At 37.5% G+C, this 144179-nt stretch overlaps 5 protein-coding genes across 6 annotated transcripts; 3 read left to right on the forward strand and 2 right to left on the reverse strand.

Annotated features, from left to right (window-relative positions):
* The first annotated feature begins 24158 nt into the window (after positions 1-24158).
* Positions 24159-24692, forward strand: LOC138878679 (uncharacterized). Its single transcript, XM_070158366.1, has one exon. The coding sequence runs from the start codon at positions 24159-24161 to the stop codon at positions 24690-24692; it is 534 nt and encodes a 177-aa protein (XP_070014467.1).
* Positions 24693-45076: 20384 nt separating this feature from the next.
* LOC104231954 (coniferyl alcohol acyltransferase-like) lies at positions 45077-49106 on the forward strand. The gene is made up of 2 exons (XM_009785037.2): positions 45077-45548; positions 47779-49106. The coding sequence occupies exons 1-2, from the start codon at positions 45111-45113 to the stop codon at positions 48748-48750; spliced, it is 1410 nt and encodes a 469-aa protein (XP_009783339.1). The 5' UTR covers positions 45077-45110; the 3' UTR covers positions 48751-49106.
* A 41594-nt stretch (positions 49107-90700) lies between these two features.
* Positions 90701-92092, reverse strand: LOC138878680 (zinc finger BED domain-containing protein RICESLEEPER 2-like). The gene has a single exon (XM_070158367.1). It carries the CDS (start codon positions 92090-92092, stop codon positions 90701-90703), a length of 1392 nt encoding a protein of 463 aa, XP_070014468.1.
* A 42033-nt stretch (positions 92093-134125) lies between these two features.
* LOC104210444 (berberine bridge enzyme-like 22) lies at positions 134126-135757 on the forward strand. Its single transcript, XM_009759343.2, has one exon. It carries the CDS (start codon positions 134126-134128, stop codon positions 135755-135757), a length of 1632 nt encoding a protein of 543 aa, XP_009757645.1.
* A 606-nt stretch (positions 135758-136363) lies between these two features.
* LOC104210446 (putative cyclin-D6-1) lies at positions 136364-139588 on the reverse strand. 2 transcript variants are annotated; one of them, XM_009759345.2, is made up of 6 exons: positions 139307-139588; positions 139136-139222; positions 138910-139002; positions 138619-138823; positions 138394-138524; positions 136364-136991 (listed from the first exon to the last, which is right to left on the reverse strand). In XM_009759345.2, exons 1-6 carry the CDS (start codon positions 139472-139474, stop codon positions 136797-136799), a joined length of 879 nt encoding a protein of 292 aa, XP_009757647.1. In that variant the 5' UTR covers positions 139475-139588; the 3' UTR covers positions 136364-136796. The 2 variants fall into 2 exon arrangements, with proteins under 2 accessions (XP_009757647.1, XP_009757646.1); XM_009759344.2 differs by having other exon boundaries at positions 138910-139005.
* Between the last annotated feature and the right edge of the window lie 4591 nt (positions 139589-144179).

The raw sequence follows: 144179 nt of genomic DNA on the forward strand, positions 1-144179 counted from the left end.
GGGATCAGGTACCGGTCGCAAGAAACGAATATTGCCAGCATGGACTAGAAAAGCCCTTATCCACTCATTTTATCATAACATGGGACCCAAACTAGTTTGGGTTGGTAAATCTAACCCATAATTTGCATGTACATGGAATAGTGAGAGGAAGGGGACTGCAATGAACCACGGACAATGGATGTTTAAAGCACGTGACTAGAAGCACCATAAATTTCTTCTCACTGAAAGCCCTGCAGGAAAGGAATTTATCCCTTGAAAATGGAAAGGGTACATTCTCAGTGTTGGAAAAGTTGGAAAATCTCTTTGTCACTCAATTGAGAACGTGTACTATGTGGATGGCCTGAAATACAGTCTCCTGAGTGTCTCTAAAATCTGCGATAAAGGGAACAAAGTAGAGTTCTTATCAATAGTGTTCACAGTTACCAATCCAGTAACTGGAAAAGTGGTCTTAGTGGCCAAAAGAAACAAGAACATCTACGTTGCTGACTTTGAATCTTTACAAGCTGGTGATATGAGATGCTTGAAGTCAGTTGATACTGATGTGGAACTTTGGCATGGAAGAGTGGGGCATGCAAGCTTCTCACTTCTGAATAAATTGATTCAGAAGGATCTGGTTCGTGGTCTGTGAAATTCAAGATTCACCTAGACACTAGTTCTTAGAACAAAGGATGAGACCCCGTTGTCGAGAACATGTCATTTTTATTCAAAAAGGTTCTCAGATGAGTTGTCTTTGGTTTTCTTCCATTTGGCAGCTCATAATGGGTTTTTATTCAGAAGGGACCTGATCATACACATGTTCACCAAGTAGAAAGAAGTATTTATTGCTTTTGCCCAAAAAAAAAAATTTGCAATTCCATTGCCGATGAGCATTGTCCACGCCATGTCTTCCTGAGTTCTGTTTTTTCTTTCAGCAACACCATTTTGTTGTAGAGTCCTTGGTGCTGAGAAGTTGTGTGTGATTCCATTTTTGTTACAAGCTCATCAAATTTGGCGTTGTCACATTCTGTCCCGTGGTCAGATCTGATGCATGCTACCGTCAATTTTATCTTCACTTGGATCTTCTTGACAAAGGCCCTAAACACCTCTTTGCTCTCTTGGCTGAAAGAAGGAAAAACTAAACTGAATATGAAGTCCCGATAAGGGAGAATACTGTAGCTTATGAGACGAGGATAATGTACATAAATTCAGGAATAAGAACTTCTCTTTATGCCTCGTTATCAAAGTCATGTAGTTACAGGATCATGCCAAAATGAAGGAAAGGTTTAGCCTTAACATACCTTATCACAATCTTTCCAATAACCAAGTTGAACTTCTCTTTGCACCTTAATCTACAACAACGATAAATATATTTTCATTAAGTTACGAAAGGTACAACTATCGCACAACGAACGACAAGCTTATTTTGTATAAAATGGGCAGCACCTCCCCTATAATCCTTACTTCCTACAAATTCAAGATAACACCAACAACACAAGAATATAACAATAACAATATATATACATTATGTTCCAACCTTATATACACCATAAATTACTACAAAACAGCCCAACATACCTGTAACGACCCGAACCGTCGTTTCCTATATTTTCGTCACGTATTCCCTGTTAAATGTTTATTCATGTTTCAATATGTGTACTTGGTGAATTTGAGTCAATTCAGATCGAGTTTGGTATGAAATGGGACAATTAGTCTCTTTAAGGAAGAATTAGTTTGGAAAAGTCAACTGGACATTGACTTGTGAGTTAGAGGGCTCGGAATTGAAATTTGATGATTCGGTTAGTTTCGGGGGATGATTTAAGGCCTAGGAGCGCAATCGGAATTAATTTTGGAGGTCCGGTGAAGAAATTAGATCATTTTGGCGAAGTTAGTATTTTGGCGATTTCCGGTTGATCGGTAAAATTTTGATCCGACGGTCAGAATGGAATTCCGAGAATTTCTATAGCTTTGTTATGTCATTTTGTACTTGTGTGCAAAATTTTAAGTCAATCGGACGTGATTTAATAGGTTTCGGCATCGGAAATAGAAGTTGGAAATTCTAAAGTTCATAAAACTTGGATTGGAGGTTGATTCATGATTTTAGCGTTGTTTGATGTGATTTGAGGCCTCAAGCAAGTCCGTAATGTATTTTGGGACTGGTTAGTATTATTGGTCGGGGTCTTGGGGGCCTCGGGTGTGTTTCGGATGCCCAACGGGTCATTTTTGGAAGATTTTTGTCGTTTTGAGTATAAATGTAATGATCTAAAGGTTCATTTTTAGTTCTACAGATCCAAATTTGATTTTGAGACTTCATAAATTTAATTCATGAATTATAGGACTGATCTGGAAATTTTGGTTTAATTTCATCAAGTCGCGATTGGGTTTTTGACGTGAAATGTGAGTTAATTGGTTAACGAGTGAAATGGGTATTGAACTGGGAAAACGAGCTCCGAATTGCGTTTCGATTGAAGGGTTGTGTTTGTATTATTATTTTAGACTCATAGGAATAAGAATTATCTAATTCTGTGTTTGTATGATGGAGTTAGAGCCATTTTAGTGAAAAATGGTTGTGCTACAAATTTCTTAAAAGTTGCTGTATTTTCTGCAGCAGTGAACAATACCCGCGCGTGAACAGTAACCACGCGGGTGAATAGTGAATAGTGATCCGTGAACAGTACCCGTGAACAGCACCGTGTACAGTAACCCCATGAACAGTAATCTCGTGAACAGTACCGGACAGAATGTTAAGTTCGGGAGATTTTCCATTTTTAACGATTTGGAGCTCGGATAAGGCGATTTTTTGGGAGATTTTCGGAGAGAACAACAGGGTAAGTATTCTTAACTCAATTTTGGTTAGATTACTCGAATTTATTACAAGTTTTGGCATTTAATCCGTGAATTTAGCGGGAAAAGTTAGAAACCCTATCGGATAGAATTGAGAATTTGAGGGTCGAAATGTTATGAGAATTTGATAATTTTGGTATGGTTAGACTCATGGAGAGATAAGGAACCCGTTGATGTAAAAAATTTTGAATTTCGAGACGTGTGCCCGGGGCTCGGGTTTTTGCTAATTTCGAGAATTTTGGTATTTTTCGATTGTTTTGATTGGGCTTTGTTCCCTTATCATATTATGACATATTCGTTCTGATTTTGGATAGATTCGACGCACGTGGAGGCCAATTCGAGGGGCAAAGGCGTCGCGAGCTAAAGAAGTAGCCAGTTTGAGGTGAGTAATGATTTTAAATGATGCACTGAGGGTTTGAAACCCCGGATTGCACAACATACTGCTATGTTGAGATGAGACACGCGTTGTATGACGAGCGCGGGGTCATTTACTATTGGGGATTGTGACTTGGTCCATCCCAGTTGATATTTTTACCGCGTAATTGATAAAGATTTATTGTTTTTCACTATGATTGGGCTTATTGCCATATTTGGGCTTCGTGCCAATTATCTGAAATCTTTTGTGAATTTACATCACTATTTTCCTCACGAATTGAAATATTATTTGAACTCAGTCCAATTGAATTATATTATTTTGTGAACTCAGCTACATTTATACTCAACTCGAGATTTAATGATATTTATAATGTTGTTGAGCTGAGCACTATTGTTTTACTGATGCCCAAGAGGCTTATGATTATTTTCTGGACTGATTGAGGCCGAGGGCCATACGTGAGGATATGTTGAGTGATGTGAGGAGGCTTTCAGGCCTCGAGTGTTATATGAGGAGGCTTTCAGGCCTCGTGTGTGATGTGTGAAGGCTTTCAGGCCTATTGATATTGCGCTTGGGCTGTAGGAGCCCCTCCGGAGTCTGTACACACCCCCAGTGAGCGCAGGGTACCCAGGTGAGTTGGGAGTGGGCCCGAGAGGCCGTTGCTTGTGTGTGGTGAGTTGGGAGTGAGCCCGAGGGGCTGATGTTGTGTGCTGGTGAGTTGGGAGTGAGCCCGAGGGGCTGATACTATACTGAGATTTACATATTGAGCCCGAGGGGCAAGCTTTTGATTTATCCTTACTGTGGAAATTATTTGTCTTTACTGTTTTAAAAGAAGAATTATCTGATACTCACTATTTTACTGTATAACTGATTTTACTGCTTGGGATAGCGCTATATTGTGCCGTTATGAGATTTCATGTTTTCAGTCGTTATTTATTTTTATTACTCACTGGGTCGGAGTACTCACATTACTCCCTGCACCATGTGTGCAGATACAGGCAGAGCTGAGTTCGCTCCTGAGCGCTGATTCTTTCCAGACCAGGCGGTGACTAGGAGTAACGAGGTAGCTGTTGACGTCCGCAGCCCCGTTTTCTCCCTTATCTTTGTTATTTATGATAATTCCAGACTTTGTAAAATATTAGTAAACTCTGTAGTAGCTCATGACTTGTGACACCCCGATTTCGGGCTGAGTTGGGAGGGTTTTCCTTGTTCTATCACGTTTATTTCGCATTTAAGATTATATTGCCCATGATTTAGACTTATTCCTGCTAAGTAATTATAAAGAGATGTACTGTTTTGTTGATTGGCTGGCCTTGTCCTTACGAGAGGCGCCACCACGACTGGGTTGGGATTTTGGGTCGTGACAAGTTGGTATCAGAGTCTAGGTTACTTAGGTCTCATGAGTCATGAGCAGGTTTAGTAGAGTCTCGCGGATCGGTACAGAGACGTCTATATTTATCCTCGAGAGGCTGCAGAACCTTTAGGAAAAATTTCATATTCTTGAAACTCTTATCGTGCATCCTTGATTCAACTTGAAAAGTAACTCTTGAAATTCCTTCCACGTGTTCGTATGCGCGTATGAGCGCTCAGTATCAGAAGTGCATCAACGGCTTGTGATTCCTCGATCGAGGGGTGAGATGTGATCTCTATGAGTTGATGTTGGGCCGGTCTGGAGGACTTGAGGTCGGATCTTTGCCTATGGCTTGAGCACCGAGGTGTTGATTGTGTGAGCAAGTGTTTTGAACTTATATGTTCGGTATTTCCCCTATTGGTTTGAATGACGGCTGGATAGCTACGTGATGAGTATGTCAGTACTGCGAGATGTATCTATATGACTCGGAAGTGGCGAGGAAGGTCTGTTGGATGATAGATGAACCATTAAGTGTTTTGATTTCCATTGTAATTGGATGTGTAGCCCCGAGTTATGGGCGCGTGAATAATCTTTTCATGTCTCCTATCTGGAGTGAAGTAAATTTCATGTTACGGTATGAGTTTAGACTCAGGAAGATTAAGTGACTGCGTAATGTGTATGACAGTGGAAGGTATACAAAATGTTAATTGGAGGCAAAATAGGTGGGTTATCTCCTGTGGAGTGTTCTAAGGTGGTGTGATCCTTATGTTGTCTATTAGAAGATCTCATTTACAAGTGAAGAATATGCATTGAAATCTAAATTGTGCTGCCTAGAGAGTGGGCTTAACTGTTGTGTGAGTGAATACAAGAATTGCAGAAGAGTTAAAAATTCCAGATGATTTGTGTTTCCACAAGCTTATGAAGGAGTGAGTTCAATCTCACTATGGTATTACAGCAACAATAGAGTATGTACCTTATGATTTATTGAGTGCGTTTTGTTATATGGCTTTGATCCAAGTTGGGGAGCTTGCTATTAATTTAGTTGATTGCACAGTTAAGAGCTATATTGTTCCAGTCTGCCACAGAGATGCCTCGGTATTATTCGATCCCGGTTCCACCTTTTCTTATGTGTCATCATACTTTGCTAGTTATTTGGGTACGCCCCGTGAGTTTCTTGCTTTACCTGTTCATGTATCTACCCCAGTGGGCGATACTATTATGGTAGACCGTGTGTACCGGTCATGTGTGGTGACTATTGGGGGTCTTGAGACCCGAGTGGATCTATTGCTATTGAGCATGGTAAATTTTGATGTCATTTTGGGCATGGATTGGCTATCTCCGTGTCGTGCTATTCTAGATTGTCATGCTAAGACAGTCACTTTGGCTATGCCGGGGGTACCGCGGATCGAGTGGCGTGGTGTGACTGATTATATCCCTAGTAGAGTGATCTCATTCTTGAAGGCCCAGCGTATGGTTAGGAAGGGTTGCCTTTCATATCTAGCATTTGTAAGGGATGTTGGAGATGAGACTCCTAGTATTGATTCTGTCCCAGTTGTGAGGGATTTTCCTGATGTTTTTCCTGCAGACATGTCGGGCATGCCACCGGACAGGGATATTGATTTTGGCATTGATTTAGTGCTGGGCACTAAGCCCATTTCTATTATGCCATATCGTATGGCACCAGTAGAGCTGAAAGAATTGAAGGAGCAACTTCAGGAACTCCTAGATAAGGGGTTCATTCGGCCTAGCATGTCCCCGTGGGGTGCACCTGTTTTGTTTGTGAAGAAGAAAGATGACACAATGAGAATGTGCATTGATTATAGACAGTTGAATAAGGTAATAGTGAAGAACAAGTATCATTTGCCTCGCATTGATGACTTATTTGATCAGCTTCATGGAGCGAGGGTATTTTCTAAGATTGATCTCCGTTCGGGTTATCACCAATTGAAAATCAGGGAGTCGGATATTCCCAAGACTGCCTTCAGGACTAGATATGGTCACTATGAATTTTTGGTTATGTCTTTCGGGCTGACCAATGCCCCAGCAGCGTTCATGCATTTGATGAACAGTGTATTTCAGCCTTATTTGGATGCATTTGTTATTGTATTCATTGATGATATCCTGGTGTACTCGCGTAGCCAGGAGGAGCATGCCCAGCATTTGCGTGTTGTGTTGCAGAGATTGAGAGAAGAGAAGCTTTATGCAAAATTCTCCAAATGTGAATTTTGGCTAAGTTCTGTGGCATTTTTGGGATACATACTGTCCAGCGAGGGTATACAGGTTGATCCAAGAAAGATAGAAGCAGTGCAGAGTTGGTCTAGACCGTCCTCAGTCATAGAAATTCAGAGTTTCTTGGGCTAGCAGGCTATTATCGCCGATTTGTTCAGGGGTTTTCTTCTATTGCATCGCCTTTGACCAAGTTGACTCAGAAAGGTGCCCCATTTGTATGGTCCAGCGAGTGTGAGGAGAGCTTTCAGAAGCTCAAGGCACTTCTGACCACAGCTCCAGTGTTGGTGTTACCATCAGCTACAGGTTCATACACGGTATATTGTGATACTTCCAGAGTTGGGATTGGTTGTGTACTAATGCAGGAGGGTAGAGTTATTGCTTATGCTTATCGTCAGTGAACAGTGCCGTGTACAGTAACCCCGTGAACAGTACCGGACAGAATGTTAAGTTCGGGAGATTTTCCATTTTTAACGATTTGGAGCTCGGATAAGGCGATTTTTCAGGAGATTTTTGGAGAGAACAATGGGGTAAGTATTCTTAACTCAATTTTGGTTAGATTACTCGAATGTATTACAAGTTTTGGCATTTAATTCGTGAATTTAGCGGGAAATGTTAAAAACCCTCTCGGATAGAATTGAGAATTTGAGGGTCGAAATTTTATGGAAATTTGATAATTTTGGTATGGTTAGACTCATGGAGAGATGGAACCCGTTGATGTAAAAAAATTTGAATTTCGAGACGTGCGCCTGGGGCTCGGGTTTTTGCTAATTTCGAGAATTTTGGTATTTTTCGATTGTTTTGATTGGGCTTTGTTCCCTTATCATATTATGACATATTCGTTCTGATTTTGGATAGATTTGACGCACGTGGAGGCCAATTCGAGGGGCAAAGGCGTCGCGAGCTAAAGAAGTAGCCGGTTTGAGGTGAGTAATGATTTTAAATGATGCACTGAGGGTTTGAAACCCCGGATTGCACAACATACTGCTATGTTGAGATGAGACACGCGTTGTATGACGAGCGCGGGGTCATTTACTATTGGGGATTGTGACTTGGTCCATCCCAGTTGATATTTTTACCACGTAATTGATAAAGATTTATTGTTTTTCACTATGATTGGGCTTATTGCCATATTTGGGCTTCGTGCCAATTATCTGAAATCTTTTGTGAATTTACATCACTATTTTCCTCACGAATTGAAATATTATTTGAACTCAGTCCAATTGAATTATATTATTTTGTGAACTCAGCTACATTTATACTCAACTCGAGATTTAATGATATTTATAATGTTGTTGAGCTGAGCACTATTGTTTTACTGATGCCCAAGAGGCTTATGATTATTTTCTGGACTGATTGAGGCCGAGGGCCATACGTGAGGATATGTTGAGTGATGTGAGGAGGCTTTCAGGCCTCGAGTGTTATATGAGGAGGCTTTCAGGCCTCGTGTGTGATGTGTGAAGGCTTTCAGGCCTATTGATATTGCGCTTGGGCTGTAGGAGCCCCTCCGGAGTCTGTACACACCCCCAGTGAGCGCAGGGTACCCAGGTGAGTTGGGAGTGGGCCCGAGAGGCCGTTGCTTGTGTGTGGTGAGTTGGGAGTGAGCCCGAGGGGCTGATGTTGTGTGCTGGTGAGTTGGGAGTGAGCCCGAGGGGCTGATACTATACTGAGATTTACATATTGAGCCCGAGGGGCAAGCTTTTGATTTATCCTTACTGTGGAAATTATTTGTCTTTACTGTTTTAAAAGAAGAATTATCTGATACTCACTATTTTACTGTATAACTGATTTTACTGCTTGGGATAGCGCTATATTGTGCCGTTATGAGATTTCATGTTTTCAGTCGTTATTTATTTTTATTACTCACTGGGTCGGAGTACTCACATTACTCCCTGCACCATGTGTGCAGATACAGGCAGAGCTGAGTTCGCTCCTGAGCGCTGATTCTTTCCAGACCAGGCGGTGACTAGGAGTAACGAGGTAGCTGTTGACGTCCGCAGCCCCGTTTTCTCCCTTATCTTTGTTATTTATGATAATTCCAGACTTTGTAAAATATTAGTAAACTCTGTAGTAGCTCATGACTTGTGACACCCCGATTTCGGGCTGAGTTGGGAGGGTTTTCCTTGTTCTATCACGTTTATTTCGTATTTAAGATTATATTGTCCATGATTTAAACTTATTCCTACTAAGTAATTATAAAGAGATGTACTGTTTTGTTGATTGGTTGGCCTTGTCCTCACGAGAGGCGCCATCATGACCGGGTTGGGATTTTGGGTTGTGACAATAACTCAATCTCTTCATACACAAAACGACCACCGTAGTAGTGTCAAACTACCCGAAAATGTTACCACGAACAACCAGCCCACCACACTGCATTTTCGCGATGTTTCTCCACACCCTTCCTCTTCCAAAACTACATAAAATATTAGTAAAATATGCAATCTAAAAAAACACAAAATAGTCCACAAAATAGTCTACTACAAGTAAAAATCTCGAATACACGGCTTTCGATCACCGTCCAGTGAGTTCTTACAATTATAGAACGACTTTCCACACATATTCATATTTTTCTTTCCATATTTCCATTTGCAGTTGTTGGAGTTTTACAATAGCACTGAAGTACATTGTTGATTCTATGGTTGCATCCTTTGATGTATGTCGATGGTATGGGGTATAGCACACGAAAATCTGGGAATCGAGTTGAATTCATGTTTTATAGCCTAAAACGTCAAAAACAAAAAATGGTCATGGTGAGGCGATGACTATTGTTTTTAGGTCATTTTTTATGGTCCGAAAAATTTTTAGGCAGTTCGGATCTGGTCTCCTGGATGCATGCAGATGGCATGTCCTATAGCATATGAAAATCTGGTAATCGGACGGAATTCCCATTTTATGCTTCAATACGCCAAAAAATGTGGAACGGTCATATCGAAGCGATGTCTGTTGTTCCTTAGATTATTTTTTATGGACCATCAAAATTTTAAGCGATTCGAGTCCGGTCGCCCAGATGCATGCAGATGGCATGGGCTATAGCCCACGAAAATCTGAGAATCGGGCAAAATTCTAATTTTATCGCCCTAAAATGCCAAAAAGATGAGGAACGATCCTGTTCCTTAGGTCATTTTCTATGGGCCAGCAAAATTTTAGGCGATTCGGGTCTGGTCGTCCGAATGCATGCAAATGGCTTAGGCCATAACACACGAAAATCTGGGAATCGTGCGGCATTCTAGTTTTATAACCCTAAAAAGCCGAAAAGCAAGGAACAACCATGGAGAAGCGGTGACTATTTTTTCTTAGGTCATTTTTTATTGACCGATAAAACTTTAGGCGATTCGAGTCTGGTCACCTAGATACATACAGATGGTGTGGGGTATAGATCACAAAAATCTGAGAATCGTACGACATTCATGTTTCATGGCCCTAAAACGCCAAAATATGAGGAACAGTCATGGTGAAGCGATGACTAATATTTCTTAGGTTGTATTTGATGGTCCGGAAAAATTTTAGGTTATTCAGGTCCGATCGCCCGGATGCATGCAAATAGCGTGAGATATAACACACGAAAATCTGGGAATCATGAGACATTCCGTTTTTATGTCCCTAAAATTCCTAAAATGAGGAATGGTCATGGCAAAGCGATGAATATTATACATTAGGTCATTTTTTATGGTCCGGAAAAATTTAAGGATGTTTGATTCCGATCACGTGGATGCATGCATATGACGTAGGCTATAGCGCACAAAATATTAGGAATCATGTGGCATAACTATTATGGCCCTAAAACGCCAAAAATGAGGAAAGGTCATGGCGAGATGATGACTATTGTTCCTTAAGTCATTTTTTATGTGCCGGTAAAATTTTAGGCGATTCAAGTCTGGTCGCCCGGATGATGCAGATGGGGTGTGCTATAGTATTCGAAACTCTAGGAATCATGCGGCATTTCTATTTTATGGCCCTAAAATACCACAAAATAAAGAACACTCATGGCGAAGCAATGAATATTTTTTCTTATGTCGTTTTTTATAGGCCGACAAAATTTTAGGAGATTCGGGTTCGGTCGCCCGGATGCATGCAGATAGCGCGGGCTATAGCACATTAAAATCAAAATCGTGTGGCATTCCTATTTTATGGCCCTAAAATGCCAAAATACGAGGAACAATGATGAGGAAGCTATGACTATTGTTCCTTAGGTTGTTTTCTATAGGCCGGTAAAGTTTTAGGCTATTCGAGTTCGATAACCCGGATACATGCAGATGGTGTAGACTATAGCACACAGAAATTTGAGAATCGTGCGGTAGTATTGTTTTCTGACCCTAAAACGCCAAAAAACGAGAAATGATTAGGGCGAAGTAATAATTATTGTTCCTTAAGTCGTTTTTTGATGGGCCGACAAAAGTTTAGGCAATTCAGGTCCGGTCACCCATATGCATGCACATAGCGTGGGTTACACACAAAAATATGGGAATCATGCGACATTTCTGTTTTATGGCCCTAAAATGCTAAAAACGAGGAACATCTAATTATTGTTTGTTACGTCATTTTTGATGGCCGACAAAATTTTAGGTGATTCGTGTTGGTTGTCCGGATGCATACAGATGGTGTGGGTTATAGCACATGAAAATCTGGGAATCAAGCTGAATTCTAGTTTTACAGCCTAAAACGCCAAAAAACGAGGAACGATCATGGTGAGGCAATGACTGTTGTTCTGTAGATCGTTTTTTTGTGTACAACAAAAATTTAAGCGGTTCGGGTTCAATCGCCTAGACGCATAAATATGGTGTGGGCTATATCACACGAAAATCTGAGAATCGGGAGAAATTCCAGTTTATGGCCCTAAGCTGCAAAACAAAATGAGGAACGGTCGTGGCGAGGTGATGACTATTGTTCCTTAGGTTAATTTTGAAGGTCCGACATAATTTTAGGCGATTTAGGTCCCATCTCATAGATGCATGCACATAGTGTGGGCTATAGCACATAAACATTTAGGAATCGTGTGTAATTCCAAATTTATGGCCCTAAAACGCTAAAAAATGAGAAACTGTCACGACCCCAGTTCGCTCTCCGAGAATTGTCGTGACGGCACCTAATCTCTACGACTAGTAAGCCTAACAAATGCGGAACATAAACGAAACTTGCGGAAGAAATAATCAAAAACCAAAATAACTGAATGGAAACAATAGTTATAATGCCTCTCGACATATACCACACAACATTCTCAAAACCAAGTACACTATTTCGAAACCCGAAAACTCAGGGAAACACAAGCCTTTGGAATATCTAACAGTCTAACTCCAGAATGTCTAACAAGAAAGAAAATACATAAGGTAAATGTTTAACAGCTAGAATAGAAAGGGACTTCTCGATCAGCGGACGCGGCAGATGTACCTCGAAGTCTCTAGAGCAGTTGTCACACCTCCTTTTTACCTACACTCGCAAGGGCATAAGGGAGTTTTTCCAATTAAAGGACAATCGAAACGGGATTTATTATTAAAGATTTAGAGTCGCCACTTGGGAAATTTATAGTGTCCCGAGTCACCGGTTAAATCCCGAATCGAGGAAAAGATTGACTCTGTATTACAGTCCGCGAACCAGAAATCTGAGTAAGGAATTCTGTTAACCCGGGAGAAGGTGTTAGGCATTCCCGAGTTCCGTGGTTCTAGCACGGTCGCTCAACTATTATATTTGGCTTAAATTATCTGATTTTAACAATTATGAACCTATGTGCATATCTTAACCTTAACTGCTTTTATTCATTTTTAAAGAAAATTGCAACGTCATTAAAACAAGTCTTGAACCACGTCACATAAATGCACCCGTGGTTTTTGGACATACTTTAACATCGTTGGGATTTGAATTTGGGTCACATAAATGTGCACCAGAGTTTAGGGAGGTAATGTTATTAAAATACGCGCCTAAAGAGACTAACGCGTTATTATTTTGGGGAAGGCCATGAAATTCGCTAAACGGCACATCCCGAAATCTAAGTATTTTAATATATACAATTATCGAGGGCCCCACAATTTATGTGTTTTGTTTAGCGAGGCTCATCCCGTTTTATTATTTTAAAGTGCAAACCTAGAGCAATCTATAGTTTCCTACTTAATTTGTCTCTAAAATAAAAGAAAGACCCTACTTAATTTGTTACTGGACTGATGCAAACTAAGTAATATTTTTGCACCAACATCCGACCATTGGGCTCCGATGTGAGCCCAGCAGAGGGAATTTAAAACCAGATATACACCATAAAATCGGCCAAAACAAACCTTGGCCCGGGCCTAAATGAGAAAGGGGCCAAAACTGGCCTGGGCCGTGCATCAATTATCCTGAGGCCCAAACGTTTAGGGACTAGCCTGTTAAGCCCTGTCTTTTACACTAAATGGAATTTCAATTTAATTAAGAACACAAATCTGATGAATCTACTACTAAAATTAACTAGCCAGTAAAATAAATTCAATGCAACATTAAACATGAGTTGGAAAGCAACTAATTTCAAATTTCATGACCCACGAAACTTCCTATGATCACAATTTCAAACATGGTGCATACTAGTTCAAATTTCAAATTCCCTACTATGACTCATTTTTATTAAAATGTTGACTCATGAACTTTGATTAAACACTAACGTGACCACATATGAGAATTGAAACTCGAGAATTAAGGATACTGGACGAAAATGGATTGCCTAAATTAACCTTACGACTTACATATCCCATATCTACTTTTAACTTTCTGATTTCGAACCCACACACAACCACTCAAACTCAGAATTATAGATTAACTCACATCATCACTACTAAATATAAATCTCCCATGATCAGAAGAAGTATCACACTACTTTAACAGTCTACAGCCTAATTAATCACAGCTTGAAAATACCATTTATAGAGATCTAGGAAAACCGGAAATTAACTAAACTAATAGAAACTATTCTATTAGTCCAGCATGGAATTATTACAAGGAATACTCAACTAAACTCATATGCATTTCTAAATATCTAACACACACTTAACGGTTCAAATGCACAAACTCATAATTAACAGTCAATCAGTACGGTTATTACAGTATAATGAAAGCAGTAAATCAACAATAGGCATCCACTTCAACAACAATAAGCCTCTACTTCATTCATTTTCAACTGGATATTTACTTACATCGAGTTTCAGGAGATGTACCTGGTATGTAGAACAGAAAAATGGGATAAGCAATCAGCAACAGCAAACAACAAAATACAGCAGCAGAAAGCCCAACACAGTAGCTTCAACACCTCAATCCAGAAATCCCAGCAACACAGAGAAAACCAGTAAAAATGGAGAAGAAAAATAGTTCGGAAATCTCTCTTTATTTTCTGTTTCTAGCTTTGAACTCTCTATGGTGTTCTTCCGCTCTCAATATTTCAGAAAATTTGGTTCTATCTTTTTTACTCTCTCCAAAATGAATTCTGCCCCTGTATATCCAGTGTATCCAGAGTGTATACCGCTCTCTCCGCCCCCTTCTTTTTTCTTCGAATCTGATTTTCAGCTCCCTTAAATGAGCATTCAATTAGTGCATTTTCCACTACCAATTCAACTTTTCATTTCTTTAATCATCCAATTCAATAAATGGAAACTGGTTTTGAACTTTTAGGTGCGAATCTTAGATTTAAAATTCGACGAGTTCCGATCACATTCGAAGGAAACCATTGATGGATTTGGTATGAGGGAGTCATGGGGGTTGTGTGGTGTTAACTTGGAAGGGATTGGAGTCGGCGCCGCACCGGAAGGCGAGGGTAAATGGTGGCGACTACTAGGGTTCATAGCCTAAAATCAAGATTCGAACCGCTTTAAGGGTGTTCGAAGGAAACTAACTATGGATTATGAAATATGAGGTCAAGGAGGTTCTGGGGTGTGAGTTTGGTGGCGAACGGAGACGGCGCCGCCGGCGATAACCAGTGGAAATTAGGGCGGTGGACCTCTAGGGTTTGGAGAATTTGAGAGAGACGAGGGTGACTGAGGGGGGGTGGGGTCTGTTTGGACAAATATATACTGGGGCGAAATTGGATTCAGGTCGTTCGATCAAACGAGATCAATGGATTGGATCATCTGACTAATTGGAACGACGTCGTTTGAGTGACTTAAAGACCGGATCGGTGTCAGACGAAATGGGTCGGGGCCAGGTAATGGGTAAAACTTTGGGTCGTTCGATCAAAATAAAAATCGACGGCCCTGATCAAAGCGTGTCCAAACGACGTCATTTGGCTCTAGTAAGAACGGATCAAGTTGGGACGGGTCTGGGCTGTTTTTTTTGGCTGGGTTTGGCTGAGTTTTGGTTTTGGGCCTGGCTAAATTGGCCCAACCAGATTTTCCTCTTCTTATTCTCTTTTCCTTTTCAATTTTCTTTTCCTTTTTATTTTCAACAATTAAAACTAAAATCCTAATTAATTATAAAATACCAAATTAACTTAAAAATACTAATTAATTCTAACTAATAATTATCTCAAATAATTAAATGCTAAATTAAAAGAAAATCACACAATTTGACTAAAATTACAAAAATATGTTATGATTTTTTTTCTTTTTGAATTTTCATTCTTGTAAAGAACCTAATTAATAATTAATTCCAAAAAAATGTAAAAATCAAATCTTAAATGCCAATGCTATATTTTTTGTATTTTTAATGCATTAATAAAATTAAACATACCCACAAATATATGCAAACAATCAGGAAAATCGCACAGTAATTCCTAGAATAACACACAATTAAAGAAAAAACCTAATTTTGGGACTTCTTTTGGAGTAATTCGTGTGAGGCAAAAATCACGTGCTCACAGCAGTTGCCTCCCTCAAGGATGGTAGGCCTGAGTAGCGGTACCTGGATCTGCACATGAAAAATATGTGCAGAAGGGGCATGAGTACACCACAGCGGTACTTAGTAAGTGTCAAGCCTAACCTTGGTTGGGTAGTGACGAGGAAGGTCAGAGCCCTACTGAGGTTAAATAAAATATAAAGATCAACAGTATAGAACAAAACAATATAAATAAGTACGATAGTAAAGTAACACAGGATGTATAGGACATCAACAACTATACAGAAACAAGGTAAACACGGAAATGAAATATAGCTCAGCACCAATAATAACAATCGGGGATCTCCCAGGATACCGTCATGTAGTCTCATATGTACATATCCAATGGATCTCCCGGGATCTCGTCCCGTAGTCCAACTCATAGTGCGCGGGGATCTATCGGAATCTCATTCCGTAGTCCCAAATGTAAATACCCAGTACTGAGGGAATCTACCGGGTGCATTCTCGTAGTTTCATATAACTGTACAGGGAGATCTACCGGAATCCCACATCCGTAGTCCCAAAATAAATACACAGAATCAACAGGAAAATATACAGAAATGGAAAGGTTTCATATTAAGGCAACAAGTGATCCTAGCCTAGCATGCTGCACAGAATTCAGGTAAGGCAGGTTGAGAAAATAAAGCAATTAAGTCACTTAGACATGCTTTCCTAAGCTAACAACAGGCTTAATAGTGCAAGTAATAGAAACATGAAAGGAAACATACTAGTAATTACTTAAAGAAAATCGAATTTCCAACAATCAACACAAGTATGCACTCGTCACCTCACATACAAGGCATTTCAATTACCAAATATACCAATCCTAAGGGTAAGGTCCCCCACATAAGGTTAGACAAGCCATTTTACCTCGAACCAGCTCAAAAATCAATCTGAAACCACGCTCTTGCCACGAGTACTCGACTCCAAATAGGCCAAATCTATTCAATTCAATTGCATAATGTAAATAACACTTCAAGTAAATGAATCTACAAAGAAATTCTAAGCTAATACGTGAAATTAGGTAAAATGACCAAAACGCCCCTCAGGGCCACGTCTCGAAATGGGGTAAAATTTATATTTCTAGAAACCTCGCACTCTCACAAGTTCAGTCATATCAAAAGTACCAAAATCGGACCTCAACTTATCCCTCAAATCATCACTCAAAGGTCTCCAATTAGACAAACCCTAACCCCCGAATTACCACTAATTTTTCTTAATTTTTCATGCTTAAATTGATAAAAAATCACTCCAATAATGAGTTTAGGGACCAAAGACCTTACCCCAATGAACTCCTCTGAAAATCCCTCTTGAAAGTGCTCCCCAAGGTTCTTCCCGTTTTGAAAAGATGAAAAATGGCTAAATTTCGCAAAGGCAATAATTTATATGTTCTGCCCAGTGATTTCCGCATTTGCGGCCCTGCGACTGCTTCTGCGGTCCCACTTCTGCGAGAACTTCGTCGCATCTGCGACTTCCACTTAAACGCCAATTTCGCATCTGCGGTTACCCTTCCGCATGGCGGTGAATTACCTGCATCTGCGGAACCTGCTGGGCTTCCCCAAATCTGCATCTCCGCTTGCTCCACCGCTTCTGCGGCTCCGCACCCGCGGGACCCAAACTACAGGTGCGGTTATGACAGAAGACCAACTGATGCTACAACTTCCAACTCAAAAAATCCTTCCGTCAACCATCTGAATTCATCCCGAGGCCTCCGGGACCTCAACCAAATGCACCAACAAGTTACAAACCACTATCCAAACTTGTACCAATCCTTAAAACACTTAAAACAACATTGAAACCTCGAATTAACCATGGATTTTAAGCTTAAGAACTCCAAAATTCTCAAAATACACTTTCGATCAAAAAGTCTATCAAACCTCGTCTGAATAACCTGAAATTTTGCACACACGTCACATTCAACACTACGGAGCTACTTCAACTTCCGGAATTCCATTCCGTCCCTCGGATCAAAATCTCACTATCGGACCGGAAACTTCAAAAATTCAACTTTCGGCATTTCAAGCCTAAATTAGCTACGGACTTCCAAAATACAATTTGAACACCCTCTAAGCCCGAAATCACCTAACAGAGCTAATGGAACCATCGGATTTTCATTCCGAGGCCGTCTTCATACTGTTCCGACTACGGTCAACTTTCCAACATTTAAGCTCTCATTTAGGAACTAAGTGTCCCAAAACTCCCCGAAACTTAAAACCGAAAGTCCCGGCAAATCAAAATAGCAGAAATAACTCGGGGAAAGCAGTTAATAGAGGATCATGGCGTTAATTCTTAAGACGACCGGCCGGGTCGTCACAGAAACAATCATGGCGTGGCGATGACTATTGTTCCTTAGGTCGTTTTTTATGGTCCGGCAAAAGTTTAGATGGTCCGGGTGCCATCGCCCGAATGCATGCAGATGACTTTGGCTATAGCACACAAAAATCTAAAAATCCGACAAATTTTCTATTTTATGGCCTAAAACGCAAAAAAACGAGGAACGTTCATCATTATGATACCATATTTAATTTCGAACTTGAGCTCAAATTTACTCAAGAAGGTTCTCTTACTGAGCTAACAACGAAAAATGAAATTATCATTTACTATGTTTCATTTGCAACTAGAACGGAGGATTGTCATTACTTGTTTGTACGTCCTAATAACTAATACTCCCCTGTCGCAATACTTTTCGCTTTTTAAGATTTAAATTTCTTAATTATATTTGGATATAAAAAGTTTTAATTTTTTGAAATAAAATTTTTATTTTCGAAACTACATAAAAAGTACTATAAGTCACAATAATAAATAATTTATAATATTTAAAAGGTATATGAAAAATTAGCGGACAAAGAATAAATTATTTTGACTCTAGAGATCCGACACGTTTAATAAATTGGGACAGAGGGAGTAGTTCTAACAGTACCATTTATTGATAAAGACCTACACGAGAACATTTCTTTTGGTTCGAGTTCTAACCGAAGGCAGTAAGTTATCCATCTTTAAAGGAGAGAACTCAGCTATATATGTAACTATAAGCAACCTATTATTACCCCAAAAAAAATTAAAATGGGAAATTTAGAGCCTATTTAGAACGCCACTTTGTAATTGAATTTTGGGTGTAATTATATAGTTTTAGATTATTTTTCCCACCACGTAATTGAGTATGAAATTGGGTCGAATTGAGGGAAAGTTATTGATGCGTTGTCATTTTTTGTTTTAATATTTTTTTTTTCAAAAACATCTAATAAGTTTCAAGTGTTTCCGGCTTGAAACTTAGATGCAATAGCATATTTATAATTATGTGAAAAGATGCACGGATGTCTTTCCCTCACTAGCAGCTTCCTCAATCACAGCTCATCGCACCAGACTTGCCTAATACAATCTACATCTCATGTATGAGCCCGCAAGGGTTGACTGAGTTGGTTGGGTGAGCAGTTTCCCACATGGAAGATTTGAGATTGATTCCTCTCACCAGCAGCCTTCTCAGTCAGAGCTCGTCGCACCAGGTTTACCTAGTGCGATTTACATTTCCTGTGTAGTTTGCGAGCTATTGCATAGTGAGCAGGTTAACCAGTATACACACAAAGAATAACGAAATATATATATATATATATATATGCTTTGTTAGTTGGTGAGACTTCAGAATCAATAGTTTCCCTCTTTTAAATGAAATTATGAAGACTATATTCATTCAGCTGGTAGGTTGCCATCAAACTACCTATTTTCCTGCTGCATTTTGCTCCAACATTGACTGTTCATAAATTTTATTATCTCAACCCTTTCCACAATTATTACGTTGACAAGGACAAAATGGTTAAAAACCACATAGATACAGAAGCCTTTAGTTGTACAAACAAAGGAATCACCAATAGAAGAAACCATAATACAAAACTAAATACATATATCTCAACTTTTAAGTAGTAGTTCCAATCAATCACACTCTAAAGGTAATTTAACTTTCTAACAACTTCGAGTTCATTTCCTTAAATGTTCGGCTCAACCAGCCCAAAGATACTATTAAAATGGTATGATATTATCCGTTTTGGGTCAAATTCGCACGTATTTTTCTAAAAGAACTTGCACCATTAAAAATTCATACACTTTATATGTAAACTCTCAATATTTTCAACTGTCAATGTGAAACTTTATTTGTACACTCAGCAATAACTTCATAACTATTGTGTATATTTAATTTGTCAGCATTGCACAGTCCATCCTGAATTTTCCCTATGCCAGCTTCTAATGTATTATTTTGTTGAATTAAAGTTAAGTGTGAATCCTCGAGGCATGAGCAGAGTGTTATATTTGATGTGATGACCCGATAGGTTATCTAGAGTTTTAAATCCTAATTTTGTATTTCAAAACCTCAAATACCTCATTTTAGCCTTCCACGATTTGCGTGCAGTCCGGATCTTTTTCCGGAAAACTTTTATGTTAAAAATTGATAAAGTATAAAAAAAATCCTTTAAAATCCATTTGAGTTGACTTCGGTCAACGTATTGAGCAAACAGACCCAGATCCGTATTTTGACAGTCTGGTGGGTCTGTATCGTAATTTGGGACCTGGGCATATGCCCGGAATCGAAATCGTAGGTCCCTAGCTCGACTTATCGTATTGTGTTGAAAATTTGAAGTTTAAAAGCTTATTGAATTTCAAGGTTTGAACAATGTTTGAATTTATTGATACTGGGTCCGTATTTTGATTTTGAAACTCGGTATAGGTCCATTACTATATTTATGACTTGTCTGCAAAATTTGGTGAGAAACGGAGTTGGTCTGATGTGATTCGGACGTCCGGTTGTTAAAATAGAAATTTTAAGGTTTCATTAAAAATTTCATTTGATTTGGTATCTGATTCCTAGTTATAGGTGTTATTTGGCGATTTGATCGCGCAAGCAAGTTTGTATGATATTTTTGGACTCGTGTAGATATTTGGTTTGGAATCCCGAGGGCTTGGGTGAGTTTCGGATAGGCCACGGAGTGAGTTTGGACTTACAAACAATGCTGGTTTCTTCAGTTCTGGTGCGGGTCTCTGACCTCGAAATTGCAAGGTCAGTGTTCGTAATTGCGAAGGTCCCGAATTCCTGTGATGATCGCAATTGCGAAGAAAATCTTCGCATTTGCGAAGTGGAGCTAGGTCAACAAAGTTCGCAATTGCGATCAAGATGGTCGCAATAGCGAGAAGTCCAAGTTCGCATTTGCGAACGAACCATCGCAATTGTGATAGCAGCAGAAGTGTGAAGACTTTGCATTTGCAAAGGATTTTTCGCATTTGCGGGGTTCGCAATTGTAATATATGCGCCTGGACTTAAGATGGAAAAACAGAATTTTAGTTCATTCTCTCAAATTTTCAAACCTAGAAACCTTAGAGGCGATTTTTTCAATAACTCTTCTTCCCCAATTCTTTGGTAAGTGATTCTAACCTACTTTCTTTCAGTTACCTATTATATATCATAAAATTTCAACCTAAAATTTAGGATTTTCATGGTAAAAATTGGGGGTTTGGGTAGAATTAGGGATTTTTGTAAAATTAAAATTTAAACCTCAAATTGAGGTCGGATTTCAAAATAACTTGCATAACCAGGCTGAATTGAGGTCGGGTTTTGGTCTGAATTTGGATTTGGACCAAGCGGAATCGGGAAATGACTTTTGTTGATTTTTTCAATAATTACCTAAATTGAATCTTTTTCATTCGTGGGTAGTTCCTAAGGCTTATGTTGAATCATTTGGTTGATAATTTGCTAGATTTTGTTGGTTCGGAGGCTTATTCGAAAGGCAAAGTTGTGATTGAGCTTTGAGTTAATTTTTGAAGCGAGATAAGTGTCGTGGTTAACCTTGACTTGAGGAATTAGGACTTGTTGTTTATTTGTTACATGTTTAAATATTTGGTACGACATATAACTGAGGTGACGAGTACTTATGCATTGTTATTGGATTAAAGCATGCGGGTGGTACTTGTTTCTTGTAATTTACTCCCTTCTTTGATTATGATATACATGCTTAGACTATTTTATTACTAAATTGATCGTTCTTTCCGCAATTACAGCTATTTATGATAATTGAATATTGTTTCTTGAAGTTGATGTTGGTATTATGGAACCGTTGTTGATGTAAGGTTTATTCTTGCTTATTCTATCTTCCAAATTATTATATGTTCATTGTTACATGGCAAGGGTGAGTGTTAAAGCATGAAGAGTGATGTTGTGCCTATTGTTGTTGTAATTATTGAATTATAAATAGTGAGGAAGAGACTTAAAGCACGAAGGGTAATGTCGTGTCGTATCTATTGTTTCATGATAAAATTGAGAGTAAAAGCACGATGAGTGATGTCGTTCCGTATTTTTACATTTATGGAGAGATAGAGGGTAAAAGCACGAAAGGTGATGTCGTGTCATTATTACTGTTTCATGGTGAGGCTGAGAGTAAAAGCACGAAGGGTGATGCCGTGGAGTTTCTATTCATTATGTTATCTATCTCTTTGGTTGAAGGTTTATTTACTACTTCATGTTGTTATTTCCTGTTGTAGTATTGTATCGTGTACCCCTTTTGCATGTCCCCTCCAAATAGTACATGTTAATTCTTTATTTGATGTTATGTTGTACGTATATTTCGTCTGTACAAGTTTAATTACGTAGGTGTCCTGTCATAGCCTCATCACTACCTCGTCGAGGTTAGGCTTTACACTTACGGAGTACATTGGGTCGGTTGTATTCATACTGCACTCTGCACTTCTTGTGCAGATTTTTGTACTGGTCCCAGCTGTCTGTGAGGCGTATCAGCTCAGATTAGCTCATTTAGAGACTCGGGGTAGATCTGCTGACGTCTGCAGACCTTGAAGTCCCCTTCCATTTTTCCTATTTACTGTTCTTTTCATTCGAGACAGTTGTACTTATTTCAAACCCTATTTGTAGAAACTCCAAAAGCTCGTGTCCTTGTGACTCCAAATTCGGGTTGTACTTAGATATTGTTGATTATTATGTTATTTCATACTTCCTTTTAGCTTCATTTCTGTTTAATTGTTTAAACATTTAAAAGTGGTTAAAATTGGTAAAGAATTGCTCTAACGTTGGCTTACCTAACAAGTGAAATGTTAGGCACCATCATGATCCCAAAGGTGGAAATTTTGGGTCGTGACAAGTTAGAATCAATGCACCAGGTTTCCTAGGTCTCACAAGTCATGAGCAGGCTTAGTAGAGTCTGGAGGATCGATATAGAGATGTGTGTACTTATCCTTCGGAAGCTATGGAGTTTAGGAAAAATTTTAGTTCTATTCTTCTCTATCGTGCGATTTTATTCTATCATTGCTGATTGAACTCTTCTATTCTTGTCCTCTCGTAGATGGCGAGAACACACACTGTATCTTCAGGTGGACAGTAGTTGGAGACCCTAGTAGTAGCTTCTACTAGGGGCAGAGGATGAGGCCGAGGTCACGCCAGAGGACGAGGCTGAGGTCACGCCAGAGGACGAGGCTAAGGTCACACCAGAGGCCGAGGCAGAGGCAGATCTCATTCTAAAGCTCGAGCAGCAGCACCAGCAATGGAGCCTCAAGCGGATTTTGATGAGGAGGTTCCAACTCAGACTGTACCTGTTGGACCAGCTCAGGTCCCGGAGGGGTTCATCGCCACCCTAGTGCTTCAGGATGCTCTAGTCCGTTTGGCGGGACTTATGGAGAGTGTGGCCCAAGTCGGTACATTTCCTGTGGTACCAGCCATTTTGCAGGCTAGGGGAGGAGCACCGACTCCCGCTACTCACACTCCGGAGCAGATAGCTCCTAGTATCAGACACCAGCAGCCCCACCAGTTAGGTAGTTCAGCTGGTTATTGCGGCACAGACCGGTGATTGACCCGCTATGTCTTCTGAGGGCTTAATGAGACTGGACAAGTTTACAAAGCTCTCTAGTTCACTTCACTTATGCACCTTCCGAGGACCCACACGATTATCTTGACCGCTGCCATGAGGTGCTGCGGAACATTGGTATGAGACTCGTTTTATGGATCTAGCCCGTCATGCTCTTCTTCTGCTTCCTACTGAGAGAGAGAGAGAGAGAAAGAGGGTGAGGAGTTTTATTAATGGACTAACTCACCCTATCAAGCTACAGATGGCCAAGGAGACTGGGGGTGAGATTTCTTTTTAGACGGCTGCTAATGTCACTAGGCGGATCGAGATGGTTCTTATACAAGAGAGAGGGCAGGGGTCTGATAGGAGGCCTCGTCATTCCAGTGGTTTTAGTGGTGCTTCATCTGGAGGCAGGGGTACCTTTGGTAAAGGCCATCCTCCTAGGCCATTTCATTCAGCGCTCTAGGGATCCCATGGTGCTTCAGGTGGTCGCGGCCCTTACATGTCTCATTCCGACTAGCTAGCCTAAGTTGCACCACCAGCTCCTATTAGTGCATCTCTGATCCATAGTTTTTAGGGTGGTTACTCAGATCGACAAGTTCAATTTCAGGGTCAGCAATCATAGCAACCGAGGTCTTGTTAGACTTGTGGTGATCCGAGGCACATTGCTAGATTTTACCCTAGAGCATTGGGCAGCTCACAACAGCAGGGTTCTCGTGCCATGGTCCCGGCATCTATGGCTTCACCACTCGCTCATCCAGCTAGAGGTAGGGGTCAGACAGCTAGAGGTGGAGGTCACGCCACTAGAGGTAGAGGCCAGCCCGCTAGAGGTCGTCCTAGAAATGTAGTTCAGATTGGTAGGGGCCAGCCCCAATATTATGCTTTCCCAGCCAAGCCTGAGGCTGAGTCATCTGACATTGTTATCACAGGTATTGTTTTAGTTTGCCATAGAGATGCTTCAATTCTATTTGATCCGGGCTCTACTTATTTCTACGTGTCATCCTATTTTGTTTCATATCTGGTTGTGCCTCGTGATTCTTTGAGCCCTCCTGTGTATGTGTCCATGCCTGTGGGAGATTCTATTATTGTAGATCATGTTTATCGTTTGTGTGTGGTTACCATTGGGAGTCTCGAGACTAGTGTAGATCTCATACTTCTAGATATGGTTGATTTTGATGTCATTTTGGATATGGATTGGTTGTCACCTTATCATGCTATATTGGATTGTCACTCCATGACGGTGACCTTAGCCTTGTCAGGGTTTCCTTGATTAGAGTGAAGGGGGACTCCTAGTCATTCTACCAGCAGGTTTATCTCTTATATGAAGGCTCGGCATATTGTCGAGAAGGGGTGTCTAGTTTATTTGGCTTATGTCTGTGTTTCTAGTGTGGAGATTCCTTCCATGAATTAAGTACCAGTTGTTCGTGAGTTTCCAGAGATGTTTCCTGCAGATCTGCCTGGGATGCCACCCGACAAATATATTGACTTCTGTATCAATTTGGTTCCAGGCACTCAGCCCATTTCTATTCTATCATACCGTATGGCCCCGCCAGAGTTGAAGGAACAGTTGCAAGATTTACTTGATAAGGGCTTCACTAGACCTAGTATCTCGCCCTGGGGTGCGCTTGTATTGTTTATGAAGAAGAAAGATGGATCGATGAGGATGTGCATAGATTACCGGCAGTTGAACAAAGTCACCATTAAGAACAAGTACCCATTGTCGAGGATAGATGACTTATTTGATCAACTTCAGGGTGCCAAGGTGTTTTCGAAGATTGATTTGAGGTATGGCTACCATCAGTTGAGGATTAGGGTATCTGATGTCCCTAAGATAGATTTTCGGACTAGATATGGGCATTATGAGTTTCTTGTGATGTCATTTTGGTTGACAAATGCCCCATCAACATTTATGGTTTTGATGAACCGGGTGTTCAAGCCCAATTTGGATCCTTTGTGATTGTGTTTATTAATAATATCTTCATCTACTCCCGCAGATGAGAGGAACACGAGCAGCATCTTCGGATCGTACTTCAGACTCTAAGAGATAGCCAGTTGTATGCCATGTTTTAAAAGTGTGAGTTTTGGTTGGACTCAGTCGCTTTCTTGCGGCACGTAGTACCGGTTAAGGGCATACAGATAAATCCTAATAAGATTGAGGTAGTTCAGAACTAGCCTAGACCCACTTCAGCTACGGAGATCCATAGTTTCTTGGGTTTGGTGGGTTATTAATGTTAGTTTGTGGAGGGGTTTTCATCTATAGCATCCCCATTGACCAGGTTGACCCAGAAGGGTGCCCCGTTCAGATGTTAAGACAAGTGTGAGGTGAGCTTTCAGAAGCTCAATACTGCTTTGACTACAGCGCCAGTGTTAGTGTTGCCTACAGGTTCAGGATCTTACATGGTGTACTGTGATGCATCTCGTATTGGGCTCAGTGCAGTATTGATGCAGGATAACAGGGTGATTGCATATGCGTAACGGCAGTTGAAGGATATGCTCCGACTTAGAATTGGCAGCCATTGTTCATATGCTGAAGATTTGGAGACACTATATTTAAGACGTGTCGTGCGAGGTATTCACAGATCATCGGAGTCTATGGTTTTTGTTCAAACAAAAAGATATCAATTTGAAGCAGAGCGGGTGGTTGGAACTATTGAAAGACCATGATATTACCATCTTGTATCATCCCGGGAAGGCCAATGTGGTTGCCAATGCCTTGAATAGAAAGGCAGTGAGTATCAGCCTTGCATACATTCTAGTCGGTGAAAGACCGCTTGCATCAGATGTTCAGGCTTTAGCCAATCAGTTCGTGAGGTTGGATATTTCAGAGCCTAGTCGTGTTTTGGCTTGTACAATCACTCGGTCTTCCTTGTTTAGTGCATTAGGGAGCGGCAGTATGATGACCCTCATTCTCTTGTTCTTAGAGACACAGTGTGGCACGGTGGTGCCAAGCCGGTTAATGTTGGAGATGACGGATTTTTGAGGATGCAGGGTCGTATTTGTCTGCCTAATGTAGATGAAATTCGTGAGTTGATTCTTGAAGAGACCCACAGTTCTCGGCACTCTGTTCATCCGGGTGCCGCCAAGATGTATCAGGACTTGTGGCAATATTATTGGTGGAGGAGGATGAAGAAGGATATAATGACATATATAGCTCGGTGTCTAAATTGTCACCAAGTAAAGTATGAGTATCTGAGACCTGGTGGTTTAGCTTCAGAAGTTAGAGATTCTTGAGTGGAAGTGGGAGCGTATCACTATGGATTTTGTTGTTGGAATCCCATGGACTCAGAGAAAGTTCCATGCGGTATCGATTATTGTGGACAGGTTGACCAAGTCAGCGCACTTAATTCCTATGGCAGTTATTTATTCTTCAGAGTGGTTGGCTGGGGTCTACATCTGCAAGATCGTCCGTCACGGTGTGCCAGTGTCTATCATTTTTTATCGAGGTATGAAGTTCACCTCGCACTTCTGGAGGGTAGTACAACATGAGTTAGGCATGCGGTTTGAGTTGAGCACATCATTTCATCCTCAGATAGATGGACAGTTCGAGCGCACTATTCAGATATTGAAGGATATGCTCTGTGGTTGTGTTTTATATTTCGGGGTTTCTTGTGATCAGTTCTTGCTACTTGTGGAGTTTTTTTACAACAACAGCTAGCAGTCGAGCATTCAGATGGCTCCCTATGAGGCATTATATAGGAGGCAGTATCGATCACCATTCGGATGGTTCGAGCAGGGAGAGGCTCAGTTGTTGGGTATAGATTTGGTATAGGATGTCTTGGATAGGGTCAAGATTATTCAGGATCGACTTCGCACAGCTCAGTCTAGGAAGAAGAGTTATACCGACCGTCGAGTTCGTGATGTTGAATTCATGGCCGGAGAGAGGGTATTGCTCTAGGTTCACCCATGAAGGGTGTGATGAGGTTCGGAAAGAAGGGCAAGTTGATCCCTAGGTATATCGGGCCCTTTGAGATTCTTGAGAGAGTGGGTGAGGTGGCTTACAGGCTCGCATTGACACCTAGTTTATCAGCAGTCCATCCAGTGTTCCATGTGTCCATGCTCTGGAAGTATTACGGAGATTTGTCCCATGTGTTAGATTTTAGCTCAGTCCAGTTGGACAAGGATTTGACTTATGAGGAGGAGTCGGTGGCTATTCTATCTTGGCAGGTTCGATAGTTGAGGTCAAACAGTTACCCTTCAGTTCGAGTGCAGTAGAGAAGTCAGTCGGTCGAGGCAGCTACTTGGGAGTCCGAATCGGACATGCGGAGTAGATATCCATACCTTTTCACCAGTCTAGGTATTGTTCTATGTCCGTTCGAGGATGAACGATTATTTTAGAGGCGGAGAATGTGATGACCTGATATGTCATCTAGAGTTTTAAACCCTAATTCTATGTTTCGAAACCTTAAATACCTCATTTTCAGAAAGATTTTATGTTAAGAATTGATAATGTAAGAAATTTTGCCTTTAAAAGCCATTTGAGTTGACTTCAGTCAATATTTTTAGAAAACAGACCCGAATCCATATTTTGATGTTCTCGGGGGGTCCGTATCGTGATTTAGGACCTGTGCGTATGCCCGGAATCAAAACTGGAGGTCCCTAGCTCGAGTTATCATATTTTGTTGAAAATTTGAAGTTTAAAGGCTTACTGAATTTCAATGTTTGACCAATGTTTGACTTTGTTGATACCGAGTCCATATTTTGGTTCTGAAACTCGGTATAGGTCCATTACTATATTTATTACTTGTCTTCCAAATTTGGTGAGAAATGGAGTTGGTTTGACGTAATTCGGACGTCCAGTTGTTAAAATAGAAATTCTAAAGTTTCATTGAAAATTTCATTTGATTTGGTATTTGAATCCTACTTCTAGGTGTTATTTTGGCTATTTGACAGCACAAGTAAGTTCGTATGATGTTTTTGTACTCGTATGCATGTTTGGATTGGAGCCCCAAGGGCTCGGGTGAGTTCGGATAGGCTACGGGGTGAGTTTGGACTTAGAAACTATGCTGGTGTTCTTCAGTTCTGGTGCAGGTCTCTGGTGCAGTTTTGGAGCAAGGTAAGTGTCGTTGTTAACCTTGACTTGAGGGATTAGGACTTGTTGTTTATTTTCTACATGTTTAAATATTTAGTACAATGTATAAGTGAGGTGACGAGTACTTATGCATTTCTGTTGGATTAAAGCATGTGGGTGAGACTTGCTTCTTATAATTTACTCCTTATTTGATTATGATATACATTCTTAGACTAATTCATTATTAAATTGATCGTTCTTTCCGCAATTACGGCTATTTGTGATAATTGAGTATTGCTTCTTGAAGTTGAGGTTGGTATTGTGGAACCGATGTTGATGTAAGATTTTTTCTTGCTTATTCTATCTCCCAAATTGTTATATGTTCATTGTTACATGGTAAGAGAGAGTGTTAAAGCATGCAGGATGATGTCGTGCCGATTATTGTTGTAATTATCGATTTATACAAAGTGAGGAAGAGAGCTAAATCACGAAAGGTGATGTCGTGTCGTATTTGAGATCTATGAACGAAGAGTGATGTCGCGTCGTATCTATTGTTTCATGATGAAATTGAGAGTAAATACACGAAGTGTGATGTCGTGCCGTATTTTATCATTTATGGAGAGATTGAGAGTAAAAGCATGAAGGGTGATGTCGTACCATTATTATTGTTTCATGATGAGGATAAGAGTAAAAGCACGAAGGGTGATGTCGTGCAGTTTCTATTCATTATGTTATCCATCTCTTTGGTTGAAAATTTATTTACTGCTTCATGTTGTCATTTCTTATTGTAGTACTGTATCTTGTACCCCTTTTGCGTGTCCCCTCCCAATAGTACATGTTAATTCTTTATTTGATGTTATGTTGTACATATATTTTTGTATGTACATGTTTAATTACGTGGGTGCCCTATCATAGCCTCGTCACTACCTCGTTGAAGTTAGACTCGATAATTACGGAGTACATTAGGTTGGTTGTACTCATACTATACTCTGCACTTCTTGTGCAAATTTTGGTACTGGTCTCAGCTGTCCGTGAGGCATATCAGCCCAGATTAGCTCATTTAGAGACTCGAGGTAGATCTATTGATGTCCGCAGACCTTGAAGTCCCTTCCATTTTCCCTATTTACTATTCTTTTCATTCGAGACAGTTGTACTTATTTTAAACCATGTTTGTAGAGACTCTAGAAGCTCGTGTACTTGTGACTCCATATCCGGGTTGTACTTAGATATTGTTGATTATTATGCTATTTCATACTTCATTTTAGCTTCATTTCTTTTTAATTGGTTAAACTGTTCAAAGTGGTTAAAATTGGTAAAGAATTTTTCTAACGTTGGCTTGCCTAGCAAGTGAAATGTTAGGCGCCATCACGATCCTGAAGGTAGACATTCCGGATCGTGACCGTTTTATGGTGCCTGATTTATCGTCGTCAAAGTTATCTTTCTTGGCTTCAGCATGCATCATGTTATTTCGGTCCCAGTAAAAGCTTTGTACCCCTTTGGACCTCTGCTATGTACCAACACAACCACGATCTTTAAGGGTTGGATAACAATTCGAATTCAAAAATTCAAGACACAAAGCTAACACTATCTAATCCAAAAAAAACAACATGAGGAAGAGTTTTTACACTCTCATTAAATTGACATACAACAAACATAATTTTGCATATTAAATCTAATTTACACTATCAGTATGTATAAGTTAAAGTACTCAATATAATATTGTAATTTTAGAATTACTATATACGCAAATGAACAAAGGTGGAAGTAAACAAGATCCTTAAAATTACTCATAATTAGTACTTAATAGGGAACTAAGAACAACTATAAACGATAAGAGACAAAAAAGGGCACTTCGGTATACTAAGCTCCCGCTATGCGCGGTGTACGGGGAAGGGCCGGACCACAAGGGTCTATCGTACGCAACTGTCTTATCCTGCATTTTTGCAAGAGGTTGTTTTCACGACTCAAGCTTGTGACCTCCTGGTTACATGGCAACAACTTTACCAGTTACGCCAAGGCTTTCCCTCGTGCAGCTATAAAATAACGTCATTTTACTACAACTTTGACGGGATCAACATATCAGTCCTACTAGAATACTTCAGAGTTCAGACTTAGTAAAACTTGATGATTTCCATAGTATTCTCCAAACTTATATTTTTTGGAAGTTTAATACTTTCTGGTTTCTCCAAACGTATACGTATTTTCGTTGTTACTTTCTTTTTAGCTTACTAAAGGAACTGATAACATCTGTTAACCGGTCAGCCCAATTTAAAGCTTATGAATTTATTGCCAAAAGTATGATCCGATGACAAAGGTACGTGCTAAGAGGTGGAGCCAGGATTTCAATTTTATAGATTCTGAAATTTAGATCGACAACAAGTTTATCGGTTCTAAATTTTAGTATTTGTATATTATATAAAATTCATAACATAAATACGTTGTTTGAGATTTCATAACATACAATTTATATTGTTAAATATATATATATATATATATATATATATATATATATATATATAGAGAGAGAGAGAGAGAGAGAGAGAGAGATTGTAAATAATAATAATTTATAAGTGGTTGACCATTTTTTACCACTAATACCGACCAAAATCGATCGGTCAAATCATAATAATTTTTAAAAACTTTTTGTTATTGAAAAATACAATTGATCCTAGGTGGAAAAAAATTCAAAATTCCCACCGTTGTCGGTCGGTATACTTGAAATTTTCTAAGTAAATTTTTTTTGGAAGATAATATGCAAGTGTGACAAGGTTTGGGTAGAAGATTGACCAATTTAAGACATAGCAATTTTTTTTATTGCGGGACCACTTTTTCTGACTGAAGGTAGTCGGTATCTTTGCATAAAACATTTAATTTGACTTTTGCGACCAATTTAAATAATTTCCAACCGAGTTGGGTCGATTTTTTCTCTTTCGGCTGATTTCGATCGGAATAATATGGACGGATTTTGCCAGATTTCTAGTAGTATAACCAGGCTTCTAGCTATGCCCCTGCACGTACTCACCTTGTCATTAGATGCAAAGAGTTTCACTTATGTACGCTGACAGGGTAGATAAATTCTTTTTAAATTATTAGAAAGCAATTACAAGCGAGTAATTATTAACAATAACTAGTAGTAGTACTTGCGCGATGCGCGAATAATCAAAAATAATCCTAGTAAATGTTCTATAATACTATACAATTTGTTTAATATGAATGTTCCACGAAAAATAATGATGCTATACAATTTGCTTGATATGAAACATGTGCTTAAGGGAATATTTTTGTAGCAACTGCTCATGATATATTGCAGTGCATTTTTCAAAAGTTATCCTCTGTATTGATTCAATGATGAAGGAACATGAATTATGTCAAACATTAGCTTATTCAGAATCAAAATGTATGCGGCAATGCATATGCAAAAACTGATTTCCTGTTAAGGCTCTCTCTTTATTATTGTGTGGCATTTGTGGCAATTGAAACTTTTTACTCTTTCTACCATTCCACAGGCTTTGTCTATTAGCCTAATACTGTCTAAAGCCAAAGTTGAGGCAGAAAAGGAATAGGTCAATTGCGAAGAGCTGATAAATTTAGTTATTCAAACCATAGATGAAGCCGTTGGAAGGGTTGATTATGCTGAGGTGAGAACTTAAACAATAATAATATATTTCATATGGATATAAACAATAGAATACTAACTGGGAACTCAATCTGTTCCCAATATCAAAAATAATGGAACCCCTGTAATTTTCAGTTTCAATATATGCTTGATGGTCTTAATTTTCAAATTGTTTGGTCCAACCACAAAGTTTTTCATAACGTACAATCCCATTTCATGTATTTTTGTTTTGAAAATACGCGTGACAGCTCTTCCGATAGTTGCATGAATTCGATCTCCCTAAAATAAAAAATGTGAAAAGAAATTTAAGTTAGTAAGGAGCATAAGTTGAAGAAAATACATCACAACTCGAAAAAAATAACAATATGTAAAAGAGTATGCACCTTTTCATCTTGAATAATTAATTCAATTGAATTAGAATTTTTGGTTTCTCGAGGTCTGGAATGTGCCATAATCTAACAACATGAACATTCAAATTCCAACTCATTTTGGACATTGATATTTCGTTGAGATAGTTATAGTTTGGATCCAAACTTTGCAGAAGTTTGTGTGGAAGCTAAACCCTAAGCAATGTAGAGAAGCCAACCCTAAAACAAAGTTGCTTAAATAAAGATTTCTAAGGAAAGACTATCATTGTAAACCAATTTTTATGTATATGATATCTTAATATTTAAAAAAGGCATGTGTAAATCAATTTGTAAGTGTGAGTTCTGAAGAAATGATACGAATCTTTCATTTTTTAGCTTTTGGCATTTTTTTAATTTTCAACGTTTTTTTTTGTGGTTAATTAAAATTTGTTAACCACCAAACCTTAATTTTTCTTGTCTTTTTCTTTTGTCCTCTTGTTTGTTTTTTAATACTATTTGCTTTAATATAATAAAAATGTAAGATACAAAATATTTATTTAATTATTTCATTCTTAAAAAAGAATACCTACCATAACTGAATTATACACAAAATATAATTAAAGACACCTATAATAATGTATATTGTTCGTAAATAAGGTGAGATACAAAGCTTGTTATTTAGAATTATTATTTCAACTTAAAGTTAATGTGTAAGATACAAAACGAAATTTTAATTGATTCTTTTTCAAAAAAGAATACCTGCCATAATTGAATTATACACAATATTTAATAAAGATACCAAACCTAATAAATAAAAAATGTTTATTTAATTATTTCTTTCTTAGAAAAGAATATCTACCATAACTGAATTATACATAAAATTTAATTAACGATACCTATAATAATATATATGATACCTATATTAATGTATATTGTTCGCAAATAAGGTAAGATATAAAGCGTGTACTGATATAAAATTATTATTTTAACTTATAATTAATGTGTACGATACAAAAAAGAAATTTTAATTGATTCATTCTCAAAAAAGATATCTACCATAACTGAATTATACACAAATTTAAGTAAAAATACCTATAGCTATAATATATTTATTTGCTTAATGAAAATTGCATCCCTCATTGTGTACGTCCAACATATTCTCAAAAAGAAAATATTTTTAATTTAAAAAAGAATAAATTATACACAAAATTTAATTAAAAATACTTATAGTAATGTATATGATACCTATATTAATGTATATTGTTCGCAAATAAGGTCAGATACAAAGCTTGTACTAAATATAGAATTATTATTTCAACTTAAAATTAATGTGTAAGATACAAAACGAAATTTTAACTGATTCTTTCTCAAAAAAGGATACCTACCATAACTGAATTATATACAAATTTAAGTAAAGATACCTATAGCTATAATATATTTGCTTGCTTAATGAAAATTACATTCCTTTTTGTGTACGTCTAACACATTCTCAAAAAAAGAACATTTTTAGTTTAAATATTCAAATAATTGGCTTGATTTATTAAAGAATGAAATTCAATTTACAGAAAATCTTAGACTACTACTTTAATTAAATATTTTTCCATTTATAATTCAATTTTCTTTTGTTGTCTTAAAATTGCCAAGTGACTTCATTTTAGCTTGTCACTTAACTTAACCACATTGCAAACAACTCTCCCTTTAATATAATATAGATAGATTTTTTTTGTTGTCATAAAATTGCCAAGTGGCTTCATTTTAGCTTGTCACTTGGCTTAACCACATTGCAAATTAGATTTTTTTTTTGTTTTAAAATTGTCAAATGGCTTCATTTTAGCTTGTCACTTGGCTTAACCACATTGCAAATTAGATTTTTTTTTTTTGTTTTAAAATTGTCAAATGGCTTCATTTTAGCTTGTCACTTGGCTTAACCACATTGTAAACTACTCTCCTTTTAATAAAATATAGATAGATTTTTTTTGTAGTCTTAAAATTACCAAGTGGATTCATTTTATCTTGTCACTTGGCTTAACCACATTGCAAACTACTCTCCTTTTAATATAATATAGATATATTTTTTTTGTTGTCTTAAAATTGCCAAGTGGCTTCATTTTAGCTTGTCACTTAGTTTAACCACATTGCAAACTACTCTTCTTTTAATATAATATAGATAGATTTTTTTTGTTGTCTTAAAATTGCCAAGTGGCTTCATTTTAGCTTGTCACTTGGCTTAAACACATTGCAAACTACTCTCCTTTTAATATAATATAGATAGATTTTTTTGTTGTCTTAAAATTGCCAAGTGGCTTCATTTTAGATTGTCACTTCGCTTAACCACATTGCAAACTACTCTCCTTTTAATATAATATAGATAGATTTTTTTGTTGTCTTAAAATTGCCAAGTGGCTTCATTTTAGCTTGTCACTTTGGCCTAACCACATTGCAAACAACTCTCCTTTTAATATAATATAGATAATTTTTTTGGTCTTAAAATTGCCAAGTTGCTTTTAGCTTGCCACTTGGCTTAATCACATTGCAAACTACTCTCCTTTTAATATAATATAGATAAAAAAATTTTGTTGTCTTAAAATTGCCAAGTGACTTCATTTTAGATTGTCACTTCGCTTAACCACATTGCAAACTACTCTCCTTTTAATATAATATAGATAGATTTTTTTTGTGGTCTTAAAATTGTCAAGTGGCTTCATTTTAGCTTGTCACTTTGGCCTAACCACAATGCAAACTACTCTCCTTTTTATATAATATAGATAGATTTTTTTTGTTGTCTTAAAATTGCCAAGTGGCTTCATTTTAGCTTGTCACTTGTCTGAACCACATTGCAAACTACTCTCCTTTTAATATAATATAGATAGATTTTTTTGTTGTCTTAAAATTGCCAAGTGGCTTCATTTTAGCTTGTCACTTGGCTTAACCACATTGCAAACTACTCTCCTTTTAATATAATATAGATAGATTTTTTTTGTTCTCTTAAAATTGTCAAGTGGCTTCATTTTAGATTGCCACTTCGCTTAACCACATTGCAAACTACTCTCCTTTTAATATAATATAGATAAATTTTTTTGTTGTCTTAAAATTGCCAAGTGACTTCATTTTAGATTGTCACTTCGCTTAACCACATTGCAAACTACTCTCCTTTTAATATAATATAGATAGATTTTTTTGTTGTCTTAAAATTGCCAAGTGGCTTCATTTTAGCTTGTCACTTTGGCCTAACCACATTGCAAACTACTCTCCTTTTAATATAATATAGATAGATTTTTCTTGTGGTCTTAAAATTGTCAAGTGGCTTCATTTTAGCTTGTCACTTTGGCCTAACCACAATGCAAACTACTCTCCTTTTTATATAATATAGATAGATTTTTTTTGTTGTCTTAAAATTGCCAAGTGGCTTCATTTTAGCTTGTCACTTGGCTTAACCACATTGCAGACTACTCTTCTTTTAATATAATATAGATAGATTTTTTTTTGTTGTCTTAAAATTGCCAAGTGGCTTCATTTTAGCTTGTCACTTGGCTTAACTACATTGCAAACTACTCTCCTTTTAATATAATATAGATAGATTTTTTTTGTTGTCTTAAAATTGCCAAGTGGCTTCATTTTAGCTTGTCACTTGTCTGAACCACATTGCAAACTACTCTCCTTTTAATATAATATAGATAGATTTTTCTTGTGGTCTTAAAATTGTCAAGTGGCTTCATTTTAGCTTGTCACTTTGGCCTAACCACAATGCAAACTACTCTCCTTTTTATATAATATAGATAGATTTTTTTTGTTGTCTTAAAATTGCCAAGTGGCTTCATTTTAGCTTGTCACTTGGCTTAACCACATTGCAGACTACTCTTCTTTTAATATAATATACATAGATTTTTTTTGTTGTCTTTAAATTGCCAAGTGGCTTCATTTTAGCTTGTCACTTGGCTTAACCACATTGCAAACTACTCTCCTTTTAATATAATATAGATAGATTTTTTTTGTTCTCTTAAAATTGTCAAGTGGCTTCATTTTAGATTGCCACTTCGCTTAACCACATTGCAAACTACTCTCCTTTTAATATAATATAGATAAATTTTTTTGTTGTCTTAAAATTGCCAAGTGACTTCATTTTAGATTGTCACTTCGCTTAACCACATTGCAAACTACTCTCCTTTTAATATAATACAAATAGATTTTTTTTGTGGTCTTAAAATTGTCAAGTGGCTTCATTTTAGCTTGTCACTTTGGCCTAACCACAATGCAAACTACTCTCCTTTTTATATAATATAGATAGATTTTTTTTGTTGTCTTAAAATTGCCAAGTGGCTTCATTTTAGCTTGTCACTTGGCTTAACCACATTGCAAACTACTCTCCTTTTAATATAACTAGTATTAGTACCCGCGCGGATGCGCCGACACTAATCATGTCAAATATTTAAGTTATTTGAATTGTAGATAAATAATCTTAAAATTTACACTTTTTCAGTAAATATAGGTAATTATTGGATATTAAGTACATGAAAAAAATTAACCATTTCTTTTATTTTTCTTTTTTGAACCATTCTTGCTGGTATCATTGGATCCTAAAAATAGTCAGGAAGCAAAATAATAACTCATATTTATGGCAAAACAATCAAATGTTGAGTTGAGACAATGAATGACTCTTTGGATAAGACTTAACTCTTTTACTACTACTTGAACTCTTATTTGGTGTGTTAATATCTCTTAAAAACTATTTCTTTCTTAAAATTTTAGTTTCTAAAACATTATTTTTCAATAATAATTATTTTTATAATAATGTAATTGAAAATATTATTCTTAATTCAAAACTCATTTTAGTTGGCTATCTAAAAATATAAAAATTCTTTAGCTAGTGAATGTTTTTACTCCATTTTGATATTTGATATTAACCATGTTAAATATCCGAGTTATTTGAATTATATGTAAATAATCTTAACATTTAAACCTTCTAAATAATTATAGATAATCGTCAGATATTAATTAAGAAACACTACATGAAAAATGACTAACATTTTCTCAATTCTCGTAGTGATAATTTTATTTTTGCACTATTCTCATAGGTGTCATTGGAACCTAAAAATAGCCACAAAATGAAATAATAACTTATATTTATGGCAAAACACAAAGGTTGACACGATATAAACGATTTTTTGATTACGACATGACTCTTATACTACGACTTGAACTCTTATTTGGTATGATTTTATCTTTCAAAAAATATTTTTATTTTGAAATTGTAATTTCTAAAACTTTATATATATTATAATAATGATTATCTTTATAATGATGCAAGTGAAGATATTATCCTTAATTTAAAATTTACTTTAATCGACTATCTAAAAATTTAAATGATTCTTTGACCGGATTTATTTCAGTATGACTCCACTTTATGTTTATCGATATCTCTAGCCCCGTAATTTGAATTTTTAATACCCTATATATACAAAAAAATTGTTCTTTGAATCACTAAATGTTAAATTAGTTGATTATTAGTATAAAACATTGCATATATTGTCTTAAAATTGTCAAGTAGTTTATTTTTCGACACCATACTTGGCTTAACCTCAATGCAAACTACTCAAATTGCATTCTAATTCTAATTCAAATTCGAATATCATATCAGTTTGTTAGTAATAGTGATTTTTTAAAAACGATACATAATGTAAATTAAAAAAAATATTCTAAGATATCCTTATTATCTTGTAATCTATGTATTTGAGTTGGAAAAAAAATTGAAATCGATGAGATTAACTTTCAAAAAATTTATACTCAACAAAGATGAAACATAAGAACAAATTTGTTATCATCTTTTATTTCTCGTTTTTAGATTTTACTAACAATTTTTCAATATATATTTTCTTTTATCTTATTTTTAATGTCATTATTTCTTTTGCTACAAAAAATTGATTTATTTCACTATAAAAGGATGAGTTTTAATAAAAATTGTCTACATATGAACTTTAATTATATTTGTATTCTTTGGTTGAAATTATTTCATATTTTTCTTTTGGCTTTATCTAATCAGCCTAAATAGGTGCTCACCTAACCACTTAAATTAAAAAATTGAATGTTGTGTAATTTATATATAATCCATATATAATATGTGTATAATCGTGTGTTGTCGGTATATCATCTATTTATATTATCTATAAAAAGTAAACAATAAATATGACCAGATATTATGTAAATATTCCATAAGATTTCCGATTTTTGAGGTTATCCATTATATAACTTCTATTATAATAATTTTAGAATTCTCTACTAATGTTCAAAAATATCTTATCTTTTTATTATCTTTGAATTAACAAAAAGTAAAGAGTTTTTTCGAAATAATTTGTTTACATTTTAAAAAAAATATTTCACGTCATACCAATTTTTTCTTTATATATACTCTTTGTTACACTTAAAGTCGCTATAGAAACTATCAATTAGAAATCAATTTATCTCTTGTTAAGTTTGAAAAAAAAAACTTTCACATAATCTAATGATTCAAAACTAATATTCTTCAACGAAAAAAATATTATACCCTTGCAATATTGGCTTGACTACAACTAAATGAAGGGGTTTCAGTTTATACTCTTCAATTCCTTGAATGTGCTAAATTGAAATTAATGATCAATTGTATAGCCAAAGTTTTGTTATTTATTTGATGTCCATTTATGCAAATTGACTCTTCAAATAAATATTCTTCAAGAAGAAATAAAAAACTTTTTTTTAATTTTATTTTTAATTTAAATTTGAATTTTAGAACTTTATCTATAAATTCAAAATTATCTAGTCAAATATAGAATAAAGTTACCATATATTATTGATATTTATTAATTTGTCACTTGGCTTAACCATAATGTCAATTATATATGATAAATTTCTTGTTTTAATATATATATTAAATTTGTCACTTGGCTTAACCATAATGTCAATTATATATGGTAAATTTCTTGTTTTAATATATATATATATATATATATATATAGAGAGAGAGAGAGAGATATTTTATTTTTCTCACATATACTGTATTTTTTTATATGGAAAAAGTAAAAAAAAATAAAAATTGGCTGGTTGTGTCATTGATATTTTATTGGTGTAGTCCATCAAAACGTGTCAAAGCGTTAAGTATTATACGTCGCAGTAGCGTGACCCGCACCAATTCTATAAAGTCATCGAAATTATACTTTACCAACCTTTCTAATATCCTACTAGTATCCGTACTCGCGCGATGCACAGACAAATTATTTCAAATTGCGATGTAAGTTGTTTGAATTATGCACAAATATCCTTAAAATATAAACGTCTCAGATAAAAATTATATAACATGAGAATTTAATTATGAAACATGATATGAAATTATTGTTCAAATTTCGTAGTGAACAACCAATCTTTTTCGTATATATTTATAGCAACCTAACCCCTTGATTTTGGTACTTGTATTTCGTTCCGCTGTCGATATTAAAGAATACTAAACATGTCATATTGTGATCTATCTTGTTCGAGCACATTAGATCATATTATCTTAACAAAATTCTTATTATCACTTTATTTTTATGTGGAAGTCAAATATATCTTATTCATCACATCACTTTTACATAAATTCTTTTTTTTGTTCTTTTCTTATAGTTATTATATTATTTAATATTTAATATTATTATACTATCATATAATTTGTTTATTAGCTTATAAATAAATTAATGTCTTACTTTTTATCCTTTTAATAGTATTTAATAAAAATAAATATTTTATTCTTGAAATTTGGTATATTGTTATGCTTTTATCCTCTTATTCATAATATTTTAATCATTTAAATTTATCAACAATATTTTTAAATGTAATTTAATTATTTTATTTTATCTATTTTTAAATTAATTTAAAGTATAAGTATCCCCGCACTACCTCTATTTTTTTATGTACATTCCCTCCCTACTATAAATGTTAATTAGTTTTTATATTAATATTTTACCTAGAGCCAAAATAATGTCATATTTTATTTTAAATTGTAACTTTTAATTAGTCTAAAATATTAATACATAAGTTATTTGATTCTCATGTTCCAAATGTATTGAGTTCTCTTATAATTAATTTTGTATTAGATGCAGTTAAATTTTCTTCCCTTTTTAGCTATAAGATACAATTTAATTTTTAACTTTCATTAGTAAGATTACCAATATTAGAAATTTATTTTGTATTTTTAAAAATTTATTTAATCATAGAAAAAATTTCTTAATTGTTTGAACACATTATTTCTAAATATTGTAGTAATATTTTTACTGTCATTTTTGTTCTTTACATAATATTTTAAAAAACAAAAAAATAATCTCATCCCAAATTCAAATAATTCTTATCATTCTATTTTCTAAAATGGACCGCATTTTAAAAAAATTATGCTATGCATTCAAACTCAAACTAACTGCACTCGATTCAGATATTAATCATAGAAAAATATTTTCGTAATTGTTTGAACATATCTAAATGTTGTAATAATATTTTCACTGTTATTTTATTTCTTTACATAAATTTTCTTTCTTTTTTAGTTTTAAGATACAAATTTAATTTTTGTAAAATTACCTATATTAGAAATTTATTTTGTCATTTAAAAATTTTATTTTTTATTATTGTTTTATTTTCATAAGTAAGACTTCAATTTCCTGGTATTATCCATAATTTGAACATTCGCATCATAGTTTTAAGAACTTTCTAATCTCAAATTCAAATAGCCTTTTATTTTAATTTCTAATAATTTAACATAATTTTGCTATTTTTTAATTTAATATATAGTCTTATTACATTTTATGTGTCTTTTCATTAACTTGTAAATTTATTTAATATCATTATCAACTACTTTTCTTTAATAATATAAGATAAATATATAATTTTTTTAATTATGAAATAAATATTTATTTTGTTTTAAAAACATTGCTCGAAAATTTTAAATTATTTAAAATTTAATAATATTTTTAAGTATTGCATATTTATTTTATTTTATTTTCTAAACTTATGATTTATAAATATCCTTACATTATCTCAAATTTATTTTTATTGTTCAATTTTTTTAGTTTTTTACTTTAACTATTAGACTTGAGTTATGTGGACTTATATTATGCCTTTTCTTAGTATAATATAAAAAACTTTCTCATCTGAAATTTAAATAAGTTTGACCCTTTTTATTATGATAAAAAATCTGAATTTTTATTTTTTCTCTATTTATTCGTTATTTTTTATTTTATATTATTCAATACCTTATATTATTACATTGTCATATGAATATTTATTAGCATGTTTGAATTTAGTATTTATTTTTGCCACACTCATTCTAATATAATATAGATAAAAATTTAAAAACTTTCTCATCTCCAATTCAAATAATTTTTATCATTCTATTTTTTTAACGACCATATTTTTAAAATATTATGTTATGCTTTCAAATTTAAACTAACTGAACTTAATTCAAATATAATCATAGAAAAATATTTTTCTTAACTGTTCGAACACATTATAACTAAATGTTGTAGTAATATTTACGTATAAAATATTCGTTTGCACGATTTATCAATATTAATATGAATTTATTATTCTTGTTATTAAAATATCTTTTGTTGATTATTTAATTTTTCTCTTACCTTATAAATAATTTGTATACTTTATGTAAGATCTTATTTTGCTGCTTGAAATTATTTAATTTTTAAACTCAATAAATCCTTAATATCTTAAGTAAATTTTAGTTTTATTCTATATTTTAACTTACTCCAAAGTATAAATAGTTATAGGTTATCTCAATTTTTGTCTTTATATATTTTTATTTTTTTATTATAGTTTTTAATTAATTTTTCACCTCCATATTTCTAGCTAATATAGAAAAAAATCTATGAGTAGATCAATATATAGATATAGATATAGATATAGATATAGATACAAATATACATAATTATAGATTAGATTTGCCTAAGATCTATTTAGATTATGTATAAGATTCATTAAACTACTTCCATTAATTATGTTTTTATATATAATTTCTAATTATTAATGTTGTAATTTTTCTATTACTTTATAAATAATTTGTATACTTTATGTAAGATCTTATTTTGCTGCTTGAAATTATTTAATTTTTAAACTCAATAAATCCTTACTATCTTAAGTAAATTTTAGTTTTATTCTATAATTTAACTTACTCCAAAGTATAAATAGTTATAGGTTATCTCAATTTATGTCTTTATATATTTTTATTTTTTTATTATAGTTTTTAATTAATTTTTCACCTCAATATTTCTAGGTAATATAGAAAAAAATCTATGAGTAGATCAATATATAAATATAAATATAGATATAGATATAGATACAAATATACATAATTATAGATTAGATTTGCCTAAGATCTATTTAGATTATGTATAAGATTCATTAAACTACTTCCATTAATTATGTTTTTATATATAATTTCTAATTATTAATGTTGTAATTTTTCTATTACTTTATAAATAATTTGTATACTTTATGTAAGATCTTATTATGCTGCTTGAAATTATTTAATTTTTAAACTCAATAAATCCTTACTATCTTAAGTAAATTTTAGTTTTATTCTATAATTTAACTTACTCCAAAGTATAAATAGTTATAGGTTATCTCAATTTATGTCTTTATATATTTTTATTTTTTTATTATAGTTGTTAATTAATTTTTCACCTCCATATTTCTAGCTAATATAGAAAAAAAATCTATGAGTAGATCAATATATAAATATAAATATAGATATAGATATAGATACAAATATACATAATTATAGATTAGATTTGCCTAAGATCTATTTAGATTATGTATAAGATTCATTAAACTACTTCCATTAATTATGTTTTTATATATAATTTCTAATTATTAATGTTGTCCTAAAATTGCCAAGTGGTTTCCATTTAGCTTGCCACTTGACTTAACCACAATGCATACTACTCTCCTTTTAATATAATATAGATTAGTGAAACTAGTTGCCTAAATAAAGAAATCAGACAATATATATATTACAACATGTTAAATTAAATACATAATTTCCACGGTCAAAATATATAAATTAAATCTATATGAATTAATTAGATTTACCGTCTCTATATTTGTTGGATTAGGTATCTATATATCGTCATTTTGCTATTACTTTTACAAAATAATACATCTATTTTCTGATATTTGCATCAAGATACTGTACTGTTGTTTATGTTTTAACAACCTGATTATAACTATCAAAACGTTGCTAGTGAAAGAAGAGGATGAGCAGCTTAAAATAAAGATTTCAGATTTGCTTCATCGTCATCATCATCCAAATTTACCAAAGCTATTGACTTTGTTGCCCTCTGTTTACTTGTTCAAGAAATTCATAACCACACTTTGTACCATTAATAAATAATATATATAATCTCGTAGACACCAATCCTATTATTTGGTGTAACTATAATAATCTCACCCAAGATTGAACTTTTTTTTTAGTAAAGCCGCCTTGTGGTGGGAGGGGGTTTGGCTTTGATCCTCAACAACCTAACCCTTCCATATACATAACATACATACATATAAACATACAAGGCGGACATAGGGATTTTATGTTACGGGAGCACAACATTCTGTTCAATCAGTACTCCTAAAGGTTTTTAGCATTAAGGGCGCTAAATGATTTAAATTAACCATTTTCAAAGTATACACAAATACATATACATATACAAGATTTCTACCAGAGTTTACGGGGTCCGGTGATCCCTCAACATAAGCCATAGGTCCGCCTCTGCATATATATATATATATATATATATATATATATATATATATATATATATATATATATATATATATATATATTAACAAGTTACGGCAGGTTGCTTGACTTAATTTTCAAATCACTAATTACATTTTGTATGGTCGATTACATGTTGTTATCTTTTAGGTGACTTAATAGTATAAAAATTCTTTTGGACTATCAATGTTTAGAAGTTAAATTCCATAAATTAAAGAGTTTAAGGAGAGTGTAACGAACTTTTACATTATTGGGTCACGTTTACCTATTACATGTAACGTATTTTATTTTCAAAATTTCAAATCACACATTTTAAAAAGGTTTATCTGTAGATATTTTTTGTTTAAATATGGTAGTATACAGAATTGCTTTCGCTAACTGTGTATATACTTCCTTCGTTTCAAATTAGATGATGTATTTTTCTTTTTGGTCTGTTCCAAAATAAATGACACATTTCTAAATTTGAAAATAATTCAACTTTAAACTCTTCATTTTACCCATTTTACTCTTAATGAGAAGCTTTTAGAACCACAAAAATATTATGGCCCCACAAAACTTTTACCCCTAAAGCTTTTAAGGCCACAAGATTTAAAAGTTTTCTTTTTTTTAACTCCGTGCCGAGTCAAACTACCCTATCTAAATTGAAACGGAGTGAGTGAGTAATATATTTAAATCCTAAATTAAATACAGCTCTTCTACGTTTGTTCCATTCATCCACCACTCACTCTTGTACAAATGGATAACACCAATCCAATTGTTTTTAACTAATTATAATCTCACCCAACATTTGAACCTTATAAATACAGCTCTCCAATGTTTATTTCCATCACACTAAACTAAACACACACCACTACACAAGCTATCAAGAACCATATACTTCTCTAATCCTCTCCCCCCCCCAACCCCCCCCCCCACCCACCCACCACAAAAGTTAAATAAAAAGAAAAATGTGTAGAAAAGAGATAACTACAAAAAGAAACTTCAATGTAAAGATGAGCAAGAGTGAAGTGGTGGCAGCAGTTTTGCCAATACAAGAGCATTGGTTACCACTGTCCAATCTTGACTTGCTCTTGCCTCCATTGGATGTTGGAGTTATTTTCTGTTATCAAAATCCCATTTCAGTGACAACAAAACTAGAATTTGGTTCAATGGTTAGAATTCTCAAATCTTCTTTGGCTGAAACATTAGTTATTTACTATGCATTTGCTGGTGAGATAGTTCAGAACTTAGGTGGAGAACCTGAGGTTCTTTGCAACAATAGTGGAGTCAATTTCACAGAAGCTTTTGCTGATGTTGAGCTCAAGGATATTAACTTTTATAATCCAGATGAGAGTATAGAGGGAAAACTTGTTCCAAAGAAGAAGCACGGTGTACTAGCTGTTCAGGTACTGTGTCTTAATGCAAAATTTCTACCCTTTTTTTTTCATGCACGTGACCTCTTAATATCCCAACTTAACAAAGAAGAAAAAAGACAACTCGATCCATTAAGCTCCTATTATATGAGCACGATTCGAGAAAAGATCGGACCATCATTGAGTCTACTGGTGTGGCCGATCTAGAGTACGGCGAACGGGTTCACAAGAACCGAGCAGTTTTTGCTCAGATCCTATTTATATATTAAGAAGTTCACCACATATCTATAAATATTTTGATTGTTAACCTAGTTATTACTGTAAATTTAATTAAAGTTGAAGTAGGAATCCATAAATTTTAAATCTTGAATTCACCTTTGGTCTACTGTACGTAGTTTTAACAGGGGCGGATTTAGGAGGGTGGAAGGGTGTTCACCCGAACCTCTTTCGCCGGAAAATTACACTGTATATATAATGCAAAATTCAGTTTGTACCTCTATATATTATATTATGAATTTGAAACAACCCAAAAACATATCTCAATGGTCAAGGGATTCAACATATTTGTTAGGTTGCTAGTCAAATCCCACTAGCCATAGTTTCTTCTAATTTTTTTAACTATTTTCTTTTTTGAACTCCCTTAGCGGAAATCTTGCCTCCGCCACTAAGTCTTACCTTCCATTTCTACAAGACATCGCTTCCACGGCTTGGACAGTGATCTTCTGGTCACTTACCTTTGCTTCACGATCCCCTTCCAACTTCCCAATTGTGCATGGAACTTCCCAATCATTTTAATAGATATGAATCTATTTTTTTTAATTTTGCCAAAAAAAATTATCCATTCCATATTTGGAAACAATTTACTTTTATAACTTATACCACATAAATATATGCGCCTCATTTTATATCACAAAATAGGTTTACATAAATAAAAGCAGAGGAAATATGTTTAACCAGTAGGATCATAGGAATATGAAAAACTTCATCGTTTAATACAACCTAAAAAAAATCTAGTTTATATTTATATATGAATAATTATATCGTTTGCATATCTAAATTAGTCCAAAAGAAGGCGCCAGTATTTTAGCTTTATCACTATATTAGATTCAATTTGTGACACTTATGTGATATTTCTTTTCTCATCTTCAATTCTTAGAAATATTTTATATGAAAGAATTCATAGATTTTCCTCCCATTTTCGGAAGGCAATATACGGTTTTACAAAATTAGACAACACTTGCCTCTGAAGCCCTTGTTCTTAATTTACTTGGGGCCAATCCAGCACGTAAGTTACGGTTTACGTAAATTCAGTATTTTTTTTTGTTTTGATCTTGTATATATATTAAAAAATTCAACAAATATATTTAAATATTTAATTAAACACAATTATTATGGTATATTGACTTGAATTCGTTATTAAGAAAACATAAACTTCAACTCCTGGATCCGCCTCCATTTTGGTCGATAGACATTTCTGTATAATACATTCTCACTTCTCACCCCAATGAGAATGGAGTAAAACTAAAAGATTATATCTCAACGCTACCGTTACTTTATCCAAATTTATTTTGCTGGTGAACGATAAGTATAAGAAAGAAAGAAAAGGACTTCGATATATATAGAAACTAAATTAAATTATATGCAGTCGTTTTACCCATTCTTTGTTTTTCTTTCGTGAGAACGTCTTGTCTATTCATATACACCAAGTTGACACGTAAAAGAATTCCTCGTATCCAATTGAATATTTTTATTTGAATTTTTCTCTCTCGTGATGATCAAACTAAGTTAATTAATTATCTAGCCATAGTAAGTTAGTTATTTGTTAAGTTACCAATACAACTTACTATAAACTTGTATTGGTAATTATATTTAAGTAACTTGACAGTGAAAGAAAACTTTTACCCTTTTGGTGTACAAAATTTAAGTCTTTGAATATGTGTCAGTTACATATCTAACCTATATGTAATACTCCCTCCGTCCCATTTTATGTGATATTTTTAAACGATGACGATGACAACAACAACAACAAAAAATTCGGTGAAGTTTCACTTGTGGGGTTTGGGAGAATAGTGTATACGCAATTCTTACTCCTCTGTTGAGAAAATAGAGACGTTTCCAGTAGACTCTGGGCTCCATGTGATACCTTTAAACGAGCCGCGGATTTTTAATGTGTCTTTTGATCTTAATCAATTTAATTACCTTTTGTCCTCTTTCCTCTTGTTTTATTTTATTTCTTGCAGTTTTACTCAATGTTTCACTGCAGGTTACACAACTTAAATGTGGAGGACTAGTTGTGGGTTGCACATTTGATCATCGAGTTGCTGATGCATATTCAGCCAACTTGTTTCTTGTATCATGGTCTGAATTAGCTCAATCCAAACCACTCTCTCAGCTCCCATCTTTCCGTCGATCGTTCCTTTTTCCTCGACGTCCTGGTTACTACGATGACTCAATCGATGGCCTGTACGTACCAATACCAACCCTACCATCAGTAAAACCCGAAACCCTTAACCCTAACGATCTAGCCATAAGTAGAATTTACTATATCACGGGGGAGAAAATGGGTCACCTTCAAGCACTAGCCAATCGTGACCAAAAAAGCACGAAATTCCAGAGGTCTAAACTTGAATCATTCAGCGCTTACCTGTGGAAAACTATTGCATGTGGAAGTAAAGAAACATCAAATTCCAAGAATTTCAGGTTTGGTATCGTTGTTGATGGTAGGGCTAGATTAAGTAATGGAGATGATAATCAAGAAAAATTACTAAAAGGGTATTTTGGTAATGTTCTCTCAATCCCATTTGGAAACAAGAAAATTGAGGAGCTAAAAGAGAAGCCGTTGAGTTGGGTAGCAAATTCAATTCATGAGTTTATAGAAAAAGCAGTAACACGCGAACATTTCCTTGGATTGATAGATTGGGTTGAGGCCCATCGTCCTGAACAGGCCGTGGCGAAAATATACGCCACGGACGATGATGGACCCGCTGTGGTAGTGTCATCAGGGCAACAATTTCCAGCCAGAGAGATAGATTTCGGATGGGGTGAGCCAGTCTTCTGGTCGTATCATTTTCCATGGGCGGGAAAATCAGGATATGTGATGCCAATGCCAAGTCCTAAAGGAAATGGAGATTGGATTGTTTATATGCATTTGATGAAATGGCAATTGGAACTAATTGAGACTTCTGCATCCCATGTGGTCAAGCCTGTGACTGCAAATTATCTCAACTTAATGTGATTTTAGTATATTGTAATCAACTTTATATACGTGTGATATAGCCTTTGGATGTTCTCGTCATGTAAAAGTTGTATCTAATGTGAAATAAATAAAAATGAATATGAAAGAGCTCGGAAAATAAGCAAAATTATGAAATTCGCATATTCCGTGCGGGTTGCTAAAAAATGTACTCATATTACATTTTCCCTTAGAGTTGAATAAAAAGAAAATTCCGACAAGCTTCTAATATATATATTGATTGAGTCTATTTATAATAGGTTTCTAGTGTTATGCTATGTTGGAAATAGTAACCTCTGTATTGTGTAATTTTGGTGATTAATGGAAGGGTAACGCCACCACAAGGCGTGATTATATTTTTTTTTTTTTAAATAATGGTGAGATATCCATGAGATTAGCTATCTCACCTTTTATATGGGATAGTTAATCTCACTATTCTAGTGCAAAAGTTATCTCGAGATTAGCTAATACCCCAAACCAAACATAAACGTGGGATAAAGTTAATTCCAAATTCTATCCCGGATTATTATTCTTAGCCCATATAACAAACGACCCCTAAATATGTAAGTGTCTAGGACTCTAGGTTCATATATGTGTTTTTAATTATTCTAAGTGTATCTAAACCTATCATGTCGGGCCAGCCCACTCTCAACCTGGTTCAACTCGGTTCAGGTCGGTCCGTTAAAGGGGTGGGACAGATTGGTGAGGGTCAGGGATTTAGCCGGACGGGGGTGGGTCTTTTTTGGTAACCGGTGCCCCGTAACCCGATAAGCTCGGCAACCCACCACCGGATTGTCCAACCCGGTTACTGTTATGCAAATTTTATTTTTTTTAAATCGTGCCAACTGTCAAATTCAAAAATGACTGTTGGGCAACGATCATTTTTATATTTTTGGCCATTTCGGCCTACCCCTTAAGAAAATAGCCCCCCCCCTCCACCCCTAACAATTGATAATTTACATTTTTAACCTTTTATAAATTATAAATAGCCCTCCATCTTCTTTATTTTTTCTCATAATTTGTGTAACGACCAGGTCGGTTGTTTCATAAGTTACAGTCCCGTTTCCCCCATTTCTGCTTCTTTAAGTGTTGTTCAGCTATATTTTATCATATCGTGTTGGTTGTTATTGGTTCGGAGTGATCTTGGAGTGAAATGAGACACTTAGTCTCTAGTTTAGAAGTTTAAGTTGGAAAAGTCAACCGGATATTGACTTATGAGTAGAATGTCTCGGATGTGAATTCTGACAGTTTGGATAACTTCGTTAGGTGATTTTGGACTTAGGAGCGTGTTCGGAATGTATTTTGGGGGTTCGTGATAGTTTTAGGCTTGAATTGGCGAAATTGGAAATTTGGAGTTTCTGATCGGCAGTGAAAATCTTGATATTGGGGTCAGAATGGAATTCCGGAAATTGAAGTAGGTCTGTTGTGTCATTTGTGACATATGTGCAAAATTTCAGGTCATTCAGATGTTGTTCAATAGGTTTTTGTATCGTTTGCGAAATTCGGAAGTTTGGAAACCCTTAGGCTTGAATCTGAGGGTAATTTGGTGTTTTGATATTGTTTTGAGTGTTCCGAAGATTGGTATAAATTTGAATGATGATATGTGACTTGTTGGTATTTTAGGATGGGGCCCCGAGGGCCTCAGGATGAATTCGGAATGTTGTCGGAAAGATTGGACTTGAATTTGAGCAGTTGAAGCTGCTGCTTCTGTCATATCCGCACCTGCGGATTGGGAGGCCGCTGGTGCGTGAGCAAGGCTGCAGATGCGGAAGATTGGGAACTCAGGCAAAGCCGTACGTGCGCACTAAGGACCGCAAATGTGAGTATGGACCGCAGAAGCGGAATTCTCAGGTTTTAAGTGAAAATCGCACCTGCATTAGTTTATTCGCAGGTGCGGCATCACAGAATCGACTTGGAGATCGCAGGTGCGAAAATCGCTGGGCAGAAACTATATCAGCATCACTTCGCGAATTTCAGTCTTTTATCCACAATAGTTGGTCGAGTTGGAGCTTGGGGATTGCGATTTCAAGGGAGAATTTAAGTGTTTTCAGTGAGGTAAGCTACTTGGATCTTGTATCTTGTGTTTAAGGAAATTATTCCATTGTTAAATCATGATTTTAGTGGGAAATTTAGAGAAGAAATTGGGAGATTAGGGCATGAAATTGAAGAGTTTAAATTGGGAATTTGATGGGCCATTTGAGGTCCGATTTTGATGATCTTTGTATGTATAGACTCATTAGAGGATAAGGATTCTAGTATTGTGATTTTTATCGAATTCCGAGACGTGGGCCTGAGGGGTCGGGTTTGGCCAATTTCAGGATTTTGAGTTTAATTTGATAATTTTCACGTGGGCTTTGTTCCTTTGGCATGTATTGATAATATGATTCTGAGTTTGTTCGAGAGGCAAGGGCATTGCGGAGTAGATTTTTGTCCGGTTCGAGGTAAGTAACGATTGTAAATCTAGACCTGAGGGTATGAAACCCCAGAATTTCGTACTATTTTGATAAATGAAGTGACGCACATGCTAGGTGACATGCATGTAGGCGTTCACCGGTAGGGATTGTGACTTGGTCCGTCCCGTTGCAACTGAAGAGTTGCATATTTTGATAAACTTTATATGAAATCTATGTGTTTAGAAATGTTTCTGTTAGCTTGGGTTGAATGCCATGTTTGGGGCATTGTGCCGTGTTGTTTGGACCCTCAGGGATATTTTACTACTATCCTCACACTGTTTTGATTCGAAAGCATATCCTCAGTCATGATTTTTACCTTTTTATCGTTTGATTCCGTTCCATTACTCTACCTTCAAATATATGAATATTGTTTGGGCTGAGTTCCCTGATTTTTATCATTGGAATGCCCGAGTGGCTGTGAGGTTGATGACTGAGAGAGGCCGAGGGCGGATGGTGAGGATTATATATTTATGGATCGGGCTTCATGCATATACATATAAATACATATATATATATATATATATATATATATATATATATATATATATATATATACATATATATATATATATATATATATATATATATATATATATATATATATATATATATATATATATATATATATATATATATATGTTTATATGTATGTATGTATGTATGTATGTATGTATGTATATGGATCAGGCTGCACGCCACAGCGATATGTTGGATCGGGCTGCACGCCGCAACGATATAGTGCTTGGGTATATGAGTGTATATATATATATATATATATATATATATATATATATATATGGGTCAGGCTGCACGCCACAGCGATATGTTGGATCGGGCTGCATGCCGCAACGATATAGCGCTTGGGCTGTAGGAGCCCTTCCGGAGTCTGCACACCCGGAGTGAGCATAGTCGACTATATATTATGGATAGGGTTGTACACCACATCAGTTATTGTGAGATATCTATTGAGGGGGAGTGCTGAGTATGAGTGTTGATTGATGAGAGTTGAGTCACGAGTGACTGAGAGGCTTGCTCGAGGGGCTATATATATGAGGGATAATTTGCCTGGGGGGCTTGTTTTATGAAATTACTATTTTCACTCTTCTTTTATACTAAGCCTCTATTGAAAAATGTTGGACAAATATTCTTAAATAACTTTCATGGAAACTGGATATTTACGAGATGCTCGGAAATTGAACTACTGATTTGACTTGTTATTTCCATTGAGATTCTATTCTATACTATGTATATAATTTAAGTGCTCGTTACTTCACTCAACCTTTATTTATAATTGCTACTTACTGAATTAGCGTATTCACGTTACTCCCTGCACCTTGTGTGCAGATCTAGGTGCCAGGGCATCCAAGTGAGAGCTGATCTTTGCCTTTAGAGTATTTTTCAGAGATAGTAAGGTAGTTGCACGGTGTCCGCATCCCTGCCTTTCTCCTTTCTATCCTTAATATATTTCAGTCTTAGCTTGTATTTAGTAGACAGTATCAGACTGTATTTTAGTGGCTCATGACTAGTGACACCAGGATCGGGCAGTGGTTGATGTATTTGCATATTTGTTTTCCGCTTATTTTGACATATTAAGATGAACGATTTGTGATCACATTTGATTAGAAAATGAATTTACAAAAGACCTTTATGTTATTAGTGTTAAATCGGTTGGCCTAGTATTGCGATAGGCGCCATTACGACCGGAGTGTTGGAGTCGTGACAAGCTGGTATCAGAGCCTAGGTTACATAGATCTCACAAGTCATGATCCGGTTAGTAGAGTCTCGCAGATCGGTACGGAGACGTCTGTACTTATCCTCGGGAGGCTGTAGAACCTTTAGGAAAAGCTTCACATTCTTGAAATTCCTGTCGTGCGAATCTGTTGATTCTAGTACTAAACTTTTGTTATTCTATTCTCTCACAGATGGTAAGGACATGTGCTACCAGTCAGGACAGACGAACACCAGTTGGGGCCACTAGAAGTCAAGGTCACGTCCGAGTCTGTGATAGGGGCAGGGGTGTAGCCCGCACAGAATTAGGGTAGCACCGGCAGATCCACCAACCGCCCCAATTCATGATCAAGTCCCAGTTGTGGACGCTCCAGCAGGACCAGCACAGGCACCGACTGTGCTGATTGTTATTCCATGCCTTTAGGAGGCCCTAGCCCAGATTCTATTAGTGTGCACTGGCCTAGCTCAGGCGATCTCAGTTGCTACGGCCGCAACTACTTCTCAAGCTTGGGGAGGCACTCAAAATCCCGCTGCTCACACACCTGAGCAGGTTGTGCGGGGACTTTAGACATCAGAGGCATCTCCAGCCCAGCCAGTTGCACCCGCTCAGGATTATTTAGTACCAATTATGCCTGACGTTGAGCAGCGTCGATTGGAGAGGTTTGGTAGACTTCAGCCTCTGACTTTTAGTAGTTCAGAGGGCGAGGATGTCCAGGGTTTCTTGGACAAGTGTTAGAGGATGCTTCGGACCGTAGGTTTGGAGACCAGTGGGGGTCTCGTTCACTACTTTCCAGTTTTCAGGAGTTGCCTTTACTTGGTGGGAGGCTTATTGAGAGGCGTAGGCCTGCTGATGCAGTGCCCCTTACCTGGCAGCAGTTCTCCGCTCTTTTTTGGAGAAATGTGTGCCACAGTCTCGGAGAAAAGAGCTGCACCGGCAGTTCGAGCAATTGCGTCAGGATGATATGGCTGTGATGCAGTATGAGATGAGATTTTCACAGCTAGATCGTCATGTTGTTTGGTTGATTCCTACAGATTGAGAGAGGATTAGGTGGTTCGTGGATGGCCTCACATACAAGCTTCGGATTCTCATGACCAGAGAGAAGGTGTCAGGTGCTACTTTTGAGTAGGTTGTTGATATTGCCCGAGAGATTGAGTCAGTTTGTCACTAGGAGTGAAATGAAAGGGAGGCCAAGAGGTCTCGGGGATCTGGTAGTTTTGGAGGTGTTCCTTCGAGAGGTCAATTTTAGTACGGCAGAGTCCGTCCATTCATACATGCTCAATCAGCTCGCCCAGTTCATCGTGGGTCATCATCGGGCCATGGTTATCATAGTTCTCATTAGGGCCATTCATCACTTAGTGCCCTTCCTACCCAAAGTTTGTCCCGTGCTCCATCAGTTCTGGGACTCTTCCATGCCAGGTTCTTGTACTGGTCATCCCAGTGCTAGAGGTTCCCTTCAGTACCCGTCCCCCGCACACGGGAGTTGTTATGAGTGTGGAGAGTTTGGGCATATGAGGAGATAGTGTCCTCGTCTTCTTGGGGTCCATCTCAGCAGATGAGTCAGCCCTCGACTTCAGCTCTAGTTACTTCATCACCTACCCAGGCAACTAGGGCTGGGGGTCAGTCAGGTAGGGGTCTCCCTAGAGGGGGAGGTCGATCAGGTGGTGGTCACGCTCGTTTCTATGCATTCCCTGCTAGACCAGATGTTATTGCTTCAGATGCTATGATTATAGGTATTGTCTTTGTTTGCCACAAAGATGCCTCTATGTTATTTGATCCTGGTTCCACTTTTTCATATGTGTCATTATATTTTGCTCGTTATTTGGATACGCCCCGTGAGTCTCTTATTTCATCTGTTCGTATATCTACTCCAGTGGGCGATACTATTTTGTGGACCGCATATATCGATCATGTATGGTGACTATTAGAGGTTTGGAGACCCGAGTGGACCTCTAATGCTTTGTATGGTTTATTTTGATGTGATATTAGGCATGGATTGGCTATCTCCATGTCGTACTATTTTGGACTGTCATGTTAAGATAGTGACGTTGGCTATGCTGGGTATGCTACAGATTGAGTGGTGAGGTTCGACTGATTTTGTTCCTATTAGAGTGATTTCATTTCTGAAGGCCCAGCAGGATGGTGGGAAAGGGTTGTCTTTCTTACTTGGCTTTTGTAAGGGATGTCAGTGCAAAGACTCCTAGTATCGACTTTGTTCCAGTAGTGAGGAACTTTCCAGATGTGTTTCTTGCAGACCTGTCGAGCATGCCCCCGGATAGGGATATCAACTTCGGTACTGATTTGGTGCCGGATACTCAGCCCATTTTTATTCCACCGTATCGTATGGCATCGGCGGAGTTGAAGGAACAGCTTCAGGAACTTCTTGATAAGGGGTTTATTTGGCCTAGAGTGTCTCTTTGGGGTGCGCCTATTCTATTTGTGAAGAAGAAGGATGGAACGATGAGGATGTGCATTGATTACAGGCTGTTGCATAAAATTACAATCAAGAACAAGTATCATCTGCCTCGTATTGATGGTTTATTTGACCAGCTTCAAGGAGCAAGGGTGTTCTCCAAGATTGATCTCCGATCAGGGTATCACTAGTTGAAGATCAGGGACTTGAATATTCTTAAAACCACTTTCAGGACCCGATATGGTTATTATGAGTTTCTCTTTTGGGCTGACCAATGCCCCAGCAGTGTTCATGCATTTGATGAACACCGTGTTTCATCCTTATCTTGACTCGTTTGTCATTTTATTCATTGATGATATTCTGGTGTATTTGCATAGTTAAGAGGAGAATGTGGAGCATTTGAGAGTGGTATTGCAGCGTTTGAGAGAGGAGAAGCTTTATGCAAAGTTCTCTAAGTGTGAGTTTTGGCTTAGTTCAGTGGCTTTCTTGGGACATGTAGTGTCCAGTGAGGGTATTCAGGTTGATCCGAAGAAGATAGAGGCAGTTCAGAGTTGGCCCAGGCCGTCCTCAGCCATAGAGATTCATAGCTTTCTTGGTTTGGTGGGTTATTATCAACGGTTCGTTCATGGATTTTCATCTATTGCATCACCCTTCACCAAATTGACACAGAAGGGTGATACATTTTGGTGGTCAGATGAGTGTGAGGCGAGCTTCCAGAAGCTCAAGGCTACCTTGACCACAGATCTAGTGTTAGTTTTGCCATCAGCTTCAGGTTCATATACAGTATATTGCGATGCTTCTAGAGTTGGCATTAGGTGTGTGTTGATGTAGGGGGTAAGAGTGATTGCTTATGCTTCTCGTCAGTTGAAGGCCCATGAGAAGAACTACCATGTTCATGGTTTAGAGTTGGCTGCCATTGTTCACGCGTTGAAGATTTGGAGGCATTATCTCTGTGGTGTATCTTGTGAGGTATTTACTAATCATCGTAGCCTCTAGCACTTGTTCAAGCAGACGGATCTCAATTTGAGCCAATGGAGATGGTTGGAGCTGCTAAAGGATTATGATATCACTATCTTGTACCATCCGAGGAAGGCTAATGTAGTGGACAATGCCTTGAGTAGGAAGGCGGTGAGTATGAGCAGTTTGGCGTATATTTCGGTTGGGGAGAGACCTCTTACAATTGATGTTCAGGCCTTGGCCAATCGGTTTGTGATGTTGGATATTTCCGAGCCCATTCGGATCTTAGCTTGTGTGGTTTCTCGGTATTCCTTGTTTGATCACATTAGAGAGCGCCAGTATGATGATCCTCATTTGCTTGTCCTCAAGGACAGAGTTCAGCACGTCGATGCCAGAGATGTGACTATTGGTGATGATGGAGTATTAAATATGTAGGGCCGGATATGTGTGCCCGATATGTATGGGCTTTGGGAGTTGATTCTAGATGAGGCTTATAGCTCGCGATATTCCATCCATCTAGGTGTTGCGAAGATGTATTAGGATTTGAGACAGTACTACTGGTGGAGGAGGATGAAGAAAGATATAGTGGGATTTGTAGCTCGATGTCTCAATTGTCAGCAGGTGAAATACGAGCATCAGAAATCTAGTGGCTTACTTCAGTAAATGGATATTCTGGAGTGGAAGTGGGAGAGGATCACCATGGATTTCGTAGTTGGACTCTCACAGACTTTGAGGAAGTTTGATTCTATTTGGGTGATTGTGGATCGGTTGACCAAGTCTGCACACTTCATTCTTGTGTGTACTACCTATTCTTCATAGCGGTTAGCAGTGATATATATCCGAGGGATTGTTTGCCTGGATGGAGTTCTAATTTCCATCATTTCAGATAGAGGTACTCAGTTCACATCACAGTTTTAGAGATACGTGCATCGAGAGTTGGCTACTCAGGTTGAGATGAGCACAGCTTTTCACCCTTAGACGGACGGGCAGTCCGAGCGCATTATTCAGATATTTAAGGACATGTTGCGCGCTTGTGTCATTGATTTTGGGGGCTCATGGGACCAATTTTTACCGCTCACGGAGTTTTCATATAATAACAGTTATCAGTCGAGTATTCAGATGACTCCATATGAGGCTTTATATGGGAGACAATGTAGATCTCCAATAGGTTAGTTTGAGGCGGGCGAGGCCAGGCTATTGGGTACAAACTTGGTGCAGGATGCTTTGGACAAAGTGAAAGTGATTCAGGAGCGGCTTCGTACAGCAGCTGAGACAAAAGAGTTAGGCTGACAAGAAGGTTCATGATGTGTCCTACATGGTTGGGGAGAAGTTTCTACTGAAGGTTTCACCCATGTAGGGTGTTATGAGATTTGGGAAGAAGGGTCAATTGAGTCATCGGTTCATTGGGACTTTTGAGGTGCTTCAGAGGATTGGGGACGTGGCTTATGAGCTTGCTTTACCACCTAGCTTGCCGAGTGTGCATCCGGTATTTTATGGTTCTATGCTCCGAAAGTATATTGGCGATCCGTCACATGTTTTGGATTTCAGCACGATTCAGTTAGACGATGATTTCGCTTACGATGTGGAGCCAGTGACTATTTTGGAGCAGCATGTCTGAACATTGAGATCAACGGATATAGCTTTAGTGAAAGTGCAGTGGAGAGGCCGGCCCATGGAGGAGGCTACTTGGGAAACCGAGCGGGTGATGCGGAGCAGATATCCTCACTTGTTTGAGGCTTCAGGTATATTTCTTGACTCGTTCGAGAACGAACGTTTGTTTAAGTGGGGGAGGATGTAACGACCCGACCGGACGTTTCATGAGTTACAGACTCGTTTCCTCTGTTTCTACTTCTTTATATGTTGTTCAGCTATATTTCATCATATCGTGTTGGTTGTTCTGTGTTCGGAGTGGTCTTGGAGTGAAATGAGACACTTAGTCTCTAGTTCAGAAGTTTAAGTTGGAAAAGACAACTGGATGTTGACTTATGAGTAGAAGGTCTTAGATGTGAATTTTGACGGTTCGGATAGCTTCGTTAGGTGATTTTGGACTTGGGAGTGTGTTCGGAATGTATTTTAGAGGTCCGTGATTGGTTTAGGCTTGATTGGTGAAATTAAAAATTTGGAGTTTCCGGCCGGCAGTGGAAATCTTGATATTGGGGTCGGAATGGAATTCCAGATATTGGAGTAGGTCCATTGTGTCATTTGTGACGTGCGTGCAAAATTTTAGGTCATTCGGATGAGGTTCGATAGGTTTTTGTATCGTTTGCGGAATTCGGATGTTTGGAAATCCTTAGTCTTGAATCTGAGGGTGATTTGGTGTTTTGATGTTGTTTTGAGTGTTCCGGAGGTTTGTATAAGTTTGAATGATGATATGTCACTTGTTGGTATTTTTGGTTGGGGCCTTGGGATGAATCCGGAAGGTTGTTGGAAAGATTGGACTTGAATTTGAGCAGCTGAAGCTGCTGCTTCTGTCATATCAGCACCTACGGATTGGGAACAGTAGGTGCGAGGGCAAGGCTGCAGATGCGGAAGATGTGGAACTCAGGCAAAGCCGCAGGTGCGCACTAAGGACCACACCTACGGGACGGCAGATGTGGGTATGGACCACAGAAGCGGAATTCTCAGGGTTTAAGTGAAAACTACAATGCGATGGTTTTTCCGCAGGTGTGGCATCGCAGAACCAACTTGGAGACCGTAGGTGCGGAAATCGTTGGTCAGAAACTATATAAGCATCACACTATATAAGCATCACTTCGCGAATTTCAGTCTTTTATCCACCATTTCTGGTCGGGTTGGAGCTTGGGATTGCGATTTCAATGGAGAATTTAAGTGTTTTCAGTGAGGTAAGCTACTTGGACCTTGTATCTGGTGTTTATGGCAATTATTCCATTGTTAAATCATGTTTTAGTGGGAAAATTAGAGAATAAATCGGGAGATTTGGGCTTGAAATTGGAGAGTTTAAATTGGGGATTTGAGGGGGCATTTGAGGTCTGATTTCGATGATCTTGGTATGTATAGACTCTTGAGAGGATAAGGATTCTAGTGTTGTAATTTTTATCAGATTCCGAGATGAGGGCTCGGGGGTCGGGTTTGCCATTTTCGGGATTTTGATTTTAATTTGATAATTTTTGTGTGGGCTTTGTTCCTTTGGCATGTATTGATGTTATGATTCTGATTTCGGATAGATTCGGGGCGATTTGAGGCCGAGTCGAGAGGCAAGGACATTGCGGAGTTGATTTTCTTCCGATTCGAGGTAAGAAATGATTGTAAATCTAGACCTGAGGGTATGAAACCCCAGAATTTCGTACTATTTTGATAAATGAGGTGACGCACATGCTAGGTGACGGGTGTATGGGCATGCACCGGTAGGGATTGTGACTTGGTCCATCCCGTGGCAACTGTATAGTTGCATATTTTGATAAACTCTATATGAAATCTATGTGTTTTGAAATGATTCTATTAACTTGGGTTGAATACCATGTTTGGGGCCTTGTGCCGTACTGTTTGGACCCTCAGGGGTATTTTACTACTATCCTCACACTATTTTGATTCGAAAGAATATCCTCAGTCATGATTTTTACCTGTTTATCGTTTGATTCCATTTCATTACTCTACTTTTAAATATACAAATATTGTTTGGGCTGAGTTCCCTGATTTTTTCACTCGAATGCCCGAGTGGCTGTGAGGTTGATGACTGATAGAGGTCGAGGGCCGGATGATGAGGATTATATATTTATGGATTAGGCTACATACTGCAGCTGTAGGAGCCCCTCCGGAGTCTGCACACTCCTAGTGAGCAAAGTCGACTATATATTATGGACCGGGTTGTATGCCGCATCGATTATTGCGAGATATCTATTGAGCAGGAGTGCTGAGTATGAGTGCTGATTTATGAGAGTTGAGTCACGAGTGACTGAGAGGCTTGCCCGAGGGGCTATATATATGAGTGATACTTTGCCCGAGGGGCTTGTTTTATGTAATTACTATTTTCACTCTTCTTTTATATTGAGCCTCTATTGAAAAATATTGAACAAATATTTTTAAATAACTTTCATTGAAACTGGAGTTTTATGAGATGCTCGAAAATTGAATTACTTATTTGACTTGTTATTTCCATTGAGATTCTATTCTATACTACGTATATGATTTAAATGCTCGCCACTGCACTCAGCCTTTATTTATAATTATTACTTACTGAGTTGGTATACTCACGTTACTCCATGCACTTTGTGTGCAGATCCAGGTGCCAGAGCATCCGAGTGAGAGATGATCTTTGCCTTCACAATATTTTCCGGAGATAGAAAGGTAGTTGCATGGCGTCCGCAACCCTGCCTTTCTCCTTCCTATCCTTAGTATTATATATTTCAGTCTTAGCTTGTATTGAGTAGACATTATCACACTGTATTTTAGTGGCTCATGACTATTGACATCAGAATCTGCCAGTGGTTGATGTATTTGCATATTTGTTTTTCGCTTATTTTGACATATTTGTGATCATATTTGATTAGAAAATGAATTTGCAAAAGACCTTTATGTTATTAGTGTTATATCGGCTGGCCTAGTACTGCGATAAGCACCATCACGACCGGGGCAATTTCGGTCATGACAATTTGCTCTCTTGCTACTCTAATTCTCTCTTGATAAAATTGCTAATTACTCTCCAGTTCTCAATTATTATTTCAAGTTACTTTAGCCACTACAAATTTATAATTATCAAGTATTCATGTGAAATATCATCAAATATTAATTGAACTGTGATATCAAATTTAGTGCGGTATCCGAACTCCCGGTACACTCGTTCCATCACTTTTTCTTCTTTGGTGTTTATTTTTATTTTATATTTAGAATTATTAATTTAATTTACATAATGAATATCTTTAGAGCAGCCAAAAAAATGTGCACTAGTAGGGGTGGTAGTAGTAAGAGTAAAAATCCTAAAAGATCAAGAGGTGGTAAGTGAAGAAGGTAGGTCTCCCCTCCCTATTAAGAAGAATTGAAGACTAAGAAGTAAGTGTTGGCAATTTATAGAAAGACTAGAAGAAGATAAAAAAATATGTAAGATGTCATATTTGTAAGGACCCAAAAGGTCATCACTTGTTTTACAAGTGAATTCTGTGATCCGAGACCTTAAAAACCTTTGTTTGTCAAAGCTCGATTTGAGTGTACAGTCCGGGCACGTTTCCCGGAATTTGAGGTTTAATTCATAGTTGTTGATGTTATTTTGATGATTTGACTGCGCGAGCAAGTACGTATGATATTTTTAGGCTTGTGTGCATGTTTGGTTGGGAGACCCGAGGGCTCGGATGAGTTTTGGATAGGCCTCGGAGTGCATTTAGACTTAGAGAAAATAGTTGCAGGTTGCAGGTCTGGTGCTGGCCTCTGATCTCGCAATTGCGAGATCAGGTGATTGCAAATGCGAGGCCTGTGAACTTGGGAATTGCGAGGGGCTATTCGCAAATGTGAAGTAAGCCCTGATAAGCATTGCTCGCAATTGCGAAAACCCAAGAAATCCCCAATCGTCGCAAATGCGACAATCCTTTCGCAAATGCAAGTTCGCAATTGTGAACATCGATCGCAAATGCGAGGATAGTAGGTCCTGAAGGGGTTCGCAATTGCGAACCCTGGTCATAATTGCGACATCTACGACCTGCTAAATCCTAACTTAGCTGAAAATTTCCATTTTTCAAACTCTTTCAAAACATAAACTCTCTTGGGCGATTTTTCAAAGAAAAGTTCTTCTCCATATCAATTGTAAGTCATTTCTAACTCGTTTTTCTTTAATCTTTAACATCTTTTCACATGATTTCATTTCAAAATCAAAGGTTTTCATGGCGAGAATTGGGTGTTTTGGGTAGAACTTAGGTTTTTCAAATTTTGGGGATTTGGACCTCGATTTGAGGTCCGATTTCAAAATAAATTATATATTTGGGTTTGTGGATTAATGGATAATCGGGTTTTGGTTTGAACCTCGAGTTTTGACCATGTGGGCCTGGGGTTGATTTTTGACTTTTTGGGGAAATCTTTATAAAACCTATTTTCATGCATTAGAATTGATTCATTTAGCATTTATTGATATCGTTAAGAAAATTGTGGTTAGATACAAGTGAATTGGTGGTGGAAACAAGAGGTAAAGCAGTAGTTGAGGCTTAAATTGTGTTCGTGGCATCGAGGTAAGTGTTTGGTCTAACCTTAGCTTGAGGAATTAGGAGTTGGGTCTTATTTGCTATGTGTTAATTGTGGAATATGACGTATAGGCATCGTGACGAGTATCTATACGTCGGTGTCAAACATGCCTGTGAGTCTCGTATAGTAATTGTTGTGACTCCGTTGTGATTTATTCATGCTTAATATGTTGATTATCATTGTTAGTTCCCTTTCCGGGATGTTGTTATTATACTCTTGTTCCCTTGTTGGTATTCTTTTATGATTGATGTTGATTTGTAAATGGAATCGGGTGGCACGCCGCCACGGATATATATAAAATGGGATCGGGTTGCACGCCTACAACAAGACATATGAAATGAGAGCGGCTTGCACGCCTGCAACAAGATATATGAATGGGAGTGGGTTGCATACCTGCAACAAGACATATGAAATGGGAGCAGGTTGCACGCCTGTAACAAGATATATGAAATGGGAGCGGACTGCACGCCTGCAAAAAGATATATGAAATGGGAGCGGGTTGCACACCTGCAACAAGATAAATAAAATGGGAGCGGGTTGCACGCGCTGCAACCAGACATATGTAATGGGAACGGGTTTCACGCTTGCAACAAGACATATGAAATGGGAGAAGATTGCACGCATGCAACAAGATATATGAAATGGTATCGGGTTGCATGCCTACAACAAGAAAGAAATGAAAGTGAATACTGTGTTTGTTTTTCTTATTCTAGTTAGCAATCAAATTTTTGTTTCTTTACATTCAGCTTTGGTATTTTGTTATTATCTGATACTTCCTGTAGCATGCTTTCCCCTTCCTATCTTTAACTGAAAATATCTACTTTTATTTTCTGCTATATATGATTTAATTGCACAGGTTTATTTGGTAGTCTTGTACTAGCCTCGTCACTACTTCGCCGAGATTAGGCTAGACACTTACCAACACATGGGGTCGGTTGTGCTGATACTACACTCTACACTGTGTGTAGATCCCGGTGCTGCAGCGTTTGACCGCAGTGAGGTTGGTTCCTTCAGTCCAACAAGTGACCCGAGGTAGTCCTGCAGGTGTCCACAGGCCTTTGATCTCGTTCTATCAATTCCTTCTATTTTTACTTATTCATATACAGATTTGTGTATTTCCATTCAGACTTTCTTTGTAGCATTCATAGATAGTCCGTGACTTTGTGATACCAAATTCTGGGTAGTGTTGTATTCCGGATTCATGGATCAATATTTGGTAAACTATTAAGTTTTCATCTTCCGCATTTCTGGTTATTTAATGTATTTCGTTGTTTGATCACCCATTACATTGAACTGTTGAAAGGGCTTAATAAAAAGGGTAATGAATTTATAACACTCGGCTTGCCTAGTTTTCACGAGTAGGCGCCATCACGGCTCCCTAGGGTGGAAAATCTGGGTCGTCACAAGTTGGTATCAGAGCTCTAGGTTACTTAGGTCTCACAATTCATGGACAAACTTAGTAGAGCCTGAAGGATCGATACAGAGACGTCTGTATTTATCCCCCATAGGATACAAAGTTAGGAAAAACTTCACATCTATTCTTCCCTGTCGTGCGATTTTGCTCTCTTACTACTAAATTGAACTCTCTACTCTTGTTCTTTCACGGATGGCAAAACCACGTACCGCTTCATCAGCCGAGTAGCATCTTAGGCCGGTAATGGATCAACTACATCTTCAGATGCCTTGTGGAGATTGGACAAGTTCACCAAGCTCTTCACTACTACTTTCAGCGGTGCATCTTCTGAGGATCCCCAGGATTATTTAGACAGTTGTCATGAGGTTATCAGGAACATGGGGATAGTGGAGACCAATGGGGTCGACTTTGCTTCTTTTCGGTTGTCTGGATCCGCCAAGACTTGGTGGAGAGATTATTGTTTGGCTAGACCAGCTAGGTCACCAGATTTGACTTGGGATCAGTTCTCTCAGCTATTTCTGGAGAGGTTTCTTCCTATAACTCAGAGGGAGAACTATTAGAGGCAGTTTGAGCGTCTCCAGCAGGATTCTATGACTATCACTCAGTACGAGACCAGATTCATTGACTTGGCCCATCATGCTCTTATCGTACTTCCTACCGAGAGAGAGGAAGAAGATTCATTGAGGGACTCACTTAGCCGATTCGATTGCAAATGGCTAAGGAGACTGGGAGCGAGATTTCTTTTCAGGATGTGGCCAATATGGCCAGGAGAGTTGAGATGGTTCTATCATAAGGGGGTGGTCAGGGGTCTGACATGAGGCCTCGTCATTCAGGCAGATTTAGTGGTGCCTCATCTGGAGAAAGGAATTATTTTGGTAAAGGCCATCCATTTATGCCTTTTCAGTCAGTGCTCTCGGTTTCTCACGGTGCTTTAGGTGGGCGTGGTCCTCATACACAGTATTATGATCAATCGTCCTACAGTGCACCGCCAGCCCCTGTTAGTGCACCTCCGCTACAGAGTTTTCAGAGTAGGTATTCAGGTCGTCAGGGTCAGCAGTCTCAGCAGCCGAGGGCTTGTTTTACTTGTGGCAACACGAGGCATATCGCTAGATTTTTCCCTCAAGCACCGAGCAGCTCTCAACATCAGGGTTCCCGTACCATGGTTCTGGTACCGAGTGTTCCACAACTCGCTCAGCCATCTAGAGGTAGAGGTAGAGGTGGAGGTAGAGGTGATAGAGGTAGAGCTCAGGCCGCTAGAGGTAGAGGTGTTAAAGGTAGAGCTCAGGCCGCTAGAGGTAGAGGCCAGCCAGCAGGAGGCCATCCTAGAGATGTAGTTCAGAGTGGTGGGGCCCAGCCCCGATATTATGCTCTTCCAGCTAGGTCTAAGGCTGAGGCTGAGGCTTCCGATGTAGTTATCACATGTATTGTTCTTATTTGTACTAAAGATACTTCAGTTCTATTTGATCCAGGATCTACATACTCCTATGTGTCATCTTATATTGCACCGTATCTAGTCATGCTTAGTGATTCTTTGAATGCTCCTGTATATGTGTCTACACCGGTGGGTGTTTCTATTGTGATAGATCGTGTCCATCGTTTATGTATAGTTGTGATTGGGAGTCTTGAAACCCGAGTAGATCTGTTACTTCTGAATATGGTTAATTTTGATGTCATATTAGGGATATACTAGTTATCACCTTACCACGCTATCTTGGACTCTCATGCCAAGACTGTGACCTTAGTGTCACGACTTGGATTTCCCGCACTCGAGAGTCATGATGGCGCCTACTGGTAAAAGCTAGGCAAGCCAACCATTTGAACAAATTACCTTTTTTCATTTTTAGTCCTTTAACAAATGTGAATCAACAGTTAATAAATAGTGGAATTTAAACAAGCGGAAGATGGTCTACAAATACTACAAACAAGGTCCAAAAAATAAATGTAACATTGTTTCTTAATTACATAAATGAAATGGGAAGAAAGGATAGAGGTAGATGCCAGGGACTGCGGATCCTTGCAGAACTACCTCGGATCTCCGTATAGATTGAAGGCAGCCACCCAAGCTAAGGTCCAAAAGCTGTTACGCCGGGATCTGCACACAGTGCAGAGTGTAGTATCAGTCCAACCGGCTCCATGTGCTAGTAAGTGTCTAGCCTAACCTCGATGAAGTAGTGACGAGGCTTGGACCAGACTACCAAACAAACATGTGCAGTTAAATCATATACAGCAGAAAATAAAAGCAGGAATATACAATTTAGAATGGGAGGGGGAAAACATACTGTGGGGAAACATTAAATGATAATAGAAAGACAGCAGGTAAATACAAGGAACACCATAACTCAAGTATCAACAAAGATTAAAAATCACACAAGTGCACAGCATCACCCTTCGTACTTTTACTCTCGTCCTCACCATAAGAATCAATATATAATTTATTTTGAAATCGGACCTCAAATCAAGGTCCAAATCCCCAAAATTTGAAAACACTAGGTTGTACCCAAAACACCCAATTTCTCCCATGAAAACCTTTGATTTTGAGTTGAAATTATGAGAAAAAATGTTTAAGATAGATGAAAACAAGTTAGAAATGACTTACAACGATTTGGAAGAGTACTTGTCTTTGAAAAATAAAAGTGTTTTGGTTTTGAAAGGGTTAGAAAAATGGAAGATTTTCGGCTAAGTTATAAATTTGCAGGTCGCAAATGTCGCAATTGCGACCAGGGTTCGCAATTACGAATCCTTCAGAAGTCTGTTATTCTCGCATTTGTGACAAAAGTTCGCAATTGCAATGAGGGAGTCGCATTTTTGACAAAGGGAATTGCTGGGCCATTTCGCATTTGCGAAGGAAGGATCGCATTTGCGATCAGCCCTGCCCAGGCCTTCTCTAGCATTTACAATGGGTTGGTCGCATTTGCGAGCCAGGCTTCGTAAATGCGAAGCCTGCATGCCTGCAACATACCAGTTAAAAATTTGCAACATCCTAAGTTAAATCCACCCTGTTGCCTATCCAAAACTCACCCTAGCCCTCGGGGCTCCAAACCAAATATGCACATCAACCTAAAAACATCATACGGACTTGCTCGTGCAATCAAATCATGAAAATAACATGTAAAACCCTGAATTAAACCTCAAAACTCATCATTCTTATCAAGAACACTTAAAGTTCATAACTCTTCAACTGGAAGTCCAAATCACGTCAAATAGACTCTATTTTTCACAACATTTCACAGTTATCCTTTAAACACTATAACAAGTTTGTAAGTGGGCTCCAGAACCAAAATACGGGCCCAATACTAATGGTTTCAATCATTAATTCTTTTTCAATATTTCATAGATAATTCAGCAAAATAATTTCTTTTAAAAATTGATTTCTAAGGCTTGGGACCTCGAAATTCATTTTCGAGCATACGCCCAAGTCCCATATTTTACTGCGGACCTTCCGGGATCTTCGGAACATGGATCCGGGTCCGTTTGCTAAAAATGTTGACCAAAGTCAATCATAATCTAATTTTTAACTCTAGAAATTTTTATTTCTCATATTTTCACATAAAAGGTTTTCCGAATATAGGTCCGGACCACGCACGCAAATCAAGGTGAGGTAAAAAGGAAGTTTTAAGACCTCGGAACACAGGATTTATTTCTAAAATAAGTGATGATCTTTCAGGTGTCACACCCTCCTTTTTTCCCTCCGCGAAGAGAGAGAAGTCCGGGTTTCGACATTTATGGGGTGTAATAACTCATTTCCTTTTGGGAATTGGGTATTTGAATAGTCGCCACCTAATGGGTTATGGGGCGTTAAGGTACCTAGAGTGATTAACTCTTGGATTGGTTTGCATTACCAGAGATTAGAGTAAGGGCTCGAAATGACCTCTAGGGGAAGGTGTTAGGCACCTCTCTCGGTCAACAACTGTAGGTCCCGGCCGAACTTATATTTACGAATTAGTTCATTAACAAATAAACAATTGAATCAAATAGGTTGCAAGTAAAGCACATTGTATAACTTCAAACGATAAGATAAAGATTTTGAACAAGTTGTATCATAAAACAAAGTTTAAACAATAGGAATTGTGAAAAGGAGGAGTCCTAGGTTGGTTAGCCTATAGGATCACCCCACACAATGTCTAGTAAACACTCTTCAATGAGGGCTACACGTGACATTAGCGCGCATTCATCATATCCCATATCCACCATTCCCATCCCCTTAGTGGTCATTAAAGCGAGTGTTGGTCAGCGATCTCTATTGCGTGTTGTTTCCCGTCCCTTCTTAATGGTCCCGGAAGAATCTTAGGACCTCTACCTATAGGTAGTTCTAGACAGACCCCCTAAGGTTTAAAGGTGAAAATACAAAGGCGACATGCAAGAACAATTAGGACTTTAGCATATAAGATAAAAGGGAGCAATTAGAGGCTCAAGTTTACCTCATCAAACAATACACATAAATGGCACGACTCAAGCACAAATAAATTTTTTAAACAGTATCCTAAAGCATGATGTCTAAGTGAATATCAAGACACAGAAAACAGGCAGTTTATTCTATAAACTCAGAAGTAATGGCTCTATCAGTTGCCTACTGATTTGTTAAGCCTTTTTAAAAAAAAAAATCAAAACGACGTTAAGTCACAAAAATAGTTTCAGAGTTGCAATATTTTGAAAACGCCTTATAGGCTTGCCTATGCGGAATACTGATAACTACGTTTTATAGTAAAATATGGCAGATTTTAAAAGAAATAGACTCTTGAATCCCTATAGGCATATTGTCTAACGATTGTCACACCTCTTTTTCGCCACATAACCCTATTACGAGGTTGAGTTAGAAGAGTTTTTCCAATTAAAGTGACATTTTGAAAAGAGATTATTTATTATTTAGAGTCGTCACTTGGAAATGCGTTTTGGTGTTCCAGGTCATCTTTTATTTGAATCCCCTTTTAAAAGGAAGGTTTGACTCTTATTTCATGGTCTACGAAAACGGAAGACTGAGTAAGGAATTATGTTGGCCGAGGGAAGGTGTAAGGCACCCCTCGTGTCTTGTGGTTCTAGCACGGCCGCTTTATTGATTGATGTAAGGCTTAAATCAAATTTTAGCTATTCCTGTATTTTATTGATTATGACTTATTTATTACCTCTTAATTAATTAATATATTTTATTAATTACTTTTCCCTAGATGCGGTATGCACACAAGGTACTTCTTTAAAATTAAATGTTAAACCAAGGAATGTGCACATGGTTATAATACAATTATTTTTAACTTAAACGCATCGAGACGTGGGATGCATACATGACCCTTTTATTATTTGAGCATTTCAATCCAAGGTTCGGGTATAAACACATGGGATAATTTTTAAAGTACATCTAAAGTTTTTCTAGCATTTTAGAGTATTTCAATTATTTTCCGATTCAAGATATTTATTTTATGTTTTTATTATTTTCTAAAGATTGTAAAAGTAAAAATTGAACAAAGAAATAAAACGAACTAACTGCTCTTAAAGTTAAAAAGCATATACAGAATATTCAATTTATCATACTTGAAGGAATTAACCACAACTATATACTAGTTACTACTTCATCTTTGACTAAAGCTTGCAATTTGCACAAAAAATACTATGCAAAGTTTTACGTGAATTTCTACATTGAACATTTTTTTAATGCAAAGTTGATAGTTGCTACTTCATCTTTGACTAAAGCTTGCAATTTACACAAAAGTTACTATGCAAAGTTTTACGTGAATTTCTACATTGAAGATTTTTTTATGCAAAGTTGATAGTTTTAAAAGACTAATGGGAACATCTAGACATATATTCTTTACCAATGTTGAGAAAAATGGAATGAAAAGAGTATACTGTGATTCTCTTTCAAATGATGCCATAAATTAAACCTAAGAAAATCAAAGTACATCGGGTCTTCTCCTTAACCCATGTCAATTGCTTAATTATATTCTACATTTTAACAAGATAAATCATTTTATTCGAACAAATAAGTATCAACAAACATCCAAACTGATTACAACTTTTACCGAAAGATAACCTCACCACAAAATATTCTTGTATCAAATAAGAGAAGTAAAACACATATAAAAAAAGAAGAGGATCTTTATATTGATGAATAAAATTGAAAATTTGCAATTCAACTGAATTAAATAGAGCAATGACCTTTAGACTATAATGTCGTAGCTACAAATCAGAAACTCGACTAAAAACCTCGTCGAATAGGACCTTGACTTTCACTTAAACTCCATCCTCATCAAACTTTATCTTGATTTTCTTAATTAATTTTGAAGAATTAATAGGACTCTCAAACTAACATGGACAGAAATTATTTTTCAATAAACGTTTTTTCCTCAAAACCAAACTTTTCTTTTTCTGAATCTCGTTCCTTCCCTTTTTCTTTCAAGTGTGTCTTATTTATATTTAAATCCTAGCTCTATAACTTATGTGTGTTGATCTCAGGAGGTGGGGATGTGGGAGTGTGAGTGGGGAAAGTGGAAAAGTGGAGAATAGGACACGAGGGAGTTAGGATTAATGTGAGCATTATGAGAGAACTAGGAAAATTGGGAAAATGGAGTTGGGGAGGAGGTAATCGTGGGTTTTTAGTTAGGAAAATCATTCATTTTGTATCTTTTAAGATTTGCTCATTTTCGTTTTTTTTTTCTATTTTGGTTTCGTTAGTTTATAGTAATTTTTTTTATTTTTACTATATCCTTTTTTATTAATAAAATGAGGGTAATATATATTATATATTCACTCTTAGACTTAAAGAAAACAATATAAATAAGAGAACTCAATATTTACACTATAGGTTATTTATACTAAGAAAAATATTATAGCTCACATTTAAAATTAGAAGAAACTAAATATATATATATATATATATATATATATATATATATATATATATATTAAATTTTCTTCTATTTAAAAATAGGAACAAAAGTTATACTCGAAGAATGTGAATATTTTTTTTTCTTAAATGAAACCTATTAAGAGAAAGATAAAGGTTTATAATATCAAAATTATACTTAAAATAAATATTTACACTAAAACAGTATAGAATTCAGGTGTGGTCAAAAATTAGTTATTCACAATGATAGGTTAAGGCAGTTTTTTAAAGAACTTGTTTTCGGGAAATATGAACCACTTAATCGAGCTGGTTTAGAAGTGAACTAATAGTTGATTTATTGACTTATTTAAACTAAACTGGTTTGAATCTATAGGCGAAATTTCTGGTGTTGTTCTCTATAGGCATGATATCTAGTTGTGTAATACTGATTTTTTATAAACTAGAAGGCATGATGAAAAACACATGTAAACCCTTGTTATAACTAAAGTTGAACTGGTTTATATCCTATAGGCATGGTATCTACTTGTGAAATTGATTTTAAGACCTACAAACATGATTTCTATTATTGGAACCACTTGAGACCTATAGGCATGATTTCAACATAATGAGGCAAACAAAGCAAAATATAAAGTCCTATAGGCATGGTTTCTACCCGTATTATCCCACAAACATGTGACTACTCGCCCTTTTTCACTAGTTACCCCAATATTCGTTTACAAATTATTACAGACCATATGAATGGATTTCATAAGTAGATAAGAAAAATAAGAAGCTATTCTATAGGGAGCCTATAGATAGGCCCAGATTTCCAAAGCCTCCAACAGCCTCAAATGCCCAAATTCCATAGACAGACATAGTCTAGGTGCATCAAAGTTCCCTAAGGATCTCAATGATCCCGGTCAGTGCTTACATCTAGACTTGGTAACCAAATTGAATAAGTGCAGTGTGGAAAGGCCAACCTCAGTATGCCAGAGTTCAGAGGGTTCTCAAGAGGATCCTAAGGCAGTACACATACTGGAGATGGCAGAACCTAGTGACTTAGGAGTGGAGAGAGAGTGCTTGACACATTTTGAAAAGTTTTAGCGGGAAAACTGTCACGACCCGGATTTTCTACCTTCGGGAGTCGTGATGGCACCTACTAATGAGAGCTAAGCAAGCCAATCCTTAACTATTTACTTCATTATCAACTTACTTCTTTTTAACAAATACAAGGCGATAACATGAAAAGAGCGGAACTTTAAATAATTAAGCGAAAGATAACAATTAAATATCTAAAAACTGTGTATATTACAATAACTTATGTCTCAACCACCCAAAACATGGTGTCACAGTGTCACGGACGGTCTAAGATTGACTATATACAAAGTCTGAAGAAATAATAATACACTATTCCGGAATATAAGGAAAATGAAACAGGAAAAATAGGGATAGAGGGAGACGTCAGGACCTGCGGATGCCTGCAGGTCTACCTTGGATCTCCGCGTGGACTGAAGGTAGCCTCCACACTACGGTCCAAAAGCTGCTCCGGGATCTGCATATAGTGCAGAGTGTAGTATCAGCACAACCGATCCCATGTGTTGGTAAATGCCTAGCCTAACCTCGGCGAAGCAGTGACGAGGCTAGGACCAGACTACCAAATAAACCTGTGCAGTTCAAATATATATAGCGGAATAGAAATACATAAATAACCAATCAATATGGGAGGGGGAGCATGTTGTGGGGGAGATAACAATTCTGAATAGAAAGACATCAAGTAACGAAAGAAATAACATAACTCGGATATTAACAAATGATCAGAAATCAACAAATGCACGACATCACCCTTCGTGCTTTTACTCTCGTCCTCACCAAGGCAATCATATAATAAAAATGTGTACGGCATCACCCTTCATGGTTTTACTCTCTTTCCTCACCATATAATCAATAAAATCAGCACGGAATGGTAAATCGTGCGGCACGACATCACCCTTCGTGCTTTACACTCTTTCCTCACAAAACAAATAATACACGGCATCACCCTTCGTGATTTACACTCGTTCCTCACAAAACAAACAATAGACGGCATCACCCTTCGTGCTTTAACACTCTTCCTCACCCAAACAACAATCACAAACAATGGGGCAAGGGAATAAACAAAGATTATAATAGGGATCCCGGCAAGGGAACAACAATTCCACAATTAAGTTCCGACAAGGGAGCAACATCAATAATATCAACATCCCGGCAAGGGAGATAACCAATAAAGCAACAATATCCCGGAAAGGGAACAATTTAATAACTTCTTTCTCTTATTCACTTTTACTTCACAACTCACTTTACCACTTGAGCTGATACTCCAAAGAGTTCAATCAACTCATATACTTTCACAATTCATAATATAACTTGAGCCAATGCTCCTCGATGTTCAAAGGTCACAATTCCTTCCACAAACTTTTCACAACAAATAGAAATCAACTCTAAAACATGGATAATACAACGAAGTCATGAAAATCAAAATATAAGACTCACAGGCATGCTTGACACCAACGTATAGATACTCGTCACCATACCTATACGTCATACTCAACATTTATCATATAGCAAATAGGACTCAACTCCTAATCCCTCAAGCTAAGGTTAGACCAAACACTTATCTCGATGCCACGAACACAATTCACGATTCAATTATAACTTTACCCCTAGATTCCACCACCAATTCGCTCGTATCTAGTCACAAGTTAGTTAATTACATCAATAAACGCTAAATGAATCAATTTGAATGCATGAAAATGAATTTACCATGGTTTTACCCAAAAAGTCAAAAACTGCCCCGGGGCCCACATGGTCAAAACCCGAGGTTCGAACCAAAACCCGATTATCCATTCCCCCACGAACTCAAATATATCATTTGTTTTGAAATTAGACCTCAAATCGAGGTCCAAATCCTCAATTTTTAAAAAACCTAGGCTATACCCAAAATACCCAATTTCCCCCATGAAAATCCTTGATTTTGAGTTGAAATCATGTTAAAAGGTGTTGAGGAGTGAAGAAAATGAGTTAGAAATCACTTACCAACGTTTTGGAAAAGAAAGGTTGTTTGAAAAATCGCCTCTTATGTTTTTGGGTTTTGAAAAATGAAAAATAACTAAAAATCTCATCTTAGTATACCCCTCTCAGACCCCCTGTGCGGACCGCATAAAATCAACTGCGGCCGCACAACCCCCGTTTAGACTGCAGTGACATGCTTTAGTCTTTTGGTCATAACTTTCTCTACAGATGTCCATATTATGATTTCTTTACCTTTATCGAAACTATACACGAAGGGTTACAATTTTCGTTTTTGAATCATCTCAAAATTGCTTGTAGATCAAAAGATATAGGCTTCTGAAGTCGGACCAGTGAAATATTTCTTCACCGCGGTCCGCACAAGCCCTTCCGTGGCAGCATTCCTTTTTTGTGCGGACCGTGCTGGTTTGTTCAAAGGCCTTCCACTTCTCTGAACCTGCAACAACTATGTTTTAAGCCTAAAACATCCCGGAACCTACCTGAAACTCACCCGAGCCCTCGGAACTCCAAACCAAGTGTGCATACTAACTCAAAAACATCCTACGGACTTATTCGTGTAATCAAATCACCAAAATAACATCATGAACATCGAATTAACCCTCAAGATTAATGAAATTTCTCAAAACTTCTTTAAACATCAAATTTTTGCATTTAATGTCCGAATCACATCGAATGGATTCCGTTTCTTACCAAACTTTACCATCAATGCATATAAATCATATTAAACCTGTACCGGGCTCCGAAACCATAATACGGGCCCAATACCACGGGTTTCGCATAACATTTCACTTTCAAAAACCTTTATATTTTTCAGAAAATAATTTCTTTCAAAAATTCATTTCTCGGGCTTGGGACCTCGAAATTCAATTCCGGGCATACGCCCAAGTCCCATATTTTTTTACAGACCCTCCGGGACCGTCAAGTCACGGGTCCGGGTCCGTTTGCCCAAAATGTTGACCGGAGTCAAATTAATTCATTTTATAGTCAAAATTTATTATTTTTCACATTTAAGCTTTTTGGCTATGCGCCCGGACTGTACACGCAAATTGAGGTAATGCTAAAAGAGGTCTTTAAGGCCTCGAAATACAGAATTCATAAAAAAACAAGTGATGGTCTTTTGGGTCATCACATTCTCCACCTCTAAAACAACCGTTCGAACGGACAAAAGAATGAAGTACCTGAGTTGGGGAAAAGAAGGGGATAACGGCTCCGCATATCGGACTCGGACTCACAGGTCGATGGCTCAGCAGGCAGACTTCTCCACTGAACACGAACAGAAGGAAAACTCTTCGATCCCAACTGACGAGCATGCCGGTCTAGAATAGCTACCGACTCCTCCTCATAAGACAATTCCTTGTCCAACTGGACAGTGCTGAAATCTAACACGTGGAATAGATCTCCGTGATACTTCCAAAGCATGGACACATGAAACACTAGATGCACGGCTGATAAGCTCGGCGGAAACGCAATCTATAAGCCATCTCTCCCATTCGATCAAGAATCTCAAACGGGCCAATGAACCTAGGGCTAAGCTTGCCCTTCTTCCAAAATCTCATCACGCTCTTCATAGGCGACACTCGAAGCAATACCCGCTCACCGACCATGAATTCCAAATCACAAACCTTGCAGTCCACATAACTCTTTGCCTGGACGGAGTTGTACGAAACCTATCCTGAATGATCCTGACCTTGTCCAAGGCATCCTGAACCAAATCCGTACCCAATAACCGAGCCTCTCCTGGATCAACCATCCAATCGAAGACCGACACCGCCTACCATATAAAGCCTTATACGGAGCCATCTGAATACTTGACTAGTAGATGTTGTTGTAGGCAAACTCTGCTAAAGGCAAAGACTGATCCCACGAGCCATCAAAGTCAATGATACAAGCTCGGAGCATATCCTTCAAAACCTAAATAGTCCGCTCGGACTGCCCATCTGTCTGAGGATGAAATGTGTGCTCAACTCAACCCTCGTGCCCAACTCTCGCTGAACTGCTCTCTAGAAATGGGAGGTAAACTGCGTACCTCGATCTGAAATGATAGACTCGGGCACACCATGAAGGCGAAAAATCTCCCGGATATAGATCTCAGCTAACCTCTCGGAAGAGTAGGATACTGCCACAGGAATGAAATGTACTGACTTGGTCAGCCTATCAACAATAACCCACACTGCATCGAACTTCCTCTGAGTCCGTGGGAGACCAACAACAAAGTCCATAGTGATATGCTCCAATTTCCACTCAGGAATCTCAATCTTTTGAAATGAACCACCGGTAGGGGTGGGCATTCAGTATTTCGGTTCGGTATTCGGTTTATCAATTGTGTATACCAAATACCATACCAAAATATTTTGGTACGGTTCAGTATTTCTTAATTTTGTTCGGTACGGTTTCGATTTAATAATCGCTGAATAATCAATGCTAATAGTGCACATGCACAACTGAAACTTTCACTGTGAATTGTGAAAGAATCTGTTCCGAACTATAAAGAATAGAGAATTTGAGACAATCAATTGATCAAGTAATCAAGCCATGGAATCTTTTCTAGAATTCAAATTCGGAAGAATTGAGTTATTAATCAAAGTATAGGCTAAAACACCAAATAATTAAAAGGATTAAAAAAATTCCAAGACATCACTAGCTAAAGAATGATTGAACCAACAATGCAAATACAAGTTGACGCCACTCCAGTGCACTGCAAAATGAAAATTTTGCCTAACTCCAAAGCTGAAAGTTGGCCTAAAAGGGACGACCAACTACACATTACACAACTATACAACAGAACTAACAGAAGTAAGTAATTAACAGTGCAACAACCAGCAGATGCAGCAGAATGCAGCAAAAATACAGAATTAACTTAACAGTGCAACAGTCTTAACACTTAAACACAGTGCAACAAAAATAGTCTTAACACTTAAACACAGTGCAACTAGCCAACTGCAACAGTCTTAACACTTAAACATAGTGCAACAAAAACAGAGAGGGCACAAAAGTAGTCTTAGTTCTTAAATACGGATTCCAGGAAGACGCGCAAGACAACGCTTAATATGCTTCCTTAAACCAATTGTTCCATTCCTCTTTGGATTAATATTATAGACTTAACCACAATGCTTGCACTCTACTTTGCGAACTTCTCCGTTATCTTCTTTCACCTCAAAGTGTTCCCAAATATCGGAGCATACTTTAGGAGCACGGGGCATGATTGCACTTAAACCTAAAAAAAATATAAATCATAAGTTAGAATATTATATTTTGATGATAATAAAACAAAACTACAAAAGTATTTAAGTATATCACCAAACAAATAGAGTATTGAACATACCACTCAAGATGCAAGTTGCAACTATACATCAAACAATGATAGTAATACTTCCATTATTTTCCATATCTAAAGATAATTCGACCAAATATGTCATACAAATGAAAAAGCATGATATATTATTTTGAACTAAAATACACGCAAAATATTAAAGCTTACCAAGCTCAAGTTCCTCAAGATACTTTGTAGACACCTGATTTTTGACCCTCCCCGAGAATTTTCACATTTTTAGCGTGAATACGTGAAATTGGGTCTAGTATAGCTATTTTAACTATTTTTACTTTATTTCGTTGCAAAAAGAAAAATTACAAAAAAAATATATATAAAAATTTTAGTTTATGTATCTCTCATAAACTTGAAAAATACAAAAATTACACTTTATTTTTGTACTTTATATAATTTCGAAAATTACAAAAAATATAATTCTATTAATGTTTTGTAGTCATTTTAATTTTGGAAAAATACAAAAATATTACTTTATATTTTGTCTTTATTAAAAAACAAAAAATTACAAAAAAATAGTTTTATTAATATTTTGTAGCTATTTTAATCTTGAAAATATATTAAAAAGATGTAGTTTTGTTAAATATTTGTCTTATTTTGGTAGCTATTTTGCTTACATAGGACTAGTTAAGCAACGTCGTGTTCTTATTCTCGGATCCGGGCAAAAGAATAATATTCGGGTTCAAACTACCCGGTTTTAGGCCTAATTTTCGGACCTAGCCCATAATAAACCGAGTCCATGACACATGGGGAACCCCACCACGCGTGGGGCTCATTTCCCTGGGCAAAACCATACAAATGCACGGGGAAAGACTTGGAAAAGGTGGACAGACTTTTGAAATTTTGGGGGTACTGTGCATCGTCTTCTTTCTCTTTGAAAGAAGAAACAAAAGAAAACCCTAGCAAACAGGCTCGTCGACCACTACCCAACCCAACTCCTCCATCGTCAACCACCGGAAAAACCAGACCCTTCGCCCCAACGACGCCGGAACCACCACCAAGCAGGCCCGTCGCTGTTTTCCGTCGTAACCAAAACACGTCGACCACCCTTTTCCGTTGCACTTTAGAGGGCAGCAACTCATCCAAGCCGTTATTGCTTCAGCTCCGTGGTCAGACCAGTCTCCATCTCCCTCTGTCACCTTCCCACCGTGAAACCACCATTGTTACTCGCTTCAGCCTCCTCCATCACCACCGCCAACAAACCACCCAAAACCCTACGAGTCCCTACTCCCTCTCGTCCAAACAACACCACTAAACACCACCCCCGTTAACCATCGTCAACCGTCCAAATGACCCCTCATGTTGCAGCTTCACGTACCAAGTGCTGCGCCGGAAAAATACAGCAGCAACCAAACAGTCCCTGGTTGTTGACAGCTGTGGGTCCGAGCTTTCTATTTCCATCGAGGTCGTCTTTGGTTCGTCGAGGTCCGGTACGTCGAGGTTGTTGTCCGAGGTTTCGTAGCAGGTCCAACGCAGCGGACGATAATATCAAGTAGGTCATCTCTGTCCGTGTCCTTCATATTTGCTGTTTAGTAATATGTACATGTGTTTATCGAAATACGGTCCTAGTTCATGCGGATAGTATGCGAGCGAGACATATACGTATGATGTGTGTGAATTGCTATTTCCTGTTAATTAAATCCGTATGATATTGAAATGTAGCCGTGAATGTCTTTTCCTTTGTTTCGTTACTTCAAGTGGTTGTTCGGCATTTTTTTTCTTCATGTTTAGATTATTGATGTTTGTCACAATAGATGTTCGTACACATTCTGTAAGGTGTTAATTATTTTAATTTGTCTTAATAATCGTTTATATATGTAGTAGTAATGTTGAAATTATAGTAGCAATTTTAATTCCGCGGAAAAATACTCGCTTCATCAAATAAGTTCAATTTACAACCCATTACCTCGCAAAGTATTCAAAATGTAGTTATTTTAGCCTTATCCTTTTTCTTTTAAAAAAATAAATAAATAAAAATGAGACGAGCTTCGCCAAATAAAAATGTACAGATTGCGGAGCCCTCACAAAATATATGCATTAAATACTTAGATTCCGGGACGGGCCATTTAGCAAATTTCACGGCCCCACCCAAAATAATAATGTGCTAGTTGCTTTAGGCGCGCCTTTAATAATGTTATATCCCTAAACTCGGGTGCACATTTATGTGACCCAAATCCAAATCTCAACGAAATCGAAATGTGTCTCTAATCACGGGTACATTGACTGTGACGTGGTCTGAGATGCATTTCCATGACGTTGCAAATTCATTTTAAAATAATAAATGGGACGAGCCTCGACAAACAAAAAATGCAAATTGCGGGGCCCTCAGTAAATACTTGTTTTAAATTTACTTAGAATTCAGGAGGGCCGCTTAGCGAATTTCGTGGCCTTCCCAAAATAACAACACGATAGTCTCTTTAGGCGCGTGTTTAATAATCTACTTTCTTAAAACTTGGGTGTGCATTTCATGCGACCTAGATCCAAATCCCAAAACATCAAATAAAATATGTTCCGGATTGTGGGAGCATTTCATGTGACGCAGTCCAAAGACATGTTTTAAGCGATGTTCACATTTTTGAAATAATAATAATAAAGCGGTAAAAAGTTAAAATTGGCACTTAAGTTCATATTCGTATAAAATCAGATAATCAAGCCAAATATAACAGTTGAGCGACCGTGCTAGAACCACAGAACTCGGGAATGCCTAACGCCTTCTCCCGGATTAACAGAATTCCTTATCCGGATTTCTGGTACGCAGACTGTAATATGGAGTCATTCTTTTCCTCGATTCCGGATTAAAATTGGTGACTTGGGACACCCTAAATCTCCCAAGTGGCGACTCTGAAACAAATAAACCAATCCCGTTTCGATTGTCCTTTAATTGAAAAAAACTCTCTTGCACCCCCTCGGGTCCGGAAAAAGGAGGTGTGACAGCTCTGGCGACTCCGCTGCGGATAGAACCCAGAACCACTGGTTCAGGGTTAGAATTCGAGCTTAGACAAATTGTTATATTCGGTTTTATCTGATTTTTACATGTTGAGCCTAATGTGCTAAATACTGCTTTTACCGCTTTGATATTACTTGAACTGTACATATAAACTGTGCTGAAACCTTTCTCTCCTTACCTCCGGGGAGAAGCTCGCTGGACGAGACTCCCTATTCTGTTAGTGTCAATACCTGAAATAAGAAAGAGGTCGGACAAGTTACAAAGCCGGACGATCTCGCGGGTCCCCGGTACGTAGCCCCCTCCTCGGCTCGAGTTGTCCGCTCGGGTACACAGTCTAGAACGTATACCCAGGTTATAAACCTAGTATGACAAAACCGCTGCTGGAAATTAAACCCAGAACCGCTGGTTCAGGGCTCAAGGATTCGAGCTTAGAATAATTGTTATATTTGGCTTTATTATCTGATATATATTACATGTTTTGACATAACATACTAAATGTTGTCTTTTACCGCTTTGATATTATCTGAACTGTATATAAACTGTGCCGAAACCTTTCTCTTCTTACCTCCGGGGATGTGCTTACGGGTTGAGACTCCCTATTCTGTTAGTGTCATACCCTGAATAAAAGAGGCTCGGAAAGTTTCTAAGTCGGCTGGCCTTTTGGTTCCCGGAAAGGAGCTCCTTCCTCAGCTCGAGTTGTCCGCTCGGGTACACTGTCTAGAACACCGACCCAGGTTTTTGAACCTAGTATAACAAAGCCACATGCCGGATCCCTAGTAGGAACGTTTATTTGCATCATGTGCATTTGACTTAGGGGACTCAACATAGGGGTTGGGTCCGTCTAGGACAAGCAACCTGAAAATAATAGACCATCTTTCGGCATCCTATGTGCTACATGTTGTATTTAGTCAAGGGCGAATGGGTCATTTGGTCATTTCCAGCATGGTGTTATTTTAATCAAAGCATGGGGAACATTTGTGGAATCCAAGAAGCCTTGGAATTCCCTATGTCCCCCACGCTTGCTTTTGGGAAAGCACATGGGGAACATTTGTGGAATCCGAGAAGCCTTGGAATTCCCCTATGTCCCCCACGCTTCATTTTTGAAAAGCACATGGGGAACATTTTGCGGAATCCAAGAAGTCTTGAAATTCCCTATGTCCCCCATGCCACATTTTTGAAAATATAATAAATATAAAAATAAAATATATATCTATATATATAGAAAGAAACATTGGAAATTCAAAAAAAAAAAAAATTGTGTATGTTTTCATCATCCACAAATTAGAAAATAGTGGAAAAGAGGAGAAAATAACAGTGTAGAGATATAACTACTTATTGTTAGAAAAAAAAACAAATGTTCAAGTAGTGTCGAAACTCTGCCGAAATTTTGAGAAAATAAAATAAAAAAAATATGTCTTATTTGTTTGTTTTATTAAAGCAAAGGAAAAGTAGAAAAAATCATCATTGTTTTGTCTTGTTTTTTCTTTTTTAAAAAAAAATATAGAAAAGAAAATAGTTTGTTTTGCCATTAAATGAAAATGAAAAAGAGTCTGGTTTTTAAAATATTTTATTTTATTTTGTTTGTCTGTGAAAATGCCAAAAATAAAAACAAAAAGAGTCGGGCGTTGAACGTGATTTTATTATTTGTTCCAAAATAAATATATATATGATCCAAAAAAAAATTCAAAAGAAAATTCAAAATTCAAAAAAATATTTTTTTTTAAAAAAAATAAAAATAAAAAAAATCCTAAAATATTTTGATTTTTCTTTAAAAATTCAAAATTCAAAAAATATTTTTTTTAAACATTTCTTTTATTAAAGGTAAAAATTCCAAAAAAAAAACATTTTCTTTTTTCTTTAGAATAAGAAAACAACCAAAAAAAAAAGAAGGAATGTTTTATGTTAGTTAGTTTGTTTGTTATGAATGAGAAATGATAGTTTGTTTGTTTACTATATATATAAAAAAAAGAATAGAAAATGGAAAAGGGTCTTCTCAAAAATAGTTTATTTTCCCGAACTACGCGGGTTTGATTCTCACCGGATGTGAGATACGTAGGCAACCCTCATCGGGTCCAACCCCACCTTTTGCTAAAAAGCCAAAAAAAACAAATAAATAATAATAAACAAAAAAATATATGACAAATTTTAGTTTCGTCATAAAGAAGTCGGGTGACGCTGTTTTATCAAGACATAGCCGAATGTTCCCGAAAGGGACGCCGGAAGGCTGACTTTGCATAAACAGCCACCTTTGGGTCATTTTTAAGACTTGGTCCAGTCGACCCACATAGCCTTAAAAATCTTCGTCCCCGAGACGTTAAAAGGCCGTGTTTGCAATATTGACTTTTCTAAATTAAAAAAAAAAGATAAAAAGAGTCATAAATTAGCCAGGTGATTCTGCTTTGTCATAAATAGCCGAATGTTCCCGAAAGGGACGCCGGAAGGCTGACTATGCATAAACAGCCACCTTTGGGTCATGTTTAGGATTGTTGGTTTAGTTGACCCACACAGCCTTATAAATCTTCGTCCCCGAGGCGCTGAAGGGCCGTGTTTACAACACCAAATCTTTTATTGTAAGTTGAAAAAAAAACAAAGAGTCAGCGGTCAGGTGAATACTGTCTTTTGTCATAATAAGCCGAGCCAGCTTCGGCCGCGTCTTAAACCGTTCTTGTCGAAATAGCCTTAGAATATCTTTCAGTTGTCGAAAGGCTGTTTTCGTAAAAGAACGGACAAGTTTGTAAAGTGTCATAAAATAATCCTCCCCGGCCTCAAAATTTATATGAAATTTGGAAGGGGCCGCATTTGCAAAAATAACCGTTTGGTTGCATTTGACAAACGCGGAAAGGAATTGGCCGTTTGTTTTGAGTTTGATTTTCGAGGACGTTTGTTGCCTCTTGTCAAAAGTCTGTTAGTATGGTTAGTTTTTAAACTTTTGGAATCAAGTTTGTTTTAATTTGAAAGTTGGAAATTCCAAAAAAAAATAAAAAAAATAAAAAAAAATGTGTGTTTATTATTGTTTATCTTTTATTGGTCCGAACTACGCAAGGTCTGATTCATGCGGGGTCATGATACGTAGGCAATCTCCATAAGATTCGACCACAACAAAAAAAAAAGCAAAAAAGCACAACAAAAAAAAGAAATGAAAAAAGAGAATGAAAAAAAAGAATGAAAAAGAAAAAAAAAGAGAGAAATGAAAAAAAAGGAAAAAATGAATGAAAAAAAAAGAAAAAATCGAAAAAAAAAGAAAAAAGGGGAAAATGTTGTTAATAATGAGGACTGACTGAGTCCATTCCAACCTGTTGTTTTTGCAAAGAAAGTTAAGGTGGTTGGTTTGTGGTAAGCCGGACAATGACACCCGGAATCTTTTACTTGCGTCTCATGATACACACTCTGCGAGGATCAGGCCTGATAACAGAAGCACTCAAATCCTATTAGGAACTTGTTGACGGAGGTTGATGATACTGAAGTTGGCAATGGTCTTGCAATACTGATGCAAAGCTCAGCGGCTAAGACGCCAGTTTCGCTAAAGTGGGAGGACGCTCCGTTCCTTGGTTAGCAAAAGAGAAGCTGGTGGTGGCTTATTTTGTTGTCATTCCTGTTGTCCGGATTATTCTTAGAAGTTATAATCCGAATATTGTTTTGTGTCAATATCTTTCCACTTATCTTTCCATTTTGTCATAGCAGGTTGTGTAAATTTTGTCCAGGTTGTCTAGGATTTTATTCCGGTTTGTTTTTTTACCATTTCGCCGGTAGTCTAATACAAAGCCGGTCTTTTGTTATTTCCAGTCGTCTTTTTGTTTAGTTCTTTTACCATTTTGTTCAATGCCGATTCTAGTGACATGACATGCACACACAGTTTGGGCCTAATCTTAAAAGTTAATCATAAAACCCCAAGAAGGTGATCAAAGCATTTACAGAAAAAAGGACGGTTTGAGATTATTCGGAGCTCGAGTCATGTGGAACTAGGGCAAGTTAAACACAAAGAAAACCGTTAAAAGTAAAGATTCACCAAATTGGCATGAGGGCCGTTCAAGATAATGAAGTGAGAGTGTCGCCCAACGGCTTTAGAAATTGACAAATGGAAAAAGCAAATATGAATATGATTGTCAAGACCAACACCATCGAAGAGACTATAAACCTATGGTCAATTGTGTTGTTTGCACTTGGCATGTTTTGAAGACTGGAATGACGAAGGCATTTTGTTCTGCTACCTAAACACTTTATCCTTCGTTAACCCCTTTTGAGCCTTATTGTTTTCTTTCGTACCCCTCGTTCGGAATCAGTAAAAACGACTAGAAAATTCAAGCATATGGCATGGAAAAAAAAACAACAACAAAACGAAAAAAGAGAAAATGAAGGAGGAAAAAAAAAAGAAAAATGATAACAAAAAAAAACAACAAAAGAAAGTCGGAATGAAAAGAGGAATTGGGAACTACGTTTGACCTGATTCCTCAAAGAGGATACGTAGGCGCTTCACGGCTCGGTCATAGTTTTGAAAAATGAAAAAAAATCAATTAAAATATCCCCAAGCAAGAAACTGGGGCAAAAGTTGCGTTTGTTGTAAATAAATCTAATTCCGAAGGTTGTAACTAATAACCCAAAAATTAATGTATTTTTGAGCCTTTTATACCCTTTCTTTCTAGCCTATCCAAAACCCACATTACGGTCCAAAGAAAGACCTTCTGATCAGTCTTTAAAAAATGCCAAGTCAGACAAATGAAGAGTCTTACCGGCGAACATAACATTCTGTTCCACAGCAGAAAGGACTCTAATCTCCAACAGAAAGAGTCATACCAGCAACACTCCAAATCCCCAGCTGGAGAGAGATATAAAACGAGAGAGTCTTATTGGTGAAAACCTTCACAGGCACCATAAGGCGATGAAAGCTGAGAGAAGAACCCAAAAATGAGAGAGACTTGATAGTGAAAACCCTTCGGGCACTACAAGTCGAATAAGATTGAGAATCAGATGGGGAATCGCCCATTGAAGATCTTGAAAGATGATTGACGGTAGAGGATAGGCCACATACGGATGTCATGGCCATTAGAGTCGGTATCTGCATTTGATAGATTTTTATTTATAGTTTCTTTTGTAAAAGAGTCATTGTTTCCTTTGTCTTTTATTTTGTTTCTCTTATCTTTCTCCTTTCATAGAAAAACCCCCCGATAGAGTCTGTCTGGTCAGAACAAGTATGAAATGACTTCAAATATGCCATCAGCTTTTCAAGATGAGATCTGACTAGTACATCCAAATGGTATAGTCAGCAAGGAACAAGCGCGAGGCCAGTGTCAATAAAGATATCCCCAGCAAAAGGGAATTGACAAAAGGATTGACGAGCGTCAAGAGGGATATCCTTGCCAAAACCAAGGTTATAAACCTCAAAGCCAAGGCCTATGAACAAAGCAAGGAAAGCAGTGAACATGATGTGGGGAAATTCATGCTAGACTAAAAGGCTTCGGAAATGCCAGTTTCCAAGCTATGCCACAAAAGAAGAGGGATATCCCCAGCAGGAAGGGATTATCCCCAGCACATAATATCATCCCCAACAAGTTGTTGGACGCAGAGCAAGGAAAGAGAAAGGGAAAGTCATCCCAGTAGGAGTATCACAACCAACCACCATGTTTTAAACTAACAATATTTTGTTTGATTTGAAGCAGGTAACGGAAATGGCATTGATGCCAGAACGGCATGCCACAAGGGATATTATCAAACTGAGGCAAAAAAATTTCCTTCCATTTTAGAAAATTTTCTGGAAGTCAGGTACCCCCAGCTGATAACGTTTTACCCCCAACAGGTAAGTAAATAATTCCCCAACAGTGTTATCCCTAGCAGTTGCGAGGAGTCCAACACAGGGTTGGAAAGTCGGTATCCTCAGCGGTTCCTTTCGGGGAAAGGCAAAACGACTCTCAAGGGAGGTAGTCTTCGAAGGAAGAAGCTATGCAAAAAAAGAGAGAATAAAATAAAAAAGAAGAATAAAAAGATAATAATGAAAAAAAAAGAAATAAAAAGCCATCCCCATCTAAATAATCCCCAACAATTTCGAGGGAGGGCAACACAGGTAAGTAAATAATTCAAAAAAAAAAAGAGAAAGCGAAGGTTTCATTAATAGGAGACGCACTTCCTAGTTTGAAATCGTTAGAGTTCTACCCATAGGAGATGCATTTCCTCCTAAGTTCGTTTTAGTTGCACCCATAGGAGATGCATTTCCTCCTAAGTTTTAGTTTTACCCATAGGAGATGCATTTCCTCCTAAGATTGTTTTAGTTTCGCCTCATAGGAGATGCATTTCCTCCTAAGGTTGTTTTAGTTTTACCCATAGGAGACGCATTTCCTCGTACGTTTGTTTTAGTTTCACCCATAGGAGATGCATTTCCTCCTAAGTTTGTTTTTACCCATAGGAGATGCATTTCCTCCTAAGTTTATGTTACCCATAGGAGATGCATTTCCTCCTAAGTTGTTGTTTATATAAAAAAAAAAGACCTAGTCTGATGAACCTTCTCCTAGGATCAAAATCTTAGTCTGACGAATTTTTCTCCTAAGATACAGACCTAGTCTGACGAACCTTCTCCTAGGATCAAAATCTTAATCTGATGAATCTTTCTTCTAAGATACCAAAAAAACAAGACCTAGTCTGATGAACCTTCTCCTAGGATCAAAATCTTAGTCCGATGAATTTTTCTCCTAAGATAGAGACCTAGTCTGACGAACCTTCTCCTAGGATCAAAATCTTAGTCTGATGAATCTTTCTCCTAAGATACCAAAAAGAAAAGACCTAGTCTGATGAACCTTCTCCTAGGATCAAAATCTTAGTCTGACGAATTTTTCTCCTAAGATAGAGACCTAGTCTGTGCATTTCATGTTCCAGGCGCCCACCTGTATAACGAGAGGAATACATTTCAGTCTTTACATTTCAAGCATTGAAGTTAGGCGCCCACCTGTATAACAAGGGAATACATTTCAGGTTATATTTTAGGAGACTCACTTCCTAAATTGAGATTTTACCCGTAGGAGATGCACATCCTAGTCTAGTCTTTAGTTCACTCTCAGCACTGCATCAGCAGTATCAGTGGGTTACAATTTTGCTAACGACTCACAAACCTCCCTAGTGCAAACTATGTTAGGAAATTTCATTTGTGTTGTTTGTTTTGGTTGTCAGGAGCCTGCCTGTAGAGCGGAGGTTGTTATATGTCAAAGATTGAAGAAGTTAGGGGTCCGCCTGTAGAACAGAGGAACATCGTTCAAGGTCAAGCCGTAACCCATTGGAGGTAGAAGGCTACAACAAAATCCCCAGCATTCAATCCAAGTTAGAAACAACAAGAAGCTCGCCTCAAAAATGCGAGTCAACAGTCTTAGATAGTCAACGAAAGCTAGTCACAAAAACAAAAAGGAAAAAAAAAAGAAAGAAAAAAAAAGAAAAAAAAAAGAAAAAGAAAAAGAAAAAATAAATGAATCCGAAGCACGGATGTGGAGAACAGATGTGATCTGCTCAAGAACTAGCGCCTACAACTAGCAAGTATCAAGGTTCAAATCCAAAGTCTGTATGAAGCACCATTCAAGACTCAAGATCAAGTTTCAGAAGACTTAGAGATAGGAATCCTTGTAACTAGTAGCTGATAGACTTAGTTAGTCTTTTTCAGTTTTCATTTTTGTTGTAATGACAGGACCGCGGACCGGAACCTCAACGGAACGGAACCTCGATCGGCTCTTCACCTCGGTACACTCTACCATCTCTCTCATTCCCGAACTACACGTGGCCTGATTCCTGTATAACCAAGGATATGTAGGCAGCTCAGATACCAGGGCTCGGTCACATTCCCTTCCTTTCCTTAGTGTAGTCCGTCCAAGTAATGGTCGGGTCAAAAACATGTCTAGTCGTTCTTTGTCGGAAAACTCTTCGTGTTTCCAGTCAAAGAGGGGCAGCTGTAGACACCTGATTTTTGACCCTCCCGAGAATTTTCACATTTTTAGCGTGAATATGTGAAATTGGGTCTAGTATAGCTATTTTAACTATTTTTACTTTATTTCGTTGCAAAAAGAAAAATTACAAAAAAAATATATATAAATTTTAGTTTATGTATCTCTCATAAACTTGAAAAATACAAAAATTACACTTTATTTTTGTACTTTATATAATTTCAAAAATTACAAAAAATATAATTCTATTAATGTTTTGTAGTCATTTTAATTTTGGAAAAATACAAAAATATTACTTTATATTTTGTCTTTATTAAAAAACATAAAATTACAAAAAAATAGTTTTATTAATATTTTGTAGCTATTTTAATCTTGAAAAAATATTAAAAAGATGTAGTTTTGTTAAATATTTGTCTTATTTTGGTAGCTATTTTGCTTACATAGGACTAGTTAAGCAACGTCGTGTTCTTATTCTCGGATCCGGGCAAAAGAATAATATTCGGGTTCAAACTACCCGGGTTTTAGGCCTAATTTTCGGACCTAGCCCATAATAAACCGAGTCCATGACACATGGGGAACCCCACCACGCGTGGGGGACACAAGTCTCGAACCCCACCACGCGTGGGGCTCATTTCCCTGGGCAAAACCATACAAATGCACGGGGAAAGACTTGGAAAAGGTGGACAGACTTTTGAATTTTTGGGGGTACTGTGCATCGTCTTCTTTCTCTTTGAAAGAAGAAACAAAAGAAAACCCTAGCAAACAGGCTCGTCGACCACTGCTCGTCGACCACTACCCAACCCAACTCCTCCATCGTCAACCACCGGAAAAACCAGACCCTTCGCCCCAACGACGCCGGAACCACCACCAAGCAGGCCCGTCACTGTTTTCCGTCGTAACCAAAACCCGTCGACCACCCTTTTCCGTTGCACTTTAGAGGGCAGCAACTCCTCCAAGCCGCTACTGCTTCAGCTCCGTGGTCAGACCAGTCTCCATCTCCCTCCGTCACCTTCCCACCGTGAAACCACTATTGTTACTCGCTTCAACCTCCTCCATCACCACCGCCAACAAACCACCCAAAACCCTACGAGTCCCTACTCCCTCTCGTCCAAACAACACCACTAAACACCACCCCCATTAACCATCGTCAACCGCCCAAACGACCCCTCATGCTGCAGCTTCACGTACCAAGTGCTGCGCCGGAAAAATACAGCAGCAACCAAACAGTCCCTGGTTGTTGACAGCTGTGGGTCCGAGCTTTCTATTTCCATCAAGGTCGTCTTTGGTTCGTCGAGGTACGGTACGTCGAGGTTGTTGTCCGAGGTTTCGTAGCAGGTCCAACGCAGCGGACGATAATATCAAGTAGGTCATCTCTGTCCGTGTCCTTCATATTTGTTGTTTAGTAATATGTACATGTGTTTGTCGAAATACGGTCCTAGTTCATGCGGATAGTATGCGAGCGAGACATATACGTATGATGTGTGTGAATTGCTATTTCCTGTTAATTAAATCCGTATGATATTGAAATGTGGCCGTGAATGTCTTTTCCTTTGTTTCGTTACTTCAAGTGGTTGTTCGGCATTTTTTTTCTTCATGTTTAGATTATTGATGTTTGTCACAATAGGTGTTCGTACACATTCTGTAAGGTGTTAATTATTTTAGTTTGTCTTAATAATCGTTTATATATGTAGTAGTAATGTTGAAATTATAGTAGCAATTTTAATTCCGCGGAAAAATACTCGCTTCATCAAATAAGTTCAATTTACAACCCATTACCTCGCAAAGTATTCAAAATGTAGTTATTTTAGCCTTATCCTTTTTCTTTTAAAAAAATAAATAAATAAAAATGAGACGAGCTTCGCCAAATAAAAATGTACAGATTGCGGAGCCCTCACAAAATATATGCATTAAATACTTAGATTTCGGGACGGGCCGTTTAGCAAATTTCACGGCCCCACCCAAAATAATAATGCGCTAGTTGCTTTAGGCGCGCCTTTAATAATGTTATCTCCCTAAACTCGGGTGCACATTTATGTGACCCAAATCCAAATCTCAACGAAATCGAAATGTGTCTCTAATCACGGGTACATTGACTGTGACGTGGTCTGAGATGCATTTCCATGACGTTGCAAATTCATTTTAAAATAATAAATGGGACGAGCCTCGACAAACAAAAAATGCAAATTGCGGGGCCCTCAGTAAATACTTGTTTTAAATTTACTTAGAATTCAGGAGGGCCGCTTAGCGAATTTCGTGGCCTTCCCAAAATAACAACACGATAGTCTCTTTAGGCGCGTGTTTAATAATCTACTTTCTTAAAACTTGGGTGTGCATTTCATGCGACCTAGATCCAAATCCCAAAACATCAAATAAAATATGTTCCGGATTGTGGGTGCATTTCATGTGACGCAGTCCAAGGACATGTTTTAAGCGATGTTCACATTTTTTGAAATAATAATAATAAAGCGGTAAAAAGTTAAAATTGGCACATAAGTTCATATTCGTATAAAATCAGATAATCAAGCCAAATATAACAGTTGAGCGACCGTGCTAGAACCACGGAACTCGGGAATGCCTAACACCTTCTCCCGGGTTAACAGAATTCCTTATCCGGATTTCTGGTACGCAGACTGTAATATGGAGTCATTCTTTTCCTCGATTCGGGATTAAAATTGGTGACTTGGGACACCCTAAATCTCCCAAGTGGCGACTCTGAAACAAATAAACCAATCCCGTTTCGATTGTCCTTTAATTGGAAAAAACTCCCTTGCACCCCCTCGAGTGCGGAACAAGCTCGAGTTCCTCAAGATACTTCAAGTCTTCTTCAACACTAATAGGATTCTTCTCTTCTCTAAGCCAATCTTGAACACAAATAAGAGCTTGCACACATTTAGGAGTCAATGAACTCCTAAATGAATCAAGAATACGGCCACTGGTGCTAAATGCGCATTTCGATGCCACACTAGAAATTGGAATGGCCAACACATCACGAGCCAACTCCGAAAGAATAGGAAATCTAGGAGCATGTGTTTTCCACCAACTCATGATATCAAATTCTTCACTAAAAGGCTCTTGTTCTTCACTAATGTATTTATCCAACTCTGATTTAGCACCCCCACTTCCATTGTCTTCCTTTTGTTTCTTCAAGCTAAGCTTAGTCCTTATTTTTGATGCACTTATAACACTCCCACTAGATGTATTAGATGTGTTGTTAGATGAAGTAGAACTAGATGGAGATTGATGACAAGATCCAGTTGAATACTTTTTAAGATACTCTCCAAACAAAGAATTCATATAAGCATACACCTCGACATTTATTTTCTTTCCTTTTTCCTCCCCAAAAAGTTCTTCAAGTGTTCCCTCAACATATTCAAATTTGTTACGTGGATCCAAGACGGAAGCAATAAAAATCATTGTATTCATCTTTTCAGGCTCACACCAATACTTCTTGAACTTTTCTTGCATTTGCTCAGCCATTTTTCTCAAATACTCATCCTCACTAGCTAAACACATTTTCAAATAACAATAAAGTTCAGATACATCCTCAAAATGAGAATTACAAGTGACATAACGTGAACCTGAAACTTTTTTAGTTAGCTCGTGAAATCTTGCAAGAAACTCTATCACATTCACCCAATCATCAGATTCAAGAGGACCTGCACTACTACCATCTTCACAAAGATGAGAACATTGATAAGTAGAAAATCCATCATCAAAAAGATGAAACTTGTCAAATGCCTTTTCAAAGTGTTGTGCCATATCCAACATCAAATAGGTGGAATTCCACCTAGTAGGAACATCCAAACACAACGTTTTGGTACATTCTACCTTTACATGTGCACAACACTGTTTAAACTTTAGGGTCCTTGCAGGCGAAGATCTCACATACCTCACAATATTTCTAACACGTGTCACGGAAACATCAAGTTCTTTCGAACCATCTTGCACAATTAGATTTAGTATATGAGTCATGCATCTCACATGAAGATGTTTACCACTCATCATATTTGTTTTCCACATATCTAACTGTTTAGACAATTTTTTGACTGTGACATCATTTGAAGAAGCATTGTCCACGGCAATAGTGAAAACCTTGTCTAATTTCCATTCAAGCAAACAATCCCTAATAGCTTTAGCCATCTCTTCACCCTTATGACTAGTGATAGGGCAAAAATTTAGTATTCTTTTATGCAACTTCCAATCCCTATCAATGAAGTGGGTTGTCAAACACATATAATTTATTCTTTGTAATGAAGTCCATGTGTCTGTTGTGAGGCAAATTTTTGGTTGTGATTCTCTAAAAGAACTTCTTAGATTTTGCTTCAATTCACCATAAACTTCATAACAATCCCTTGCTATTGTTCTATGAGAAGGAAGACGAAATAGTGCTTGAGTGTTTCTCATAAAGCCTTCATTTTCTACAAAGTTAATGGCAGTTCATCAATAACTATCATCTCAATTAAGGCCCTCCTAACCACTTTTTGATCAAATTTCCAAATTGATCCTTCATCATTTTGGCAAGATTAAAAATTTATCTTTGTTAAGTGGGTATTCTTTGCATCTAAGCAAATGATTCTTCAATCCTGTTGTTCCATTCTTAGATGAATTAGAAGCATAAGCTTGTTTACAATATCGACACCGTGCTTTTCCAACCCCATTAACCTCAAATTTATCAAAATGGTTCCAAACGTCAGACTTAGGTTGCATGACTTTCCTTTTCTTAGAATCTTGAGTATCAATGGTGTTGGTGTTACTATCTACCGAACAGGTAAACTTTCCTTGAACCAACATCACTTACTCTACTTGTATCTGCCATCTATACAAAATTAAATAAATATAAACATAAATTAACAATCAGCTAAAAGATGCTAACAGTAACACTAGCAGTTCTTTATGATAACAATCAATATTCAACATATGCTAAAAGGTTCTTTACTTTGTAGCAAAATTGTTAATCCATTTATCTTTCTGATCCAATCTTCTTTCTGGATCCCCTCACTCACTAATATCTTAAACATGTTTGGATTATTTTAAGGAAGAGTTTGGGAACTTAATAAATCATAATGTGTTTGCTTACCCTCAAATATCAATCATACAATTTGGATTCTTCTGTGTTTTTTTTCCATAGCAGCATGTGATATGCTATTATTATTGTCATCATATTTAAAGGAAGTATACTTAGTACTTGACAATTAATGTCTTCTCTTTATTTTCTATGAGAATAAAGTCAATCATAGCTCCTTTCCAGTTTCCATGAATTGAAAATGAAACGGAAAATTACTCCTAGTTGAACACAGCCTACACGAAAAACATTACGTGATAAAAGCTTTAAAATTCACAATTAGTTACAAGAACCAAATATGTAAATTGTTAATTAGTTTGAAAGAAAAGAAAACTGGTTTACAACATATATAAATATTTTGTACAACCACGAATTTCATCCAAGAAGAAAAGAGGGAAAAACATACCTTTTAAAATTGAAACTATCGCAAGTTCGCAAGTCACAACAACAGCGTGAGTGAGGACTAAGGAGTGAGGAGTCGGAGCTCGGAAGTCGGAAATCGCCAGGAAGTCGAAAATCACCAAATGCCCAAATCGCCAAATGCCCAAATCGCCGCTCAAGACTATACTGTACTCTACCTAAGTCTAAATTGATAAATGTATACTAATGCCCTAAGACCTAAGTCCCTCCCTAACCAGCTAAGCAAGCTGACCCTTAGAAATTAGATTTTAGAGTGGGTTGGGGCTGGGAATTAAATAAAGAAAGGTTTGGGCTTGGGCGTTGGGGCTGGGGCGATGGGTAGTGGGCTGGGTTATTAAGAAAATATATTTTAAAAATCGGTATTTCGGTATATCGAAATACCAAAATTTTAGAATTTTAATACCGAGGACCGTACCAAATTAGACCTAAATACCAAAAAAATCTGAAACTGAAATACCGAATTAATTCGGTTCGGTTTGGAATTCGGTTTTTGTTTGTTGTTGGATTTTATGCCCACCCCTAACCACCGGGACTCTGATGCTCGTACTTAACTTGCTTACAATTCAAACACTGATCCACATATGCAACGATATCCTTCTTCATCCTCCGCCACCAGTAATGCTACCACAAATACATATAAAAACATTTTTGCGGCGCCCGGATGAATAGAGTACCGGGAACTATGGGCCTCCTCTAAAATCAACTCTTGAAGCCCATCCATATTTGGCACACAAACTCGACCCTGGAAACTCAAACCTCCATGATCACCTAAGGTAACCTGCTTGGCACCTCTGTGCTGCACTGTGTCTCTAAGGACACACAAATGAGGATCATCATAATGCCTATCTCGGATACGCTCCAATAATGAAGAGCGAGCGACTGTGCAAGATAACATACAGCTGGGCTCAGAAACATCCAACCTCACGAACTGATTGGCCAAAGCCTGAACATCCAAAGCAAGCGGTCTCTCACCGACCAGAATATAAACAAGACTGCCCATACTGGCTGACTTCTTACTCAAAGCAGCGGCCACCACATTGCCTTCCCCGGATGATATAAGATAGTGATATCATAATCTTTCAACAACTCCAACCACCTCCTCTGCCTCAAATTCAACTCCTTTTGCTTGAACAAATACTGAAGACTCTTGTGATCCGTGAACACCTCACATGCCACGCCATACAGATAATGCCTCCAAATCTTCAATGCGTGAACAATGGCTGCCAACTCCAAATCATGAATCGGATAGTTCTTCTCATGAATCTTCAACTGCCGTGAAGCATAGGCAATGACCTTGCCACCCTGCATAAACACTGCACCAAGCCCAATATGAGATGCATCACAATAAACTGTATAAGGCCCTAAACCTGTGGGCAAAACCAACACCGGTGCCGTAGTCAAAGCTGTCTTGAGATTATGAAAGCTCACCTTACACTCATCCGACCATCTGAACTGGACACCCTTTTGGGTCAATCTGGTAATCGGGGCTGCGATAAATGAAAACCCCTCCACGAACCGATGATAGTAGCCTGCCAATCCCAAGAAACTTCGAATCTCAATAGTTGATGCTGGTCTAGGCCAGTTCTTGACTGCCTCAATCTTCTTCGGATCAACCTGAATACCCTTTGCTGATACAATATGACCCAGAAATGCAACTGATCTCAACCAAAACTCACACTTTGAGAATTTAGCATATAACTGACTATCCCTCAAGGTATGGAGAACCACTCTAAGATGTTGCTCATGCTCCTCCCGGCCATGGGAATATATCAAAATATCATCAATGAAGACTATCACAAATGAATTCAAGTAAGGACTGAACACTCAGTTCATCAAATCCATAAAAGTTGCTGGGGCATTTGTCAACCCGGATGACATCACCAAAAACTCATAATGCCCGTACCGAGTGCGGAAAGCTGTCTTAGGGATATCAGATGCCCTAATCCTCAGCTGATGGTAGCCAGATCTCAAATCAATCTTCGAAAATACCCTGGCACCCTGAAGCTGATCAAACAAATCATCAATCCTCGGCAATGGATACTTATTCTTGATTGTAACCTTGTTCAACTACCGGTAATCAATACATATTCTCATCGATCCATCCTTCTTCTTAACAAACAACACTGGCGCACCCCAAGGCGAAACACTAGGTCTAATGAAACCCTTCTCAAGCAAGTCTTGCAACTACTCCTTCAACCCTTTCATGTAAGGCGGGGCTATGCTATACGGAGGGATAGAAATGGGTTGAGTGCCTGGAGCCAAATCAATGCAAAAGTCAATATCCCTGTCGGGCGGCATACTGTCGACGCCCCCTTTTTCTCTAACTGTGGGGTCAAAAATCGGGTATACGACATTGGGAAGAACAACTCTATTCCCTTTCGAGAATTGGGTTTTGGAATTTGAAGAGTTGCCACCTAATGATTATAATGCATTAGGACACTTTTTTTAGAAGAGTTTGAGTTGGAAAACCAGAGTTCGGGTAAGGGCTAGAAATTATCTCGAGGGGAAGGTGTTAGGAACCCCTCAAGATCCACTAGTGTGGTCCCGACCATGTTGCAATTGTGACTTTACAAGTAAACAATCAAGGCTCAAATAAGGACTCGCATAGAACATTGCAATTAGGTTGAAAACTTTTGAAAGTATATAGAGAGGGCAGAAATTTAAAAAAAGAGATTTGAATAATTTTACAAGAAAAGATGAAATCAAATAAAGAGAGGGGGGTCCTAGGTTTATAATTAATATGGATCACTTCAATGCAATATCCAGCAATCACTCCTCGAAAGAGGGGTCGAACATGATATTAGCGCACCGGTCATCATATCTATATTCAACAATTCCCGCTCATTAAGGTATTAAAGCGTGGAATATTATCTTTACTTATTGCATGCTACTACCCGCCCCCAATCCTATCAGTCCCGGAGGTATTTAGGACTACTAATCCTAAAAGAGAAGGGATTTGGGGCCTTTGGAGAGCTTCAAAGGACAAAATACTAAGGCATCAATCAAAACACACAATACAAAAGTGGGGAGAGCAAATAAGGAAATACGGCTCAAGTAAACCTCCTTAAATCACATAAGCCATGGATTTTAGCATGTCTTGCACGTACTGGTTTGGTCTTTAAAATTAAAGTGATAAACGGATTGGTTTAACTCATATTTTTAGACAGGAAGTCCGCATTAGGCTTACTCGAATGCAGTCGTCAAAGACTGAACCACTTTAGCTATGTGTTGGACAGAACTAACGATTTCGAAAAGCAGACTGATTATAAAGAGTTATCAGTTTTTCAGAATGAAATGAGTTTCGGAAAAGTGTGTTCTGTTTTAAAGAGGTTTAAAATAAATGAAAGGAACTTCAAAAGGTATGCCAACTAGTAAAAGAGATTTCACGAACGTATCAGAAAAAGAGAGTTTTAGAAAAATGGCAGTTTGTTTAGGAAATGTTTGTTAACTTACGAGGCTCAGAAAATCGCAGAAGACTGTCGGATTTACCAAAAGTATTTATTAATTAAACGGTTGGTGTTGTCTTGCACAAGAATGAGATAGTTCAAATTCGAAATTCCTATAGGCATGTTTTCTATATGTCAACTGATTTTAACACTTTTTTTAAAAAAAAACAGGAGTCTTACAAACATGGTGTCTATATGCAACATTGTTGTTAAACCTACAGTTTGCCTAATGGTATCATTATGCGCAGAAAATATAAACCCTTATGAGCATGGTATCTATATGCGTAGTTGCAGAAAGTTTAGAAGTTAATCCCTATAGACATGCTTTCTACGTGTAGAGTTGCATAGACCAAAAATTAAATCCTATAGGCATGATCTCTACCCTTTGTGCATAAAGTAACTCCCTCTCTTTTCACTAAATCCCCATGAGTTTATACAAATTATTACAGGCCAATAAAAAATAAGACAGAAATTAAAAGTACATCAGAAATCACAGCTACATCCGAGCAACCTAATTCAGACTTAGTGTCTAACAATATGAAATTGAACCACTTCCGAAATCCAGATTTCCAAAGACTTCTCTTATCTGGGGTGTTTCAGAGATCCAAGGAGTTTCTGGAACTCCAGGCAGTGCTTAAACCCCAAATATATTGCAGATTTAGATTATAGTGCAGTGTGGAAATGCCATCTCTCATATGTCCATGTTTAGAGGGAACTCAAGGTCCCAAAGCAAGGCTCAAGAGAGAGGGGAAGAACTTAAAATTCTAGGAATAGGTGTAAGTGCACAAGGGGGAAGGGAATCAAAGAGAGACAGAGCAAGCTAGTGATCATGCCCAGCAATTGGGATGCTGGCACACCCCTAACCATCTTGTTAGTCAAGCATTGAGAGATAGGATCCATTATGGATCAAGTTAAGGCCTGGACAGTAATTAGGATACTGTCAGGCCAAGAACTTAACTCAACACATAGAAAGGGATAAGGGTAGAGGATTCATAACAGAAATAGAAGCAAGGAAGAAAAATATTTAACACAAATTACTGAACATAGGCAGTAGAGTAAACAACAGTCTGAAGCACATAAGGGTGAGGCAAAAAAATAAATAAAGGACATACCAGTTTCAGGGAAACAAGAAAAGAAAAGCAGCAGTCTTGTAAAACCAACAAATAGGCAGAAGATCTTAGAAGAGAGTTGTGAGATTATGTGTGTAAAGTGCTGAATTGAGAGTGTGTGTGTAAGAGTATGCAATTCGAAGTGTGTTGTAAAAGTATTGAATTGTAAGTTAAGGATGATCAAAGTGCAGAAGGGTCGTGCCCCTTTTATAGTGCAAAAAACAAGTGAGAAAAGGTAAGGAAATAACATTGAAATCAATCTCCCTTTACTTAAGGGATTCTGATTTCAATGGGTAAAATCCAATTAAGAAAAGTAGTTTTGATTAAAACCTTTTAAAAGTAGCACAAAAGAGGTAAATACAGAGAAGTTATTAAAGGAAAGAATTCAATAGTACACGACTTGGAAAAAATAAGGAAAGGGAATAAATCAAACAGCCAGGGAAATCAAAATTATAATTCAATTCGAATGAACCAAGTCAGGAAAAGGCAAAGGAGGTTCAATTAAAGAAAAATCAGTAACAATCAATCAAACCCCATTAGAGGATTTCAGAATCAATCAAAAACCTTTGAAGGCAGAATTCTTATATATAAAGCACACAAATATGTGAATACTAGAGGGGTTTGTCAAATTATTTAGAAGAGAGTTTAGCAAAGAAAGGTTCAGAATCATAAGCAAGAAGAGGTATAAGTCTAGTTCGCAAACTCACAATGAGTCTGAGAGTCCAGGGTCCCGAAGTGGAACCTAACTCGCACACAAAAGATCAAAATGCCAAGAAATCCCCGAACCTTAGGGTTTCGAGTTGAGTCAGACAATAGAGATGAGAAGGCAAACCATTCAATAGAGGCTCAGGAGTCTTTTCCAAAGACTTATGAGAAACAAACAGACATGATACACAGTCAAAAGCATGGAGAACACGTTTTGAGAAAAACTCAGAACTTAAACAAGTTCAGAAGAAAAAGTGATACAAACTTAAGAAGCAGTAGATAAAACACATTTAGCAAGAACACAAACAGAGTCCAGTAAAGCAAACAAAAATCGAAGAACTTAACAGTAAACACATATAGTAGAAGAGTAATGAAAACATAACAAGGATAATCATGTGAGCACATGAGTAACATGTATAAAAGAAAAGTAGAAGGACAATACAGGCGTGGTAGAAAAGAAAACATATGAACATAGTATAGACACATACATACAAAGAAAAGAAAAGGAAGAGTCAGAAAAATCTTTTAAGCTTTTCAGAAACCCTAGATCGAAAAGAAGTAATTTTTGAAAGAAAAATTGGGGAAAGCGTTTTAAAACTCCAGTAAAGCACAGATATAGCATAGATTTAAAAGAACAATCAGAGAAAACCTCGAATAGCTAGGGTTTCGGAGGAACCCTAGAATGAGAAAGGCTTAGAAAGGGGTCCGATCTAAGTCGGATGAGGTCAGAAACAGGCTTAGAAGACCAAGAGCCACCGGAGCAAAGTCGGAGATGGCCGGAATCTTCGAATCGGTGAAGGTCTGAGTGAAGACCTTCGAGGTCTGGCCTCGAACCTTCGAGAAACAGGCATGCAAGATCCGGAGGAGGTGAATGTAGGTTGTCCATGGCCTGAGAAGCCATGGATTCCGGTGAAAACACGGTGGAACAAGGCAAGAGGAGGCTAGGGTTTGAGAACCCTCGAGAGAGTTTGAGATAGTGGAGGGTTGCAGAGGTAGCGGTTAGTGAGAATGAGGTAGGGTAAAGGGGTCGTTTGAATTAAAGAAGGAAGGGGATGAGGGGAGCCGTTGATCTAAAAGATCAACGGGTGGGATTAAAAGAAAATCGGGCGGGTCGGATAAATGGGTAAAGGGGTTGGGTTAAATCGGAATTGGGCCGGTCCAATTGGGTTTCAGAATTAGGTCAATTAGGGGGGATCAATTTGGCTATGATTGAAATAAAAATGGGCCAGATTTTAAATATCCAGTGTTTCCCTTTTTATTTTTTTAAAAATGGTAAAATGATCTTGAAAGCAAATTAAAGGAACCGAACCAACAAACAATATATAAATATTAATTTAAAAATATTGGAACCAATTTTACAATTATAAAATGCTATTAATCATAAAGTAGGCTACAATTGCAATTATATGCAATTTAGCTTTTAACATACCAAATAAATTTGTAAAAATATGCAAAATTTATATTAACTATATTTTGGTGTAAATATGGGAATAAAATAAATTATTCACCAAAATTGATGATTTTGGGAATAATTATGGGTTTTGCACTACTAAAATAGACAATAAATTGATTTTAAAAATCTTATAAAATTAGGGGAAAATACCAAAACTCTTGGGCATGCTTATATATGCATATACATGCTATTTTGAAAGTGTTTTGAGTATAAAAAATACATAGGGAAAAATTGGGTATCAACAGCTGCCCCTCTTTACCCGAGGAGGATGAAGAGTTGTCGGGTAAAGATTTTTGACCGAAATAAACGATTTGCAAAGAATTCTGAACGAGCTTTGGCTCTTGATCTGCCTACATATCCCTGGTCTTACAGGAATCAGGCCATATGTAGTTCAGGATCCATCGACGGAATATGCCGATGGAGATTTGAAACAGACGGACGCGATGTTTTAGATTGAGAGAGGTTTTCTGAAAAACTGATAGACTGCGGGAACCGGAGCGGGATCGCTCCTGCTGAGACGGTCGTTGCCAGCCGGTGCACCTGCAAGTAAGCAATACGAGCACATATTGTGCATAAATTTAAACGTGTTGCAAATTCCCATTGGACCATAAATGTTGTCCTCGGACGGTTAGGATGACGTCCTCGAACCATGACGTCCTGGGCCATGAGGCGTATGGTAAAGGATTCACAGGCTATGAAATGATGTTCTCGGGCTATGAGAATGGTGCCTCTGAACCATGATGCCTTTGAATAATGATGTGCAAAAGATAAAATTGGGTCCTCAGGCCATGGCATGGCGTTCTCGGGCTATGAAAATGGTACATCCGAACAATGGTGCCCTTGGACAATTTGGTGATCTTTCAGCCCATGAAATGCAGCAGGTGGCGATCTTTCAGCCGATGCAAGACGTAAATAAAAGGTGGCGATATTTCAGCCATGCAAGAATAATAAAGTGGTGATATTTCAGCCATGCAAGAAAATAAATTGGCGATATTTCAGCCATGCAGGATGGAGACAGAGCTTAGTCTCGAAAGGTAAAAAGGTAGCCTTATGCAATGCAGGGAAACGCAGATGGAGACAGAGCTTAGTCTCGGAAGGCAGAAAGGTAGCCTTATGCAGATGATGATGGAGGTAGAGCTTAACCTCGAAAGGCAGAAAAGTAGCCTTATGCAATGCAAAAAATGCAGATGGAGACAGAGCTTAGTCTCGAAAGGCAGAAAGGTAGCCTTATGCAAAATGCAGATGGAGATAGGGCTTAGTCTCGAAAGGCAGAAAGGTAGCCTTATGCAATGTAGAGAAATGCAGATGGAGACAATTCTTAGTCTCGGAAGGCAGAAAGGTAGCCTTATGCAATGCATAAAAATGCAGGATGGAGACAATGCTTAGTCTCGGAAGGCAGAAAGGTAGCCTTATGCAATGCAGAGAAATGCAGGATAGAGACAATGCTTAGTCTCGGAAGGCAGAAAGGTAGCCTTATGCAATGCAGAGAAATACATATGGAGACAATGCTTAGTCTCGGAAGGTAGAAAGGTAGCCTTATGCAATGCAGAGAAATGCAGATGGAGACAATGCTTAGTCTCGGAAGGCAGAAAGGTAGCCTTATGCAATGCAGAGAAATGCAGATGGAGACAATGCTTAGTCTTAGAAGGCAGAAAGGTAGCCTTATGCAATGCAAGAATGTAAAAGGATGATTAGTAGTAAGATCTCTTAGCTGATGGCCGATTACGACAATATGACTACTTGGGAGATTGTGTACAGATAGCAATTGCGGGCAAGTGATGATTCTGAGAAGTTGCATTCTTGGGAAAGTATGCGTACATAAATATACCTGACGATATTGCAAGTCAAGAGCCTGCATCCAAAGAAAATCGTGAGTTCTGTAAGGGGAAGGTTAGTTCGTCTTCCCCGGGCTCTTGACGTTGTGTGTCATTGGGGTAGCATCGCTAAACAACAGCAATTAGGATAATAGTTATGCATGCTTTAGTAAATATATAATCAAAAATAGTTTTCTTTAGATGAACCAACGACTGCGACGTGGTTCAAGACATTGCAACCTCTTTTGCTCTGGAATTTTGAGGGTCCTCCTCAAAATTCTGCCCCAGTTTGCTGAGCGGACATTTCTGACGGTTGTGCTGAATGACAAAAAAAATCATCTTCGGAATTTTGAGGGTCCTCCTCAAAATTCTACCCCAGTTTACTAGGTTGGCGCTTCTAGCGATGCATGGACTGAAATTAACTTCGGAATTTTGAGGGTCCTCCTCAAAATTCTGCCCCAGTTCCAATAGCGGGGGTGAATGGAATTTTTTATTTATTAAATTATGACCGAACCCATAGGGCTTCCTACGTATCCCTTCTTAAACGGGCATCAGGTCAAGTGTAGTTCAAATTACATCATTAAGGGAATCATAAGTGGTTACACATAATATCGTTTCACTGCATCTGAATTGATTGGCTTCGGCCACACTTCTCCATCCATCTCTGCAAGAATAAGGGCTCCTCCAGTTAGAACCCGGTAAACCATGTATGGACCCTGCCAATTGGGAGAGAACTTCCCCTTGGTTTCATCTTGATGTGGGAATATTTTCTTCAACACCAGTTGCCCCAGTGTAAACTTCCTTGGCTTAACCCTTTTGTTGAAGGCTTTGGACATTCTGTTCTGATACAACTGACCGTGGCAAATCGCATTCATCCTTTTTCCATCTATAAGGCTAACTTCTCATAGCGACCTTTTACCTATTCTGCATCGTCCAGCTCTACTTCTTGTATGATCCTTAAGGAAGAAATTTCTACCTCGGCGGGGATGACCGCCTCTGTACCATAAACCAGCATGTAGGGAGTTGCTCCGGTCGATGTGCAGACTATGGTACGGTATCCCAAAAAGGCAAATGATAATTTATCATGCCATTGTTTGTGCCTTTCGACCATCTTCCTTAGTATCTTCTTGATATTCTTGTTGGCGGCTTCCACAGCTCCATTCATCTGAGGCCTATAGGCTATAGAGTTCTTGTGTTTGATCTTGAAAGTTTCACACATTGCTTTCATCAAGTCAATGTTGAGATTGGAACCGTTATCAGTGATGATTGATTCTGGAATTCCGAACCGACAAACGATGCGGTCGTGGACGAAATTTGCCACAACCTTCTTAGTGACCGCCTTGTATGATGTTTCTTCGACCCATTTGGTAAAATAATCGATTGCTACTAAGATGAACCTGTGCCCATTTGATGAGGCAGGCTCGATAGGTCCGATAACATCCATTCCCTAGGCGGCGAATGGCCATGGTGAGCTCGTTGCAGTAAGCTCATTTGGAGGCACTTTTATCATATCTGCATGTATCTGACAGCGATGGCATTTGCGAACATACCGGATATAGTCTATTTCCATAGTCATCCAAAAATACCCTGCTCGGAGTACCTTCTTTGCTAAGACAAAACCATTCATGTGCGGCCCACAGGTCCCAGCATGCACTTCGTCCAATAGCCTGGATGCTTCCTTTGCTTTTACACACCTTAGTAAACCCAATTGGGAGTCCTCCTGTACAGGATTCCTCCGCTGTGAAAGAAGTTGCTGGATAACCTACGAAGTGTGCGCTTCTGAGTAGTGTTGGCAAGTTCTGGGTATTCCCCTGTTGTCAAATACTCCTTGATGTCATGGAACCATGGTTTTACATCTGCTTCTTCCTCAATGTGGGTGCAATAATCCGGCTGATCATGAATATTTACTAGGATGGGATCAACGAAATTTGTATCTAGATGCTAGATCATGGACGATAAGGTAGCTAATGCATCAGCAAACTTGTTCTAGACTCTAGGGACGTGCTGAAACTCTATCTTTGTGAACCTTTTCCTCAACTCTAGTGCTGGAAGGTTTTTGATACTAAGACTGCTCCTATGCCAACTCCTTTGAAATTTGCAGCTCCGTCGAAAAATAACCTCCAACTATCATAGGATTCTGCAATATCTTCTCCTATGAAAGATACCTCTTCATCGGGAAAATACGTTTTTAGGGGCTCGTATTCTCCGTCCACGGGATTCTTGGTGAGATGGTCCGCCAAGGCTTGCCCTTTGATTGCTTTCTGGGTCACGTAAACAATGTCGAATTCACATAGCAGGATCTGCCACTTAGCGAGCTTGCTAGTGGGCATGGGCTTCTGGAAGATATACTTTAGAGGGTCCATTCTGGATATGAGATAAGTAGTGTAAGCACAGAAGTAATGCCTCAACTTCTGCGCGACCCAAGTCAGAGCACAACAAGTGCGTTCTAAAAGAGAATACCAGGCCTCGTACGGTGTGAACTTCTTATTGAGATAGTAGATGGCTTGCTCCTTTCTCCCTGTTTCATCATGTTATCCCAGAACACAACCGAATGCTCTATCCAATACCGCAAGGTAAAGCAATATGGGTCTTCCTGGATCAGGTGGAACCAAAATCGGCGGTGTTGACAGGTAGTCCTTAATTCTGTCAAAAGATTTCTGACAATTATCAGTCCATTTGGTGGCAGCGTCCTTCTTCAACATTTTGAAGATAGGTTCACAAATGACCGTGGATTGAGCTATGAACCGGCTGATATAGTTGAGTCTTCCCAGGAAACTCATCAGGTCCTTCTTGTTCTTTGGCGGTGGCAATTCTTGGATATCTTTGACCTTTGATGGATCCAATTCTATTCTTCGACGACTCACGATGAAACCCAATAATTTTCCAGCAGGAACCCCGAATGCACACTTGGCGGGATTCAGTTTCAGATTGTACCTCCTCAGTTTGTTTAAGAACTTTCTTAGGTCTTCCATGTGATCCCTGGCTTTCTTGGATTTGATGATGACGTCATCCACATATACCTCGATCTCCATGTGTATCATGTCATGAAAGATGGTAGTCATGGCTTTCATGTAGGTGGCACCAGCGTTCTTCAAACCAAATGGCATCATTTTGTAACAGTACATTCCCCATGGCGTGATAAAAGCCGTTTTCTCTGCATCTTCCTCATCCATACATATCTGATGATACCCAGCAAAACAATCAACAAAATACTGCAACTCATTCTTGGCGCAGTTGTCGATAAGAATGTGTATGTTAGGCAAGGGGAAGTCGTCTCTAGGACTGGCCCGATTAAGATCCCGGTAGTCAACACAAACTCTAACTTTCCCATCCTTTTTTGGCACTGGTACGATGTTAGCTAACGATGTCGGATAATCTACTACCCTGAGAACCTTGGCTTTGACTTGCTTGGTAACCTCCCCTTTGATTTTCAAACTCATGTCGAGCTTGAATTTCCTGAGCTTCTGCTTTACCGGCGGACATGTTGGATCTGTTGGCAGTTTGTGAGCTACAATAGATGTACTGAGACCAATCATATCATCATACGACCAGGCGAATATGTCTTCATACTCCTTTAGGAATTCCGTGTACTCTTTCTTTTCTGATGGTGACAGGTGAACACTGATGCGCATTTCTTTGACATTCTCTGAATCTCCCAGATTAACGACCTCAGTTTCGTCCAAGTTAGACTTAGGCCTATTTTCAAAATTCTCAACCCCTTTGACGACCACTTCTGGTATATCATCCTCTTCTGAATCTGTATCCATTCGTTGCATTGTCTCATTGCAAGTCACAATCGTTGGTTCATCGTCAAGGCAAGTAATAGCAATGTTGTGTAAAATAAAGTGAATGATAGAAAAAAATAATTAGAGCGAGATATATAATAAACTGAAATACTTCGATTGAATTCATAATTGTTTTGAATATCAGAGCTCTTTTCAGAATTAAAGACAATGCGGAAATAAAATCAGCTAGTAAAAAGTAAAATGTGATGCATGGTGCTTTTGTTTAGCCTTGCTATCCTGAAGCTTTTCGGGCCCTGGTAGTTCTGATTGACTAATTGCTGAGGTGATCTCCTAGGTTCACAACTTGTATAGAAGGGCCTTCCTCCCCTTCCTCCTCGAAAATAACACAACAGTCCATATCATCATCCTCCAGGAATAGATTTTTCACGGCTGCCAATGATTCGTCTTCCTCCGACCCATATATAGTATCTGCCTGCTGGAAAGTCTGCTCCAGGTGAGGTATCGGATGCTCCAGTGGTTATTAGGGACCGCGCCATGGTGGCGACCAGTGATTGAACTCCTCCCAAGTGTACTCATACCCCAAACCAAATGTAGTGCCATGTTTCTTCAGCTTGATGGGTTTGGCGATTCCCTGAAGGTTTTTATCGAGTCCCTTTCCAGGTTCGTATCCACACCAATTTAGGATACTTTCAATCTTGTTATCCCACCATTTATATATGTCTACAGCGTTGACTCTTTCAATGTGGTGGTATGTTTCTCCACCTATTCTCCTTCTGCCTCCAATCATCGGGATGGTCTGACGACTATATATATGGTTGCTACAATCGCCATGAATAATCACCTCTTAGTGATTCCATTCGAACTTCACTGTTTGATGCAGGGTCGATGCTACAGCTCCAACGGTGTGGATCCATGGTCGTCCCAACAGAAAATTGTAGGATGCTGGGACATCTATCACTTGAAAGTCAACGTCGAACCAGGTTGGCCCCATTTGCAAGCATAGGCTGATCTCTCTGATAGTAGACCTTTGGGACCCATCGAAGGCTTTGACATTGATGGCCCCATCTTTGATCTTGTGCAGGCTCTTTCCCAATGTTCTGAGAGTTATCAACGGACAGATGTTGAGGACAGAGCCTCCATCGATCAAGACTCTAGTGACGAAGTAATCCTCGCATTGCACGGTGATGTGTAGGGCCATGTTGTGACTCAGTCCTTTCGGCGGCAGCTCATCTTCGTGGAAGGTGATTTTGTGGCTTTCCAGTATTTGTCCTACCATATTTTCCATTTCGCCCCCAGTTATGTTGCTGGGCACATAAGCTTCGCTCAATATCTTCATCAAGGCATTTTTGTGTACGTCAGAGCTCTGTAGAAGAGCTAGGATGGAGATTTGTGCTGGTGTTTTGTTCAACTGCTCAACGACCGAATACTCCTTAGCTTGTATTTTCCTCCAAAGATCATCAGCACCAGTTTCAGTAGTCCGTTCCGAGGCTTGCTTACTGGACTCAGCTAGGTGCTCTAGAGTGTAAACCCTGCCTGTTCTGGTCATACCTTGCGCAGCAATTGCTTCTCCCGTCTTGGTATTTCCTTTCCTTCTTGCTTCAGCTGTGTAATCCCATGGTATGGCATTTGAGTGTAACGGTGTTATGTCTAACATTGCTATAGGAATGGGTACCCTCGGTAGTAACATAGCAACTTCAAAGAGTACAGGTGCCTTTGGAGCCCCAAACTCAACCTCAATTGGCTCGGTCACCTTCGTAGAAGAAGGTGCTTCAAATTCGAGAGGTATAGACATGTTTACTTCATCGCCCCTGGAGGGCTGGTTCTGCACAACAATTGGGTTAAGTGTGACTGCTGGTTTCTTTGGCTCATCATCCTCGGCAATAAGTCATATCGACCCCTTGGGGTCCCAGTCATCTTTGATCTCGATCATGTGAATGTTTCCACCGTTGTGGTCAGGAAGAGGGTTGTCTCGGACATTATTAGCAGGCTCCTTTGATACGATGACCTTATTGTCGATTAGGGTTTGAATTTTGTCCTTAAATGAGCGGCATTCGTCAATGGTGTGACCTTTCATGCCGGAGTGGTACGTGCAGGTCTTATTAGGGTTGACCCACTGGGAAGGATTTTCTGGAGTTATGGCAGGGATAGGGGAGACGTAACCAGTAGCTTTAAGTTTCTCATATAGCTGGTCAATTGGCTCAGCGATGGCTGTATATTGTTTGGGAGGTCTGCGGTCAAAATTTGGTTTGGGTCTAGGGAAATTTTCTCGAGTAGGAGGTGATTGGTAGTGAGAGGGTTGGGCATTATAAGATTGGTAAACAGGTGCAGGTTGAGAGTATCGGGGTGAAGTGGGTTGATATGTGGGAGGTGGAGATGATTGGTAAACGGGTGGTGGATTTTGGTAAGAGGGTGCGGATGCTTGGTAATTCGGGATAGGCTGATATGTAAGTGGAGGTGACGGGTAAGTGTGGTATTTTAGTGGTGATTTGGCTCCCTCTACGACCATCATGGCATTGACATCCTTCTTCTTGGACGTGCCACCAGACTGTAAAGCCTTGTTGGTGGCCTGCAATGCTTCAAGATTAGTAACCATACCATTCTTAATGCCTTCCTCAATTCTTTCTCCCAGCTTGATAATATCGGAGAATTTCTGGCCCTCGATCATCATCAACCTCTCATAATATTGCGGGTCCTGAGCTCGGACTAAGAATTTGTTCATTTGTTCCTCTTCTAAGGCCGGCCTAACCTTAGCAGCCTCTGATATCCAATGAGTAGCATACTCGCGGAATGTCTCGGTAGGCTTCTTCTCAGATTCTGGATGTAGAATACATCCGGTGCATTCTCTGTATTGAATCAGAACCTATCCATGAAATCCGATGCCATACCTACCCAGCTTGTCCATTTCTTGGGGTCCTGACTGATGTACCAGGATAAAACATCCCCCTTCAGGCTTCTCATGAAGAGTTTCATATGGATTTTCTCATTCCTTCCAACTTCGACCAGCTTATCACAATATGTCCTCAAATGGACTCTAGGATCTCCCGTGCCATCGAACATTTCGAACTTGGGAGGTTTGTATCCCTCCGGAAGCTCAACATCTGGCTGAATGCAGATGTCCTCATAATTCAGCCCCTCTATGCCTTTGTTTCCTTCCATGCCCTGGACTCGGCTGGTCAACTTCTTGAGTTTTGCTGCCAAGTTTCTGATAAGAGAGTCCTTGTCATCAAACTCAGGTGCACTTGAGATTGGTTGAGTGTAGTGGGGTATGGTATCTACGTAGATGGGAGTGTTGTGGAGGTGGTCGTTTGTGGTGTTCAGTGGTTCAGGAATGAGTAGTGGAGTGTTGTTTGGAGTGTGGCATGTGTTACAGTGTTGAGCATGAGTGGGTTGCATCTGTGGTTGTGGGATGTTCTGTGGAGGTGCGGGATTTTGAGCATTTGGAAAGTTGACATCAGGAGCGGTGAGAGTGAATGATCAATTTGCCAAGTTCCGAACTTGATCCAGTTCTTCTTGGAACTTCAACAGTTTCTGATCAAGTTGGGCAGCAGTTTCCTTAGCAACCGGGTTACCCTGAGGAATCTCAATTCTTTCAATTTCCTTTCTGGCGCTTGAATCTCCCATTTTACCTTTGTTCTTGTTCCGGATAGGACTCGGAGGAGGAAAAGGTGGAGGGCCCTTGGATCTCGTACTGTATGATGATGGTGCCAGAATGCATGAACTAACCTTTGGGGAGGGGAATAAAAAATAAAGAAAAACAAAAAGGGTAAGAAGTTAGTGCGGGTTATGAGAAGAAAATATTGCAATATTTAAACACATTGTGCAATAATATAAATTGTGTCCTAATTTGGGTGCCTCGTTCTGCCCGAGGTAGGCCTAGCGACAAATTAATTTGGAGAACTTATAATGCTAAATGCCTCATTTTATTGATAAAAATAAGACGAATCCAAAACGACGCTAAATAACAGAAAATAAAATGTCACTAGTGGTCATCGGCCTTATTACATCATTAAAAGCAAAATAAAAAACTCCTAACTACTTGGTCCCAGAAGGACCTTCCCCAGATTCGGTATCTTTTTCCCCCTCGAACAGCTTCACCAGCTCGTGCAGTCCTAGCAGCAGATAAGCTTGGGCCAAATGTCCGCCTGTATTCCCTTCAGCGTTCCGACAATCTTCAATCCTCTTGAGGAACTTTCTTTCTAGCTCCACTAGACCCCGCTCCAAATATCCTAGTCGCTTGTTGGCGCTGACAGCCATATCCCTCCATTCCTCGATCAACTTCTGATGGGCTTCTTGTATTTCCCGATGCTCACTTTCACACTCTCGAATTCTCTTGCGCAGTTGATTGTACTTAACCCGTGCTTCAGCTTTCTCGTCGATGATTCTATGTCCGTGAATGAACCCGGGCTGACCCATACCATTGTGATTATCTTCCAACCTATCCGAATAGTGCGGCATGCAACCAGCGTGATACCTGTCTGGCTCAATAGATTCTTTCCCCAAAACGAGCTTGCAATGCCACATGTGTTGAGCTTGGCATTTGTGAGGGCTATCATCGTCCTAGAAATCAGCCCTAAAGTGACTCATTTTGTCGACCCTTGGTATAATTTGATTTCTTCCAGCCTGCCTCATGGCTCGGAGGGGAATGTAGGGATAAGTTCCTCTTAGACCAATGAGTATGTGAAATGATGCGTCTCGGGATCGAATAATGAATTCTTCCGTAGGGAACCATTCAACCATCCACTGTACTTGGTCTTCTTTTAGATTCTCAAATAACTCCACCCATCTTCCAGCATCCTCTGGCTGAGCGAACATGTTAGGCATATAATTCATACACCTTGGCTGGTGGAAGGCAATGTGATCATCCCAGTCTCTGTGTAAGATCTCTTGTCGGTATTCTCCTTTCTGGAGGTGCTCCCTAAGCCAGAGCTGAAGTAATAAATTGCATCCCTCAAAATGACTGGCCTTTCGCTGACAATTGTCTAGAGCCCGGTATATCTCAGCAACAATCATGGGCACTATACTGAAAGGCTATCCGCCAATTCCTTCCATCAGAGTCTTGGTTACCATGGCCAGTCTGGTGTGGATCCTAGCCTTCTTCATAGGGAACACTATCATCCCCAGGAAACAAAACATGAATACGAAGACCCTTCTGTGAATATGCCCAGTGAGGTGAGGGAAAATTCATCTGAGTAGGTGCGGTATGATTTGCTATGGCAGTACCTCTCGTACAGATAGTCGAATGGGATGTAGGAGTCTTTCAAACAGGTTAAGTCTGGGTTCTTTTTCAGACCCATCATCTTAAGGAAACCCCTACCCTTGCGATTCTCTAGCATAAGCAAACCTGGAGTCTCCCAAGGAATACCAGCTAAGCCTCTTATTTCTTCGAGCAAAGGAGTCATTTCAAGGTCCCCGATGCAGAACACGGACCTGTCACTATCCCAGAACAGAGTTGCAGCCTCTATAAGCTTGTTGTCCGGCTAGATTTCTAGAAGAGAAGGCAGATTCCCTAAGTATTTGCGGACGAGTGTCTGATCACTGGAGTGGAGATCTTCCCACCAATTTAGCAGCCTTGGATGAATGTTGGTTACCATGCCAAATCTGGGGACTTCATGCCTTATTTTCTGCAAAATAGAGTGTTAGACCCTTACCCCGCCAGACTCGACTATTTAAACCAATAATTAGCATAAAAAGCATTTAGTTCTCTAAATAAATGCACAGAACATGTAGGTGTCCATTTGGGTTTCAGGGAAACCCGATGGACTTTGGACAAGGCTATCTTAATGAGTCATTATGTGGACAACATAACTGACTCTGCTAGGTTTGGCCATGATGCATGCACAGTTAAACAGAGTAAGGTTTTTATCGGGGTATTAGACAGGTACCCTTGAGCGGACAACTCAAGAGGGAAAGACACGGAACTATCGACTGCACCGTTGGTTTTACCGCAAATACGCCTTTGCCAAATTTAAAGGGTGATAATATTGGAAGAGAAAAACCACTCATTATAAGCGTTGCTATGGTATTTGTTTGGCACGAGTGGAATATGATGTTGAAGATGCAGTTTACGAGAATGAAACAAATTGACATGTAATTTCACGTTCATAAGATAAATGATTACAATAATTGCAGTAATTACAATAGTATTGAAATAAAGCAGTAAAGGAAAGCAGCTAAAGGAAAGAAAAGACATGAAAAGCCAAGTCAGTTTCGTAGTGAAAGAATAAAAGACAGTAAATAAAGCAATTAATGAGATAGTAAAGTCACAAGCAACATGCAATGGTAAAAGCCTAAAGAGATCCCCAGCAGAGTCGCCATGCTGTCGACGCCCCTTTTTCTCTAACCGTGGGGTCAGAAATCGGGTATACGACATTGGGAAGGACAACTCTATTCCCTTTCAAGAATTGGGTTTCGGAATTTGAAGAGTCGCCACCTAATGATTATAATGCATTAGGACACTTTTTTAGAAGAGTTTGAGTTGGAAAACCAGAGTTCGGATAAGGGCTAGAAATTATCTCGAGGGGAAGGTGTTAGGCACCCCTCAAGATCCACTAGTGTGGTCCCGGCCATGTTGCAATTGTGACTTTACAAGTAAACAATCAAGGCTCAAATAAGGACTCGCATATAACATTGCAATTAGGTTGAAAACTTTTGAAAGTATATAGAGAGGGCAGAAATTTAAACAAAGAGATTTGAATAATTTTACAAGAAAAGATGAAATCAAATAAAGAGAGGGGGGTCCTAGGTTTATAATTAATATGGATCACTTCAATGCAATATCCAGCAATCACTCCTCGGAAGAGGGGTCGAACATGATATTAGTGCACCGGTCATCATATCCATATTCAACCCTTCCCTCTCGTTAAGGTATTAAAGCGTGGAATGTTATCTTTACTTATTGCATGCTACTACCCGCCCCCAATCCTATCAGTCCCGGAGGCATTTAGGACTACTAATCCTAAAAGGGAAGGGATTTGGGGCCTTTGGAGAGCTTCAAAGGACAAAATACTAAGGCGTCAATCAAAACACACAATACAATAGAGGGGAGAGAAAATAAGGAAATACGGCTCAAGTAAACCTCCTTAAAACACATAAGCCATGGAGTTTAGCATGTCTTGCATGTATTGGTTTGGTCTTTAAAATTAAAGCGATAAACGGACTGGTTTAACTCATATTTTTAGACAGGAAGTCCGCATTAGGCTTACTCAAATGCAGTCGTCAAAGACTGAACCACGTTAGCTATGTGTTGGACAGAACTAACGATTTCGAAAACCAGACTGATTATAAAGAGTTATCAATTTTTCAGAATGAAACGAGTTTCAGGAAAAGTGTGTTTTGTTTTGAAGAGGTCTAAAAGAAATGAAAGGAACTTCAAAAAGGTATGCAGACTAGTAAAAGAGATTTCACGAACTTATCATAAAAAGAGAGTTTTTAGAAAAAATGCCAGTTTGTTTAGGAAATGTTTGTTAACTTACGAGGCTCAGAAAATCGCAGAAGACTGCCAGTTTTACCAAAAGTATTTATTAATTAAACGGTTGGTGCTATCTTGCACAAGAATGAGATAGTTCAAATTCGAAATTCCTATAGAAATGCTTTCTATATGTCAACTGATTTTAACACTTTTTAAAAAAAAAAATAGGAGTCTTACAAACATGGTGTCTATATGCAACCTTGTTATTAAACCAATAGTTTTCCTAATGGTATCATTATGCGTAGAAAATATAAACCCTTATGAGCATGGTATTTATATGCGTAGTTGCAGAAAGTTTAGAAGTTAATCCCTATAGACATGCTTTCTACGTGTAGAGTGGCATAGACCAAAAATTAAATCCTATAGGCATGATCTCTACCCTTTGTGCATAAAGTAACCCCCTCTTTTTTCACTAAATCCCCATGAGTTTATACAAATTATTACAGGCCAATAAAAAATAAGACAGAAATTAAAAGTACATCAGAAAACACAGCTACATCCGAGCAGCCTAATTCAGACTTAGTGTCTAACAATATGAGATTGAACCACTTCCGATATCCAGATTTCCAAAGCCTTCTCTTATCTGGGGTGGTTCAGAGATCCAAGGAGTTTTCGGAACTCCAGGTAGTGCTTACACCCCAAATATATTGCAGATTTAGACTATAGTGCAGTGTGGAAATGCCAGCTTTCAGATGTCCAAGTTTAGAGGGAATTCAAGGTCCCAAAGCAAGGCTCAAGAGAGAGGGGCAGAACTTAAGATTCTAGGAATCGGTGTAAGTGCACAAGGGGGAAGGGAATCAAAGAGAGACAGGCCAAGCTAGTGGTCATGCCCAGCAATTGGGATGCTGGCACACCCCTGACCAACCTGTTAGTCAAGCATTGAGAGTTAGGATCCATTGTGGATCAAGCCAAGGCCTGGACAGTAATTAGGATATTGTCAGGCCAAGAACTTAACTCAGCACAGAGAAGGGGATAGGGGTAGAGGATTCATAACAGAAATAGAAGCAAGGAAGAAAAATATTTTATACAAATTACTGAACATAGGCAGTAGAGTAAACAACAGTCTGAAGCACATAAGGGTGAGGTAGAAAATTAAATAAAGGACATACCAGTTTCAGGGAAACAACAAAAGAAAAGCAGTAGTCTTGTAAAGCCAATAAATAGGCAGAAGATCTTAGAAGAGAGCTGTGAGATTATGTGTGTAAAGTGCTGAATTGAGAGTGTGTGTGTAAGAGTATGCAATTCGAAGTGTGCTGTAAAAGTATTGAATTGTAAGTTAAGGATGATCAAAGTGCAGAAGGGTCGTGCCCCTTTTATAGTGCAGAAAACAAGTGAGAAAAGGTAAAGAAATAACATTGAAATCAATCTCCCTTTAGTTAAGGGATTCTGATTTCAATGGGTAAAAGCCAATTAAGGAAAGCAGTTTTGATTAAAACCTTTTCAAAGTAGAACAAAAGGGATAAATACAGAGAAGTTATTAAAGGAAAGAATTCAATAGTACGCGGCTTGGAAAAAATAAGGAAAGGGAATCAATCAAACAGCCAGGGAAATCAAAATTATAATTCAATTCGAATGAACCAAGTCAGGAAAAGGCAAAAGAGGTTCAATTAATGAAAAATCAGTAACAATCAATCAAACTCCATTAGAGGATTTCAGAATCAGTCAAACACTTTTGAAGGCAGAGTCCTTATATATAAAGCACACAAATATGTGAATACCAGAGGGGTTTGTCAAATTATTTAGAAGAGAGTTTAACAAAGAAAGGTTCATAATCATAAGCAAGAAGAGGTATAAGTCCAGTTCGCAGACTCACAATGAGTCTGAGAGTCCAAGGTCCCGAAGTGGAACTAAACTCGCACACAAAAGATCAAAATGCCAAGAAATCCCCGAACCTTAGGGTTTCGAGTTGAGTCAAACAATAGAGATGAGAAGGCAAACCATTCAATAGAGGCTCAAGAGTCTTTTCCAAAGACTTATGAGAAACAAATAGACATGATACACAGTCAAAAGCATGGAGAACACGTTTTGAGAAAAACTCAGAACTTAAATAAGTTCAGAAGAAAAAGTGATACAAACTTAAGAAGCAGTAGATGAAACACATTTAGCAAGAACACAAACAGAGTCCAGCAAAGCAAACAAAAATCGAAGAACTTAACAGTAAACACATATAGTAGAAGAGTAATGAAAACATAACAAGGATAATCATGTTAGCACATGAGTAACATGTATAAAAGAAAAGTAGAAGGACAATACAGGCGTGGTAGAAAAGAAAACATACGAACATAGTATAGACACATACATTCAAAGAAAAGAAAGGGAAGAGTCAGAAAAAAAATTTAAGCTTTTCAGAAGCCCTAGATCGGAAAGAAGTAATTTTTGAAAGAAAAATTGGGGAAAGCATTTTAAAACTCCGGTAAAGCACAGATATAGAATAGATTTAAAAGAACAATCAGAGAAAACCTCGAATAGCTAGGGTTTCTGAGGAACCCTGGAAAGAGAAAGGCTTGGAAAGGGGTCCGATCTAAGTCGGATGAGGTCAGAAACAGGCTCAGAAGACCAAGAGCCACAGGAGCAAAGTCGGAGATGGCCGGAATCTTTGAATCGGTGAAGGTCTGAGTGAAGACCTTCGAGGTCTGGCCTCGAACCTTCGAGCATCAGGCATGCAAGAGCCGGAGGAGGTGAATATAGGTTGTCCATGGCCTGAGAAGCCATGGATTCCGGTGAAAACACGGTGGAACAAGGCAGGAGGAGGCTAGGGTTTGAGAACCCTCGAGAGAGTTTGAGATAGTGGAGGGTTGCAAAGGCGGCGGTTGGTGAGAATGAGGTAGGGTAAATGGGTCGTTTGAATTAAAAAGGAAGGGGATGAGGGGAGTCGTTGATCTAAAAGATCAACGGCTGGGATTAAAAGAAAACCGGGCAGGTCGGATAAATGGGTAAAGGGGTTGGCTTAAATCAGAATTGGGCCGTTCCAATTGGGTTTCAGAATTGGGTTAATTAGGGGGGATCAATTTGGCTATGATTGAAATAAAAATGGACTAGATTTTAAATAGCCAGTTTTTCCCTTTTATTTTTTAAAAATGGTAAAATGATCTTGAAAGAAATTAAAAGTACTGAGCAAAAAAATAATATATAAATATTAATTTAAAAATATTGAAACCAATTTTATAATTATAAAATGTTATTAATCTTAAAGTAGGCTACAATTGTAATTATATGCAATTTAGCTTTTAACATACCAAATAAATTTGTAAAAATATGCAAAAATTATATTAAATATATTTTGGTATAAATATGGGAATGAAATAAATTATTCACCAAAATTGATGATTTTGGGAATAATTATGGGTTTTGCACTGCTAAAATAGACAATAAATTGATTTTAAAATTTTTTAAAAATTAGGGAAAATACCAAAACTCTTGGGCAGGCTTATATATGCATACACATGCTATTTTGAAAGTGTTTTGAGTATAAAAAATACATAGGGAAAATTGGGTAACACATACCCGGCAGATCTGAAGGGAAAACCTCAGGAAACTCACGAACAACGGGCACAGAATCAATAGAAGGAACCTTAGCACTAGAATTACGAACGTATGCCAAATAGGCCAAACACCCATTCTCGACCATACGTCAAACCTTCACATAAGAGATAACGCTACGGGTAGACTAACCAGGAGTCCCTCTCTACTCTAAATGAGGCAAACCCGGTAAGGCTAAGGTCACAGTCTTGGCATGATAGTCCAAGACAGCGTGGTAAGGTGATAACCAGTCCATCCCTAATATGACATCAAAATCAACCATGTCCAGAAGAAGCAAATCTACATGAGTCTCAAGACCCCCAATCACGACTATACATGAACGATGGACTCGATCTACCATAATAGAATCACCCACCTGTGTAGACACGTAAATAGGAGCACTCAAAGAATCACTAGGCATGACCAAATACGGTGCAAAATAAGATGACACATACGAGTATGTAGACCCTGGATCAAATAACACTGAAGCATCTCTATCACAAACCAGAACTGTACCTGTAATAACTGCATCTGAAGCCTCAGCCTCGGGCCTAGTTGGGAGAGCATAACATTAGTGTCGGGCCCCACCACCCTAAAATACATCTCTGGGATGGCCTGCTGCTGGTTGGCCTCTACCTCTAGCGGCCTGAGCTCCACCTCTACTACCTCTACCTCCACCTCTAGCACATCTACCCCCACCTCTAGCTGGTTGGGCGGGCTGTGGAACACCTGGTGACAGAACCATAGCACGGGAACCCTGATGCTGAGAGCTACTCAGTGCTCGAGGGCAAAACCTAGCAATGTGACCCATATCACCATAAGTGTAACAAGCCCTCGGCTACTGAGACTGCAGACCTTGATGACCTGAATGACCACCTCGAAATCTCTAAAGCGGTGGTGCACTGATAGGAGCAGGTGGTGCACTGTAGGACTTCTGATCAGAATACTACATCTGGGGACCACAACCACCTGAAGTACCATGTGAAACCTGGAGCGCTAACTGAAAGGCCTAGGAGGATGGCCTCTACCATATGAATCTCTACCTCCAGACAGGTACCACTAAATCAGCCTGAATGACGGGGCCTTTTGTCTGACCCATGACCACCTCCCTATAACAGAACCATCTCGACTCTTCGGGCCACATTGGCCGCCTCCTGAAAAGTAATCTCACTCCCAGCCTCCCTAGCCATCTGAAGGCGAATCGGCTGAATAAGACCGTCAATAAACCTCCTCACCATCTCTCTCTTAGTAGGAAGTATGACAAGAGCATGGTGAGCCAAGTCGATAAATCTAGTCTCATACTAGGTAACAGTCATGGAACCCTGCTGGAGACACACAAACTGCCTCTGATAGGCCTCTCTTTGAGTGACAGGGAGAAATTTCTCCAGAAATAGCTGAGTAAACTGCTCCCAAGTCAAAGCTGGCGATCCGGCTGATCTAACCAAACAGTAATCTCTCCACCAAGTCTAGCGGATCTAGACAAGCGAAAAGTGGCAAAATCTACCCCATTGGTCTCAACTATCCCCATATTCCTAAGAACCTCGTGACAGCTGTCTAGATAATCCTAGGGATCCTCAGTAGATCACCGCTAAAAGTAGTAGTGAAGAGCTTGGTGAACCTATCCAACCTCCACAAAGCATCGGCAGACATAGCTGCTCCATCACCGGTCTGAGCTACCACGCCCGATTGAACTACTCCAACTGACTGAAATACTTGAGTCTGAATCTGGGGAGCTACCTGCTCTGGAGTGCGAGTATTAGGAGTTTGGGATCCTCTTCCACCCTAAGAGACGGTTGGTGATACAAGAAGCAAGCCTGCTCGGGTGACTCTCTCCATGAGGCCCACTAGACGGACCAGAGCATCCTGAAGAACTGGGTAGCAATAAACCCCTCTGGGACCTGAGCTAGGCCTACCAGAACCTCTGGGGCCGGGATCTCGTCATCAAATTCAACCTAAGGCTCCACCACTGGGGCTGCTGTTCAGGGCTGAGCTCTGCCCCTACCTCGGCCTCGCCCTCTGCCCATCGTGGGAGCTGTTGCTGGGGGCTCGAGCTGCTGTTTAGTGGATGAGGAAGCACGTGTTCTCTCCATCTGCAAAAGAACAGAGTAGAAATTCAATTAGCATTGAGAAACCAAACTGCATGATAGAAAAGAATAAAGGTGAAGTTTTCCTAACTCTGTAGCCTCTGAGGATAAATACAGACGTCTCTGTACCGATCCCTCATACTCTACTTAGCTTGTCTGTGAATTGTGAGACCCATGTAACCTAGAGCTCTGATACCAACTTGTCACGACCCGGATTTCCCACTCTCGGGAGTCGTTATGGCGCCTACTAAGAGAGCTAGGCAAGCCAATCCTTAACTACTTACTTCATTATCAATTTACTTCTTTTTAACAAATACAAGGCGATAACATGAAAACAGCGGAACTTTAAATAATTAAGCGGAAGATAACAATTAAATATCTGAAATTTGCGTCTATTACAATTACTTAAGTCTCAACTACCCAAAACCTGGTGTCACAGTGTCACAAACGGTCTAAGATTTACTATATACAAAGTCTAAAGAAATAATAATACACTATTCCAGAATATAAGGAAACTGAAATAGGAAAAATAGGGATAGAGGGAGACGCCAGGGCCTGCAAACGCCTGCAGGTCTACCTTAGATCTCCGCGTGGAATGAAGGTAACCTCCACACTACAGTCCAAAAGCTACTCCGGGATATGCACATAGTGTAGAGTGTAGTATCAGCACAACTGACCCTACGTGCTGGTAAGTGCCTAGCCTAACCTCGGCGAAGTAGAGATGAGGCTAGGACTAGACTACCAAATAAACCTGTGCAGTTCAAATATATACAGCAGAAAAGAAATATAGAAATAACCAGTCAATATGGGAGGGGGAGCATGTTGTGGGGGGAGATAACAATTCCGAATCGAAGGACATCAAGTAATGAAAGAAATAATATAACTCGGATATAAACAAAGGATCAGAAATCAACAAATGCATGGCATCACCCTTCGTGCTTTTACTCTCGTCCTCACCAAGGCAATCATATAATAAAAATGTGCACGACATCACCCTTCATGCTTTTACTCTCTTTCCTCACCATATAATCAATAAAATTAGCACGGAATGGTACATCATGCGGCACGGCATCACCCTTCGTGCTTTACACACTTTCCTCACAATAATACACAGCATCACCCTTCGTGTTTTACACTCATTCCTCACAAAACAAACAATACACGGCATCACACTTCGTGCTTTAACACTCTTCCTCACCCAAACAATAATCACAAACAATAGGACAAGGGAACAAAAAATTATAATAGGGATCCTAGCAAGGGAACAATAATTCAACAATTAAGTTCCGGTAAGGGAACAACATCAATAATATCAATATCCCGGCAAGGGAGATAACCAATAAAGCAACAATATCCCAGCAAGGGAACAATTTAATAACTTCTTTCTCTTATTCACTCTTATTTCACAACTCACTTTACCACTTGAGCCAATGCTCCAAAGGGTTCAATCAACTCATATACTTTCACAATTCGTAATATAACTTGTGCCAATGCTCCCTGATGTTCAAAGGTCACAATTCCTTCCACAAACTTTTCACAACAAATAGAAATCAACTCTAAAGCTTGGATAATACAACGAAGTCATGAAAATCACAATATAAGATTCACGGTCATGCTTGACACAAACGTATAGATACTCATCACCATGCCTATACGTCGTACTCAACATTTATCACATAGAAAACAGGACTCAACTCCTAATCCCTCAAGCTAAGGTTAGACCAAACACTTACCTCGATGCCACGAACACAATTCACGATTCAATTATAGCTTTACCCCTTGATTCCACCACCAATTCGCTCGTATCTAGTCACAAGTTACTTAATTACATCAATTAATGCTAAATAAATCAATTTGAATACATGAAAATGAATTTTCCAAGGTTTTACCCAAAAAGTCAAAAATCGCCCCCGGGCCCACATGGTCAAAACCCCCTAGGTTTGAACCAAATCCTGATTACCCATTCCCCCACGAACTCAAATATATAATTTTTTTTTAAATCGGACCTCAAATCGAGGTCCAAATCCCCAATTTTTGAAAAAACTAGGTTCTACCCAAAACACCCAATTTTCCCATGAAAATCCTTGATTTTGAGTTGAAACCATGTTAAAAGATGTTAAGGAGTGAAGAAAAAGAGCTAACAATCACTTACCAATGTTTTGGAGAAGAAAGGTTGTTTGAAAAATCGCCTCTTATGTTTTTGGGGTTCTGAAAAAAGAAAAATAACTGAAAATCCCGTCTTAATATACCCCTCTCAGACCCCTTGTGCGGATCAACTGCGACCGCACAGCCTCTGTGTGGACTGCAGTGACAACTTTCATTTTTGAATCATCTCAAAATTCCTTGTAGATCAAAAGATATAGGCTTCCGAAGTCGGACCAGTGAAATGTTTCTTCATCGCGGACCGCACAGAATCTAGTGCGGCCGCAAAGCCCTCACCGCGGTTCGCACAAAATACAGTGCTGCCGCACAAGCCCCTCCGCGGTAGCATTCCTTTTTGTGCGGACCGCACGGGTTTATTCAGAGGCCTTCCACTTCTCTGAACCTGCAACAACTATGTTTTTAAGCCTAAGACATCCCAGAACCTACCCGAAACTTACCCGAGCCCTCGGAACTCCAAACCAAGTGTGCACACTAACTCAAAAACATTCTACAAACTTATTCATGTAATCAAATCACCAAAATAACATCATGAATATCGAATTAAACCTCAAGATCAATGAAATTTCTCAAAACTTCTTTAAACATCAAATTTTTGCATTTAAGGTTCGAATCACGTCGAATGGATTTCGTTTCATACCAAACTTCACCTTCAACACATATAAATCATATTGAACCCGTACAGGGCTCCGGAACCATAATACGGGCCCGATACCACGGGTTTCGCATAACATTTCACTTTCAAAAACCTTTATATTTTTCAAAAAACAATTTCTTTCAAAAATTCATTTCTCGGGCTTGGGACCTCGGAATTCGATTTCGGGCATATGCCCAAGTCCCATATTTTCCTACAAACCCTCCGGGACCGTCAAATCACGGGTCTGGGTCCGTTTGCTCAGAACGTTGACCGAAGTCAAATTAATTCATTTTATAGTCAAAATTTATCATTTTTCACATATTTTCACATTTAAGCTTTTCGACTACGCGCCCGGATTGCGCATGCAAATCGAGGTGATGCTAAAAATGGTCTTTAAGGCCTCGGAACGTAGAATTCATAAAAAACAAGTGATGAGTCATCACAAAAACGGTATTAAAAAAGATTTGCTAGAAATAGTTTGTAGAGTAAAAGAGGGAGTCATGCAGTAAAACAACTTTAAAAAGAGATAAGTTACATGATTAGACAATAGCAAATCAAACATGGAGTCCAAAACCACATTAGCAATACTCACAAGACCAAAACAGAAGGCACAAACCTACACACAAGGGTAATGGGGATTGGGGATACATAAAACACACGATTGTAAACACATAACAGGCAAAGGTCTTAGGAATTGGTACAGACGTTCTTAGACACAACTGATCAGACATAGTCATAGAACCAGCAATGCTTAAGGGGGTTTAGTATAGGATCCATATGATTTCATATCAATCCTAGAACCATACAAGTTTAGGAGTGTAGACTACTTCATATGGAGACTCATACCAGAAACCAGATAGAGCAAAATCACATGGAGACAGATTACATATTGGGGGGTAACATGTTTATACTGATTTTAAGGAAGGGGAGTACATAACATGGTAATCATGCAATCATATCAACTGCAAGTTTCACATCAAAATCATAAGTAAAAGCAAATTAGAAACAGGATGACGGAAGCAATAAAAGAACCATATTATTTTTGGAACTTGAATTGAAATTAGAACATACCAGTAAAGAAGACAGTAAACAAAAGTGAAAGAGCAGGAGAGCACAATAGTTAGCCTTGGCTTGCAGCCGGCTAACTCAAAATAATAGCAAGTAGCACAAAAGAGAGAGAAGAAAGTTTAAGTGTGAGAGAGAGCTTTTGAACCAAAGTGTTCGTGTGTTTGTGTTAATGAGAGAGTATGTATATATAGTAGTTAAAAAATTAGGTAAAATAAGGCAAGAATCATAGTAGCATAGTAATTATGGAACTTAGAACCAATAAAAGAAAAATCAGGACAAGTACTCCCTTAAGTTAAGGGAATCAATTCAAACGGTAAGAGCAAGTAACAGATAAGGAAAGAAATCAGTGTATGACTAATAAGGAAAGAATCAAATTCAGTAAGTATAGGGTAAACAATTAGGGCTAAGTTCAAAAACTCTAATTAAGGAAATAGTCAGTAAGAATAAAGTACCACAACAGACAAGGTAGGCGAATCAGCTAATTTGAATAGAAGAGGTATAAATTGAGGGTTTAAATAAAGGTCTTTCAAAGAAACCATAAAATAGGGAATCCAGAATCAATCAAAGAGGAAGTCACGATTCAGTATTCAGCATATAAATAGAGTAAGATAAGAATAATCAGACATAACAAATATGCGGGTTAAGCAGTATCGATAAAAATAGGCAAGTCTGAATAGTCAAGATGAACATAAGCACATAGAGGTGATATAAGTTAGGCTAACAACTCAGCAAGAACATATTCGAAGCAAGATAGTCACAGAAACCCAAACAAGAAATGAACAATCATGCGAATACACAAAACCAAATGAAGAAATCTAGAAAATTAGGGCTTTCAACATATGTGAGTTGAAACTGTAGTAAAATCATAGAATCAGTCGAAATATGCAAGAGATAGAAGTTTAAAACACAAAGAATCAGTTTAAACGAAGTTTTAGAAGAAGTTCCGAAAATCCTAATTTTAGAAGAAAACAAAAACACTTGAAAACGAGTTCCAAGGATATTGTAAAATATCAAAGAAGACAACTCAAATCATGTTAAAATTGTACAGATCTAAGAGATGTAGGAGAAAATTAAGGTTTCAGAAGAAACCCAAATGGAGATGAAAGAACTTGTCTAGAATCCCAAAGATCGTAACAAATACAATGTGATTTTGCTCGAAATCACATAGGAGTAGCCAAGAACAGACAAGTGACGAACCCTAGGTGCAATTCGGTGTGTCCATGGGCCCTTGAAGACCTTAGAGAAGTCAAGCATGGCGTTAGAGGAGCCATTGGAGGCTTAGGAGTTGATGGGAGATCACTGGAGAAGACCGGAGAAGAGAGGTCGGCGGTTGAAAGGGCTAAGGTTAGGATGAGTTGCTGAGAGAGGAGAGGAGATCAGAGAATATAGAGGCGGCGGATTTGGGAGAATGAGATAGGATTGGGGGTCGTTTGGAATAAAAAAGGAAGGGGTTAATACGGGTCGTTGATCTCTTAGATCAATGGCCATGATTCAATTGATTCTGGGTCGGGTAGGCGGGTTTAGGGTTTGGGTCGGGTAGTTTTAATACAAAATTGGGCTGGGGTTGGTTTTAAATTAAGGCTAAAATTGAAATGTAATCTGGCTATATTTTAAATAGCCAATTTTCCCTATATAATTTATAATAAATAATGAATAATTTTTGAAAAACAATTTTATGTACTAAAATGATTTAAAATAGATATCTAACATTTTAAAAATATATAAGATCAATTTTATGCATATAAATGTAATTATACATTAATAAGGCTAGTATTGTAATTATATGCAATTTAGCTTTAAAAATACAAAATATAATTATAAAAATGCACTAAAAATATTTTAACAATATTTTGGCATAAATATAGAATTTAAATAACTAAATCATCCTATCAATAATTTGAGGGATAATTATTGGAGATTTTATGAGTAAAAGGGGAGGAAATAAATCAATTAAAAATCTTTAAAATTATAGGAAAATCATAAAAACCTTATGCATGCTTAAATATGCATACATATACTATTTCAAAGGTATTTATGCATATAAAAAATATAGGAAAAAATTGGGTATCAACATCGGGTCATCACACTTAGCCTTGCCGGGTTTACCTCATTTAGAGTGGAGAGAGACTCCTAGTCATTCTACCTGTAGTGTTATCTCATATATGTAGGCTCGGCATATGGTCGAGAAGAGGTGTTTGGCATATTTGGTATATGTTCATGAGTCTAGTGCTGAGGTTCCTTCTATGGATTCTATGCCTGTTGTTCGTCAGTTTCCTGAGGTATTTCCTTCATACCTGCCGGGTATGCCACCCGACAGGGATATTGACTTCTGCATTAATTTGGCTCTAGGCACTCAGCCCATTTCTATTCTGTCATATCGTATGGCCCCTCCTGAGTTGAAAGAGTTGAAGGAGCAGTTGCAAGACTTGCTTGATAAGGGCGCAACTTGCTTGATAAGGGCTTTATTAGACCTAGTGTCTCGCCTTGGGGTGAACCGGTGTTGTTTGTTAAGAAGAAGGATGGATCGATGAGGATGTGTATAGATTACTGGTAGTTGAACAAGTTTACAATCAAGAATAAGTATCCATTACCGAGGATTGATGATTTGTTTGATCAGCTTCAGGGTGCCAAGGTATTTTCAAAGATTGACTTGAGATCTGGCTACCATCAGTTGAGGATTAGGGTATCCGATGTCCCTAATATAGCTTTTCACACTTGGTATAGGCATTATGAGTTCTTAGTGATGACATTTAGGTTGACAAATGCCCCAGCAGCTTTTATGGATTTGATGAACCGAGTGTTCAAGCCTTACTTGGATTCGTTCGTGATAGTCTTCATTGATGATATTTTGATCTATTCCCGTAGCTGGGAGGAGCATGAGCAGCATTTGAGGGTTGTTCTTCAGACTTTGAGAGATAGTCAGTTGTATGCCAAGTTTTCGAAGTGTGAGTTCTGGTTGAGTTTGGTTGCATTCTTGGGTCACATAGTTTAAGCAGAGGGTATTCAGGTGGATCCAAAGAAGATAGAGGCAGTCAAGAACTATCCTAGACTTGCATCAGCTACAGAGATCCGGAGCTTCTTAGGTTTGGCGGGTTATTACCGTCGGTTTGTGGAGGGGTTTTCATCTATTGCAGCCTCGATGACCAGGTTGACCCAAAAAGGTGCCCAGTTCAGGTGGTCGGACGAATGTGAGGCGAGCTTTCAGAAGCTCAAGACAGCTTTGACTACAGCTTTGGTGTTGGTTTTGCCCATAGGTTCTGGGACATATACAGTTTATTGTAACGCATCTCATATTGGACTTGGTGCGGTGTTGATGTAGGATAGAAAGGTCATTTCTTATGCTTCACGTCAGTTGAAGATTCATGAGAAGAATTATCTTGTTCATAATTTGGAGTTAGCATCCATTGTTCACGCGTTGAAGATTTGGAGGCACTATTTGTATGGCGTGTCATGTGAGGTGTTCATGGGTCACAAGAGTTTGCAATACCTATTCAAGCAGAAGGAGCTAAATTTGAGGCAGAGAAGGTGGTTGGAGCTATTGAAAGACTATGATATCACAATCTTATACCATCCGGGAGAGGCTAATGTGGTGGCCGATGCTTTGAGTAGAAAGTCAGCTAGTATGGGCAGTCTTGTATATATTCCGGTCGGTGAGAGATCGCTTGCTTGGGATGTTCAGGCTTTGGCCAATCAGTTCGTGAGGTTGGATGTTTCTGAGCCCAGTTGTGTGTTATTGGAGCGTATCCGAGATCGGCAGTATGATGATCCTCATTTGTGTGTCCTTAGGGACACGGTATAGCACGGTGGTGCCAAGCAGGTTACATTAGGAGACGATGGAGTTTTGAGGTTGCAGGGTCGAGTTTGTGTGCCTAATGTGGATGGACTTCGAGAGTTGATTTTAGAGGAGGCCCATAGTTCCCGGTACTCAATCATCCGGGCACCGCTAAGATGTATCAAGATTTGCGGCAACATTATTGGTGGAGAAGGATGAAGAAGGATATTGTTGCATATGTGGCTCGATGTTTGAATTGTCAGCAGGTAAAGTATGAGCATCAGGGACCTTGTGGTTTGTTTTAGAAGATCGAGATTCCTGAGTTAAAATGGGAGCGGATCATTATGGATTTCGTTGTTGGACTCCCACAGACTCGGAAGAAGTGGGACGCAGTGTGGGTTATTATTGATGGGCTAACCAAGTCAGCACATCTCATTCTGGTGGCAGTCTCTTATTCTTCTGAGCGGCTGGCAGAGATCTATATCCGGGAGATTGTTCGTCTTCATGGTGTGCCTGTGTCTATCATTTCTAACCGAGGTACACAGTTTACCTCACGTTTCTGGAGGGCAGTTCAGCGAGAGTTGGGCACACGAGTCAAGTTGAGCACAGCATTTCATCCTCAAACGGATGGGCAGTCCGAGCGTACTATTCAGATTTTGGAGCATATGCTCAGAGCTTGTGTTATTGACTTTGGAGGCTCGTGGGATCAATTTCTTCCTTAAGCGGAGTTTGCCTACAACAACAGTTACCAGTCGAGCATCCAGATGGTTCCTTATGAGGCTTTATATGGTAGGCGGTGTCGGTTAGATGGTTTAAGCCGGGAAAGACTCGGTCGTTGGGTACGGATCTAGTGCAGGATGTCTTGGACAAGGTCAGGATTATTCAGGATAGGTTCGTACAGCTCAGTCTAGGCAAAAGAGTTATGTTGACCGTAAGGTTCGTGATATGGCATTCGTGGTCGGCGAGCAGGTGTTGCTTTGGGTATCGTCTATGAAGGGCGTGATGAGATTTGGAAAGAAGGGCAAGCTTAGCCCTAGATTCATTGGTCCTTTTGAGATTCTTGATCGAGTGGGAGAGGTGGCTTACAGACTTGTGTTGCTGCCGAGTTTATCAGTCGTGCATCCAGTGTTTTATATGTCCATACTTCGGAAGTATCACGGCGATCCATCCCACGTGTTAGATTTCAGCACTGTCCAGTTGGACAAGTACTTTTCCTATGAGGAGGAGCCTATAGCTATTCTAGACCGGTAGGTTCGTCAGTTGAGATCAAAGAGTTCCTTTCTGTTTGTGTTTAGTGGAGAGGTCAGCCTGTTGAGGCAGCGACCTGGAAGTCCGAGTCCAACATGCAAAGCCGATATCCCCATCTTTTCTCCAACTCAGGTACTTCCTTTCTATGTTCGTTCGAGGACGAACGATATGTTTTACTTGTTTTGCAAGTGAATTCTGTGATTTGAGACCTTAAAAACCTCTTTTTGTCTCACCTTGATTTGCGTGCACAATCCGAACGCGTTTCCGAAAAGCTTTTATGTGAAAACTAAGTAAAATAAGGAATTTGCTTTAAAAATTGAATAAAGTTGACTTTGGTCAATATTCTTGGTAAATGGACCCGAATCCATGATCTGACGGTCTCGTAGGGTCCGTAGAAAAATTTGGGACTTGGGCATATGCCCCGAATCGAATTCCGATGTTCCAAGCCCGAGAAATGAATTTTTGAAGAAAATTATTTTCTAGAATATATAGGAGTTTTTGGAAATGAAAGATGTTTGAAAAATTTTCGGATAAATTAGCATGTATGACTCCTAATTTAACTCAACAAAATTGATTCTACAAATTTTTGTTGCTACTGCATTGTATTCCATGTATTTGTGCGACTGTATTTATAAATATAGTGAGGTAATGCGTAAAAAATAGGGATTACAGTTGTTTAATTATGTATTTCATGTATTTGCACGAATGTATTTATAAATAGTGATTACAGGTATTTAATAATGGAAAGCATAATATTGAATTATATTCATGTAACCGCTCGGCCGGTCATTTCAAGAGTTGTAGCCCCATTCCCCTATTTTCTATTCCTTTTGTGCTCTACAACTGTTATATGACTTATCGGGTTAGTTGGTTCGAGTCCGGAGTGATTTCAGAATGAATTGAAACACTTAGTCTCTTATTTGAAAGCTTAAGTTGGAAAAGTTGACCGGATATTGATTTATGTGTAAATGACCTCGGATTTGGATTTTTATGGTTATGTTAGCTCCGTTAGGTATTTTGGACTTAGGAGCGCGTCTGAATTGTAATTTGGAGGCCCGTAGTAGAATTAGGCTTGAATTGGCGAAAGTTGAAATTTTGGAAAGTTTGATCGGAAGTGAACCTTTTGATATCAGGGTCGGATTAGATTTTCGAAAGTTGGAGTAGGTTCGTGGTATCATTTATGACTTGTGTGCAAAATTTGAGGTCAATCGGACGTGATTTGATAGGTTTTGACGTCATTAGTAGAATTTAGAAATTTCAAAGTTCATTATGCTCGAATCCATGTGTAATTCGTGTTTTTGATGTTGTTTGAGGTGATTCTACTAAGTTCATATGATATTTTGGGACTTGTTAATATGTTTGGTTGAAGTCCCGGGGGCCGCGAGTGAGTTTCGGTGGTTAACATATCATTTTTGGACTTAAGTTCTTGGCTGATATCTGCTGGTTTTTGGCAATCTGGTTTCCTCTTATGCGTTCGCGAGGGAGGTCTCGCGTTCGCGAAGTGTAATTGGAGGCTGATGGAAGTTTGTTCTTCGTGTTCGCAAAGAGGGGCCCGCATTCGCGAAGGCGTGGTCAGTGGAGGCATCACAAATGCGAGAAGTGTAACGCATTTGCGAAGAGGAGTGAGGCAGCTGGGGACCCCAGTCTATTTGGTCTATGCGGTCGCGGAAGGGAGGTCGCCTTCGCAAAGTGAGGAGTCAGCGAATCATCTCGGCAACAGTATTAAATTTCAAGAACGATGGTTTGAACCCATTTTTCATATTTTTGAATTAGAGACCACGGTTTGGGCAATTCTTGAAAGGATTTTCAAGGAGTTGATTAGGGTAAGTGATTCTTACTTGGTTTTGGCTAAATTTCATGATTATGTCTTTAATTCCATCATCTAATTTGTGATTTGGGGTGGAAAATTGGGGAAAAAGAGGAAGAGTTCTTGAGTTAGAGTTTTGAGGTTTTGAATGGGATTTTATTATCGAATTTGAGTAAATTTGGTATGGTTAGACTCGTGAGTGAACGGGCTTTCGAGTTTTGTGACTTTTGTCGGATTTCGAGATGTGGGTCCGAGGGCTGGGTTTGAACCGATTTCGGATTTTTGGCTATAATATAGTTCTATTATTGTGGAATTGATCCCTTTAGCCTATATAGATTGTATTGTACTACTTGTGGCTAGATTCGGGACGTTTGGAGATCGATTTGAGAGGCAAGGGCATTTTGGAGTAGAGTTCTACTCGGATTGAGGTAAGTAACACTTTCAAACTTGGTTCTGAGGGTTTGAAATCCCGAATTATGAGTTATGTGATTGGTATTGAGGTGATGCACATGCCAAGTGACGGGCGTGCGGGCATGCACCGTGAGAATTGTGACCTGGTTGATTCCATGGCACTCTATAGTGACTCAATCTTATTGATATCCCTGTTTTCATCATGTGATAAAGTAATTGAGCTGTCAATCATGCTAGATATCATGTTTAGGCTTTATGCATGTACTTTTGGTACCCATAGTGGTTGTTTCTTGTTGTTACCTTACTGATTTTATTGATATTTCGTACTCAGTTATATTCATTCATTTCATATCATATCTTAGTCTCAGTTGTTAATTATTGATACATCGTATCATTGTTTCGGGCTAGTTTTTATGACATTGTGAGCCCGTAAGTGAGACTAGAGAGATTAATGATTGAGTGAGGTCGAAAGCCTGATTATGAGTGAGGGGTCGGGCTGCACGCCGCAACGGTTATATTGATATTATGATTGCGTTTGGGCTGAATGAGCCCCTCCAGAGTCTATACTCACCTCTAGTGAGCGCGGTTTATATTATTGAGGGATGGATCTTCTATGGACATGGATCTTGTCCGAAGCACTTGATACCTGGAGATGGATCTTCTCCATAGGGCTGGATTGGCCTTCCTCGGTACTGGGTGACCGATGGTCGGTGAAGTATATATTTCGGGATGGATCTTCCCTGGGCCGTATGGGAAAAATACAGTATCGAACGGTTGAGTATTTGAGTGTTTGAGCACATTAGGCAGACAACATGGTGCATCACATACAGCATGTGCATTGGCATGTAGAAATGGAAGAGTTATATTCTTCCTATTGTTCAGAGCTGATCTATTTCGCTGTTTTGAGAGATCTATTTAATTTGAAAGCATGCCTACGTTTTTTGCACTGTATTTCTACTGTTAACTGTGTCGGTTGAGTTCATCACTACCTTTCAGTCCAAAGGTTGGACTTGTTACTTACTAAGTTGGTTGTACTCACGTTACTCCCTGCTCCTCGTGTGCAGATCTAGGCATTTCTGGTCACGACTGCTATTGATTAAGGAGCCAGATCCCTTAGACTATCGAAGTAGTTGTGTGGTGTTTGTCGGCCTTGACTCTCCTTCTTTATCTCTATCTGTATTCAATTTTTATTTCTTAGACACTTAATGGAGTGTATTCTCGTTGAGACGCTCATATACTCTGTGACACCCAGGTTTTGGGATGGATTATATCGTATTTTCAAAGGCTTTTCTTAAATATTAAATTTCTTTCGTCCTTATGTTCAAAGATTTTACTATGTGATGTTGAGTTGTGGCTTGCCTAGTTCCGCGATAGGCCCATCACAACGGTTAGATTTTGGGTCGTGACAATTTAATTTTACTATATTGAATTTAGTTGTATTCAAACAACAAAAAATCAAGAAATAGAGTATATACTGTTCTATTCAGTTCGGTTGTATACATTGTATTCAATTCACTGCTATTCATTATTCACTATTATACATTGTATTCAATTCACAGCATTCAATTCGACTATATTCAAACAACAAAAAATCACAAAATAGTGATATTCGGCTATATTTAAAAACTATAACATTTCGAAATACATAACTATATGCAAAAATATAATATATTTATACAAAAATATAGTGTATTTGAGTGTATTTGTACAAAGTATAGTATCATTGTATGACTCAATAGCAAAGAATAGAAGAAAGTTCGCCGGAGATGGCATTTTCTGATCAAGCAAAATACTGTATATATTGTATTAAAACTAAAAATGGAGATGAACAAATCCGGCCCTCAAATATTCTCCGGCGACTCTGCTTCAGATTTCCAAAAACTTAATCTGTAGCCATGGCCAGATTTGTTCGCCTACTCCATTTTCACTTCAGATCTATTCTCTTCGCTTTAGAAAGTCCACCATTGCCACCAAAAATGGCTGATACGATGGCTGCCTTGATGGAAAAGGGAGAGAAATTTGAGGGAGAAGAGACAGGATTGAGAATCCTGCTCGCAAGAAGAGAGAAAGAGCATAACGGGCGTATTTCAAGCCTCAGTGGTAGGGTATAAAATAAATACCTATTTTGCTATAAAATAGAAAAGGTAACGATAAGTAATAATATTTTAAAATTATTTTGGTTTATAATAAATAGGATGTAATAGTTTGTTATAACCTATAAGAGGTAAAATTTTCAAATATATTCGAGAAGGAGCTTGTTGAAGCTCTTACAACGTTTAATTAGCCTTCATGTTGCAATATTAAAGACTAGTCATTCTCTATTATGAACTAGGTTTCCTATATTCTACTCCAATGTTATCTAATCCAAATAGCATGGGCTAGCCAGTTTTCGTATTGGTAAATAAAAAATAGTCGGCATTTGCAAAGTCATTAAAAATAACACTATATATACAGAAACAAAATCTAGATAAAATATCCTAGCTGCAACACGGAAAGTTTCAGCATAATATGCTAAATTATGGAGTTTTTGCTTATAAACTTCTAGTATATTATAAAATTCAGCACACTATGTTGGAATCTCATATGTAAAAAAATCCGAACTCTAACATATTATACTGAAATTTTTTTCGGATATTTAAGGATGTTTTTGTTTAGATTTACATGAAAAAATGGCTAAGTTTGAATTACTTTTGAAATTGTGACTAATTTTTAATTTAATTAGTGGTTGTAAATCAGGCTATTTGTGATTTATTTATTTTTTTGGCTTCAAAGTGTTTGTAGATCAGTTTGGCATAAATTAGGTTAAGGACTTTAATTTGTCATGGCTGTCGAATAGAACCCTTGCTTAAAACAAATACTAAGTATAAGTTTTGAAGTGTTTAAGTTTCATTGTTGTTTCTTATAGTCAAATTTGTTTTTAAAGATATAATGAAAATTAAAGAACATCTGACGGTGAATTCTCTTCTCAACATAAATCGTCCAAACGTAACTCGCAGTTTGATGTTTTTAATATCATAGATTACTATTTACTAATACTATTCAAATGAAATCTCAAATTTTCTAGTATTTAAGATTAGATAATTTAATACAAGTCAAAGACACGAGGAAGAAGAAAAGTAAAGAGTGGAATACAGTTCACTTGAGGCCTTGAGCTAGATATTTTCTAATAGATATAAATTGCTTAAATCCAACATGGCCAACCAAAAATAGGTCCTAAATTCTGTAGAGCAAATACTTACAATTAATAAAAGTCAAAGGATTTAGCTCACAGCCAAAATCAAAATGGACCTTACCAGCTCAATAATCAATATTGTCCTCATGCTCAATAGTATATTATGTCTAATTATCTTTACTTTTTCAATAATACTGACAAAACCATATTGGTTCACGTTCACATCCTAATATTGTATTTTCCAAATTTCAAATAAACATAATTCGAAAAAAGGTCAAATATATCCATGTACTATCAAAAAAAATTTAAATTTACCCCTCGTTATACTTTGAGTTCAAATATACCTTTGTCGTTATACTATTGGTTCAAATATATCATTTTCCGTTAAGTTTGTCCAAAGTGGACATCCAATCCTACGTGTTACTGACATTTGATGAGGTGGATGTCACATGGCTTGACACCTCAGCGCTCCTAACCCATTTTATCGGTCCTTCTATTTTTTCCTACCGCCAAAATTTTGTTCCCCTCCACCACTATTGTCACCATTACCGCTACCATGAAAAATATTGTATTTTAAATTTTAGTCTTTTATATATGGATTAGGGGAACTGAGGTGGTATGCCTTGTGGCATCCACCCCATCAAATATCACTGTCATGTAGGATTGGATCTCCAACTTACACAAACTTAATAGAAGAGGGGTATATTTAAACCAACATATTTGAATCCAAAGTATAACGAATAATATATGTGAACTTAAGTTTTGACCGTAATGTTTTGCTAAATTTTTCAGTCAATTCTCTGTTAATACTGACCCTATTTATAGTTTATTCATTTCAAGTCTGACCGTAACGTTTTGCTAGTTATTTTATTCAACTCTCTTTTAATGGGAACCTTAATTTGTAGTAATTCATCTCACTATATATTATCGATCTATTTATGATATAGTTCAAGAAAGAGTCATCTCATTTTTTTACTTCTTCGTTCTTTCAAATTCAGGCGGAAGCAGAAAATTGCTTATACTGAATTTTCTAACAGCAGCTTAGCTTAGTAACTTTAACTCTTCCAAAAAAATGGGAAGACTTCAACTTTTTTCATGTTTGTTAGTTTCATTCTTGTTATTAATAGAAACTAATGCTCAACAAGAGTTTTTGCAGTGTATTTATAGTCATTCTTCAGACAATATCAAGAAACATATACACTTTCCAAATTCACCTACATATTCATCTCTTCTTGAATATGCACAGAAAAATCCCAGGTGGCTAAATTCCTCATATGCACATCCAATTTTAATTATTGCCCCTAAAAACGAATCCGAAATCCAACCTATTATTCTTTGTAGCCAAAAATTTGGCTTACAAATTAGAGTCAAGAGTGGTGGTCATGACTATGAAGGTCTCTCTTTTCGCTCGGTTACCAATACCCAATTCGTTATCCTCGATTTAATCAATCTTGATGATATCAAGATTGATAAAAACGAAGAAACGGCCTGGATTCAAACAGGTGTGACATTAGGGCAACTTTATTATGAAATTGCCAAGAAAAGTGAGATTCTTGCATTTCCGGGAGGATTATATCCTAGTGTTGGTAGTGGTGGGATTATTAGTGGTGGTGGAATTGGAACTTTGATGAGGAAATTTGGCCTATCCGCGGATAATGTTATCGATGCTCGTGTTATGGATGTCAATGGAAGAATTCTTGATAAAAAATCAATGGGAGAAGACATGTTTTGGGCTATAAGAGGAGGAGGAGGATCAAGTTTTGGTGTTATTTTAGCTTGGAAAATTAAATTGGTACGTATTCCACCTAAGGTTACTGCTTTCACGGTTCGTAGAAAATTAGAAGGTAACACTATAAATTTACTCCAAAGATGGCAAAATGTGTCACATAAATTTCCTAAAGATTTGTTTATGAGGGTTTTGATTCAAAATATGGGATTTGGAAATGAAAAAATAGTCCAAGTTTCTTTTCAAGGTCTATTTCTTGGGAGAGCGAGTGAGGTAACCCCTTTATTGAATCAAACGTTCCCCGAATTCGGGTTAGTCTCAAAAGATTGTTTTCAAGATCCAACGATGAACTGCAGTGAATTGCCTTGCATAAAGAAAGAATGCTTTGAAGTACCCTGGATTCGCGCAACATTGTATTTTGCATCTAAGAGAACGAACGATTCAATTGATTTTTTAGTGAACAATATGGTATCACAAACCAAGAATTACCAAAAGGCGACGTCTGATTTCGTGAAAACTCCAATGCAAGAAGAGGTATGGGGAATGATAAAAGGTATGTTTTTAGAAGAAGAAAGGCCTATGATAATATTGGATCCGTTGGGTGGAAAATTGGATGAAATTTCAGAATTTGAACTTCCATTCCCTCATAGGAAGGGAAATTTGTTCAATATTCAGTATATGGTGAATTGGGGTGATAATAGTGAAAGTATAGCTAGCAAGAAGATTAAATGGTTGAGGGAACTAAATGAGAAAATGAAGCCATTTCTGTCACATTGTCCTAGAACTGCTTATCTTAATTATAGAGATCTTGATTTTGGGACCAATGATGGAGTATATAGCTATTCAAAGGCTAAAGTTTGGGGTGCAAAGTATTTCAATGAAAACTTTGAGAGGTTAGCAAAGGTGAAGAGCAAAGTGGATCCTGGCAATTTTTTCAGATTTGAACAGAGTATTCCACCTTTTAGTGTATCAACTTAAAAGATAGGTAAATGGAGTAAAAATTCACTTCAAGCTTTCCACATAACTACACTTGTTGGGAGATTGATTAAATGGACCATTACAAATGTTCTTATTCATCATATGCTCTTGTCGTGGGAAATCAGCAAAATAAAACACAAGTAATCGATAAATAAAACACGAGAAATCTTTGTGGAGTCATGTTCTTCGATTCAAATTATAACTGGTCATATGAGATCATTTTCTCACACCTTTCTTCTTATTGATGTTGTTACTTCTCTCTCTTTACTATTTCTTTCCCTTCCTAACCTAATTTAAGTAGTGTAAACCATCAATTTAAAGATGTTTGGTTGCACATGGGCAATAAAAATTTGGTAGATTTGTTTGTGTAGTCCATTTACAAATACTATTTTAGTTATATGACTTTTTTCATAGGAGATCTGTAATTAAAATATAAGAAATTCTTGTAGAGTCATTTTTATAACCACTCAAACAAAAATAGTAATATTTTGAGCTTTAACAATCAGAGAGCCTGGGCATGATATTCAGGAAAAGGAGATGACAAACTAGGGTGTGCTTGAATGAGTGAGTAACTAATTGACGCGTACAGGGGAAGAAGCAAAGAAATTTTACCAAGACTAACATTGTTTATAACAATAACAACCACGCCTCGGTCCCAAATTGAACATAAACGGTCCCAAATTGAACATTGTTTACTCCCAAAAAGCATATATTACTATGAGTTTACTAGAGTTGTTTTAATTACATGAAAGAAACATCTCTTCGACCCAGATCAAACAACCCCACTAAAATTCACACCAAAGCAACGTACGTCTAATGGAATCCCATATCGGAGATGGATGGGTTCCTTGGACTCTTTATATGGTTTTGGCAATCCTCACCCTTTGAGCTAGCTTTTCGGATTCAGTTAAGCCCAAGGTCCATTTAACAGACCATGCCCTCTCCCACTCGAACACTATTAACTTTTTCCTGGCGCCAGTTCCCATCTCCCTGCTTTTACTGAACACAAATCTGAAATATATGTTCAATAGACAATCTTTTAGCAGTGTTGAAGCTGAGAGATATGGAGCGTTTGATCATTCCGTAAATCACTCAATCTTCGCCTCTTGCTGTTGTTCTCGTTTTCAGGACTTGTATCTTCATAATCAAGCACACTTTTCGGTGTGAATGAGCTAGAGGTCATTTCATTGATTGTAGCATCCCGCATTACAGCCCAACAATTCACAAGTTCCTCCTACAAATATTAAAACATTATACAGACTGAATTATGATATTATGAGAAGGACAAAAAAAAAAGAGTATAGAAAAAAAGTTAATTCTTATACAGTGACAGTATCACCAATTATCAGAGATTAACTATAAGTAGTAAATAAAATAGGTGTGAAAATATGATTCTGTAACTTAAAAAATTATGTTAAATTTAATTTGTGTCTACGAAAATAATGACAAAAATAGCCCCTTAAGTTTGAAGATAGGTTTAAAGTGATCTTTTAAGTATGTAATGAGCAGTTTTGGTACTTTAAGTTTGTCAAAAGTTAACAATTCTGGTCTTCGTCAAATATTTAACAAACTTTATATGTTAGATTTGACGGGAACTGTGGAAAAAAAATTAGCGGGAACTATCCTGAGGTATAATTTTTGTAGTTTCTGCTATTTTTGTGTTATACTTTCTTCCACTGTTTTCATCAAATCTAACCAACATAAATTGTTAAATATTTGATGAAGACAAACTTAAATGACTAAAATTGTTCAGTACATACTTAAGGTACTATATTTAACCTATTCTCAAACATAAGGGACCATTTTTGTCATTTTCCCTCTAAGGTTGCAGCAGGTTATAGATAGGGGTGTTCATAAAAATCTGAAAAATCAAACCAAACCGAAAACCAAACCAAACCGACCAAAAAACCGATACTTTTTAGTTTGGTTTGGTTTTGGTTTTGAAATTTAAAAACCGATCAAATTTGGTTTGGTTTTGATTTTAATAAAAAAAATAACCTAACCAAACCAAATATAAGAGTAGCTATTTTAAATTTGGAATTACACCTATATATATATATATATATATATATATATACTTTTATACAAAGTTTTAAAAATTTTATAGTAAATGTTAATCGTTTGCACTTTTAGTACAGTTCTTTACCTTTACATTCTAGTTTGATTAGTAGTTTTCTTTTGTTAAGTGTAAGAATCTATTTCACGTTAAAAACAATATATTTTTAATTGAGTCCTTAAATTATTCATCACTATTTGATTCAATTATCATCAATATATCTTGGTAAATAATAGATTTTTCAAAGGGCAATTGATTTGATAGTGTTACGTTAAAAATGTGGTCGCCGAAATGTGTTTGGTAGTATATGTATTATATTTAAGAAAAAAATCGACAAATAACCGAAAAACCGATATAAACCGGATCGAGAAAAAACCGATTTAATTGGTTTGATTTGGTTCTAATATTTGAAAAATCAACTTATTTGATTTGATTATTTTTTAGGGAAAAACCGATCCAAACCAAACCATGAACGCCCCTAGTTATAGACCTTCTTTTCCAGTTTACACAATTTAAGTCCTAAACATAAACAGCACATTAAAAAGTTAAAAATAAAGTGAAATAGAGAAGAGAGTCTTACTTTATTTATATATTCGCATTTAGAAACTGCATCCAAGAAAAAAGAAAATTGCTGCGGAATCAACTCCTGAGCTGCACAAAGTAGCGCCCATGCTGCCAATATCGATGGTTTGTACTCAAAAAGCTTAACTTCTGTAATTAAAGCAAAAATTAACATTACTAAACAAAGATCAAAATACAGCTAATAAATTCCTAATATGAATTAAACAGAGATTTCACATTATACCGTAATGAGAATTGAAGATAATATCTGTAGCTCGGTCTTTGAGAGTTTGACTCAGAGACGAGTCACTGAGTTCAAACAACGAGTTGATAAAATCCAGAAACGCAAAAGGCGTGATAGATCGTAATCGCCAGTTAAGCGTTGTGAGAATCAAAACCTCCATTCGTTGAATGGATTCCACATCAAAAATTAAACCTACGTCTTCTCTCTGTTCAAATTGTTTCACTGAATTAATCAGATTAAATTATCATAAGATAAACTGCTTTATCTTATAATTATTGACAGTTTAATTACCTGAAAATCGAAGAGTGACAAGTTGATGCTTCTCATCTTAGCAGCGAGTGATAGGCTAGCAATAACGAGAAGCCGTAGAATCCATGGCTTATTCTGCTGAGGTACGTAAACAGGATTTCCATATCAGATCTTCAATTTTCATATTGTAAATTTCACATTTCAATTTCTCATTATAACATTCACATCAGACATTTATATTCTGTATGTGAATATGAAATTGATTTACCGGAACTGGTTGTTTGGAGAGGAAACGATCAATGTAATTGACAGCGAGATATGTAGAAAATTCATCTAAATTGTAAGAAAACCGTGCCTGCAAAAATCAACACAAAATTAATTATTTGCAGATAAAAAGGAGAAAAAAAATCTAGAGAAAGAAATTTTGAGCTGTATTTACTTGAGAAATAAGAGAAAAGGCATGGTGGCGAATAGAGAAGAGAATGTCAGTAGATTTGAATGAAAAAAAGGAAGGCATGTGATCGGACTGGGCGGCGAAGAGAGCTGAAACGGTGTCGTTTTCGTGTTCCTTTGAGCTCGTTAATGGATTCTCGAGATCGAATTTCATTTTTCTTTTCGGTCAAACAGTTGAATTTAGAGAAGCATAAGTGAATGTTTCAGAATATGAAAACAGAAACAGAGCAGCTTTGCCTTTTTTGTGCTTTAGAATAAAAGAAACAAACTTATGTCTTCGGCTTCTCACCAAACCTCCTTATTTATACCCTTTTAAAGGTTTTGAATTCCTGCCACGTTTGTCCTACCCAACAAAACAAACGTACAATTACTATAGCTCATGGTACATGATTTTTACAAGAACTTGTGCTTCAACATACATAATCTATATATATATATATATATATATTAAAGGAATAAAGTTGTCATAAATAATTAGCACTGTGGTTAAGCCAAGTGGCATATTCTAAATAGATTTAAACAAATCTAATAAGGATTAAGATAAATTAGATTTGATCAAATTTAGTTTATGGAGGAAATCAATTTAGATTGACTCATAATTTTATACTAAATAGATTTTGAAAGCTTTCCAAAAATAAAAATTCCTATTTAATAATTATTTACGATCAACATGATTGATTTTATTTTATTTCACAATTTTTAATTTTTGGAAACATTATGTAGAGAAAGAAAGTGATAGTGAAATACTACTATAACAATTAGATATAATGTGTTCAAACAATTAAGAAAATATTTTTTACAATTTATATTTAAATTCAGTGCAATAGTTTAAGTTAAAAAGCATAACATAATTTTTGTAAAATGCGGTTCAATTTAAAACATAGAAGGATATGCATATTTGAATTTGGGTTTATATATATATATATATATATAATTTTAAATTTTTATATGTATTATATTAGAATGGATGTGATAAAAATGGATACTAAATTCAAACAAGCAAAATGAAAAGCCACAACAATGTAATAATATTAAATTTTGAATAATATAATAGAAAAAATAAGGTTCAAATAAATAAAAATAAAGGTAAAACTTATTTAAATTGCGATGAGAAAGATTTTCCCTTTTATGATAAAAAAAGGTCACAATGTGGATAAGGCCACATAACTCAAGTCTATTAGATAAAATAAAAATTAAAAACATACAATAGTACAAATAGGTTAGAGATAATGTGAGAATATTTAAAATATTAGTTTTAAAATAATAATAAAGTAAATATAAAATATTTAAAATATGATTACTAAATTTAAATAATTTAAAAAAATGAGAAATATGTTTAATAAAATAAATATATATTTCAAGATTAAAAAATTTACATATCTATATATATTACATCAAAGGATAGTAGTGGATAATGATATTAAATAAAGTAACAAGTTAATGAAAAGTCACATAGAACCTGATAATACTATATATTAGATAACATAATTGTAAAATTAAAGAAAATATTAAACATTTAATAATATAATTAAAAGGAAAAGATAATTTGAATTTGGGATCAAACTTTTTTAAAATTATGACACCCAAACACGAATAAGGCCACGAAATTGAAGTCTTATTAGGAAAAATAAAAATATCTCTCTCTCTCTCTCTCTCTCTCTCTCTCTCTCTATATATATATATATATATATATATATATATATATATATATATATATATTAAAGGAATAAAGTTACCATAAATAATTAGCATTGTGATTAAGCCAAGTGGCATATTCTAAATAGATTTAGACAAATTTAATAAGGATTAAGATAAATTAGATTTGATCAAATTTAGTTTATGGAGGAAATCAATTTAGATTGACTCATAATTTTATACTAAATAGATTTTGAAAGCTTTCCACAAATAAAAAATCCTATTTAATAATTATTTACGATCAACATGATTGATTTTATTTTATTTCACAATTTTTAATTTTTGGAAACATTATGTAGAGAAAGAAAGTGATAGTGAAATACTACTATAACAATTAGATATAATGTGTTCAAATAATTAAGAAAATATTTTTTACAATTTATATTTGAATTAAGTGCAGTAGTTTAAGTTAAAAAGCATAACATATTTTTTGTAAAATGCAGTTCAATTTAAAACATAGAAGGATATGCATATTTGAATTTGGGTTGATATATATATATATATATATATATATATATATATATATATATATATATAATGTTTTTTTTTATATGTATTATATTAGAATGGGAGTGATAGAAATGGATACTAAATTCAAACAAGCAAAATGAAAAGCCACGATAATGTAATAATATTAAATTTTGAATAATATAATAGAAAAAATAAGGTTCAAATAAAGAAAAAATAAAGGTAAAACTTATTTAAATTGCGATGAGAAAGCATTTTTCCCTTTTATGATAAAAAAAGGTCACAAAGTGGATAAGGCCACATAACTCAAGTCTATCAGATAAAATAAAAATTATAAACATTCAATAACACAAATAAGTTAGAGATAATGTGATAATATTTATAAATATTAGTTTTAAATTAATAATAAAGTAAATATAAAATACTTAAAAATATGACTAATAAATTTAAATAATTAAAAACAATTGAGAAATATTTTTAATAAAATAAATATATATTTCAAGATTAAAAAACTTACATATCTATATATGTTACATCAAAGGATAGTAGTGGATAATGATATTAAATAAAGTGACAAGTTAATGAAAAGTCACATAGAACCTGATAATATTATATATTAGATAACATAATGGTAAAATTAAAGAAAATATTAAACATTTAATATTATAATTAAAAGGAAAAGATAATTTGAATTTGGGATCAAACTTTTTTTAAATTATGATAAGAACACTCAAACACGAATAAGACCACGAAATTGAAGTCTTATTAGGAAAAATTAAATTATGAGAAGAAAATGAAAATTTTAACAATACAAATTAAATATCTAGTGCAAGTAATTTTACTAACGAAAATTAAAAATTAAATTTGTATCTTAAATATAAATTAGAAAGAAAATTTAATTGCATATAATACAAAAAATAACTATAAGAAAACACAATAAAAATTTGAACACAATAATCTAAGAGCTTATGTATTAGTATTTTAGATTAATCCAAAGTTACAGCTTAAAATAAAATGATATTATTTTGGTTATAGGTTTTAATGTAAAAAACTTATTAAAATTTTAATAGAAGGAGAGAATGTATAAAAAAAATAGTGATGATGTGATGATACTTATACTTTAAATTAATTTAAATATAAATAAATTAAATAATACTTAAAAATATTAAAGATTTATTTAAATGATAAAATAGTTTAGAGTAAGAGGATAAAAGCGTAAAAATATATTAAATTTCAAGAATAAAAGATCTTATATTTATTGATGAATATTAAAAAGATATTATGACAGCTGGTAAGCTAATAAAAAATCATATGATAGTATAACAATAGTAAATAATAAATAATATAATAGCTATAAGTAAAGAACAAAAAGAAATTGCGCAGAAATGTGATGAATAGGACTTATTGATTTTGAGATGAAAAATAAAGTAATGGTAAATTTTTTGTTAGAATAATATGATCTACTATACTCAAACAACGCAGATCACTTTACTATTTGACAGCAAAATAAAATGCAAGTGTACCAAAATCAAGGGGCCGGGTTGTTAGTTGTTACAATATAGAAAAATATAAGTTGACCACTATGAGAAATAATTTCATATCCTGCTTTTTAAATAATATTTAATAATTATAGATAATTTTAATCTAAAAAGATTATATTTTAAGATATTTGCATATAATTCAAATAACTCAAATTATAATTTCATACGGTTTGTTGTCCGCGCATCGCGCAGGTACTAATACTAGTTTGTTTTAAAAATAATGGAGTATTTAGAAGCTTCTAATCCTATTTAATATTATGGCAGCTTCTAATTAGTACAGATCGATATTATGAAGCTACGACTTCAAAATAGGAAAAACCAATGAGGGCAAGAATCACTTTAATTGATTTTTTAGTTGTTTTCAAATATATTAAAAAGTTTACCTTTTAATATTAATTAACAATAAAATTGACCGTATTTACCTTAATTTGTTCATTGTAAATATAACAAATCCTCCTAGGCTCTTTACTCTAGGGGCAATCTTGAAAAAAATAAGTTAATTCATTCTTAATATCTGAAAAAATTAAATATTGTGCAACACAAAAAAATGCCAAAAAATTAATTAAAGTGGACCGAAGGGAGTAGTACGTAGTAATAGATTAGGAGTTTTAAGTTATATACATTTCAGTACAAGATATTTTTACGAAGGGGAGCCTTGCAATAACGGTAAAGTTGTCTGTGTGACTTATAAGTCACTGGTTCGAGCCGTAAAAGCAACTACTAATATTTACATATCATTAGGATAGCTTATCTATATCACATCCTTAGGGGCGCGGCTCTTCTCCGGATCGTACGTAAATACGAAATTTTTTGTGTATTGGACGACCTTTCTTTTTGCCATATAAGATATTTTTATACCATCAAATAACCTTTATGTGTTGTAAATGAGGTTTACCTGTAAACATTTTTAGGTGATTTGATAAGTGTTTAACTATCTTATCTTCAAGATTATAGATCCCACGTACATGTATATGACTAAAAACTTAAAAAGGCATTTGCACGTTAAACTTCTTTTTTTTTTTTTTTTGGACTAATTTCAATATATTATTACTATCTCTTTCAAGTTTCCAACATATGCTTGGTGTAGTTAGATTTAAACAACCTAATCATGTAAATATATTTTAAAATGTTAGTTGGTAAAGCTTATCGCCATAT

The sequence above is a fragment of the Nicotiana sylvestris genome, chromosome 9 (assembly GCF_000393655.2).
Source record: "Nicotiana sylvestris chromosome 9, ASM39365v2, whole genome shotgun sequence".
In the NCBI taxonomy this organism is placed as follows: domain Eukaryota; kingdom Viridiplantae; phylum Streptophyta; class Magnoliopsida; order Solanales; family Solanaceae; genus Nicotiana; species Nicotiana sylvestris.

Excerpts from the sequence above, each read along its gene's own strand:
- LOC104210444 (XM_009759343.2), top strand. The coding sequence starts at position 134,126 with ATGGGAAGACTTCAACTTTTTTCATGTTTGTTAGTTTCATTCTTGTTA.
- LOC138878680 (XM_070158367.1), bottom strand. The coding sequence starts at position 92,092 with ATGGCTAAAGCTATTAGGGATTGTTTGCTTGAATGGAAATTAGACAAG.
- LOC104231954 (XM_009785037.2), top strand. The coding sequence starts at position 45,111 with ATGTGTAGAAAAGAGATAACTACAAAAAGAAACTTCAATGTAAAGATG. Across the intron at positions 45,549-47,778 it reads ACGGTGTACTAGCTGTTCAG|GTTACACAACTTAAATGTGG; the intron begins GTACTGTGTCTT and ends GTTTCACTGCAG.
- LOC104210446 (XM_009759344.2), bottom strand. The coding sequence starts at position 139,474 with ATGAAATTCGATCTCGAGAATCCATTAACGAGCTCAAAGGAACACGAA. Across the intron at positions 138,525-138,618 it reads TATCTTCAATTCTCATTACG|AAGTTAAGCTTTTTGAGTAC; the intron begins GTATAATGTGAA and ends CTTTAATTACAG. Across the intron at positions 136,992-138,393 it reads AATGCGAATATATAAATAAA|GAGGAACTTGTGAATTGTTG; the intron begins GTAAGACTCTCT and ends TAATATTTGTAG.
- LOC138878679 (XM_070158366.1), top strand. The coding sequence starts at position 24,159 with ATGGCTTCACCACTCGCTCATCCAGCTAGAGGTAGGGGTCAGACAGCT.